General features: G+C 43.9%; 5 protein-coding genes across 6 annotated transcripts in view; all 5 read left to right on the plus strand.

The window, feature by feature from the left end:
• Nucleotides 1-52,084: 52,084 nt before the first annotated feature.
• Nucleotides 52,085-68,155, plus strand: LOC144099048 (uncharacterized). Its single transcript, XM_077632073.1, has 5 exons — nucleotides 52,085-52,254; nucleotides 54,991-55,052; nucleotides 60,272-60,417; nucleotides 64,889-65,045; nucleotides 66,515-68,155. The coding sequence occupies exons 3-5, from the start codon at nucleotides 60,353-60,355 to the stop codon at nucleotides 66,677-66,679; spliced, it is 387 nt and encodes a 128-aa protein (XP_077488199.1). The 5' UTR covers nucleotides 52,085-52,254; nucleotides 54,991-55,052; nucleotides 60,272-60,352; the 3' UTR covers nucleotides 66,680-68,155.
• A 6,633-nt stretch (nucleotides 68,156-74,788) lies between these two features.
• LOC144099050 (uncharacterized) lies at nucleotides 74,789-96,684 on the plus strand. The gene is made up of 6 exons (XM_077632075.1): nucleotides 74,789-74,906; nucleotides 80,560-80,661; nucleotides 86,247-86,305; nucleotides 89,388-89,533; nucleotides 92,377-92,527; nucleotides 94,993-96,684. The coding sequence occupies exons 2-6, from the start codon at nucleotides 80,601-80,603 to the stop codon at nucleotides 95,269-95,271; spliced, it is 696 nt and encodes a 231-aa protein (XP_077488201.1). The 5' UTR covers nucleotides 74,789-74,906; nucleotides 80,560-80,600; the 3' UTR covers nucleotides 95,272-96,684.
• LOC144099049 (uncharacterized) lies at nucleotides 96,192-113,577 on the plus strand. Its single transcript, XM_077632074.1, has 6 exons — nucleotides 96,192-96,311; nucleotides 99,406-99,507; nucleotides 101,953-102,014; nucleotides 104,028-104,173; nucleotides 106,023-106,173; nucleotides 112,757-113,577. Exons 1-6 carry the CDS (start codon nucleotides 96,299-96,301, stop codon nucleotides 112,886-112,888), a joined length of 606 nt encoding a protein of 201 aa, XP_077488200.1. The 5' UTR covers nucleotides 96,192-96,298; the 3' UTR covers nucleotides 112,889-113,577.
• A 17,601-nt stretch (nucleotides 113,578-131,178) lies between these two features.
• On the plus strand, nucleotides 131,179-136,375 carry LOC144099052 (uncharacterized). Of its 2 annotated transcripts, XM_077632077.1 has the most exons (11): nucleotides 131,179-131,507; nucleotides 131,786-132,023; nucleotides 132,178-132,628; nucleotides 132,708-132,986; nucleotides 133,053-133,237; nucleotides 133,337-133,522; nucleotides 133,626-133,763; nucleotides 133,826-133,955; nucleotides 134,138-134,334; nucleotides 134,772-135,223; nucleotides 135,674-136,374. In XM_077632077.1, exons 1-11 carry the CDS (start codon nucleotides 131,381-131,383, stop codon nucleotides 136,159-136,161), a joined length of 2,871 nt encoding a protein of 956 aa, XP_077488203.1. In that variant the 5' UTR covers nucleotides 131,179-131,380; the 3' UTR covers nucleotides 136,162-136,374. The 2 variants fall into 2 exon arrangements, with proteins under 2 accessions (XP_077488203.1, XP_077488202.1); XM_077632076.1 differs by having other exon boundaries at nucleotides 131,179-132,023; nucleotides 135,674-136,375.
• Nucleotides 136,376-143,120: 6,745 nt separating this feature from the next.
• Nucleotides 143,121-144,179, plus strand: part of LOC144097099 (uncharacterized) — a 9,021-nt gene continuing 7,962 nt past the window's right edge. The window contains exons 1-2 of the mRNA XM_077629888.1: nucleotides 143,121-143,242; nucleotides 143,750-143,904. Coding sequence (XP_077486014.1) covers nucleotides 143,144-143,242; nucleotides 143,750-143,904 — 254 coding nt within the window. The 5' untranslated portion in view covers nucleotides 143,121-143,143. The remainder of the gene's footprint in view (nucleotides 143,243-143,749; nucleotides 143,905-144,179) is intronic.

The raw sequence follows: 144,179 nt of genomic DNA on the forward strand, positions 1-144,179 counted from the left end.
CTGTGCTGTACAACCGCTGCCCCCCCCCCCCCCCCCGCTTCACACCCCCTTCCGACCCCCCTCCACCCAGGAAGAACGAAGCCGTGGCACAGGCAACGGTTGACGCGAGGACCGCACAGGACGGTCGTCGTTCGGTGCCAAATGGGGAACAAACGGAGCCGGCCTCCAACTGGCAACAACAGCGATGCGCGGGCCGCGGCGGCGAGAGATGGGTGCCGATTTCGAGCGGAGATATATACGCGCCAGACACGCACGGCGTCCGGCTGCAGCGCCACAGCGCGGGCGCAAATGGGCGACGCGCAAGAGTGACAGGCCCACCTACGAATCGAGCGCGCAATTAGGCGCCCAGAGCGTAAATAATGTCCGGCTCGCGCCGCGGGAGAAGAATGGAGAGATATGCGTGAGCTGGATTGAGAGCCAGATGGAGATGGCCGAGCTTTTACGCGAAGTGACTCGACGCGGGACGGATGTGCTTGTTCCTAAAGGGAACGCGAGTGAGAGTCTCCGGTTCGACGAAACTGCGCGGGAAAATGTCGTGTTTGCTGCTATTCTCGGCAACCGTGCGTTCTAGGCGCAACGCGCTGCCATTCTTCAGAACAATGCTAGAGGTCCAGAGGAACAATGCGCAGTTCTCTCGCGCGTGTTTTTCATCACTTTTGTGTCTTTGTATTTGTGGCGCGTAGTTGTCCTCCTTCGATGCATGCTTCCACGCTTTTTTTCTTATTCTGCGGCATTTTACTTATCCTCTAGGCTTTGCCCGAAAATGTTGTCATCCTCCCCCTCCCTGCAAAAATGCCTTCGGGCGCTGCTGGACTCTGCAAGAAATAAATAAAATGACTCGAGAGAAAGGCCAGATATGGCCGGCATGTACACTATACCATGTGGTCTTGTCAAGCACTCGTTGCCACAGCGGAGAAAGTTTTTGGGCAGTAGCATCGCTGACATTATGATGTAAAATGAGAGATAATGAAAAAAAAAAGGTGGTGCGAACATATGAAAAATTTTATGAAACAAGTAAAAAGGCCTCCTTTGCCAACATTCGATTGATCCCCGCCTCAAATACCTTGCTACCTCGCCTTCTGGAAACTCTAACATCGACTCCGTCTGAACGCTGGCTGAACAAACAGCTATCGATACAGATTTGGACAACTGTAGACAACTGACACAACTGTACATCGACTGAAACTATGCAGCACATTCGTTAGAAATGTTACCATATTAAATAGAGGAGCTTAATCGATTGCCACTCATATGCAGAAATTCTAAACAAGCGCGTTTTTTTCAACAGGAAATAGTTTACGAACGTAATTTTTTCATGTGTCGTAAGATTCCACTATAACAATCAACATATCCGCACACCTCACCTCGGCAATCTTGGATTTTATTGCTATTAACGTTTTTGCTATCCTCAGAAACGTCCCCCACTGGTTTCCTACGGCAGTCTTAAATACTTAGCGCGAGCGATGGACAAAAATTTAAAAGAGAGACTTTGGTATACACTTCGGAAGGATGGCCCATTACCTTCAATGTTTCCATATCAGTAAATTTCAGTAATCCACAGTAGCCTGACAATTAAAACTGATGCACCCAAAATTCGTGGACTTGCACAGTGGACTGTATATTTATAGTCCTTCCCCGAGTCCTTCGCGATATTGGCATGCATTGATATCTCTGTTGATCTCTCTCCAAGATTTCGCCTGTCTGAAAAACTTTCAACTCTTTATGTATGATCGCCACTTGAATTATCTATACAAATATTTCAGGATCACATAAGTTTCCTGTTTGTCATTACTTTATTCCACTGCTCTGTATAATCTTCCATACTTTCCCGCCAATTACGCAGAGTAGAGTAGGGGGTTAAAAAACAACGCTGGCTAAAGCTCTGTTTTTTTCCACGAAATGACTTCACCTCTTTCTCATTCTCTTCCGAGCGTAAATATGTCGTACCATGGACGATACCCGAGAGCGAGGGAGCGATTGCGATAGCTGTCGATAGCGTTTCTCTAGCTGTCTAGGCTGTCCACGCCCGTCGTGATAGCACCGAGGCCACGGAGTTGTTCTACTGAGCAAGAAGTTGCAAGTTCGATACCTGGTCAAGGTGCATCCAGATATCGACGGGAGAGCAATGCAGAAACCATAGTGCGCTAATATTTCACTCTTTCCGCTGAAGAATAGGAAGCGGTCTAGAGCAATCCGGTGTGCGTTTCTAAGGCGCGTCTCACATAGCCCGCTCTCCAGCTTGAGGCGGCGGATCTTGTTTGCAACGAACAGACTGCAGGGAACGTTAGCATAAGTTTGGCACTCGGAACATTTTCATAAAACTGCACATAAAGCAGTAAGGTGCGCGGCGAGACGGAACAAGTCGCGTTTCGCAGACAGTGGCATACGCGCTGTGACCGTTGCGTGTGACATGTGTAGGATACAACGATTCTATAATAATAACAGTTGGTTTTTGGGGAAAGGAAATGGCGCAGTATCTGTTTCATATATCGTTGGACACCTGAACCACGCCTTAAGGGAAGGGATAAAGAAGGGAGTTAAAGAATTCGCAGTACCCGAATTTGTTACAGGAAGGTTCCCTTTGTAGGATAATAAATCATCTGCTTAGCCCTAAACCATGCACACCACCAAGTAAGGCCACATGCGACAAATGCTAAAAAACTGTCACGGAAGACAGGGCGACAGGTCACTGACAGACAGAATTCGGCAGCTAGGCAGCGCCATACACTTCAACGTCGTCACTTTCATGCGCCACCTGAGAACACCAGGTGGCCATACTGAACCATAAAAGCGGCGGGTATCATCTACCTTGCCTTTCCTCTGACAGCAGAGAACCGGCAACTAGCTTAACGCTTTTAATTAGGTCTATTGTTGCAGCATGCAACGGCCAGAACTTTTATATTGTTTATTTACGGGTATCTTGTTACTATAGAGATCTTTGCGCAGATCTGCGTGATTCTTAGGCGGTATTGACAGAATTATTTTTACATACAGAACAGGGGAATTCCTTTCGTTGATTTTATCTTTCGGGAAGCGTCTCCATTCAGAGGTTTTGTTGCGGAGTTTCTCTCTCATGTATTTCTGCACTCTGTGACATGCTCAGAAACTTTCCTACAGTTAGATAATTACACTTTGCACAAATAGTGCAATATTTTTTTTTTGCGGCACTTACGAAACACAACGACAGCAATGTATATTCGGGCAAAATGTTTTTCTGTAGGTGCGAGTTGCCAATGGCACCTGCAACATAGCTCACTGAGCACCTTCAGCAAATTGATTAGGAAGCGGCAAATAGGAAAGATGATTACATGGTTATCATGAAGTGCGTTGGCAATAAAAGAAGCAATATTGAGTGCAGTTCTAAAAGGACTGGGCATTGAGCTTTTGCTTTAGTCATTATGCATACCTTTAGCGTCATTACTTCGGACTTGTTTTGACCCCAGTTTCTTCTGTGCAGGTTAGCTTTCATCTTCAATGGCAGAAAAAAAAGAAAGTAGGGGGGGGGGGGGGGGGGAAGAGTCTCGTGAGCAGGAAGGTATTGGCTACAGAGAGAGGTATATAGGTGAAAGGAAATGCAGGTAGGTTACGTGACGAGCATACAAGGTCACTTGACCTTGTATAAAGTATACCGATGAATGGAAATGCATTCATTTGGGTGGGCAAGAGAAGTAAATGAATAAAATAATTCCCTCGTCGGTACCACATGTGGCACAACGGGCTAGCAATGGAGACAGGAAGAATTCAAGAAAAAAATAGGACGACACGGGACATCAGCGTGGTGGTCACCAAACTCAAATACGAGAGGCGCTCATTCAGCTACGCCTCCTTAATTGCATTTTTTAAAAAACAGATAGCCTCAAAACATGCTTCTTTGAAATCAAAGTTCACAATGTTTTCTTTCCCAGCAGCACTTCCGCCGATCGCACAGCACTCTAGCGAGAACTAATGCGGTCCTAGAAAAGAGGACATTATGCATGCTTTCATTTGTATTAACTACAATAAACTGCATCGCTATATATATATATATATATATATATATATATATATATATATATATATATATATATATATATATATATATATATATATATATATATATATATATATATATATATATATATATATATATATATATATATATATATATATATATATATATATATATATATATATACAACGCTAGATATATGTAGGAGACAGCAGACCACGACGTTTCGGCTCCGAGTGCAGCACAGCACAAGCAACCGCAGTGGAATCTAGGAGAGAAGAGCCAGAACGTGAACGCCGCTTCTGTCAGCGAACCGGAGATCAAGGCACCATACCCTCTGACATTTCCTTGCTCGAATTAAACCTGCTAACTGGCTCTGCGAAGCGAATTTTCTCATGGCACTACGTAGCGCAGAATGCTGACTCCCTCAACTCAATATAGAAACGCTGCGTTGTTACCTGACGTCATCATAACTCGGACATGCATCCGCTGAACCCCGTCCTTTCCGTTTCCGGTTTGTTAGTCTGTTTTTTCCCTGTCTGCATTCAGGAACCATGCTTGCAGTCCTGCAATACCTTGTTACTTTGCGTCGCGCACGGAGCGCCGGTCTCCATGAGCTACAACTGCAATTCAGACGAATTCTGGGAACGAAAAAAGAGAGTGAGAGAGAGCAAAAAAGATGTGCGGAGAAAGAGAGAGAGCGTAGGATACACGTGTGCGCACTGGTGTGTGTAGTATAGTACGGAAGAGGCGAGAAACAGGGCGCCAAGCCACCACATCAGCGGAATGTTCTTCAAAACCATGGCTCGCCCTCTTCTCGCCTGTAAACACGAAAATAAATTAGCGCGAGGCCCAAACCGCAAGTAATGCACAACGCGTGGCAATATAAATAAAAAAGAGAGAAAAAGAAAGACTCCGAGGGTGCGAGATATGGCGGCAGAAGCGGCGGGTGGGTGGACCCCTAAAGCGTGACTCGGCGCCGTCGCCTCCGAGTCACGCTTTCGGGCCCAAAGTGAACGGAGGCGCGTGTTCGCCTGTGGTAATGACCTAACGCCACGCACCGCACGCGCGCGCCTGGGGGGCTTACGCCAGAGCTCACACGAGCACACAGCGCACTTCCTACGGAGGCAGTGTATGGCGAAGGACAATATGGGGAGTAAACGCGGAGATAAATGAACGAGCGCGGTCTTTGCTCGCGGCGGGAAGGCGCCTCTCGTCGGCGTCGTGGGAGGCAAAATCGCGGGACGACGCAGTGTCCGGTTGCAGGCGCTTGTCGCGATTGCACGGAGACGCAGCGGGGCCCAGGCGGTGGCCCCCTTTGCGGCTGAGGACACCTCCTCACCACCACCAGCCACCCTCTATGGCTCTTCTTAACGCTCACGTCGCCTGCGACTCGGTTAGAACTATCCGCTGACGCAGCACGTGACTGGGAGTTGGTTCTTAGCTTGCATGGGGCAAAGGTGCAGAATTGCCCAGAACTGCATGGACTCTGTGTGCATTTACAGCATGGGTCCATGTGTAGGCGTAGTACAGATATAAAAGGAACAACACTAGGTATCGGCGTTCCAAGTCCACTCGCGCGATGTCTAGCGGAAAGAGTGACAAATACCCAGTGTCAGCAAGGTGGGGAGTGGAGCTATTTGAGGCATTCTTCAGAATACAGCAGCAGTGAAAGAATTGTGGGGTCTGACGTTCCGAAGCGGCACATTGGCTGTGAGGTACGCTGTAGTGGAGGGCTACAAATTAATTTAGACCACCTGGGATTCTTTAACATCAGCTGACATAGCAGAGCACACGGACGCCTTTTGAGCTTCACTACCCCTGAGGGCGGGATTGAATTTGGGTCCTCCGGCTCAGTAGCCGAGCGCCCTATAGCCACCGAGCCACCACGAAGGGTGTAGCAGCAAAGGAGACAACGACAAAGTAACGACAAAAAGATGAGAACGGCTGTGTACTGACAAGTGATGTTATGTACAAAACTTCCGCACTTATATACAAAAGCTTTAAAAACGACCTGCGTCCTTCGTTTATAACCTGAAGCTTTAGTCACGCCCCGTGTGCGGAGGGCGGAAGCATACTAAGATTGTGCTCACATGTTGGCCACGTTGCGACTATTACTTTCTAAAACAGCAGTGCGGCTTCCGAGTATTGTTTATATAGGCAGTCGCTGCATCCACAATCTCATGCTTCCTCGCTGTCATATATATAAACGAAGGAGGCCAAGTCCGTTTTGAATTGCACTTCCAACAGCTGTATGCTGTGGTACAGCCAGAGACGGACAACGTGTTTTGCCATCAAAGTCGCCTTCTAATCCCCGCCCTCTTCGCTGGCAGCAAGATTTCCTTGACAAAGAAACGAATATATGGGAGCATCGCTATAAGAGTGGTATGTGAACCTCCCTATACTTGTGTGCTTCATTGTTTTTATTCTCATCCCAATCGCTGCAATAGAGTTGCGGTATATGCTTAACTGGTGACCGGTAAACCTAACCAGACTTTTCTATGTATGCTCAGCAGAGCGCGGCGTACGAACGGCAAGGTGAGAAACAGCGCGGCATCTATAGATATAATCACGCTGTGTAGAAGACAGGAAAGAAACGCGAAGAAAAACGGGTGGTAATGTATAAAATATGCCTCTTTCCAATTATCAGCCTTCCATCACTTTGCATGAAACGGGGTATTAGCTGGACCCGCCGCGGTGGCTCAGTGGTTAGGGCGCTCGACTACTGATCCGGAGTACCCGGGTTCGAACCCGACCGCGGCGGCTGCGTTTTTATGGGGGAAAAACGCTAAGGCGCCCGTGTGCTGTGCGATGTCAGTGCACGTTAAAGATCCCCAGGTGGTCGAAATTATTCCGGAGCCCTCCACTACGGCACCTCTCTCTTCCTTTCTTCTTTCACTCCCTCCTTTATCCCTTCCCTTACGGCGCGGTTCAGGTGTCCAACGATATATGAGACAGATACTGCGCCATTTCCTTTCCCCCAAAACCAATTATTATTATTATTATTATTATTATTAGCTGGAACGATGGTCGACATATCTCCGCACTCACACGTTGCGTCTACAAAAGGGGTGTATGACACCGTAGGCAGTGTACCCAAGACCGCGTCCAGCCCTTACAAAAATTTTTTTAGACAGTCTATAGATTGTCCGTAGACTTCTGCCTATAAAATCTATAGACTCTCTATAGACAAACCCTAGAGAACAGTCTATAGGCAATACATATCCTATAGACATTCTAAAAACAATCTATAGATATATGGCCATACACTTTTAGTAGACTTTTGTCTATAGACAGTCTATAGACTACGAATAGACAAAAATAAACATCTATAGGAAGGCAGCAGAGTCTATAAGAAGACTATAGACTGTCTATAGACCACTTTTGTAGGGGGGGGGGGGGGGGACAGTCGCCGCAACCTTCCATAGTATACACACAGGTAAGAGTAAGTCGTTTCACTGTCTCTGCGTCTTCTTCGTAACCCTGCCGTGTGCAGTTTTAGCGACTAGCGCTTTCAGCCATTGAAAGTGCACTTCAGAACAAATTGATGTTGACCAGTATCGATAGCTTCTCGCGTTATAACGAAAAATAGGGTGCTTTAATTGAGAGGGGGACTTTAATAACGTATATGTACGAAAGCCCAAAGAATGAAACACGAGTTATTACCGCCACTGGGTGCAAAGTAAACTGCGGTGCGTCCTCACAATTTTTTTTTTTGTGTGTGTGGCCCGGATCTCAGAGTCGATGTTTCGCCGCCATGCATTTCAGAACGGTGACTACGGAGTCGTTTTCGCGTAGGCGTCACGAGTTTTAATTAAGAGGAGCGTGAAATTTTTTATTCAATTTTCTGAACGCTAAATGCGCTTTTTCCTGACGGACAAGCCACAACATACCCAGAAAGAGCTACACCCTAAACAGAAAGGAGTGAAATAGGGGTAAGCAGCTAACTTTCCTTCTCGCTCCCATATAGGCGTATCCGCGTTTAGATTGTAGAAAGTCGAGTTTTACTAAGAACTAAGATGGCGGCTGCGTTTTTATGGAGGAAAAACGCTAAGACGCCCGTGTGCTGTGCGATGTCAGTGCACGTTAAAGATCCCCAGGTGGTCGAAATTATTCCGGAGCCCTACACTACGGCACCTCCTTCTTCCCTTCTTCTTTCACTCCCTCCCTTGTCCCTTCCCTTACGGCGCGGTTCAGGTGTCCAACGGTATATGAGACAGATACTGCGCCATTTCCTTTCCCCAAAAACCAATTTAAAAAAAAGCCATCCTCCGTGTGCCTTTAATACTATCCAGCCGCCAAAGTGTTACAGAGAAAAGGGATCTCGCTCACACCGGGCGAGCAAGAGCAAGCCTACTCTCTCTGTTACGCAGGCCGCTTACCGGGAACTCGGAGACGCAATCTGACACGCGCCGTGAGCCGTAATCTCCAAAGCAGTCAGCCGCAGATATGCACCGGGCCGACTCTTTCTCGGAACTCTGCGGTAAGCATACTATTAAACCACGGGGTGATATATTGCGGCCTCGGCTCATGTATGCACCGAACAGGGATGGGCTCCTCCACAACACGCGCCTCTTCGGTTTTATACGCGGTTGCGTGGGAAATCCGGAATCAGTCCTATGCAGAGTCGCTTCGTAATATGGAAGGGGTCGCTGCGAGCAGCGCAGTAAGGTTCTGCTCCCATTCATTCTGTGCCCGTTTTTTCTTCTTTTTTTTTTGTTTTGGCACGTCGGGTAACAAATGAACGAGAGTCGGCGCGGTGGCTTCGGTAAGATCGTTTGATCGCATGCATACGCTTGCGATTGCGTCCAGGGAATCACCGACTCATTTACACACCACAAGCCCCCCCCCCCCCCCCCCCCCTCTCCCCGCAAAAAAAAATAATAATAAATTCCCGGTATATAGCGAATCGACTCGCGTATATAGAGTGAACGGGGAACATGAGTTCAAAGGCAGAGATTCGTTTTGGAGCAAGTTCACTGAAAAGCGCAGGTTCGAATGTGTGGTTCCACGGCTGCGTACGAAGTCAGATAAATAACAGTACCAGGCTGCTAACATGGTACGTCACAGTAGTGCGTTGTACTTAATTTTTTCTCCGTTGCTTTTTTTTTCTTTTTAGGTCTATCCATCAGTCTAAGTTGAGAGCGCCAATGGATAATGACAGGCAAGTAGTAGTAGCAGTTCTTTATATCCATTATTTCGTTATAAACCGTTTCGTTATAACGAGGTTTGACTGTATTGACTTTTTTTTTAGCTGCAAAATTAAGCGCCAAGGAGGTGCGCGGCTTGTCGGTCCAGAGCCAGTTCGATCCTCCAGCGCGGGGGACTCGAGCCTGACAGCGCTGCTGCCATGTCCTTGGCGCTTAATTTTGCAGCCAAATAAAGTCAATACAGTCGAACCTCGTTATAACGAAACGGTTTATAACGAAATAATGGATATAACGAACTGCTACTACTTCTTGTCTGTCATTGAAGTAATATTACATTAAACGTTTTCATCCATTGGTGCAATCTCGACTTAGACTGATGAATAGACTTAGATACTGTACAAGTACCGGAAAAATTTTTGTCAATGCGAAAACCACGAAAGAACTTGGTTTTAATGCAGCCTCGTGCAACTTGTAAACTTTCCGGCCACGCATCCAGACAACGTAAAAATTTAGCTTTTTCGTGGTTTCCGTGTTCTCATAACTTCTTCGGCGACCTTCTTCAAGCGAAAACGACATAAGGTGCGCACTTCAACAAATCGCCGCAGCTCACACTTGAACGCCGCGAGCGCACATCGGTGACCTTTCCCACGAAGCTGTGGAGCCCTTCTCGCGAATTCAACTCAAACATCCCGTCCATTTATTCTGCCAGCCCCACCCCTTACCGCAGGGCGATAAATTTAAACACCGTGTTCCCTGTTCTTAATTACCTTGTCTCTGAGACTGAGACAAAGCTGGCGCCAGCTAGAAGAGCGACACGTATGCCACCCTGATGTCTGCGAGGGAGACTCAGCTTGACTGCTTGATGCTAAAGATATATTCCTCGACCAACAGCTTAACCTCGTTAAGCGACGTACCTGTCGGGCGCCAAGCCTTCGCCAAGGGGCCATGCTTACCATTCTCGCTGTCCTGACGACGCCCTGCATCGTTTATGGTTGACAAGCGTAACTGCGTGACGTCAAAGTTAGCCAGTTTGGAGGTTCTAGAAAAGCTCGCGGCAGTGCGAGTAGCTGGCAGCTCAAAGTGTTCGCGGGGTTAAGGATCCTGAGGCTTCGAACGTCGGCTCGCTCAAGTACACGCGCCCCTTAGTATACGCGGAACTTAAGAACGTCACCGCAGGCGCGGATTCATTGAATATCATATCTACCTGTTTGTCTCGTTTGCTCTCTCGACTTATCTCTTTACCATATATGCATAGCGTATAGGCAGCAAGTAGCACTCCAGCTGGTCATCAAATTCTCAGGCTCTCATACGTGGATTATATAGCTTAGGAATTAATCCTGCAGGTCCTTACGTTTGGAGGAATGTGCGCGTGTGTGTGTGTGTGTGGAGGGGGGGGGGGGGTTACTCCGTCAGTCGTAACCTCGACACGGTCATTGACCTTCAACTTCATCAATGTCATGCCTAACCAGACGAACTTTCTTCGAACACTAACTTTACCATACCATACCGTATCACACCGTACCACACCACACCGCACCACACCATAAAAGACTACACTACACCACACTGAACTATACCATACTATACTATACTATACTATACTATACTATACTATACTATACTATACTATACTATACTATACTATACTATACTATACTATACTATACTATACTATACTATACTATACTATACTATGTAGGAAGAGCGGGCCAGCCAGAATGCGCACGTACAAGCGCATGATTCAACAAACCAACGAAAGGTGAAGCTTGTGAGGTCAACGCTGGGAACAGATGAACACTACACCTCGCTGCTCAAAGCGTTCTCAAGCAGAAATGCATTCCGCGCTTTGGGCGTATGTCCCTGTCCAGCGCCTCAGCTCGAGAAAGCTGTAGCCGACGGTGCTGCTGGTCTTGTCACCTGGCTGCTGCTGCTGCCGCGGCTGATGGAATGGAAGGGAAAAATAGGAGGAAAGTGCACAGATCTGTCGACTGGCTCCAACTGGGCCACTGCCATTGTCACGGGCTGGGCAACATTATTTTCCTTTCTTTTTTTTCTCTGCCAACGCTAATATATGTCATGTGCAGACAGAATGGAGTCAATAGATAGAGACAGCAAAGAAAAAAAAATTAAAGACGAGGAGCGGCGCAGCTACCACGTCCGCCCAAGTGACTGCTTCAGCAACAGATGCCCATACCCATCTGTCATCTGGCATGCAAGCCATAGAAGCTTATGCAAACAGAAAACTTACTCATGTAATAGTTAGCTTGAAATTAGTGCGACACTAACAATAGGTTCCCTAGAACTGGCGCTAATTTCGTACGCAGAGAAGCACAAGGAAAACGAAGATTTATATAAAATACCCAACATGAGAGATAAATTTTATCTTCTTATCAATTCACAATATCCTTACGAGATGACCTTACGAGATGTGCGAAAGTGCCTTATATATGCAAAATCACATCAAAAGAACAAGGAGGTTGAGAGAGGGGGGTATATCCAAGCAACTCCTGATCAACAACAGGTGCGCAGAAAATACTTTTCCTTATTGTAAAGTTTGACAGTTTGACAGTGTGACAGTTTATGCGTGCAGGTGGCTCGGCGCGTGCAGAAATGTCTACAAATATGGTTGCGCCTACGCTGCGTCCTGGTTCCTTGCATCCGCCTGACCGGCCTCACCTGGAACACACGACGCCATTGCAAAGTAAATTAAATGTAAAAAAAATCACCCAACTCAATCGCCCTTCATCGCAGTTTTCAGCTGATAATGCTCCGCACGTAGTGCCAGCCGAAAATTCCGCCCTTAACATGCCAAACATTGCACAATCTCCCAAGGCGTTAGGCGCAGTGGTAGCTCAAATTCGCCTAACGTACATGCGAAGCATTTAGCAACACGTTTGAACAATCGCGCAACGTGTCACCACAGTGACCGCACTGAATTTCCGCATCAGTAACCTTCAGTTGCGCAAAGGCCTGTTTCGTGCACGACAGTAGGAATAAAGAAGGCCCGACTGGGGAATATGTGCAGTAAAGAAGATGAGTACAAAATACGATTGACTGTAAACTTCGCAGCGTATTTGCGCCGCGCTCTCACTCGCCGACCTCAGCTGGTGAGCCGCAAAGCGGTGTATACAGTGTACTTGGTCCCAGCCATAACCTTTAGGAAAAAGCACGCTCATATAGCGCTCGTGAAACCTGCACACCCGCTTCCTCAGCGTTAACGGCCGCTCTTTACCGGCCTTCTGTCCGGGCCGTGCTCACCGCGGGCACGTGCGTTACAACGAGAATCCTACAGAACAACCGATTTTAGTTACCCACGTCCGAGCTCCTGCGTACATACACGTCACCATTCCTATCCCGTTTTCGCCCGAAAGTTCCAGGTGGGCAGCGCACCACCAGCGCCGCCGTTTTCCCCCAAACTCCTCCGACGGAGAGAGGGGCCGGCAGAGGGCGAGCTGCACCACGACTGACCAGCGTCCGTTCGCGTCCTCCCCCGCTCGGCAAAATAAATAAGCCTCGGGCGTTATACTCACTCTGCTAAACAGGCCGCGCTGCATTAGGGAGAAGAAAAAAAAAAGGGAACGAATGCGGGGGAGGGGGGCGGAGGGAGCAGGTAATAGCAAAGGAGGAGAGCAATGCGAGAGAGAGAGAGAGCTCTCCACTCCAACTTACTCCAACTGCCCAGCGGCTGAGTGCCGGCGTTTGCTATAGCAGCAGCATGCAGCAACAGCAGCTGCTGCCGCAGCCGCCCGAGCTTGGGCGAGCTCTTGAAGCGTGCGCCCAACGTGGGCAGCCCGCACTAATTCGATGTTGTGTCGCAGGCCCTCGCACGGGACAGAGGAGCGGCTGCTTGAGAGGATTATTGTCTGCCTGTCTTCGATGGACGCAGACGACGCGTGCAGACGCTGTGTCGATGGACGCAGACGACGCGTGCGGACGCTGTTCGTCTGCCTTGCGCTAATGGAGACGCGACGTCCGCGGCAGGCTTTCATTCTGCCTTCTTCTCTGTGCGTCGTCGCATTGATTGCGTCTGGGCAGTGCGCTAGGGGGACTACGGGACGGGAGGACCGTTTTACGAGGAAGAACTGCGTTTCCACCTGCTCTGCAATGTGCAAATGGACACGCCACGCACTACTGTGTTGGTGCAAAACATAACCATTGCTGTTAGTCGACTTTTCTTTTTAACTACTAGTGGCAAACCTTGGCAATTCTAAAGCAGCATCATGGACGCTAGTATCCTCGAAAGACAACTATAAAAGGGCTTGCTTGTAAAGCAGCGTGCACTGAGTGAGAGTTGCCATTCCACTTTCAGCCTACATACTCAACACCCCAGTGTCATCACATTAGCTATACGTAAGCGCTGGACTTTTCGGTTTAAACTGAAAGAAACCGATAAAAGTGCGCCGAATTCAGTTTTTGCAATTCGGTTTCAACCGAAAAAGGTCGGTATTCTTGGCATGAAAGTTATAGTTAGCTGGCTGTTAAGTACGTGTTGCACTCAGTAAAAGATGAAAATTAGCTAAGTAGGCAGCCAGGGACGTGATGCGACGGTGGCATGAGCAGCGAATTTGTGCGATTTGAGGTGTAGCCCCGTCAGCTTACACGCTTCTGCAGACCGGCAAGAACCACCTCCTTGCCGCTTTCTAGATGGGCACAGTTTGCTCACAATCATCGCCTGCTTAGAGCAGTTGTTTAAGTAGGCTTCTCAACTGCATGACGTCACGAAAAAGTATATTCTGGTTACCATGACGATTGAGCCGCAGTTCCATGGCTGCCGTCAACACGCCGACCACGTAATGCCCCGTGTTTCGCGCGACCCAACGAGACAGCCCAATGATAATATGTCAACCTAGTTCTTGGAAGTAAACTGTCACTTAAGTGTTTGTCTGCCGGCTGTCTCATTGACTAGCATTGCTTTTTTTTTTAATGACGATAGCAGTTCATTCTACAAGCACACCTACAAGTACCACCACTTGTACGTTGCAAAGTAACTCTGAATGCTGACAAAACCACCGAGATAGACTCTAAGCTACTTTTGACCACACCGTATTTCCACATTAAAACATCGAAAAAAAAAATCAGGAATTCATTCGTAGAAAACAATATTCGCCGAGAAAAAAAAGCCGAAACTAAAACAGAAAAGTCCAACCACTAGCTATACGTATGCTCAATTGCTCCTTGACCTATTCGAATTTGCTCCGTGCTTTTGTACGCGTATAGCTAAATAGACCTTCACTATTTTTCGCATGGTTTCCGCAGTAACTTCGTTAATGCGAACGTATCTGTCCCAAGAAGCAGCATCGCAAACCCTTCACTTTTTATCACTGACGGGACATATAGAAACTCAGCGCGTTCTTAACATCAAGTTTCGGTTACAATAACACCATTTTTTCTCCGCCTTGCCTTTATTCGATGCCTTTCACTACGAGTAACGTATGTCAAAGGACGCCTCTTATTTCAATGGTGGAGTTTGCAGGTAGCGCACACGACCACATCTGTGCGGGTTCATCGATCTTCGAAGCGTAAAAATTCTCTCACCCTGGCACGGCGTCTCGGGCAGCGATGCGATCATTAACAGCGTTCTGGTCCCATGGGTGTCACCTGTCGAAGTGCCGCGCCTCTTTGCAGATGCCGATCCTTCCTTCTAGCTTCTCAACGCACCGAGTTGCTATCTGGAGTTAAAATCAGAGACCCCGGGCACTCCTAGTTCCCAAAATGGTAGCCAGGGCTCGCTTTTGTCTCGGCGCTTTTGACATCCGCCCCAGCTTTGTGATCGCATCTCAAAGTTTGGGGAGTCACTCTTGAGGGTCTCTGCACAGAGAACGACCTCTTCCATTCTATTTGTTTGCTGTTTTCTCCTACAGAGGGGGCCACGAGCATGTGTGCTTCAAGAGACAGTGAGTGAGGGTAAGCTCTTCGTGACACATAGATAAATAATGTCTCTGGGACGCGCGACCCACAACAATAGCGTCAGGGCTATTTCGAAAGCTCTCAGTGACAGTCACACATCGTAATGGCTGTTCTCATTAAAGCGAACCTTCGATGCTGTAGGAGCTACGCTGTGTGGTCCAACGATGCTCTGTTAAATGTTGCGAAGATATATGCGAAGATGAGTGCGGCTGATAGGAAATAAAAAAAAAGTTCATTTATAAGGCGAGCTGTGCTAGCGGCACAGGATGGAATTCTTATGAGACTGTAGAAAGTGTCAATACATCGTAGTGAATCGATAGGCTGTTCCTCGCACGCGCTCGGCCAAAACCAGTCGGTCCTTGATCCTCTCACATCGTGCGCATTAGAAGACTGGTACATGCACAGCATAAAATATAAATGCACAATAAACAGTTGCTTGCCGTACGCCGGACAAGGCGTTTTTTTTTGTGATGACCTATAACACTCTTTCTTTCTCTGAACATCTCAGATTCTCTAGTAAGTCACCAAATTTCACCGTTCTCGCTGCTACTTATGCAAATCTACAAAGTGCGCTTCGTGGCAAATGCCGCGTCTGCAGTTCCCTCATGCGGCAAGGAGTGCCTGGCTCCATTTCAATACGGCAGCTCCACCACACAATCATGCCCAAATGCACCCTCCCACAGGTCATGCTACACCTCAAAATGTTCACCGCCAACTCATTTCGTGGCGCATCAAATTTTTTTTTGGTTTGCACCCTTAGCATGTTGCATTAACTGGCCCACCCACCATAGATTGAGTCTCGCTACAAATACCAAGTAGCGCGATGCAAGCAGTGTCGTATTAGTTGACTTTCCATGCGTCTCATGCATCTCGTTTTCTTGCCCGCATAAGAAGTATTCCGCAAGAGACATTCAGTACCTTGCCGCTCAGCAGTATTGAGTATTAAAAGAACATCAACTCGAGTGTACGGAACGCAAGATAGATATGTGCAGTTTAATTAGGCGTGAAGGGTAATTTCTTATGGGCTGCAACTCAAGCTCGAAATCTCAATACACAAACGCTTATGACACAGGCTGAGGTAGCGTCTAGTCTGTCTAAGTATCACGCCTTGTTCCTTCGCACTTTGCACTAAAGTTTCAATGGAAAAGAACGAAGCACCATATGATCCAAAGGCAAGTAAATCAGAGCATGAACACATGCGCACACTTCTCTAAAGCATTTGAATAGTAGGCCTCGGACTACAGTGATTGCCCGTACTCGTAGTTCTGAACTGGGAACAGCTCTCCACGGAGCACGCGCAATCACATCAATCATATTTCGTTTCTCGCGACTAAGACACCGATCTAGAGCATCCCATAATATCTTTTCAGTGGAGGTCAGGCTAAGAATACGAAACTACGGCATCCACAATTAAGTTATCACGTGCTCGCGAGCTAACCGCTTTGGTTTAGAAGCAACCACCTCGCACTCCTATAGGTTGCGCTCTACCGCCAACAAGTTGAGGGTAGACAAAAAATACAAATGTATTATTAGCAAGGGTAAGACACAGTAATTACCAAGCTCTCTGAACCGTGCTGGTAGTAAAGAGGAAAGGACGCCGTAGAGGAAGGATCAGGATTAACTTCATTTTTTTTTTCATTTTTCATTTATTGAACCCTCAGGGCCAAAGGCATTAAAGAGGGGAGTGGTTATAAAACAAAAATACATAAATAGATACAATGCATATTACAGAACAAGTATTATCATCCTCCTGTTATACGATGTTAGGTAGTGCAGAACGAAAATGCTGGTTATCACTAATGTCGACGATATCTGCGAAAAGGCGGATCACATTCACGTGATGTACGAGGCAAGAATGACTGAAATGCCGTTATGGTGTTACATGTTTCATTGCCAGCTTTGTAACGACGATCAATGCGGTTTGACACGTATCCGGGGGACGAAATGAGGGAATCGCGTAGCGTGGGGTGATGGTATAGTTTATGAAAAAGGCTCAAACGAATTGTCTGCCGGCGGGGTGGTAAAAGAGGTAAAGAAAGGTTAGCTTTCATGCTTGTTACACTTGTGGTACGGTTAAAGTTGGACAGGATAAAACGAGAAGCGTTATTTTGAACCAGCTCAAGCAAAGTTATCAGTTTTTCATGATGGGGATCCCATATCGCGGCGGCGTATTTCAGATTAGAACGTATTAGTGCTTTATAAAGCAATAATTTCAAAGAAGACGGAGTTTTGTAAAAGCTACGGTGCACGTAGCCCAACATGCGGTTAGCTTTGTTAGTAATGTACTCAATATGGCGCGCCCAGTTAAGTTCAGCAGAAATATGAACGTACCCAGGTATTTATATGAAGTAACCGCTTCTAAGGCAACGTTATTTAGGTAGTACACAGGCGGACAGTTGGCACTTTTTGATATTCGCATAATTTTGCGCTTATTAGTATTAAGTTCCATACGCCATTCATTACTCCAAAGAGAAATGTTAGAGAGATCACGCTGAAGAATGTTAGCATCGTCGGGGGGTTTTATTTCGCAGAAAACAACGCAGTCGTCAGCAAACAAAAGAATGTTAGATGATACAATGGAAGGGAGATCATTAATGTAAATAAGATATAAAAGGGGTCCAAGCCCTGACCCTTGTGGCACGCCCGAGTACACATCACTGAAAGGTGAGTTAAAATTATTAGCGGAAACGAACTGCGATCGGTTGAGAAGAAAGTATTTAATCCATTTCAGAACATTTAAAGAACTTCTAGCTTGCACTCCAGGAGGGCAAAATTAATAAGGAGCTCTCGACAACGGCGCCATATAAATTTAGACCTCTTATGAGTAGGCGCCGCCAAATGTATCGACAGTGCACCGCAGTACGCAGTTCTTCGTGCGCTGTAGACGAAGTCCGAAGTCATCCCTTTTATGAAAGTGTGCCGCCTCTGAATGAAATACCAACAGGGGCCCGTTGACAATTGACTGCATTAACAATAAACACTTTTGTGAGATGTTCACATGACCTGGTGCTCGGCTTCGTTAGAGTGAAATGCTCGGGAAATCGGTATTTGACCGCACTTTCCAGTAGACGAAAACACCTTGTGCCATAGCACCCTATATGGCCACAGTTGTCCTTTCACCATAAAACTACATCATATTCGTCGCTTTTGTAAGAGGGAAACTTTTCTTACCCTTATTCCAGGCGTAGAATTAGGATAAGGCACGTCAGGACGACCACTGGAGTAGTGTGTGTTTCTCCACAGACGTGGAACTGTCCTATGTGAGCTTGAAATCACAATCCTCGATGAGCTTGCTGCGAAACACCGTTTGACAGGGAAGCGGTAGTCCAGGGACACACCGGAGTCGTTACTACTCGTCATACTTAAGCGAACTCGGCAAGCATGTCTGTCAGTTTAGCGCGCATGCTCTTGCACGTTTAGTGTCCTCAGCCATAAACGCCAAGAGGAAAATAACACCACGAACAGCACGAGGGCTGTGTTAGGCACTGAAGGCAGAAACCTCTTGCTCACATTCTCAATCATTCTTCCCGCTCGAACGTCCCTGTTTTGATATGAACATTCAGATACATCAGTTTTTACCTCTCTTTTTCCTTTCTTTTTTCTTGTTTGCTCTTTCAGGTGCTGCAAGGAAAAATCTCCCGATCGAGGTCGCCGCAGGGGGCCGCTGCAGGCGCGTGCCGGCGATATCGCAAGATTCCAGCCGCCCGGTGAACAGCCATCCAGCGAGGCTTTAGCAATGGCCGCGGCGGCGACAGTCGTAAAGCATTGAGAGAGCGAGAGGCTTTGACGCCCCCGCTTTGGAGCCGCTATTGCCTCACGCCTCATTTTGAAGTGTTTTCCTAAGCTTACACGGGCCGGCCAACAACGGCCCGCATAATGGGCCACCCGGCGATTCTTGGGGCTCTCTCCCCGATTTCCTGTTCATTCAACACCTATACGCCACCTCCCTCCATGCCTGCAAAAGCAGGTCTCTTCTTTTTTCTTCTTCTTCTTTCTTTATCTTCTCTCCTTCTTGTCATAGACGTTGTGACCTACCTGGCGTTCCTTTCTTCTCTCTCTGTATCTCCTCCCTGCTTGCCCTGACGGGGCTTCTTCCTAAGTATATACGCTGTCCCCACGCAAGCTGCTTTGTGCTCCCGTGTCCCCGCTTCATCTCCCTGGCCTAGTTGTGTCCGTCGATGTAACGGTGCATGATTGATCCCTCACTCACGTGTGGCGCCGCCGCCTTGACACACGCGGTGATTCGCCCGTGGGCGGATATTTTCCACCCTGCAGCACTGCGAGTTGAGGCGTTCTCGGAGAGTGCCAAGGGAAGCAAGCGATCCTCCCGACGAGCGGTCCGGTCGAGTGATGTAGACAGGCTGAGGAAGGTCGGCGCTCCTCTCGTATATATAGGCTGGTTCGCTAAACGCCCGAGTTATATGCAAGCGAAAAAAACTCGCGATGCCTGTGGCCGCGGCGCAAAAACCTGTTTCGATCCGTCGTGGCGCCAGAAATCGCGAGCGTTTTCGCTTTCATGTAAAACAGGCTTAAGGCACGATGACGAAGGCTCAGTTGGCGATTCTCCCGAGTGACTTTGCAGATGATCTCGATGACCGCACCCTACGAGCTTTAAACAATTTCAGACTGCGAGCAAAGGTTGAGGGCTTATATTTGCGTAATTTCATCGCTTAACAAGCAGGAGAAAGAGGAAGGTCATGGAAGGAGTCGACAAGTACTAATTCGCGCTAAGCGGTTGCATGCGTTAGTACCACCAAAGCGCTCGCATTTTAAGCGCCATCTTTCATTCGCTATTGAGATGACGATGCACAGCGATGGGGGATACGGGCCGGTAATATTCGGTTGGTCTAGAAAACTACCTAGCGCTGTTCGTGGGACTTTCGGCTATATTGCCAAGGCAACAAACCTTCTTCGGCTAGCATAAAGAAGCAAAAAACAGAAAGAAGCGTCTTTAATGATTATTCTGTGAAGACAACCCCTATAAGAGAAGCGTGCTCAATGAGCCTTCGAGCCCTATATGCAAAGAGAGAATAAGAGAGGGAATCATTGCTTACAAAGGGCATAACCTATGCCGGATTGCGTAAGCAAGCTAAGTGGTCTAATAAGCGAGCCTTCAATAAAGCTGTGCATGATTTTCATGATTAAGTGAACAGATTTCAAGCCCGAAATTCGTACTTCCCCTTATCCAACGGTCAAAGTACTGTGTTGTGCGTTGCTTATTTCCCAAGACGGTAAAAATATGTCGAAGTAAGCACGCATAGTCTTATAGCAACAGCATAATCAGACCATCTGACTTTCAAAAGCAATTGTTTACTCATCACAGTATATGACGGCAGCTAAGCTTGTAGGGTAGCCACTGGGTTGTTTGTAGCTTTAACAAGTCGACTTGGTTGGCGTGCAGAACAGGCCGCATGAAGCCTAAATTCAGGACGCATTATCTACAGCAGTAAAACGGACAGTTGAGCTGTACCACCTGCAGTGGAATTATCTACTGCGCTCTGGTTTTCAAGAAACTTAGCCGTTTGCGCTGTCTTTCCGGACGACGTGTTCAAGTATTGGCTACACTGTCACAGCGCGTTCATTCATCACCAAATAGACCTCACCTTAACCCTATAGATAGTGTGGTATTGGCGGCCTATAATTTCATTGCTTCCTTAAACTCTGAGCTTTAAACCTTAAACTTTTTTTTAAAACTGAGCTGTCTTCTTTTTTCTTATATGAACAAAACTGATACGAATAAACTTATACTGAAATTTACATGAATAAATTTTTACAGAAAAACTGCACGTTGCGCTATGTTTATTTCCAATCGACTGTGATCAGCGTCGCTCACAGTTAAACACAACTGACTTCGCCGCTCGTACAACCAGAGGAGACAAATTACTACAATAAATTGAAAGAAAGCTCCGAAAGGATTTGCTCTTAAAAGGAAGCTCCCAAAAAGAAAGCTTTCCAAGGGAAGCTTATTATGAACGTTGAAATTCGCAACCGTTGATTTGGCGTCATATTAGCACACAGACTGACAAATGCTGCGGCAGCACGAAAAGTATGCCGATTTTTAGGCGTTAATATGGCTGTTTCACCTCGTAAGCATCTTGTCGACACACAATTTGAACGTAAGTGATGCCACGTGACGTCGCACATTGTGGCTCCGGCAAAAGTCAAATTCTAGTAACTCAGTCCCATCAAACACATCGTAAACGGGTACATCGTACAAGAACAACGCCTCGCAAACACTAACGCGTCATCATTACCAAGAAAAAAAAAATTGGCGGTGGTTTAGCTTTGGTTAAACCTGGAGTGACGCGGTAGCTACAGCTGGCCGAGCGGAACATGGCTACGCGACCAACCACGTGACGAACCACGTGATCAGCCACGGCTCCGCGCGGCCGGCAGCTGCTCCGCACCACGTGACCAACCACGTGACAGCGTGACGGTGCAGCCGCAGCGTGGCGGCGCAGCCACAGGATGGCAGCTCCGCCACGCTGAAGGCTCGAAATGCTACCGTAATGTAGCTATCGTTACATAACTGTGCTTTTCTCACCCCCATAAGCCTCCCGGCACAAGTTCTATGGCTAATATCCACAAAGAACCCTTTCTCCTTGATCGTGGACGAAAGCACTTCCTCGGCGGATTAGCCAGCGGCGCGTCCATTCGCTCGGAAGATGAACTTCAACTACTCATACAAATGCTACTTCCAGCAGGTCAGCAATCTTCATCGCTACGCAGTCCAGCCTCCACGAGCAGCACGCCAGCACTCGAACGCGATGCATCTGTCAAGATCAGGGCTCATATTACTCATCTCGGGACACCGTCATCCATCACAGCTCGCGTTGCTGGAAAGCCATATACGATCGGCCCAGAATGCAACACACGCCGGGCGTTCGTGTCATGGCCGGCCGTACAGCCTTGATACTGCAGCCGGCCCTCACGGTCAAGCAGCGTTCAACAACGGCTACGGAGGCGCCTGTCAAACCACGTCAAAAAACCAACTTCCTATACACCCTGTTTATCTCTGCCGCTTTCTTTTTGCTCCTCGACACCCCCCTCTCTTACAGACAGACTGTCGGCTCTCATTTTCTACCCTCGCGTCTCTTGCATATCGCCCGCTCCTCGGTCGAAATGAGGTCAGGGGTCAGGCGGGGCTCTAGCTTTTGTTTACTTCTCCGGTCTCAACACAGACGGCGCTCTCAACAAAAAGCTGGCCTGTCGGCAGCCGCCGTGTCCATTTGCTGTTATGTTCACTGCTCCTGCGGGACCCCGCTGTCCACGCATCGTTCCTTTTTCCCGTTTTTTTTTTTGCTGTTCTTAACAATTCTCCGCGCTCATCTCGTATACTCCCGCCCTCCCCCCATCACGGTTCCCCTGCGCTGCAGCCGGACATGGAAAAGAGGGCCCCGCGTCCACCAAAGGTGCTGGACAAATAGGCAACAGTTCGCGAAAGAAAACAACAACAATGAGGCCGATCTGCGCGAGCCTGCGTGAGCCGCGGCTCGGGAACGGTCGAAAGGGGAGAGGAGGGAAGAAGAGAGGTTGGGACAGGCGAAAAACCAGCAGCTGCACTTTCACTTAGCCACGCTCGGAGAGGAAAAACAAAAACAAAAATGGCAGCGACGCGGGCTCGCGGCGTCGTGCCTGCTTTTGATTTGCGTCCAGCCACACCGTCTTCGCTGTGTATAGAGAAACACACACACACACACACACACACACACACACACACACACACACACACACACACACACACACACACACACACACACACACACACACACACACACACACACACACACACACACACACACACACACACACACACACACACACACACACACACACACACACACACACACACACACACACACACACACACACACACACACACACACACACACACACACAAATAGGGAACTAATGAAAAACAAACAAGTGGGGCAATCTCACTTCTTGACACTCGCTTCTTTTGGAAAAAAAGAAGGAGAAGGAAAAGGAATACATTCCCCAAGGCTTCGCTGCGGTGCGATTTTCTAGACGATTGGGTGTGAATTCTTTCTTACTTTCTTGCTCTCTGTTACTCTTATCTTCTTCCTGTACCTTTTTGTCCCTGCTTTTATTTTGTATTTATTTTATTTGTTGGCCGTTTGCGCACGCTGACGATGACACTATAGCGTCACCACCACTTCAATGTGGTCAAGGTTACGCCTAGTATACAAACAACTTATAAGGCGAAAGAAGTGGTCAGGCGGTCTGAAAAGGTTACAGGAAAGATCAGGGGTGGTCGGGGCACGCACATGTCGGTCAAGAGATGGCATCTGCGCGTTTCCCTTCGCCTTGCAAGAAGTAGGCTAAGAGGTAGGAAGCGCAGTCTCATAACACGCGTGCCAAGCCGACGCACTCTCCCCGCTAAAAGGTTCCTCCGCCTTTGTCCATCCCCAGCAGCTTTGCCGGACGTCCACGCCGTGGCTCGCGTCTCTCTGATTATGCGCCGGACCACGAGCCAACCTGGCCGGGGAATAAAAAAAAAGGCCGAAAAAGGAGGGTAGGGAGCGAGTTTTTTTTTTTTTTTCCATGGTGGCCTCAATCCGCGGGCTCCATTACGCGAGCGCTTAGAGAACTCGGACTAGGGGAGGTGATGAAAAGAATAAAAAAGGGAAGAAGGGGAAAGCGTGGAGAATCACCGGTCTGGAAACGTGAGTGCCGACGTGCGGCGTGTGCTGTTCGAGGACCGACAGGTGTGTTTGCCGCACGCGCGACTCGGCGTGCGCAAAGCCAGCGCGTGCCCGTGTTCTTCACTGGCTTCTTCAAGACCCCGGATCCACGCGCCGGCCCCCGCTGTTTGCCCGGCGCTCTGCACAAACTGGAACAGCTTGTCCAATCGGTGGGGGCAATTCACATCTAAACGGAAGACGTGCTTCTTTTATTGCAATTGTTTATTCTCTCTTCTTCTTTTTTTTAAAACGAAATTTATTGCCCCAGGGCATAAGTGATGGGTGAAGGTGTGATGAAAGATGTAGTAGCGATTAAATGAATGGAAAAAGGCTAGCTGATTTGATGAAGTCCAGTAGAGAACGATGGTATGGTCACTGCGTCCAGACAATGTATGAGGCAGGGTTGCTTGGTGATAGACCCGCTACCTTCAGGTGCCGGATCCTTGTAGGCTTTAGAGCTGTGCAGTCACACAGTAAGTGATGAATGTCGGCTTCAATGTCCTCGTGTTTACATATCGGACAGCCTGGCCGAAGAAACAAGCCTTTTCTTTTTTCATGGCATGTTAGTTTATAAAAGTATAGATACCTAACTTTCGGATGCTTGTTTCCTTCTTTGTAATGATGCGTAAGGCATTATTGTACATGGATTACCTTGTGGTATTCTCCTACGACCGCTAAATAATTTATAATCCAATTTCTTCCTCGTGTTCAGTTTCGGTTTTAACGGCCGAAAGATGACATGTGACTCCAAAGTGGGGTTACAGGTCACGTGAGGAATGAAAAAAAAAATGCAATATAATCGTTGTTTCTACATTCATTGTCTTTCTCGCTCTTGAGGAAGGCTGGCTTCAGCACTGTAGTGAATTAAAACAGTGAAGCAGCGATTACATCGCAGTTTTTCCATGCCTCAGGTGGCACGTAACCACACTTTGACGTCACAGCCACCGTTCGGCTGTTGAAACCGGAAGCGAAACAACATGACAAAAAATATGATTATAAATTATTTAGCGGTCGTAGGCAAAGACGACACGGTGATTCACGCATAGTAGCGTCTTCAGCATCATTGTAGAGAAGAAACCATGCCACCAAAATTAGGTGTCTATACTCCCGTAATAAAGCAATTTGCTGCTTACTTTTCACGAGACGATGTAAGTCAAAAATAGTCTGGAAAAAGCACCTCCTTATGCGGATGGCAATAAGAGAGTGAAGGAATTCCGGCCCACTTATTAGTCATGGGTGCAGTTTTGCTGCTGTTGCCAGAAATTGGACGACGGGAATACAGACACTGGCAGCCCTCTACTACGGCACCCCTTTCTTCCTTTCTTCTTTCACTGCCTCCCTTATCTCTTCCCTTACGGCTTGGTTCAGGTGTCCAACGATATATGAGACAGATACTGCGCCATTTCCTTTCCCCCAAAACCAATTATTATTAATATTATAGACACTGACGGTTAGCAACCTATTTGATAGCATGACGGTTTCTTTCGAGCGTTGTCTTCTGTACGCAATGCGTGGCTGTGTGCGTGGTCTGCTGAGCGGTGTGTGGCTTTTGGTCTTTGGAAGAGGTTCGCGAACGTAGCTGACATCTTGAAAAACTTGAGTGTTGAGAACAGAGTGTGGACGCCCTCATTCCGGCTTCTAAAAAACTATCAAAACGTTTCGCTCAATAATTACGGGAGAACTGGCAGCTGTTTTGATGCGAAATGAGAAACATAGCGAGAGAGAAAATCGAAAAAAAAATATGCGCTGGTCACAATTTTCGCGCTTTCAGCTTCCCGCAGTGAAACATGTTCAGTATACTTTTTGCAAACATCAGACGTGCAGAAGTTTTTGATGTCTACTGCTCTTACTCAGACTGAACTACGTCCAAATCTTACTAATGCTACAATTTCGTCTCTTTATAATCGAAACGACGCTGAATCATTTGTAGGTCATTTTTCAGTCCTGTATGCCTGCGTTAACACTCTTACCCTAGCAAGAAACTAAGTTGAGAAGATAGTATATTACTCAACAAAGAAGAGACACCAATTTCTTTTTGCAAGACATAAAATGCAGGAATTACCATGCAGCGTTGCACAAGATTATTGGCTGGAATTACTTGTTCTCTCCGTTGTCGCGAATGCTCGTTTTATATTGGGATCACTCTCTAGCATACCCCCCCCCCCCCCCCCGTTTTTTCCTGTTCGCCTATGGAGGTGTATATATTAATATGCACCAGAGCTCAACAAACGGCCGCAAGATTGTAGGTGGATAGGATAGGATAGGATAGGATAGGATATGATAGGATACGATACGATACGATACGATACGATACGATACGATACGATACGATACGATACGATACGATACACTTTATTGCTCTAACAAGGTCTTTCGGTCAGACAGAGGTCTTCATCTTCAAGCAGATGTCTCCCTCCGTCTTGCAGAGGTCGGCGTCCCTATTCCACGGCACCGCAGAGTTTGGCCGCTCGCTAGGTATGGATGACCAATCCTCTTTGGAGGATTGGGTTGCCGCTGGAGAGCACACTCTCCCACTGCTCCGCACTCGGATTTTCTGAGCCATGGAATGCTCAGGTGGAGCATTCTTGGTTTCATGTTCTAGTTCCTGGATTGTTAAGTGAGTCTTGACAGTTATAGGTTATTTTGTTAATATTAGTGCAGTTCAACTCCTTGCAAAGCGCCGAAAATAAGGAAAAATAATTCAGTAATTCAGCATGATTTTTCTTAATGTTCCCGACGGCATCCAAACTGAAAAGAAATGTATTCCAGTAACCCCTCCAAACAGCTAAGTGTACGGGAATTGGGCCTAGTTGGTTGTTCAACATGGTGAAACGCGCTAAACTTTTTTTACAGACAGAAGTGGAACGAAGACACAACACGACCCATTTTGGTCTGCAAAGGAAAGATTTTTTTTTCCTAGATTAACTGTTTTCTTTCAAACCACCACGTTTACGATCATGAAGCTTTGCCGTTGTACGAAAAAGCCCTGCTGAGATGCACAACTTTAAAATAAAGCGCCGCTGCGGTTTTCCTTAGTGTAAATCCAACAAAATAATTCCATTAGCTCCGAGACTATTAGACATTTTTCTTGCAACACAGATCGGCGGCCTACTTAAACGAGCCAAGTCGCCTGCGCCATATTTTTCAAGTTTAAATTGGAGGTGAAGATCTGTTCATTATTTCCTATAAAGTCGAGCTAATAGTAGAATATTCCGAATGTTGAGTCGAATGAGAGCTGGCGACATGTGCTGGGAGGTCAACCTGTGTTATAGGTTTAAAAAAACATGGCTGAAGAAGTTGCTGAACTTGTTGCTATTAGCAGCTGTACATTAACCCTCAGACTATATCGAACACGTGACTACGAAACTAAAAAAGCTCGTGCAGTTCCAACTCTAGCATGAAAAAACACGAAAAGTGCGGGGCTTCTGTGGCTAGAGAAAAGAGGAGTCTTACGCACATTTTTGGCCCCATATCTCTCACAGCAGGACCCTGCTTTGCTTTCTTGAGATAAAAATGTTACTGACCATGCTCTTCCAATGTGTTCAACTTAGGTTGCAATAGTATAAATTCATAAGAAACGACCACCACAGGCAAACTGTTGCCGAAGTCTTAAAATGTGCTAATTTCTTGGACACTTCCTTCTGCCACTGAACCAGTACTAAAGATAGTTCCAACCAGCTGAGTTTCATAGCACGGAACGGCTTAAACTGCATGCATGCTTACCGGGAGAGGAACAACCGTGATCGTCAATATATTTACAGCACTTCGAAACGGAGCTTCTCAAAGTCCTGGGCTTCTGGACATCAGTTTCAATTGTGACGCAAATGTTAAATATTATAAGGTTATGTTCTGGAAATTGTGAAAGCAATGGCCCATTCTACCAATGCATAGCAAAATTCTTCTTTTAAAGTTTGTCGATCGCTCGCATTGAGTAGTTAAAACCGCCATAGAAAACAAATGAACGTTTTTGACGATAGCAAAAACGTTAATATCAAATAAATGCAAGCCTGCCGAGGGAGGGTCTGCGGAAATATTTATTGTTATAGTGAAATCTTAGGATTCTATGAAAAAAATTGCGTTCACAAACTATTTCCTGTAGTAAAGGGCGCTTGTCCTAAATTTCTGGGTATACGCACACAAGAGAAATTAGTAGGCAATGCAATGAACCATATTCAAGGCTCAGGCAATTTAGAATGATCCCGGAGAGTTCAAAATCTCAATTTTGCTGAGATATTTAAATAGCGAGCCGTCCTTAGCTGCGAAGACGTGTAAATCGCGCTAATTTATTTCTCTGCAACCCAACGCTTATGTACGTAATGCCCCAAAATACTGATTTTAGGGTATTAAAGTATTTTGACGTGATAGTTTTGAACATGTGATATAAGGCATAATTTGCTCTGGCTGTGTGCTACAGAAAGTCGTCACGCAACGTATTTTGACGTGATTGTTTTGAACATGTGATATAAGACATAATTTGCACTGGCTGTGTGCTACAGAAAGTCGTCACGCAACGTCCGCGGTACACTCAGGAGAGGATATGAGTGCAAACTGAAACGAAAGCTGCGTAATGCATGCAAGAAGTACAGTGATTCGAGCCCACAGTATGCTGTCACGCTGGACTTAACGCAGTTTGAGTGATCGAGTCCCACTCTGCTGAAATTAAGGTTCTATTTTTAGCTAGTAACCTTCAATTCCGCTTTTCCTGCCTTTCCTAGTCTCACACCATTTTTTCTCTCCTTTTCAAATCGCAAAGATGCGAGAAGGGAGCACTGTGTGACACCGGAAACGGAAGCAGGAGACAGCACCCACGTCATGAAATTTCGTACAGGAATATGCACTTTACCAACCGTCAAGCGGAATTGCACGATTACCAAATTAATGCGGTAGAGTTTTATCAGAGAAAAGAATAGATTTTCTTCGAGTTAGTTTTTATTTTCTTTTCGGTTGTAATTAACAAAAGCGATCATGCTTAGCAGACTGATACCTGGAGCGGCTAAAAATACCCAGTTTAATTTTCTGGTTTAGCGTTCTCGCTTCACATGACAAAATATATTTTTGGAAAGCAATATGTTGTTGAATGTTGCTGAAGTTGTTAAAGCGAAACCTTACAATGTTACTAAAGCCTAACGAGTTCAGTGAAGTAGGAAGTCCTTGATTAGGTCCGTACGCTATTAGTATCTTGAAGCATTGACCGACCACAAACTTTCCATGGAAGTCGGCGAAGCGCCTACGAACTTACTCGTGAAAGGTAAGTAGTTTGCTAAAACATTAAGTTACAGCTGCAAGCAGAAAATATGTTCTGGCCATTTGGTTTAGTCTAGAAAAGCACTTATATATTCCAAAACTTTCGCACTTTGTTGCCGGTTCATATTCGGTTTGGAATTATGTTCACTTCACACGCGACAGAAGAATAATAAAGGACCCCTGTTCCATGTGTGCGGCTTTTTTATATTAAAAGAGGACTGGTAATTAAACAACGCGAAGAATGCATTACAGATAACAGTTTATTCTAGTGGTGCGATATTCCAAACACATATAAAGTCTCCGCGACCAACGATTGCAAAACATTCTCCTGGGAACGTGATTGTCATGAGAATGTCTTTCATGATTGAATACATGACGACCCCGTCATCGAAATCTCTCTGATCAATAGCGAACAACCACGACTGGATGCTTAAAAAGGCACGGTGTTTCCCATGCCGCACGATATAAGGCAGAATTGTGGTATATTACCGCGAATTCAGAGAAGATGCTGTCAGTAAGGACATTATCCGAACCCGGAACAATGCCGACTACGACAGACCAGAAAGAATGGCGCATGCGCCGCCTGATTGTGAGCAGAATTCCCAAGTGACGTGCTTCCTTGCAACGTCCGAGGTTTTTGTCATGCCAAGCAAATCGGTAGGAAAGCGGAGGCTAGCATTTGCGCTAAGTTCCTTGCACGGCTCAGAGGCAGGTAGTGTATGTTGAGCTAGACAAGTCGGTTGCGTATACTCCTGCCGAAAGCTCGGATAAGTAATAGTGTTCTTCATACCCAACAATTGTAGATAAAAGCATTTTTGAACGGGAAAGAGTTTATAAACGCAATTTTTCTATACATTGTAAGGTTTCGCTATAACAATCAATATATCTGCACATCTCCAGTCAGCAGGCTTGCATTTTTTTGCTATTAACGTTTTTGCTATCGTCAAAAGCACTCCCCATTGGTTTTCTGCGGCAGTCCTAACTGCTCGATGCGAGCGATGGAAGAAACTTTAAAAGACAAATTTTGCTATACATCGGAAGAATTTACCATGAACTTCAATATCTCTATGAGAGTACCTTACAATTTCCAAATATTCAGAATTTTTGTGCAGGAATGTTGGACATGTTTAACCGAATGTCGTGGGATATAGCCCCGCGTTCCTCTAAAGGTATGTGAACTCGCCAAACCATTTCTGTGTGCTTTATGGCAGTACCACTCGTTCTGCCGATGACGTCATGCTAAAAATCTGAGTCTGTCTTGCCACAGGCTGTACAACTGCTCATCTTGATCCACCGTTCCTCAGAAAAAGAAGTGTCAATGCTCGCTCGTGCTTGCAGGTTGCGTGGCGCTTGGTTGTAGCTTTTGTTTATTGTTAGTTTTAAACGCGGTACTTGCCGGCATTCCGCCAAATAAACAGAAGTACGACGTCGTCTATTGTCATTCCCGACCACAACGAGAAACTCCTATGGACTCTTCCCCGTTCTACAAGGCAACGAGGCAAAGAAACAGCGACAGATTCAACTGAGTGAGAGAAATTTGTTAGAGAAATCCTCACTGGGCCTCTTTTTTTTTTTCGCAGAAAGGTCGTAGAAGCCTTATAAGCCGACCTCGTAGCCACCCCCCCTCCCCCTCAGAAAAAAAAAGAAAGGAAGTTGCCCATAATATTTCCTCTGCTGCGATATTTGCGCCCATTATCTTATTGTGCAACTACCCTCAGCGTTTATGCATTGCACTATCTGTCCCCTTTTGCATCTATGTTCTGAAATAATTCTACCGGGCATTTTCTCACTGAGAGTGGAAGCCCATTGGAAGAACATTGTATCAATGTTGAAAACAAACTTGATTTGATTTGATTTGGCTTGAGAGAGGGAAAAGAGGTGACGAAATGGGGAGAGGGAGAAAGAAAAGGATCTGCATACCCTGCGCGATCTGTACTCCGTAATTCGATCTCACAACGTACAGTGGACCGGAAGCTATGAGAATAGGCGATAGCTTCCAAAATTGTGCTATCATAACACGCTCGATAACATGCAGCCACACAGTTTCGGAACCCGTCGTCTCGCTCTCGCAGCTTGCACTTATCTGCACGAGTGCACGCGCGCGTTTGTTGAACCGGCCTGTGGAATCGTCAAGATCTGACTTTTGCAAAAGCCCTGAAAAACGGTAAAATAAACATCTTTTCAGCTCACGGGGAACTCAGACAATCAAAATGCGTGCTTGCTCAATTTTCCAAAGCGACTGCGCCGATGTTGCTGCTGACGTCACGTATCACTAAGCTCAGTGGTGAGTGGCTGATTCATTGCAGGGGGGGGGGCAACCTTAAGTCTTGCGTTCGTCAGTATCCGAAATTATATGCAACTTGTGGAAGGAGACGTATGGTGCCGTCCTCACGAAGCATTTGTCCGAAGCCATCTTGATGCCTGCTGGGGCTTCTAGCATTGACTCGGAACACACACGCGCGCGCACACGCACGCACGCACGAACGCACACATTTTATCTCTTATCGCATTGACGATCTTCTTACCAATGCTTAAGATGTGCAGCGCATAGACCTTTGGACCACATCCACTACGCATTGCCGTATACGTAACAAAGACACACCGTACCATAAAACGTTCTCAGGAGCTAACATTGCTGGAGGAGCAGATGGTGCAAGTTGAAAGACGACGCATATTTGACTACTTTTCAGTAGGACGAACATGCTATAAACATACAGCGGTTAGGTACGAATATGCCTGGTTGCACAGTGATCTTCGGTCATGTCATGTGTTGATTTGGGCTTGCTACCGAATAAACTGTTATGTGGCTGGGTTAAATGGCAAACTTTTCTTACCTGTTGCAGTCGAAAAGCGCAGATCGCGCACAAGAAGCTGCCTGTGCAATGCATGAGCGTCAGTGAGTCAGTAGCCGAACGGGGTCAATACTGTATGTCAACATATACACACAACCCAAGACACTGAGCCAGCTAGTGTGCACAGTGTACAGTTTATTCTACACGACACATTCTTACCGATTACGAAGTTAGTCAGAGAAAGAAGTATCCGCTAGTTCTCTCGCAAATTCCTTACCAAGATCTAAAAAATGAAGACAGAAGAGAACTAACTATATCAGCAGAATTGCACCGACTCTCTGAGCATGGATGACTCATAGTCGCAATACCCTCCCTGCCGAATCTGACAGGTTCGTTCTAGCCCCGATCCAATTGGACAGGGCCCCCCAATTTCCCCCAATCTGTAGTGCAGGAGTTTGCAAAAACGAATCAACCCGCGTGGGAAAGAAGGGGAAATGGAAGTGGAAAGCGGATTCCACTGGGCTTCCCGCCTTCGGCCTCGCGTATTGGTAACGCTATCAAAGCTCCGCCGCGTAGGATTAAATAAAAGTATACCTTGAGAGGGAGAAAACAGAGAGGGGAGGCTGCAAGGGGAAATCCCCCCTCTAAACCTCTTCTCCTTCCTACACCACCTCGATTCCGCCCTCTCTCCACACCCAGCCCTCTCCGACCGGTGCTCGAGCCACGCTCCAGCGTCGCCTCTTCCTGGTCTGCTATTCCTTTCTCTCTCGCCCCTCAGCAAAGCCCGGTTGGAGCTGCGCGCACCGTTATAGACGCTCGAGACCGCCCCACAGGCTACCGGGCACCGCCCAAAATTCAAACGGCACAGCCTCCAACAACCTCCCCGCGATGCGTCATGGGTTCCGACAGCTCCCGACGTACGGCTCTGTCGCATAGCTCTTGGAGTACAACGAGGAATGTAAACAGATAAAAGCAGCGTCGATGTGCGGAGAACGGTATGACGCCGGGAACGTTCGCAGCTTCCAACGCAGCTTCTAGACGGGCTTCATGCGCCAGGTAGTTGAGAACGAATAGTTTTAAAGTGTTCCTTTAGCTTTCTCTGCACACACTTCGGTCTACCTGCGAGCAGTTGTAATGTCATAAAGCCATCGCGGAACAAAATAAATCATGGATCATGAATACCTTCTTCCGCAAGCGGGAGAACCGGAAATGGACGCGGAAGAGCCCGAACGGTGAGACTGAAAATGAAATACTGCGCGGGCACCTTGGCATCGTGCAGGATGTGGAGGTGCTCGGAAAGGTGAGATGTGGGGACCGTAGGACGGTGAGGTCTGGAGTTAGCCTAGATTTGAACACGGAACGAAGGAAACTGGTAAGAAAGAAGCACATCAGTGAGTTGGCAGTAAAAGAGAAGGTAGACAAATTCAGGATCTTTCCGGTGAACAGCTACTCCTCTTTAACGGACGACGACGACCTTAGTGTTCAGGAGATGAATGATAATCGCACAAATATCATTATGAAATGTGTGATAGAAGAAGGGAACTACATGGTAGCTAGACAGGATACTGGCAAACTCTTTCAGGAGGTAGAGAAACCAGCTGAGCAGGACGCGTACACAAGAAAAGGAATTCACAAGGACGACGCTGTTCGGGTTACCCCGAACAGGTCCTAGTCTCAGTTGCTGAGTCACTGTCACGTAAGCTTAGGTTACAGCACGCACCTCACAACGAAGAAGCGTCGCGTCAGGATTTGAGGCCTGCTGTTATTCCCTACATGCACAGTCTCGCATGGTATCAAAAAGGTGGCAACGAAATATGATGTGAACGTTGTGTTTTCAGCAACCACAAAACTTTCGTCATTATGTTCCCGTATCTCTGCGAAGACCACAAAAAAAGACTGTAAAGTCAAGCACCAAACAATGTTCACCAAATGTACTGCCGACGTTGTTTACTCGTTCCCTGTGTCATGTGGTAGGGCCTATATCGGCCAGACTGGCCAATGCATTAATGACCTGTTAAGACAGCATCGCACTACACTGCAACCGGATAATACGGCCAATCTCCCAAAACGTTGCAAAAAATTTCAAAACTGCCCTCCCCTGTTCAGCACTGTAAAAATCACCGGCCCAGGTAACACGCAGATAGAACGTAAAATCTCGGAAGCTTTTAAAATAAAAAAAAAGCCAGGCAGTGATTACATCAGCGATACGTCAGTCAAATTTTATTCTAAAGAATACCGATTCATGAATGCGACATAGTCTCCACGTGCAAGATAGCAGTATGTTTAATGACTTACCTTTATTTTTTTATTTTGTTTAGTTTCTTTTTGTCGGCGTTGTCTGCTCACGCCCATGTGCGCTCTGCTTTGCTGGATTCTTCGATAAAAAAAAAAACTCCAACGTTGTTCATGTGAAATCCTTCTCTTGTGTACGCGTCCTGTTCCGCTGGTTTTTCTACTTGGTGCCAAGCACCAACTGGCCCAACAAGCTACGCTTCTACAATTCTCTCAGGAGGCGAAGGACCTGATTAAGAAACCCCAAAATATGAAAGTGTCTATCCCCATATATAGGTAGGATAGAAGTGGCATAAATGTGAAGGTAATCTGTAAACGTTAGGCAAATGCCATAAGAAAGTATAATATGGAGAGGATCGAGCAGGCTCTAAAGGAGGGAGGTTGCATATAAGTGGCCAAGAGGAAATTATTCATTGACAAAAATTAGATGTACGCCCCAAGAGATAATACGTACAGGTATTTAAAGTAGCCGCAGAATTCTACACAGATATCTACGGCAGCTGAAACAATCAAGATACTAAGGATGATCCCAATGGTGTGGCCCCGCCGCGGTGGCTCAGTGGTTAGGGCGCTCGACTACTGATCCGGAGTTCCCGGGTTCGAACCCGACCGCGGCGGCTGCGTCTTTATGGAGGAAAAACGCTAAGGCGCCCGTGTGCTGTGCGATGTCAGTGCACGTTAAAGATCCCCAGGTGGTCGAAATTATTCCGGAGCCCTCCACTACGGCACCTCTTCCTTCCTTTCTGCTTTCACTCCCTCCTTTATTCCTTCCCTTACGGCGCGGTTCAGGTGTCCAACGATATATGAGACAGATACTGCTCCATTTCCTTTCCCCCAAAACCAATCATTATTATTATTATTATCCCAATGGTGCGGACGATGGAACATCCCACAGGTAACAAAAAGGAAGTAAAGCTTTATAACCAATGCAAACAGTGAGATGCGGCAGGTGAAGATCAGGTAGCGCAGACTTGTTGAAAGATAGGGGGGGGGGGGGGGGGCATTGTGCTAAAAACCTTGCCGCACTGTGTACACAGTGCCTCACGACCTCACGATTGTCGGAATCTTGGAAGAACGCTAACAACGCTTTAACCCATAACAAATAGGACGTGAATGACTTGAAAAATTACAGAGCGATCAGCTTACTGTCAGTTATTTACAATGTATTTACTAAGGTAATCACTAAGAGAAAAACAACAATCTCAGTCAACCAATCAGTCAACCAAAGGAGCGGGCTGGCTTTCGTAATGGATACTAGACAACAGACCCAATTCACACCATCAGTCAAGGGGATAGAAGAATGCGCAGAATATAACCAACATCTATATGTAGCCCTCATAAATTGCGAGAAAGCATTTAAATCGGTAGCAACCTCAGCACACAAAATGGAGTTACCATGGTCCACAGAGAAATGTCTAAAACATGCCGGAAAATATCCCCAGAAGTTGCACAGCGACTATAGTCTTCAAGTGATAAAATGATAAAACGCCAGTCAGGTAAGGGTGTCACGCAAGGAGACACGATCTCCCCAGTACTATTCACCGCGTGTTTGCAGGAGGTATTCATAGAACTGGATTGGGAAGAGTTGGGTATTAAAGCTAATGGAGAATACCTTATCAATCTTCGATTTGCTGATCAGGCTGAGTTGCTAAGTAACTCAGGCGACGAATTGCAAAGCATGATCAAGGACATAGTCAGGTAGAGCAGGACGATAGGCCTAAAAATTAATGCGGAGAAATCTAAACCACTGTTCAACAGTCTCAGGCGGGACCAACAGTTTGCGATAGGCAGCGAAGCATTGAAAGTGGTAAGGGCGTGCATCTACTTAGGCGAGTAGTGACCGCAGATCCGGACCACGAGAATGACATAACTAAGAGAATAAGTAGGAGGCGGAGTTCGTTTGGCAAACTCTCTCAGGTGATGAAAAGCAGTTTGCTAACATCCCCAAATAAGAAAGTATATATAACAAACTGTGTCGGTGCTAATCTATGGGGACAGAAGCGTGAATGCTAACGCGGACAGCACAGCGAGCTATTGGAAAGGAAAATGATATGTGTAACACCTACTGACAAGAAGAAAGAAGAACAAACGCGAGTCACTGATAGCCTTGTCGAAAAGAAGAATTGGGTATGGACAGGGCCCTTAATGAGAATACAAGATAATCTATTGTTCATTAATAATGGAGTGCATTCCAAGAGAGAGCAAGCGGTGCAGGCTGGCATCGGGGAGTCAGGTGGGAGGACAAGATTAGAAAGTTTGCGATGATGAAACCGCAGCTGACACAGGAGAGGGTTCATATGAGGGATATGGAGGGGCCTTTGTACTGCGCATGGGCGTAGTTAGGATGGTGATGATAATGATGACGACGACATTGCGCCACTTATCTGGGTTGAAAATGTCACAGTGACGCCTCAATTTCCGGCCACTTTCTTGAGGCGATGTGACAGCTGATGCCAATAAGGCACTGCTACCGGTAGGTCGCTGCCACGAACGCGCGTTTCATGTCAGCTTGTTACGCCTACTGGATTTTTACATCATCAATCTAGCTTCCACCATTGACGCCACAATCTGCCTTGGAAAACTGGCTTTCTGCAATCGCTTTATAAGTAAATAGACGCTGTAAATTGATTTTTTAGGAAAGGAAATGGCGCAGTATCTGTCTCATATATCGTTGGACACCTGAACCGCGCCGTAAGGGAAGGGATAAAGGATGGAGTGAAAGAAGAAAGGAAGAGAGAGGTGCCGTAGTGGAGGGCTCCGAATAATTTCGACCACCTGCGGATCTTTAACGTGCACTGACAATCGCACAGCACACGGGCGCCTTAGCGTTTTCGCCTCCATCGGAACGCGGCCGCCGCGGTTGGGTTCGAACCGGGTATACCGGCTCAGTAGCCGAGAGCCTTAACCACTGAGCCACCGCGGCGGGTTAAATAGACGCTGTCACGAACTTGATTCTGAAAAGACTGTTTTTTATTGTTGGGTTGTTGAACTTTGAGTGATTGCCGCCTTCATGGGTTATTTTTCCTGCTCATGGTGTGACGCTGGTCTGTAGAAATGTATCGTTCGCGCAATAAAATTTAGTCCAGCGTTCATCCCTCGTATCTTAGCAGTCGTACCATGTTTCATTGCACCATCGCGTGAATACGGTGACGTCCAAAAAAGAAAATGAACCCCTAATGACAGAAAAAAACGCCGAGAATCACTCGCCCTTCCTGCCCCATTTGAAGAGTGACGGCAGAGATATATCTAGCACCCGCGCTTGAACGTCGGTTTACTCGAGTAGCGACTTGTCAGGCTCGAGAAAACAAACGAAATGCGCAACAAATTGTGCTTATTCGCCTGTGCATCTGTGCTCTGCGAACACGCACGGAATAACTACAAACCTGATCAATATAACAGCTGGTCATTAATGGTAACGGAATAGATTCCAAGAGAAGGCAAACGTAGCAGGTGGGCGGCAGAAAGTTAGGTGAGCGGATGAGATTAAGAACTTTGCGGGCATTACAGTGGGCGCTGCTGCAATGGCAAAAAAAAAAAACAGGGTTAATTGGAGAGACATGCGAGAGGCCTTTGCCCTGCAGTGAGCGCAGTCAGGATGATGATGAATATGACGATGATGATCAAGCCATGACAGCTCCAGGTCATTTATTTGATAGGTTCACAGCAGCATTTGGAAAGATCGCACTATTTTCAAATGTTAACGTATCCGATGTTAACGGTGTCAGCTAAAGGTTCTCACACGAGAGCCCTGTGGGAGCCGAAACGTCATCTATGTCGTGGTTGGTCGGCGCCATTTTATTTCGTCATTATGTGCCGTCTAGACCAGCTATTTATGACACAAAAGAAGTTGATTAGAGCCCCAGAAGGGACTCAAATTTGGCGAAAGCACAGAGCCCGTGTTAGAGCATTACGGAATACTAAGAGGTTCAGGAGCAGTTGCCGCTGCCCACCTTCGATCAAATTCGGCATAACACTCGCAGGATAACAGAACGTCCCACGTCCGCCGCTATGGTTGAGTGTGGCGCTGGGTGAACATTCTGAAGGTTAGCCAGCGCAAAAAAATACCTTCGAAAGTAGAAAGTAGCTCAGTTGGTAAAGCACCGTACGCAAGGATCACACCGGCGAATTTAATCGTCTGCTCTCCCACATTCTTCTATATTATCACTTGCTTAAAATAACTTGCCAGTTAATTTCCTTGCTTCAGTAAAAGCCGTCACGATTTAATATAATAAGTTGCATTTTCCTACGCCTTCTGGAGCCTCAGAGACTGAAGGGTTCTTTCTAAAACATATATCTTAGCCAGCTCGTCGATTCTCCTATTTGTGCCTATCCTTGGAAACAGACCTTCCCTTTTGACGCCTTTTATATTAAGATCGACAGTTTCTTCAATGCTGCACTTTTGGCTCCCAAGAAGTATCCCATGTGGACAAGCAAACGAATTCTGGCTGCTTAGAAAGAGAAAAAAAAAGGCTCTTCCCCGAACCGCACAAAACTCCGCGTGCCACGAGCTGAAGGCGTCATGAACTAATTCCTGCGTCCCTCGGAAAAGCGTACTGCGGTCAGCCGGCTTGTTAAGAGAACACGATTTTTAAAGCGAAAGCTTTACTTGCCGCGAACTTGCGATTTCACTGTGGCGGTGCTCCGAGGAGGCACATGACGTCACAACGGGCGCCTCGCCGCGGATATTTCTCTCTCTCTCTCTCTCGCTCCCTAGTCACTACTGCGCATGCACCACTAGTAGCACCGAGCACAGGTGTTCCTCCGCTGCGCAGCGCCGCGCCTTTCCTCAAAATCCAACTTTCAATTTTCAGTTTTCTCTTTTTTCCCTCCCTTCTTTATCCCTTCATTTTAGGGCACGGTTCGGGTGTCCACCGAGATATGTGAGACGGTTACTGTGAAATTTCCTTTCCTCAAAAACCAAACAGAACATGTGAGCCCACTGCGTTCATAGAGTTCGTTGGCGTTGACAACTTTGCAAAGGCCGTTCTTTTTCACGAAAGGAAAGGCGGATCCGCGGGTAAGTGGAGACCTCAAGCTCGCTTTAATGTACGTGGCGTTGGTGTCCAACTGCCAAAAGCCCACTTTGACTGCTTTCCGCGCTCTGAATAGGCAGCGCGCTCTCCCTGCCACCCTGGGAGGTGGCATGCAGTTAATGGTTGATCGCGAGAGATTGATCACCAAATGAACGCTGCGCCTAGCTATTGCTGCTGTGCCGCATGTCAGCCACAACACTGTCAGCGCTGATGCATTCAGGCCACATCTTTCTCTCACCACCGCCACATGCATCAAAGCACGAATGAGGCGTCCGCATATCCAGGGGGCCAGTTAAGCGCCCTTCCTTTGCTCAAAGCCATCGCCGTCTAGAACATTGTCAACGCCAACGCATATGAACACAGTGAACGCCGGCATCTTTCGCTTTGTATATCCTGGATTAGCTAACCCACATTAATTTTTTAAGAGAAGCCGGACTAAGTTGGGACATGTCGGGATCCACTTCGGAGTCTGGGAGTTCTCTCGAAAACTGAATAGTGACGTGACAGAAGCTGCCTATAGAAGCAGCGTACCGGTTGCAGTTAACAGTTCCATTTACATTTGATAAAGAGAAGAACGTTTGCTGAGGAGAGGGTAACATCATGAAATGGTATTTTTCATTCTCGGAGGACCGCGGCGGCTTCGTTTTTATGGAGGCAAAACGTTAAGGCGCGTTGTGCTGTGCGATGTCAGAGCACGTTGAAGATCTTCAGGCAGCCGAAATTATTCCGGAGCCCTCCACTACGGCACCTCTTTCTTCCTTTCCTCTTTCAACCCCTCCTTTATCCCTTCCCTTACGGCGTGGTTTAGGTGTCCAACGATATATGAGACAGATACTGCGCCATTTCCTTTCCCCAAAACCAATTGATAATAATAATAATTTTCGGAGGCAAAACGCTGAAGCGCCCGTGTGCTGTGCGATGTCAGTGCACGTTGAAGATCCCCAGGTGGTCGAAATTATTCCGGAGACCTCCACTACGGCACCTCTTTCTTCCTTTCTTCTTACACTCCCTCCTTTATCCCTTCCCTTACGGCGCGGTTCAGGTGTCCGCCGATATATGGCACAGATACTGCGCCATTTCCTTTCCCCCAAAACCAATTATTATTATTATTATTATTATTATTATTATTATTATTATTATTATTATTATTATTATTATTTTCCTTTTTCATATTTGGGACACAGAGTGAGTATGCAAGCGTTTTGTGTTATTGTTCCTCCCATGCAATGTGCTTGCGTCTCTCCTGCGCTGTGTTCCTTTTGATGTACGAGCTATCAATTAAGCACTCCAGGCTCTTCATCTAGGACGGAATATCCTATAGTACACAGCGACTCGTACGTCGGTGACACGGAAAAATATCCCCGACACAAGCATTGCTAACAAAAAAAAAAGAAAGAAAAGAGGGGGTGCAGAACACAGAGCGCTTTGTAGTACTTGCGCCTTATTATTTTGTCAACATGACCTCCCCTTTCTCCAATATGCTAATGAGCTAATATTGGTATCTCAAATGAACAAATAAAAAACATTTCCAATCACCGAATCGTCGCTTCGGTCGAAATTATTTCGACTAAATAATTTTATCTGTATTGAGAAGCTGCCACTGGTCTGTCGTGCAGTTATTAAAACAAACAATGCCCTATACATTGGGACGAAGGAGCGAAAACAACACTCATAGTATAAACAGGAACCGGCAGAGTCACGGAGCTACTAACTGCAGGCTTTTTATTGCTTGCACGTGTACATTGACGTGCTATAAACGTGTATAAATAGGGCTATAGACGTGTATACTAGCGTGCCCCGTAAACAAAAGAACACTTTATTGGCGCAACTGCTATAGGACGGGAAGCAATGCTTTCACATAAGTAGAGCAACACAGACATACAGACTGCGAACACTTTATACCTATATTCGGATTCAAATCAAGAACGAAGCGGCTTTTCCCCACAAAAGAGCCCTTTCCAGCCAATGGCGGCGGCCGATTCTCATGAACTTGCTAGCATGACAATGAAGGGAACAGTGCGACAGTGCAGAAAGGGGGTATCCCAGATCATGGAGGGATGGGACTATTTCCTTTCATCCGCCACTCCCTTTATTTTCACGCTAGCAGGCTTATGAGAATCGGCGACCGCCATTGGCCGGCAGGGGGTCGTTTGCCGGGAAAAATCAGCTTGGTTCTTGAGTTGTATCCGACTACAGTAATCAGTGGCTGCTGTCCAGTGTCGCTTTCTAAGTAGTCTGCGCATAGATTAGCGTTGTGTCTCTACCTGTTTCTGGCCGTCAGATGTGCTGTTTTAATGCGATATAACTGTCTGGAGTCGGCGGCTTTGAAAGGTGACGTTTAGGGGGATTTCTTTCTACCACCGGCCACAATTGGCAGGTGGAGAGAGGGAAATTTTCCTTTCCACAGAAGATCCTTGCTTGAAACACGCCACTGCCTTGTGTCTATCAGATACTTGCCTGAAGCCTATAGATCCACTTGAATTGACCGGGTTCAGGTTGGGCTCTGAAGCTAAATGCCCTAGAAATAGAGCAGTTGGTGTCGCCATTTGCATGCGCCAGGATCTCGAATCAATCGCGGCGGAATTAATGGAACGAGTTCATGATCTCGGTCAAGTTTGTGCCATGCGTCCACCCTCAGATGCCACTGTATAGTCGCAGCCTATATTTCGCCTGAAGACAACTCTGAGCAAGCCGCATCGATCATTTACCGTGGACTTTCATTCCGCATAATGACTCAAATGTACTTGTCAGTGGCTTCAATCAAAATCTCAGAAAACATCGCCCATTCCTAGACATGCTTGAGAACAAGGCTGGTCTTCATGTCGCCTTTCCTCAAGGGTCCGTTTCATCTCAGTGAAATACCTGCATAGACCTCGCGTTTCGCACTGAATGAGCCGCCATAATCATCATCATCATCCGACTACGTCCACTGTAGGGCAAAAGCTTCTCCTATGTCCTCCAATTAACCGTGTCCTTTGCCAGCTGCGCCCACCGTATCCCCGCAAACTTCTTAATCTTGTCCGCCCACCTAACTTTTGAGGGCCGAGGGTTAATTTATTTGTTCATAGAAGGTTGTGGTTTATGGTTTCTGGGGGTTTAACGTCTCAAAGCGACTCCGGCTATGAGGGACGCCGTAATGGAGGGCTGCCCAAGTACATACTACACCAGAGCCATACAAGATGTGAGATATAGTTACTTCTCCAACCACAAAGCCATGATTGTCAAGTTGAAAGCAAAACCACCTGCCCGAAAAGAAAGGCGATGATTACGGAGTTCCGACTTATGGTTCAAATCGCCTAAAGACATCAAGAATGCACCATGCACAACATAATAAAGTGGTTTCAAAGCATCTTTAATGCGCCTCCCATTAGTACATAAGCGGAGTCGAAAAGAGAGAATGGTTTCCTTCGCATCAATCCAATTGATTGCCTGCTAATTTTTTGCGCTAATGCTGTATGCCAACTTGCCGGTAAGTCCATCCTTTTTCACAATAACTTCAGGGGACACTTAAGATCCGCCTTAAGGGCATGACGTGGCAGCGTTGATGGGTCCCTTCAGCCAACAGCCACCGAAACCAAGGAGCATAGGGAAATGTTTGTTTAATTTGTGGGGTTAATCATCGGGGGATAAATAGTGTAATTATTTTATCACCTAAAGATAATTATTAGAAAGCAGAAGAAAAACAACCACATGCCGCTGGTGGAATCCGAACCCACTACCTCCGAATTTCGCCTCCGGTGCTCCACCAACGGAGCTACGGCGACGGCTGTCCAATCTTCTGCTTTCGGGGGTATATATGATGCGTGTAACCAAACCTTGAGTGTGTTCACCAGCGCCACCCTCGTCCATAGTGGCGGACGTTTCACGTCACACTCGCGGTAATGCAAGACATACTAAGTACGTATTATCAGACCGTAAAAACTCATTATGACAATCGACGTTTCATTTTAAGTGCACCAAATGTGAATATATGAGCATATGTATATAACTTCGATGAAGTTAAACACTATATTGGGCGTCACACGTTGCGTCCCAGAGAAAAAAAAAAAATAGGTGTGCTCTACGGCGTATTTGCAAAGCCACACGCAAATGAGCGCAAGAATACAGGTGGTCGGCGCTAAGGAGTGAGCTGAGGCACGGGGTACTGTAGACGTCAGTACAGTTTTAGACGATAGGCATCTAATATTTATTGAATCATTGAATAGCTTATCCTAAATGATCCCACTCGGCATCAAATGGAATCATTCGAGCGACCATATCCCACTTAACGAATGTTGTACAAACTGGCTTGGATGATTCTCTATCAGCACCACTAAATGTGGTCTCGAATAGGCTATTGTAGGCTAAACACTAATACGACTATGTGGGAATAAAAAAATTGGTGGTGGTTTAGCTCTGGTTAAACCTGGAGTGACGCGATAGCTACAGTTGGCCGATTGAAACTTGCTCAGCAGAATTGCAAAGTCAGTCTTTCGCCGCTCCGTTTCGCTGGGGGTTCATTCTTCATCTTCGTCCCACTCCACACGGCGCATGCGCAGAGCTGTGGCAGCTCGGTTTCGCCGGCGCGCCGCGCCGCCAGCAGCAGCTGTCGGCACCACGTGGCTGGTCACGTGACCACGTGGCGGTGGCGGCGCCGCCACGGTCACGTGCCACCGCTACGCTGAAGGCTCGAAATGCTCATGCAGAGGCCATCATCATCATCCTCATCATCACTACCGTAATGTAGCTATCGTTACAAAAGTGAGCGCGCTAGACGACAGCTTGCACCCTTCTTGCTCCTTTCTGTTTAGAGTGTTTGTGGAGCCGCTTGCATGCAGCACCTCCACCACCACCACCCGACAGGTGAGGAGGTAACTGCTCTTACCAAAAGACACGTGTTCGAACCCGACCGCGGCGGCTGCGTTTTTATAGAGGAAAAACGCTAAGGCGCCCGTGTGCTGTGCGATGTCAGTGCACGTTAAAGATCCCCAGGTGGTCGAAATTATTCCGGAGCCCTCCACTACGGCACCTAATTCTTCCTTTCTTCTTTCACTCCCTCTCTTATCCCTTCCCTTACGGCGCGGTTCAGGTGTCCAACGATATATGAGACAGATACTGCGCCATTTCCTTTCCCCCCCAAAAAAACAATTATTATTATTATTAAAAGACACGTCACAGTTTCTTGGTTTGGATCGGTGGCTCTCCTCTTTTCGAGGTCTTGGGAGCAACCGCCGAAGTGAGCGCATATTACAGCACTCGGCAAAAACTATGCTGTGCCCGTTCGCTTTTCCTCAGAGCTCATAAGTCTAGTGGGTGAGATCACTGATGATATCTGAAACAACACGGAAAGAAAACTTGCGCTGTGTTCGTAGCTCGATAATAATAATAATTGGTTTTTGGGGAAAGAAAATGGCGCAGTATCTGTCTCATATATCGTTGGTCACCTGAACCGCGCCGTGAGGGAAGGGATAAAGGAGGGAGTGAAAGAAGGAAGGGAGAAAGAGGTACCGTAGTGGAGGAATCCGGAATAATTTCGACCACCTGGGGATCTTTAACGTGCACTGACATCGCACAGCACACGGGCGCCTTACCGTTTTTCCTCCATAAAAACGCAGCCGCCGCGGTCGGGTTCGAACCCGGGAACTCCGGATCAGTAGTCGAGCGCCCTAACCACTGAGCCACCGCGACGGGTCTCGTAGCTCGGTACAAAATATGTGAGGTGCGTTCTGAAGCGAATGATATAAGAAAACTGTCGCGTTAAATTTGCGAAAATACGGTAATATTGTTTTCGACAAGCGCCAGCACCACAGGACTCTTCCCACAGTAGCGTGTGAGCGCTGCTTTCGTTGCCAGATTATAAGTTTCAACAGAATTCAGACGATTACGGAAACATTTAGGCGATCCCCGGTGTGTCGTTTGTATGCGTTTACATTTTCCGCTGCTGCTGCTTCTGTTGTAGCTCGGCCTTAACGGTATGACGCTTTAGTTAATGCCCATATGTGCGGAATGGGTTGTTCTCTATATTCATAGATCGCGGGGAGCCCTCATAGCACTCCTGGCGCATTGGTGCAGCGGTTTAGCGATGCTCTACTGCCTCGGTAGGTAGATATAGCTGTGTAAAACACAGCCACCGGTGGGGCTTGTGAAACCCAGCTTGCTCTTCCCGAACAAACTCTCGGGGCAAAACGTTATTCAACTCCCACCTGCAACGGTGAGCAGTTTGCTCACAAATCACAAAGTTTCCACCGCACCACACGTCACCCGTGACGGAGGTCGCCATTTCCGCTTGCACAGAACCTTCTAAACCTAAAACATTAATAATAACAATGTCATCATCCTGTCATTCCATACACAATGCAATATCAAAAAATAAAGGTCACAGCAAGGTCAGGTGACCTAGGCGGTTCACCTACCTCCTAGGTTGCCATCTGGGCACCACCTGCCGGAGTCGTGTTCGTTATTTTTCGCTCAGAGCGCCGACACCGGATTTTTTGGACAACGAGGCCTTTAACACTATCGCGTTAGAAATCTGATAAGACGATCATGATACATGATTTGAGAAAGCTGCGAGAGTAGTTGGATTTACTCTCGATGATTACTTTGATGCTCACACACGAGGCATAAATTTCCTCAAAGGTTAAAGTGGGGTGCGCGGTGAGTGGTCAGGCCCCTAGCTAGGGTGTGCAAGTGGATGGTGCTTGGTATTTCTGAAGTGTGTAGTATTCATTAATCATCATCATCATCATGACTACGCCCACTGCAGGGCAAAAGCCTCTTCCATACCTCTCCAATTAACTCTGTCCTGCCTTAGCTGTGGCCACCCGCCATTCATTTCATTAATCTCGGTTATCTTGCCTTCGCATTACATGCCCTGCCCAAGCCCATTTCTCCCTCTTGATTTCGACTAGGATGTCATTAACACGCGCTTGTTCACTCAGCCACTCAGCCCTCTTCCTGTACCTTAACGTTACACACCTATCATTTTCCTTCCCAGAGCTCGCTGCGTTGTCCTCTATTTAAGTTGAACTCCTTTTGTTATTCTCCATGTTTCTGCCCCATATATGCGAGTCGTAAAATAACATACACCCTTCATAACTTCGTGCTCTAATAGTGTATTGACGCAGCTAGATCACTGTAAGTACCAGAGCAAGAATACACAATGAGTTTCAATGTCTCGGAAGACGCCAGCGCTATCGAAAAACATCCCTCCAATGTATTCGATAGGGTATGGAATATCCCTAATGAAAATTCCTTACACTGATTGATACTAAAGAAAAACGGTTCTGGATATGTCAGGATTTGAGCAGATATGGAATATCTGGCCATAGCTGATCATATCTGTGCAATTCCTGATTCGAACTCCTAGGTACGGCGTATCTGGACAGGTCTGCCCAATTTTTGATATATCAGATCTGGCATATCTGTGAGGCCAGATTTGCGAGGCCTGTTCATATTCGTGACTTCGTGCCAGGTTGGAACCATTTTTTCCAAAGTATGCGCATCTAGTATCACGACGGAAAGAAACGCGAACAACGCGGCGCGTACACTCTCCGCTGTTCGAATTTTTTTTCGGGTATTTTGGGAAATTTCGGGTGGTCCGAAAAAGACGCTAGAGTTGTCCTGGACTGTATCGTAGACGACTCGAGCGTCTTCTTGCTGTCACCAAAGATAAATCGCACTGAAAAGAAATTCGAACTGCTAGTAGACCGTGTAGACGCATTGTTCGCGTTTCTTTCTATCGCGATAGTACATGCAGATGAAATATGCAAAATGCAAACCGATATGACTCCCCCTGTCCTCTATTCCTGTCCCTTCACCTCTTTCATTTCATTTCTCCATTCTGCCTGCTGTCCTTTATTTCCGCTGCCCCAGCTCAGGTGCTTCAGTATCGATGGCAGATGCCGGGGCTAGCAAAAATCTTTTCCTTCCTTTTTACTATTATTTTTAATAAAACCACTACCACCACCAACCGATATGAAAGTATTTATTCAACTGTAGTCGGATACAACTTAAGTCTGGTGTGAAGCTCCACCCACATTCCGGACCGCCCCACAGAATTCGTCCAAGACAAAAAAGTAGTCCGTTGCTAAAACTTTTCTTGTTACCATAGCAAAGGAGCTAACCACAAGAAAAAAAATTATAAGCTTTATAATTTTGATGCCTGGTTTGTTTGATGCCGTCAAACATTAAAAAACTGATTTCCTTTACTGTTGAGATTGGCCATCCCCGTAAAAAAAAAAAAAAAAAACATTGGAACCAATTGGATTTCCAACTGGTTCAACTGGTTTCAGTTGGACCTGTTCAGCTTCCAACTGGTTCCAATGGGAATGGTGTTCCAATTGGATAGCCCAAGCGGATTAACCAGTTGGACCAACTAGGATTCCAAGTGGTGAGCCCAACTGGTCTTACCAATTGCATCCATTGGTCTGCCCAGCTGCACCAACTGTATCCATATGAATGTTTGCAAATGTGATAAACACGGCAGAATTAATCTGGCCCTTATAATAAGAGCTATAACAACCAGCTTAACGTACTAAAGCGTATTCATCATCTCCATCACCACTGCGGTAAAAATGAAATAACTGCGCTCAGTGGGCACCGCATGAGAGCCTCATAAATGGGGTATATAAGTTGGAGCAGAAGTTTGATCTCTGAATGCACATATTGAGCTAATATATGCTACTAGAGGCTGAATTTGTAGTGTTTCTCGTGTGTGATGTATGCGTGTCTGTTGGCCTTAATTTCCGTTAAAGGATACTAATTTCAATTCCGCAGTAAAAATGTTGGTTGGCACCAGGCATAGTGCCCCCTTCAGTCCTCACAAATCAGTTTTCCTTTTGCACATTAATAATATGTTGTAGAAATATTTCTCACATTGCGTATTGTGAAACTTAATTGTGAGTTATATTTTGTTAATATTACCGGGGTGCAGTAACTGCCTTGTGTAATGGGTCCGATTGGTTGGTCCACTTGGGTCCAATTGGTCGGGTGGCTAAAAACACAACTGGAACCAATCGGTTACAACTGGGACCAATTGGAAGACCCGAATGGAACCAGTTGGAATGTGCAATTGGTTGCAATGGTTTTCTCTGACTGGGGTGAGAGTAATAGAGAACGCCTCTATCAACGTTTTTAGATTAGTAATGTTACGCCGCGCACCATGGCCCAGTGTTACCGACTGCTGTTTTTTTTTTCCTTCCGTGTATTTTCCCGTCCCTAGCTACTCGCTACGCATTTCGCTTGAGCGTTGCACCCAGCAACTGCAGGAACAACTTCTGTTCTTGTCCTTGTCTTTGAGCACTGTCCTTGTCATGTGAACAAAGAACAGAATATCAATAAAAAATGCGGCAGCAATTCGGCAGAAGAAATGGGATATATGTAACTAGCTCAAACTTGGTTTCGGTGCTGTCCTGGAGTAGACATCAAATTTCGGTTGCGTGTTTTCTTGTTCATATTGCTTCGTAAGACAATGGTACACATGGGCTACAATTTGGCATTCGGCTACAGCCGTTAAATAAACTATAACTTCTGCTCTCAGCCTCTCACACTATTTCCGGATGGCGGTGGCGTTAAAGTTCAGTGCAGTTCAGTCGTTCAGTGTAAGTCAGGCGATGCGTAAAAACTGCGATTTGTTGTCATTACGGTCCTTAAGACAGGCTGGCTTAAAAGCTGATAAACTAAAATGACGAAGCAGCGATTATATCGCAATTAGTCATGTCTCACGAGTCCAACACTATGCTTTGAAGTCATGTTTCAACCGTCCAACATATTCGGTTATTAAAACGGAATCCAAAAGTGGATGAGAGAGGCATTATGAATTACATCGCTGTCGTTGGTATATACCGCGGAGTGATCCATGTATACAGAATAAATCACGAATACTCGGGAAACACCATCCGGGCAAAGTTTTTCCCGAAGTTTGCCTTCTTTTATCTTGTCTGTGCGTGCAACGAGCTTTGCGTTGCGAGTTGCGAGATATGAACGTATTGAAACGTGCTTCAATCTGGAGATTTGAGCGAGTGAATGAATGAATAAAGCCTTTAATGCAAGGAAGGAACGGCTCTCGGCCGCTGAATCAAAATGTTCGCGTTCATCGAACGACCGTGTGATGATAGAGACCTGGCGTTTTCTTTCGGCTAAAAAAATAGTGTAATAATAAAACACTAAATTGACAATACTAGTTTTAAAGAAACGATTACTGTTACTTTTCGAAAGTTGCGGCAAATTTTATATTAGGAAAAGTAATTGTGTTTTCGGTGAGTTTTTGTTCAATTGCGCTAGGTGACAGCAGTGGCGTTTCACAACGTAGCCATTTGCAGTCATGCCGTAGCCTTGCCGTAGCAGGCAGCAGGCGTCGGTGCGCTTGCTAGTGGGTTCGAAGCATGTCATTAAAATACGTATACAAACGAATAGTGCTGCAATCAAATTGTTACGGTTCGATACTGTGCCTTATAGACGATGAAAAATGTGCCCATGTTGATGCAACCTGTTTGCGCATACAGCGTTTATGTGTTAAGATGTTGAGGGTTATCAGCCGTGCTCTTCCATGTTGACATGCAACGTTGCGTTATAGTTCACTCTAGTTGTGACAAGCGAGCTGGTCCAGCGCTTGCATGGGTGTCTTTGTGCCGCTGTGAATAACCGGCCACGGCGACAGATGTAGTCTACTGTTGCCACATTCCTGTCCGAGAGAACTTTTGTTCTAGGCGTTCGTGGATGTTTTTGTCTGAATTTCCGCCGCACGTACTCTGCAGTTATACATCTTAGAATAAAAAAAAACCGCAAACAGACGAGACGACGAAGTAGTTGATATACACTTTCTGACACATTGGTAACTAATGTCACTTGCAAACTAGTAACTTTAGTTTGTAATGACCTGTTATTTTTAATGAGGCCATGACTACAGTGACTAAAAATGAAGAAAACTCATTGCTTTAAAGGCAGAAGATTTAAATAATATAAGTTCAGACTCTTGTTTCAGAAAACAGCCCTTTGTGTCGGAAAGTCTCCCAATGGTATTCTGCAAAACTTGAGCTTCAACTATTCTAGTAGCATTTTTCTAGTGTTCTCAGTCATTCTTATGCAAACACCTCGAAGCATGTGTGAGTGACTGAAGTGGCTGAGTAACCTGTAAAGAGAAGTATTGTGAGAAATGAGCCCTCTGGGAAGTAAAATGTGGTAAAGCTCAAAAAGAATTGTTCAGACATTGGGTAACAATGTCTTGGCTGTATTAACAGATTTCATTAAATAGCATCAGATGTGTTTCCTTTGTGTCATATATTGTCTTGATTTCAAAAAACAAACTACTTGGTCTTGTTTCCGGCCTTGAATATTTCAGGGTGCCATGTATGCCACAACTTTATGCTCCATGCTACTTTGATTTTCATCGAAATATGATCTGAAGATTGCAAGACTTGCTGGTGAAAGAGAATAAGAAGACTGCAAGCAAGTCATGAAGATTTGCTTCAGTCTTGTGCCCTATCTCTTGTCTAATGTTTTGTTGTCCTAGGTACTTTGTTAACACTCTACACCACTTTTATGGTGTGTTGAAATTTGTGTTTAGCTTTAACACTTTCATGTTGATAAAGCTTCATGCAAAGCAATGTGTGACTACAGGAAAGTGTATTCGCTAATGCCAACCTCTGTTGAAGTTTTTGTTTGCAGCATGTCATCCGATACGAGGGCCCATTATTTGTCCTCTACCATCCAGAAACCATTGTGTCTAATGGGAGATAGTGATATGTCCAGCAGCTCATTTGTTGCATTTGGTGATCCACTACTTGAGGAGATGGCAGAGTGTTGAAACTATGCACTGGAAACCAGGAAACTTATTGTTTCTCATCTGATTCAGTTTGTAGAAGACTTGTGGTATGTGTTTCCATAGCTGACATGTGTTTCTGATCTATGATCAAAACAGCGTGTTACTTTTGTGGGAAAAGTTAGAACTCTCTTTTTTCTATTATGCATGCTTCAAGTGCTGACAGCTGTGTTCATTTTGGAGTATTTAAAAAGATGAAGATGTGGCTTCTGATTACAATTATATGGTGCAGGAAAAGTTGTGCTTGTTACTGTTTGACCATTCATAGTTGCTACAGAGCATTTTTGTTTAACTTGAAAATACTAATGAAAACTTCTGTGCTTTCATGAACCATTCATGTGACATAGTAATTGGTTGCATGTTGTTTTCATCATGTTGCCTTGTTCATATTGAAATAACCAACGAGCTGTGTCTTTACCTAAGCTAATATGACCCAACTCAATCCACATAGCCAGATTCTGTTTCCATAAATAACATTTAAAACTTGCTTATCAAGGCTTTTACTGTGCTTTTACATTAAGAGCATGAGAAATGCAAACATTTTCATTGAAGCTACTGATGACAAAAAATGGCTGAGTGAGCATGAAGCAATGTAAGTGCGTTTTACACATTCTAAATGCCATTTTCTGAAAGAAAATGAACAACAGATTGTTTTTTGTGCCTTCTCAGGAGTATGTCGTAGGAGGAGTTCCATTCTAGATTTACTGATCCTGCACCATGCTAATCACTCGTCAGCTTATTGGATTTATTGATCAGCTTGGAACTAACATGTGCATACTGTTGGGGCAAATTTAAAAGTCACTCTTGGGGGGGGGGGGGGGGGGGGGGGGGGGGGGGGGGGCAGTCTCATTTGAACCTTGTATTTCTTGGACTCTTTCTGCTGAAAAAATGGGTTCAGCATGGTTTTTAATGTATAATTTCTTGCTTGGAAGTGGCGACCCTCAGTTGTCATAAATCCTTTCCTGCATACAGTGCTATCTCATAACAGGCCATGGATAAAAATATAGCTAGTGAATTAGGTATTGATTTATCCAAATGGCTACATGAAAAGTTTATTATTTTCTTGTTGTTGTTTGCATTCTCATTTTGGTGCTTATATTGAGAAACAGCTGCTTGTGCAGCTCTTTATTAGCTCATAAGAATCACTGTGATAATAACTTCCACCTCATAATTGCTCCTGGTTCTTAAGTCTAAGTTTCTCTATGCTTTTCTTGAAGTGCCACATGGCTCTTTTATATCTGCAGATCCCATTCTGGAGCTTGCAAACGCCATAAAACAGGAGCCCCTCTCCCACACCGACTCCAGTGAAGGTTGTGCCTCCGATGGCGGTGACTCGTTGAATAATGGTAAGCTCTTAGTGAAGTCGTTGAAAAGTCTGCTGCCCCATATGCTTTTTCCTTATGAGTATACTTTCGATGATAAAAATTTCGGGATGCTGTGTACTTGCAATGTTTCCTTGCTGAACGGCACTTTGTTCAACTTGCATAGTTTGAGATGTTTGAACGCTCTCCTGTGCCACCATGGATAATAAAAACATGACAGCCATGGCCGCACCCATGAGCATGAAGTATTGCTTGTATCTCGCCAATGCCACTATTGCCATTCACACAGTACACCCCATGAGCAGTGAACAGCAACAGGCGAACCTGCCATGAATGCATTTGTAGTGATTCAGCATACAGATTTTGTGCGTTTTTGGATGATATGAAGATTTTTCGCTACTCCATGAGATTCATGCAATAGAGGTTCTAACGTGAACGGAAATTCACTAAAAGGACTCATGATGTCCTTTACATTCTCATTAAATCTATCTGTTTGCAATGCTTTGAGTGCATACAGTTGACACGATCTCTGGTTGGCATTAATAGTGCATGAAAGTAAACTTAGTTTTAGCTGCTGATGACATTGTTTTCATAAATTATGCCTGTGGCTAACTGGCAATGCCTCTTGCTCGAACATGCTAGTTATTTTCTGCATAACCTGCTTCAACTCGGAAAGCTTTGCACATGAAAGGAACCAAAAACAGCTTTTTGACTAGAAATAATTTATTGCATAATCGACACAATCTGGAAAACCTGCCATGACTCCCTAGATGAAGTGGTAACTGCATTGTTGTTGTGCAAAAGTTGCAAACAAGGCATCCTTTACCAAATAATACAACTTGGTAACATGCACAAAGCACTAATACAGATGTAAGGTTTCTATTCCTTTTAGTGGCATTTGATATACATAACTTGTATTTCTTTGTCTTGTCTAAACAATGGTAATGTTCATTTTGTATAAGTGAACGAGGTATTGATTTTACATTACGTACACTGTGATTGTGGGCTTGCGTTTGGAACTATGAGCTTGGTTTATGGTTTGTGGGGGTTTAACGCCCCAAATCGACTCAGGCAATGAGAGACGCCGTAGTGAAGGTCTCCGGAAATTTCGACCACCTGAGGCTCTTTAACATGCACTGACATCGCACAATACATGGGCCTCTAGAATTTCGCCTTCATCGAAATTCGACTGCCACAGCCGGGATCAAACCCACGTCTTTCGGGTCAGCAGGCACGCCATAACTACTGAGCCACCGCAGCGGCTTTGGAACTGTGAGCAGTTCAAATGGAAGGGTGCTGATAATTACTGTTATTCTGGGCTCGCTGCTTGCTGAATGGCACGAAATTTTATGTGTTTGCTTCTAATGTTCAAGGCACTCATTCTGCTGCAGTCAGCTTGCCTTAATATGTTCATGACCAGTTGATTCCTTGGCTTCAGTGACTGAACTTTTGATGGCGTGATAAAATGGTATAGATGTTTTTAGGTTACCGTTGTTTCCATTAATCTTCAGTCATCACGTTTCACTTTGATTGTGATCAAGGATCCTCAGAGTCACCTGCAGATTTCTATGCAAGAAAACGCCTTGGTTAATTTGATCCATAAATGTAAAGTACATTAGAACCATTTAAGTCAAAATGCAACAGTAATACATGATAGAATGGCCACATGTATAAAGGAATCTTCGAGGCGCCACAGCAACTTATATGGGCACATTGCACGGGCTGGCAGTGCCGCGTTGCATCATTACTATTGCCTTTATCTCGCCAAATTTCTGCATAAGCCTTCTGCTCTTGGCATCTCTTTCCAGCTTGTGTTATTTTCTGTTGCTGTTTCTTGGGTGTGGTGCCATTTCTAAACTTACTTTCCCAGCTTTCTATATGCAGTTTGTTTAGTTAAATCAGTCAATCTGCAAGTCCAGGCTATGGTAGAATCTTGATGATAGGAACATGGTAAATACAAATTTCGAAAATTCTCTGGCCGGAGTGCATTATGCACAATGGCCAGAATTTTGGATGTTCCGAACATTCTCGCACCACTACAGAGGATACAAACATGCGAGCCGCAACTGCACCCTCAAGCATTAATGCATTTCCAGTGCTTTTGCATTGGATTTTGTTATGATATGATATGCGATATGACATATGATATGATATATATGATATATGATATGGTATGGTATATGATGTGATTTGATAACATGAATTTTATTGTGACCTCATCAGACCCATATCATCGAGATTCTGTTGCATGAGCAGGAGCTGTTCAGTGTGAATTTTAATAATGCGGACTTAAAAGGCAGGCTTTAATGTGACCTTTGATATAGCATTCGCTACCATTTCTTTACGTCCCAATGAGGTGATGACAGTGAAAGTAAGAAGCATGCAGCTGTTGTACCTTTGTGATCTTGAGCTAGAATAGCAGGTTATTCCAAGTGGTCAAGTGGCACTTGGGAGGAACAAAGCCGGCTTTGGTCCATAATTGTGCCATTAGAGCAGAGCATTCCTCCAAGTGCAATGTAATATTGCATTGCTTAAAATTACTTGCAGATTGTCAACAGGCTTGTAGATAAAATAAATGTATGAGTGAAAATTCAAATATAACATGAACAGTAGTATTGTTAATCTCGCAAGTGTGCTGGTTTAGGTTAAGACAGTCAAGATTGCTTTTAAGTTGTTAAGTTACTGTATCACAGCACCTTGCCATAGCAAAGTGCGAGGTGTAGTTTGGTGGCCGTCATGTTTTCTCTGAACTGTTTTCAGGTTCTGATACAGAGTTCATACCCGATACGGCAGACCAAGAGTACAGAGACCAGCTTGATGCGGTAAGAATGCTTCTTTACTTTTGTCGTCAGAGTAGCCCTCAATGTGGAGGAGGCACTTGGCTTCTCATATTATTTATCTCTCCCCTTGCATTTGCATACATTAGGCAATGTACACTTATTAAGCTAATGTAGTAACAAGTTTGGCATCTATATCATCTCATTTTAATGTCTGTGTAATGAACAGTGTATGCTTAATGGCAGTGAAGGGTGCATTTTAAGTTATACGCTTTTCCTTTCTTTTTTGCGGCAGATGATGAGCAGTGAAAAGCCCTAGTGGCCATAAAATAATTGACATTGCAATAAGATCTGATATGCAAGTGAAATACCATCGCATAAAAAATAGCTACGGGGGGAAGTGGCACTGACAGGAGACAGTGGTGTGATATACTGACCATGCTTTGTTCTGGAAATGAAGTGGTAATAAAATGAACTGTAGAGCATGATTTGAACTACGTGCATATGCTTAAGGTGTTAAAATGCCTCGTTTTGAAAATTAGTGCCACAAGAGGCCTCACAAGTGGTGCAGAGGGACTTTTTACTTTCCACCAACCAGACTGTGCAGGCATGATCGAACCCCAACATGCTCACAGCATTTGCAGGCCTTGCGCACTATGGTGGAAAGCAGAGTCTCGTTTCCCATTTGTTATCTCCTTGTGCTTATGCCATTGTTGTGCATCATATGTGTGTTCTTCTCTTTGTGAGATCACACACTTAGCCGTATTTGTATTTGCTTTAGGTGCAAATCAGTCTTCTGTTAACCTGGCTGTGGTTGGCTAGACTTTCAGCTTAAGTTGTCACAAAGGATGTCAACACATGTATTTTAAAACACCTGGCTACTTTTTTTTTTTTCTTGAAATATATTAGTCTATTCCAGTGCCATAATGGAAAGTAGTGGACATTGAGATTAGAGAAAAAATACTATCTTACGAGTTATACAGCTTCTACAACTGTAGGTGTAGAACTGCTTGACAAAGCAAAACTGAAGTATGACTTGGCTGAGAACGTGGCATAAGGCTAATCCACTTTCTTTCCCTTCAAAAATAGGGCCTCTTTTCTTTAAAGGTGTAAGGATGGTGCACTTACATAGTTGCCTTCCTTTGATTGAATCATAGTTAAAGTGTAGATCATTTCTTTTTCTCATTTGTGTCTTGCTTTCTTACTTATTATTGTGTTTTCAAATCTGTAAACACTTGTCAGTCTGCATTTCATGCTGTGTATTTCATGTTTTTTTAATGTCTTCCATGTTGTATATTTCGCAAACATGCAGTGAAATCAAATGTGAAGTGCCATCAGTGTCATTTTACACTTAGCAGAAGGCAAGAAGGCAGAACCTTTACCCCTTAGTTAAAGAGGCTCGAAACACCTTCCGAGGAGAGTATATCAACTCGCTCAATCACTGCATCGTGTTCTCGTGAACACCTGAGCCATGTGGTACACTTCTACACACAGCAGAAAACCCACAATCAGGTGAAAAAGTTGGCAAGCCCTTTCAGGCGAGTTTGTCTTGCACCGTCCTCCGTTGCACCGTCCTCCGTTGCACCGCTCCTGCGCATGCCACTTCAGAGGTGGCTATTGGTTGGATCATTTCAGACATCAGGCAGCTACCATGGCCGTGGCCAATAACCAGTGTGGCTCCGGGGTTCAGAAAGCGATGGAGCAGGCGGAGGAGCACCACCCTTCTACATGCAAAAAGTGACGGGAGGAGAGGGAAAGGTGCTAAGACGCTGAAATTCAAATTTTGGCTACAAATAACTCAGCTTCTACAAAGTGCACCAAAAAAATTCTTGCTGGAGGATATTCGTGAAGAGGCGTCCTTTAACATTACAGGCATACCGCAACTTTGGTAGAGCCCATTTCAGAGCCTGGGCGACCTCAGCTCGTCACGAGCAACCCTCTTTTTTAGCTTTTGACAATCTCACCTTGTCATGGGCATTTCTCTACTTTCTGAATGGCTTTTGACGAACAGCGGTCGTCAAAGGGTGTTTTTTCATTTACAACATAGATGGCAATGGCCATCCTGTTATCAGCATTATCGGTGATTTTATTGAGTAAGATTTTTCTCACTAGATGGTAGCAGGCGCTCCTTGTGTGCGGAGGTCACTCTGTTTGCATGAGATTTTCCCATGCTTTCAAACAAACAAACAGGAAGAAGAAGGCAGAGCATCGCATTTGGAACGCAGCCTGCAACTTGCCGATGACATCACCGTCAATTATTCGGGGAATGCCAGTGCCAAGAAGAAAAGGCAGCCAAGATGTCTTCTGAATGTGAAGCGGCTGACTGAGCGGCACTTCCCGTCACACATCCCGCCCACTGAGAAGAAGCAGGAACCAACACGTCGTTGCGTAGTCTGCTACATGAAAAGAGACAGCAACGGGAAGGGCATTCGCAAGGAAACAAGAATCTGGTGTAGGTGGTGCGGGAAGGCCTTGTGCGGAGTGTCATGTTTTGAGCGCTACCACACTGTTGGTAGTCTCGAGTAGATTGTAGGGCATCAATGGAAGAACTGTGCATTTCAAAACAATTTAATGCACTACTGATATTGAAACTAATCTTCTTTGTCAGAATTCCAGGAGTAAAGTGGGCAACACGTACTAGCACATAAACAATTATTCTTTTCCGTAAAATGTTTACATGGATATTTTTGAGTTCTGAACATGTTGTTGAAGCATTTTGCATCATTATGAAAAATGAGTTGTTATGGTGCATTATTTTTTTTTTTTAATGAGTCCTGAAGAGGTTAATCACACAGGTGAACCTGCAAGCTTTTTTTTTGCAAAGTTCTTTTTTGTTTCTCTTGACATGACTCTATCTACAATAAAAAGCACCCTTATCTGAGTTATCCTTCAGCAGGCAGCCCCTTCTTCTGGGCATTTTTTTTTTCTCTTTAAAGAATGCAATGTTTATGAATACTTTTTGACTCATACTTGGATTGTTTCCCGTCTTTGTCAAAGCTTGATTCTAAGCTAATGTTTTCATAAGCAGAACTGAATGCAATGTCTGTGTATTTATTTACCCTCAAGTCCCCAAAGCATTACAGAGGGCAGGGGGGTGCATCATAGATATAATACAAACAGCAAACAAGCAAAAATCTATAGTAACAGGCATAACAGTTAGAGAAGGGCATTAGTATCTTTGCAAATTGCAAAATTGTCTTGGATTTCAGCGATGTCATGGGGAAAGTGATTCCAACTGACTTAAGTTCTGAGTATGAGTGAATCATAAATGTATTTCATCTAGTAAGACGGGATCCCAACTTCGTGACAGTGATCAACATGTGCTGAAATATACAGTGTCAGTAACTTTTCCTTGAGACAATGGTTGTGATCAGATTTGTGGAAAAGACATATTGAAACTAATGGCCTGCAATGAGAAAGAAGTGGTGTGGATAGACTTGTATTTGTGGCAATTGTACAACTGGTACAGTGATGATTAGCAAGTATGAAACAGCTGGAAGAACAGTCCCACTTTAAAGCCAACTTAATTTCTTCCCTTTTCGCCAACTTTTCCTTCTGAATCTACTGCTCATCGTGTACTGATTAATAAATCACAGTATTCCTGCTAAAACATTCTCATTTGGTGACCTCAGTAATACAAATTGCACAATTTTCTGAACGCTGCAATTTTGATTTTCATAAGGTTAGAATTGACTATGAAAAATTTACCACTCAATTTGTGGGCATATCATTTTGTAACACTTTTTCTTTTGAAATTAAATCATAATATGCTTTACATTAATTTCAGAGTCGCATTAAACGGCATTTCATGAGGAAACTGACTGATGCCTAATGAACTAATTAGAGAGCTTTTACTTCACTTCATTTGGCTATTTCTTTCCTGATGCTATTTTGAAAATTTAATGTTATCACTGTTTGCTGCATTTTGTATCACCTTGTAAGGTTCTTATTGTTAGAAGGCCTTCCCGCAGTTTTCACTCTGGGGCCTCCGTGTGTGATGCGTATTATTTAACCAATACACTTGTATGTTCTATGCTGAATAAACTTCATTGATTGATTCAGGAAGCAGTTGTGGACAGCTTCCAAATCGGAAACAAGTGATTTGATGCCAGGGCTCCAGCCCTATGTAGCATATTCTAATTCTGAATGGACCGGATTTTTATTAAGCAATAATTGCATGTATGGTGGTTTTACACTGAATACTAGTGAGCAATATAGAATTGAAGTCACCAAAGCAATGTTTATTGCTAAACACGTCTTTCGGAATAACCCTTCTAACTTTCCAATTATAGTGAATCCAACCTGCCTCGAGAGACTAATCTAACAGTTTAGTAGGGATCATGGAACTGTGCATCTTTTTGCTAATCAAGAATTTATAATTAGTGCTAATGTTATAGGAGAAGGAAACTTTAAGGATTTAATTATTCTAAAAGGGCCAGTTTTGTCAAAGTGAATTAGATCCATGGTAAGAGCATCAAAAATAGGACAGCCAGAATAGTTAAGGAAATCATTGCTGGGAAAAGTGATTACAGGAACTTTGGTGATAACAACACATTTATTATATAGAAACACAACATCATCTGAAGATGTTAGTAGGTAGTATTGTCAAAATTTATTTCTTGTTCTCTATGTTCCAAAATTAGAATTGTTTGTCAACATGGCAGGCAAGGTGTTAAAAGAATCAGTCCTTAGCATTTCTTAGTACTATTTTGTGCTCAGCATCCGCAGAAAAGTAGATCTCGCATCGTTCTAAATTCAACTTTGTTAAGCAAAACAAATGCTTTTTCTTAATAGATAGTCTCTTTCAAAGATTAACCATAGTGATTTCCTCTCAAAACAGCAAAAATTTAGGTGTGCAAATGCATTAGCAAAACGTTCAACGGTATCTTCAAACAGTTTTCATTTGGTGTTAATAGGTTGCCGTGAAAACCTGGGTAGGTATATTAATTAAAAAAAAGAGCTAGTTCACAATTAATGGTGTAGCCCGTTTATAGTCTCTAATGTGTTTAATCTGATTGAGCCGATCACAAGAAGAAACAACGTTTGCATTGCAACGTAGCAGGGAATGATCAATAAAAGCAGGTATATAGGAAATGGAAGAAAAAAGGAACAGATTTTAATAAAGAAAATATTTTTCTGTGCCATATTCAGTAACTTAATATCTGAGCACCATTTCAAGATGCTCTTGTTGTACCACTTAAAGATTGTGAAAAACCAGCATTCAGATGCGCTAATATTTCTGTGGCTGTCTTGCCTCTGCACAGGTGAACCTCCGAACTTGGTCTCCAAATGGCCTGTTTCCAAAGCTTCCATCGTGCGTTCAACCTCTCCTGCATGGTGCCCCTATGTCAGCAAAAGAGCACGAGGTCCTTTCCTGCAGGCTGCGCGAGGAAATCATCCAGTTCCTGAAGTGAGTGTGACGCCCCACTAGGTTTTGTTACTGTTCTTGGCCAGCCTTAAATAGTTTCTCAAAATTACCCATAGGAGAAAGTGGCACCACTATTATGCGAGTTTCCTAAATAGTGCTTCATCCACCAAGGGCGCGCCGGAAAGTTGAGGTATCGCATTCAGCTTGGCTAGTGTTGGACCAAAAACATGGATTCTGCTGAGGAGTTGGTAGTGGCACTATGGTGTCCTTTTCTTTGTGCAGATTGAATTATTTTAATACTGCGTTTTAGACCACAGCTTTTAAGCACCCATTCGTGGGTTGAGACACATCACCGCTGTCAGTAAAACTGAGCCAAACCATAAATAAATAAATAAAAATAAACATTGCCACGACTGGGATTCGAACCCACAGTGCCACGAACAGATCAGTGTCACTGGCCACTGCATGAAAGCACCACACTATTGCCACAGCCAGTCACGCCTTGTGTTAAACTACAACACACTCTTGCGCTGCGCGTTACACATTGTCGTCTTCTTCTAATACTGCTATCAAACTGATACACACATTCTCACGCGCTGTGCATTGTACATTGTCTAATACTAATACTATTATCGAATTAATATCGTTGTCAGATGTGCCGACAATCCAGCGGAGCAAAGCAGTGATCTTACAGAGCCTGAGACGCCAACAGAGCTACGCTGAAGTTTCTCAATAGGGAGAATTGTAATCATCCTTAGAATTGTTTCACTCTTCAATAAATTTAACTTAAGTGAAAGTTGGATGTTGATTTGGTACGGGAGCTGTCGCAGCATTTCTTCGAGGTTTACCTTGAGAAGAGTTGTATTGTTATAGCTGCACCCACATTTTATGCCGAACAGTAGGGACCCCAACCTAAAGTTTGCTGCGCGACAACAGCGCCGTGCTGCTCTCCTCCCGTAGCGGCGGAATTCTGAGGTGATGATAGCGGGCGCGATGGCGCTGCCGCGCTGCGCGCGCTTTCTCTCTCCGCGCGCTGCTTGCACCCGTCTCCTTGCAGGCGTGGCGGGTGCCTGATGACTGCATAGTGCGCCGATTATGGCCATTGTTGGGCAGTTTTTATGCGGTGATCGAAGCAGCACGCGGCACAGGGGTTGCCTAAAGGCGGGAAAGCGTCTTGCTTGTCTTGTGGGCTTGCCTGAAATGACGCATTTACTGTGTATGCTGTCAGCAGATATTATGCAGGTGGCAAGAATCATTCAGTGCAGGTCATGTACCGGTGCAGTATTGGGCGCTGCAGTATTGATTAAAAAATATTAATAATGATCCATCCCCTACAGCAACAGGGACAGGGGAGAGTGCTGGCGGGCCCTTTATATATGCACTTATTATGCCGACATTATGTAAACTGGCAGTGTATACAGCTGCGAAGGCCAAGATGGCAGACACCATTCCACATGTGAACTAACGTTGCATCATATACTTGTGGTAGCAGTGTGGCTCAGCAGATCACAAACCACGGACTGTAGACCTCGGACGGCCGCACAAAAGCGCTACGTGCCCCATCGATGTGCATCAAAGCTGAGGCGTGCCAGTGGTTTGTGAGTTTAACGACCCAAGGCTGTACGTAGATTGTGCGCAGACCCATTTTTGAAGGGCTCCAGATTAACATATTTTTTTAGATACCTGTATGGTAAATACGCTGTCTGCGGTAACTACGACGGTATGTCAGAAGCTGCTAGGCAAGCGCGACAGCGGTGGGAATGGCAATGCGTTACCATATTGGACGTATCAGGCATATGCCAATGCTAAAACTCTCAAACTTCAACAGAATGGGATTCATAAACGTGCACCAAAATTGTGAAATGCGGTATCGTATTTCGCCCAAATCTGAACACGGCGGGATTTGACATGCGACACTGAGGCGAGCAGCCTAGCGCCAAAGTCATTGAAACACACACTCTGGCGTTGTGTGTGTTGCCTCTCTTGTCCTTGTCTTTGTTTGCGCTATAAACCTCTCTGCATCAAGAGTAGCTAGACAGTTTGTCTCCTGACATAAAATCTCACTCAGATTTCTTTGGCGATATTTTCAACTCAACTCTATTAGTACTCAGGGAAGGGGCCGGACAAAGTATGGCGGAGCATCTGCCCACTATGGAGTTTGAATTTTCTGTGTTGCGATATCCAGGGAGGGAACCTTTAGTCTTTTTGAAGAACACCACCATATATGTGTAGGTTTTTGCTTCATTTTGTGAGTAGTCGCCTATGTTAATTTGTGAAGGCATTCGTGGAATGTTTCTACCGACACATGCATGTTTTAACCCAACCTAAATGTTGGCATCCTGTCTCTGCTGTTCGAGGAATTCACTGGTTTCGAATGAAAATTTCTCGTGGCCGTCTGATACCCATGAAAGCACCTTCATTATTGCCCTCCTTCAGCACAGACTGCCATGCTTCGTAACTAGAGGCCAGCTTAGTTTGATCTCATGTTGTCAAGTTATGCTGTCTTTTGGAGTGCTGCCATCTATCTGGCCAGACTTACACTGTGGCTCGCTCATTCACCCAATCATTCGTTATGTAGTCATCACTCACTCGTCACGCACTCACAAGAAGGTGCAAACTGTACCTGTATGTGAAATGCTGCAGGAATGGGTATATACATGGCACATGCATCAACAGCTTTCATTGGAATCTAAAAATTGTGCACGGGGCTTGAATACTGTAGAATTGTAACGCAGGGTTCCCTCAGGATAAAGCTGCTTTGCTTACCAGGCTGCTTTTCTAATTGAAGTGAAAAAAACGAGGGTCATGTCATGCATCTGTACGTATTGTGGTCTCCTTCGGTAGTTGGCCTAATGAGGTGCAAACACTAATCTTGTTTGGGCCTCAGTAGCGGTCTAAGCCATTTACTTTGCATGTGGAAGGTATTTACTGATACGAATAATTCACCACCTTGTCAGTTTGGAGCCATATTTAAAGGAACCGACAGCTGAATTTTAGAGACCCATTTTTTTGATGCAGTGGAAAATACGTCCAAGGTGCTCTATTCCACAACAGCTTTTTTCTAAATGCAAAAGTTTCTTACTGAGAATTTTTCGATCAGCGACCTCTTCCTTTTTTATGTGTCCCATTGCCACAAACCATATCAGCAAGCACAGTGGTGATTGCATGCAGACTAAAATGAACTGAAAACTAATGTAGTCCAGCCACTAAGCTGTAATTAGACAGTTTTAATGTATGTTGCATCCACTTGAGTTTCCGCATCCAAAACTGTTATGGCAGCATGACATACTCTTCGTCAACAACAATTTTAGTGAACCATGGCTACCGCTTTAACCGCGAGGTGCAAAACAATGTAGCAGCATCTAGTTATAATACTAGCTTGAAGTATATCATCTGCAATGCTGAGAGAGCATTGCACTTTGTCGAAGGGTGCACAAGAGTGTACACTGTCATAAATTACGATGAAACATTTTTTAAAGAGAAAACAATGTGCACGTAAGAGTAAGTCATAATTTACCCGAATGTCGTTACACTCTGGGGTACAGCTTTAATAGCAATATCTCACGACACGGTACCACTTCAGTGTGTTTTATGCGAATTCCAATGCCAAATTAAAATTACAAATCCTCGTTTCTTCAGTACTGCAGTGCCTGATCCTCTCAATATGTGGCAAGCTTTTTTCACCGCCGCCGTAGTCTCGTAGCACGTTATTGTCACTTGTAGGTCTTTTTAATATACAATTCATGATATTTGTCAAGCAAGGGTAAGTTGAAAGTGTCTTGTAATGGTATTATCTTCACGTCAGTGGCCTCGTTTTGCATGTGCACCCGCTGCGGTGGCTCAGTGGCTTTGACATTCCGTAATAGAGCAGCAAGTTGGGCTAGTTGGTACTGGCTCATGACTGAATAAACCGTTACTGTGCTATTAACAAAGTCAAGGGAAAGCGCGGACTCGCAACTACTTTTATTGCAAAAAACACAGGGAATATATACACACAGAATCAAAGAACCACCCAAACGAAGGAACCTGCACGAACAGCAAGAAATGTGAAGTGGCATATCTGGACAACAACGCATGAAATTATTAATGTCAGTGTCATTTGACTTTCTTGGTGTTCATGCAGGTGCCTTTATTCGTGTGGTTTTTTGATTCTGTGTGTATATATTCCCTGTGTTTTTTGCATTAAATGTAGTTGCGAGTCTGCACTTTTCCAGTTCCTTACGTGTTTGTTCTGGTCATTGTTATTAAATAAGCTCAGGAACAGTTTATTCAGTCGTGAGCCTTGGCATTTGGCTTCTGGTCCCTAGGTCACGAATTCAATCCCTGCCGCGCCAGCCAAATTTCGATAGAGGAAAAATATCAATACGCCTGCGGGGCTGTGCAATGTCAGTACATGCTAAAGAAACCCAGGTGGTCTAAAATAATAAAGAGCCCTCCACTACAATGTCCCTCATAGCCCATGTGTCGCTTCGGCATGCCAAACTCCATAATTGAGTTCATTTTGCATGTGCAGTGACCATGAACTGATCCGGAGCAAGAACAGAACAACCAATCGTTGGGCATACTGCGCACTGGGCCAGTCCTTGGCTGTACGATACCCCTGCATGGCCTGGGTATGCGCCAAGCCAGGTACCAAGATGCAGAAAGGGAAGAACAAAAAGAACTGCTGGGTGAGTGGGAGAACGCAGTTTTTGTGTAAAAGTGACAAGAACCACAGCTGTCTGCACAACAGACAGGAGCTTGCCGTCATCGTCAGCCGGAGTGACGCCATCACAAGAACTTGGCTCATATTCTGCGGCACATATAGAGGGCGTTTCACCTAAAGCTGCGCCCAATTTTTAAAAATGATTTTTTGACTTAGAAGGCCTTTCTTTTTTGGCATAGCATTGTCAGCAGTGTTGTGCATCAAAATACAGCTAAGAAATGCTAATTAGCTCGCTGGTCAACTAATATTGAATAGTAACTTTTTAGCTATTACCGTTAGGCTCTTTATTTATTGGGAGGCATGTAGCCCACCGTAAGTAATATCCATATCAGTTTTTAGAATTTTTCAAAATTTCATTCTCATGGCCTCTGCAGTGCAAGGAATTTCGGCTGCATAGGAGTGAAAGCGAAACCGTGTGGCCATAAAGAGTGCTAGCTATGTCTACGAGCACTCGTAACACAGTAGCGTGCCTGTCACATGCTTCTTTCGCAGTGCCCGAATGGGAACGGCAAGCAAGCAGAGGGCATTTGATAGGCTCGCCAATACGTGAGACACACCCGTAGGTGTGACTAGTTCTGTTTCTGGTCACGTGGTTCTGGCCATGTGTGGCCACAAAATTGTGAAAATTTTATGATAGTAAAATCAGTTCGCTTGTCAAAACATTCACATAAGAGTCCAAACATCTAGCAAAGCTTTGCGGAAAACTGCTGTTTCTTTCCATAAATCTGCCTTTGATTCTTACAAATGTAGCGAGAGTAGGAAATGCTCATCATTTATCAGCCGTTTGTGGCAAAGTGGAAGGCCCACTGGGACTGTGATGAGTTGTGGGGGCTTAATTTATATTTAGAGTTGAGTTGTGCATAGGTATATATGAAACTTGTTTTGTTTCCTTGTGAGAATAGCAATTTTATCGTAATTGTTTGCAGCGCTTTTAGGGTATGAACCACCCGTAGTTTCTGGTTCAGGAGGTAACTGGAAGCCAGGTCTGCTCTCCTTTGATGTATGCTATGTCAGTGCATTTTCAGTCATGATGATAATGAAGCTAACAATAACTGCTAGATGACTTATTGAGATTTTGTCTTCCAAAGGTTTTATTTCTGGCCATGTTTCCTGGAGTCATTTGCATTTATGCGCAGGCAATAACAGAGAGTAAAGATTATCAATTTGAAAACGAAGTCATCTCTTTCTCACTATCTTTCAGCTAGCTATTGAATTCCAGAGTTTAGAGCTGTTCTGATACTCAAAAGTTGTTTGCTAGTATTTAGCAGTTCTCTTTATGATTTACCTTAGTTGTATTACATTACTTGAATGCTTTAACTGTCTCAGGCATGCAGCTTCGTTGCCTTGATTTGGCATGAATCATTTAGTTGATGTACAAAAGTATAGTATAAAGCGGTCAACTTCGTTCCCCCTCTTTTTCTTTTTGAATCACAGAGCGTCTTCATTCGTCGCCTCAGTGTTTGCAGAAAGGTCCAGAAGTGGAGGATGAGGCAGAAGCTTCAGGATGCAAACACTGCACTGACTACACCAGCTGCATCGACCACACCAACCATACCGCCCACCCCTTCTTCAGAGACAGCTAGCATTAAGCAAGAATGAAAATTGTAATGCCTTGGGTATCATGGCAGTAGTGTGGCAGTGTGCAGGTTTGTCTTGAATTGAATAATGGATATTTAAGGGGTGCACAGGTATCTGGCTAATACTGAATATTTTCTACACCAGTCCTGGTTAGCTGCACTGGTGTGCTGATTTTACTCTCATGCGGGGTTAGTGGAGAAAGATGCACTGCCATGCTGTGTAGAAACTATTTTCTGTTGTGTATTCACTTGGACCATTCCTTCTTACAATTTCTGCAATATGTTGTGCTGACAAAAATGAAAGCACTATTATGCCTGGTACACGCAAGTGTTAGGTGCTGCTGCTACCTAACTTATGGTGTAGTGCTTACCAGTTAACAGCTTTTATGCTGGTGAGTCAGCATCTTGTAAAAACTTCCCAGTTTTTACTTATCAGTTTTTACTGCAGACAAACATGACCGTAGCCAACAGTCAACCGGGACAAATGAGCAAAGGGGATGTTTTTATTTTAATTTGTGGTATTCATCAAGTGGAGATTAATAGGATAATTATTTTAAAGGTGAATTATTAGAAAGCAGAATTGGAGGTTAATAGGATAATTATTTTAAAGATGCATCAGCACTTCCGCGAGCCATCAGATTATGGAATAACCTCCCAGACAACATCGCCTCACTGTCTAATCCTGATACCTTCCATCACCAACTCATTGCACATTTCACTGAAGCCATCTTAAAATGTTGATGCAATCTCATTTACGTTTTCTGTTACGCATTTCGTTTACTTTTTTTCTCTCTTTTTTGTTTGTATTTCCGTTTTCCAAATTTTGTTGACACTAATAAACGTGCCATGGGCTTTTTAATTTTATTTTTTGTGCGATGTACCCCGTGTTCCTTTTTTTTGGATTTATTTCGATGTTCCTGTTTCAACTTTACCTTTACTTATCATGCATTCCTATTTCTGTGTTCCTATGTCAACTGTTCTGTATTATATTGAGATGTTTCAAATTTTTACTGATCATGTATAGTGCCTTGTTTCCCTGTTTTTGCTTGTCCCCTTTTAAATTTGTTGTTGATGTTTTGCTGCCCCCCTTACACAATGCCCTACAGGCCTGTAAGGTATTTCAAATAAATAAATAAATAAATAAATAACTGATTAGGAAGCAGAAGAAAAAACAACCACATGCCGCCAGTGACATCTGAACCCACAACTACCAAATTTTGTGTCCGGTGTTTTGCCAACTGCAGAGAGGTTTGAAGTAATGATGATATTGCTGAACCTGGGGCATATAGAGTTTCGCATTGTTGTTTCTTTACATGTTGTTTCTAAGTCCAATTATTGATGTTACCCAGAAACAGTCTGGTTGGCAGTTACCTTTATACTGTCCAGTTCAACCTCTCATAAGCATCACTGTGTTGTTTCTGCTAACTAATGATGTACAGGCATCTTTTTTGCATAAATAAAGGAGCATTGTTTTTTCTTGTGTGTTCTACCTGCCTGTAAGAAAAAAAAAAGATTGTGAGTTTGTTTACATGCCAAAGCTACACTTCGGCTTTGACACGCACTGTAGGAACTGGAGTGATTTCAACCACCTCAGATTTCTTGATTGTGCACCATATATGAGTGGCATTATGCTTCCACCAAAATATGGCTGCCATCTTACGTCAAAGCTGCAGTTCTATGCTCATAGTTAGGGGCCCTAGATTTTGTGATTCTTCCAGAATTGGCTGATTAAGTATTCGTCACCAAATTGTGTGTCAACGGTCACATTATTTTTTTATTCCAATCTTAGAGACATCAGTAGGAACAACAGATGATGGGAATGTGATTACTGTTAATGTCAGAATTTTCTTAAAGCTCAAATTTGGTAACAAATAAAGTTCTGTTGATGCACTGACATGCTCGTTCTAGAGTTGATACAAGCACCTTTCAAAAGCAATATAAATAGAACGAGTGGCTAGAAACATTTTTATATTAAACTGGTGCCCAGCATTCAGTACGAGGCGTCCTCTTGTTACGGCATCCAGCTGTCCAGCAACAAAAGTGAGTGCCAGGTGGGTGCCAAATGTTTGTAAGACTGCATCCAGCTTGCAGGCATGGTCACCACAGTAGGTATGCGACTGCACCAGGATATCATCAGAGAAACCATTCAAGTCGCTGTGGGGGCATTGTGTTGGGTAAGTGCCACTCTTCAAATGAAAGAAATACCAAGAACTACCTGACAGTTGCAACAACTGTCTTCCATTTTAGTAATATATATTAGGAGTAATCAAGGCTTGTTTCAGAAATAAACATGCGTTTAGTTTGTGCTATATTTCTTGCAGAATATTGTAAGCTAATCGTCTGAATTTGCAGAATTTTAAGTATTTTATTGCAGAAAATTAAGGGGCCCTACAACAAGTCACTGGGCAGCAGTGGTCACACACACTTGTACCTTTGCTGACTTTAATGACGCTTCTGACATACACCACTAGACATTGCTTTCACAAACGCTGGGTTGTTTCATTGCCTTCGCAAATCGTGTTGTTACTAAAGTAGCGTTACTCTCTGATATGTACAGCTAGGGCCAGTTCCACAGTGAAAACTGCGCTAGTTCTGAAGTACACCAGATGACTGGCAGCTGGTACGGCGGTATCTTCAGGCTAAAGCATTGTTTTTAGACAAGCTGTGGGCCGCTAACTGGAGAACTTTAATCCATGCACATGATGCTCCTGCTTTAACTGAAGTTTCACATTCTCTATTACTTTTTCATAATGAGTGCCGAGCGTTGGCACATATGCGGAGAAAAGTGTGGGCAGAGTGTGAAATAGTGTCTGCCTAGTGCAAGCATTCAGATGTCTGGTCACAACACTACATCAGATAACAAGAAGGAAACATAGCTCAGAATTTTACCGTGACATGCGCACGAGAAATTCTTTCCGCAGAGCAGGCATTAAGGTCATCATTATTGCAGTAGTATTATCTCTTTTAATAGAAAAATGCACTGACATCGAAGCAGGTGCGGCATCTCATCGATTTTGCTTGTGGCACAGGTTGGTTGTGTTTGCGAGGACACAAGTATAGCACTGGTATTTGAGTTTTAGGCATGACGCGCACAGCTTCTTATTTCTTGATGAGTGCTGCTAGTCTGTGAATGCAGTTTATGTACATGCATGTTAGAAACAAACGTAGGTAGCACCAAACATTACAATATAAATTGTTGTGTAAGTTGCAGTAGCACTGCATGTACATAACTATTAAACCGCGGCTGATACAGGGCAGAGAAAAGTGACAACACAGGGCTGCAGTTTAATAGTTATGTCCCGCCAACTGGCCTAAAACTTCACACTCCTTAAGTGCATCTACCATTGGAACATTATGCAAATGCTAAGAATTGTAGGCTCTAAAAACTGCTAAGTATATAACAATTGTTTTATGTTATAACTTGTATCTTAAATATTAGTTCACAACATTGAAACTAAACATAATGATAATGCCGTGTTCTAAATTATAATGTCCATATCATAACTAAAATGAAACGACATTGCAGGTAGTATATTTCAGGCATTGTGTCTCCAGGCTATTTTCCACTGTTTGTACAGTAATGACATTCTTCAACTAGCATAACTTTGTGCTAACATTTTTTGGAGTGTGTCTGCCGTAGATTGCATCAAGCAATATCGGTTATGGGACACCTTTCATGGCTGAGAATGCAAGCATGAGCCTTTTACGTCTGTTCTAAGGTAAGTGCATGTGTTGCATGTATTTGTTCCTTAATCTAGGGCTGTAGTGTCACTGCTGTCGCCCTTTGCTCCTTAAAATGTATTTAATGAAGCTGCATGCTCTCACAACTAGTGAGTGTGGTCCTGCGGGGTTACTCTACTGTTTTAGAGAAAGTTGCATATATATGCAGTTTAAATGTAATTTACTATGAGTAAAACTTTATCCCTGTGTTTATTTTAACATTTCATAAATGCAAGAAAAAAAGAATACTAAGAAATGTGCACAAACGGTAGACAAAAGCAAAAAGAAATAGCTTCCTTGTAAGGCTTTGGTACTACCTGGTAACCACCTATTGCTTTCTGTGTGCTCACCTTCTTTGTTGTCGGTGTAAAGGTGCCGGAACAGGACTGAACATGAAGCAGGATGACAGGACGGTGCCTTGTTTTGGCACCTTTAAACCAAGAATGTATTAATTAGCCAAATAAAGTTCTCAGAAGTTGTAGCACGTACAGGCAGTTGAATCTCAACAATTTGACCTTGAAGGAGACTGAACATTTGTTCGAATTACATGGATTTTGAATTTAACGTACCCCCAATTACAATTCCGTCGAGCAGCTGATGCACTGCACTACTCCAGTAATAGCATTAGAGATGCATCAGTGTTTGTTCTAGTACAGATCAAAAACTGGTGATGGAACTTCATTCTTCAGAATTCATGATTCTTTAGAATTTTGCTGTGTGCTTTCTTGTATGTTGACCAATAATACTTCCTTATCCAGAAATGATATGTTAGTGAATATTATATTGTTTTTTGGATAAGTTTGCATATGATGCTGCGTAAACTATAGTTATTGTTATAGTTTACTTCCTTTACTGATGTGAAGGCCACCAGACTTCACAAAAAAGCTTCCTATGCACGAAGTTTGCAATGTTTTAAGAAAAAGAATACAATTTTGAATTGACAAGTATAGCTGGGTGAACAATATAACTAGAAATGTCCTGTAAAAATTTTCGCATAGCATAAAATACTACCAAGCATTTGCCCATGTTCAAATAAGCGCACAGCCCCCTTTTTCCTGAGATTTTGAATTTTTATAAAGAACCAAGCAAGCACCCATGCGATCGTGTCCCATGACCAGGGAGAAGTTCAAGAACGCAGCAAAGACACATCAAGAGCCCATTGTTTGGGGGTTGGAGGTTAACGTGACAATGAGGGCATTCAGACAATATTCCGAAGTTCAAGGTCAAGCAGTTTCCAAAGGAAACCAACGAAGAAAACCCCCGGAAGCCGTCGTGGCAAGATGTCTTGAACTTCGTGTCCAGAGTGTGGCTGGCAGTATTGGAAGATGTGATACGGGAATCGTTCAACAGCTGCGGCATTACCATTTGCCTGCGCGGCAGCATGGACGAAGCACTCCATCAATGCCCAGCAGGTGTGAGTCACCATCCATGCCCGAGGATTGCAGCGTCCTCATGATTGCTTGGACCTCACGTTTCATTCAGACTCGGAAGAGTCGTTCTACGGATACAGTGACGAAGATCAGCTGTGCTTTAATCGCCCGGTTTTTCATGTCTTCTAATAAACTGTTCGAATTCTTCTTGTGGCACTTGCTGCGTTTACGCAGTAACAAGTCCCCCTCCCCCTTTATTTTTCCCCACTGGCCGCCACCTTGAATTTAATAATGTCATCGTACCAAACAGGGGCCTCCTCCATCATGTGTCCGTTCTATAATTTCACCTAACAAGCGCCCATCCCCCAATATTTCGTGATTATCTTCGAATTTTAGGTGGGTGCTTGTTCAGTATTTTACGGTATGCCCTTGTATATTGTTAAAAGTTATTCGTAATCAAGGAGGTTATATTATATAACCTCCTTGTTCGTAATAAAGGCATAAACAGCAGCAGCATGCGTAAAAATGGTCTCATTAGAAGTGTTGTATCTACTACACCGAAACATTGTGCAATATGTTTTAATGGTTATGAAATTAATATGATGGCAATAATTGGGCAGAATAGCTGCCATGATGGCTCAGTGGTTATGGAGGTCAGCTGCTGACCCAAAAGATGCGGGTTCAATCCTGGTCACGGCGGTCGCATTTCGTTGGAGGCGAAATGCTAGAGACCTGTGAACTGTCTTCTGTCAGTGCACACTAAAGAACCCCTAGGTGATTGAAATTTTCAGAGCCCTCCACTACAGCGTCCCCATAGCATGAGTAGCTTTGGAACGTTAAACCGCATAAACCAACTAACTAAACCATATCTGAACAGAATATAGAAACAAAAATTTTTTTTTCATCGCCATTTAGAGTTCTTGTAGTTCTGTGCTTTCTTCAAATATGCATGATAATATTTCTTTATCTGTGTAAGATAATTGTCAGAAAATTTCATATATTAGCAGATAAGTTCTAAAAGTGTATGGTGATAAGCTTTTTTATTATTTTAGACTTAAACTTCTAAAGTTAGCAAAAACCTTTCTGTGAACCAAGTTTGCAGTTTTTCAGAAGAAAAGAATAAAGCTTAGAAATGGACAAAAATTATTGAGCACATTTTACAGCAGTTATAGACTGCAGTATAAATTTTCAGACACATATTCTAGCGATATATTTCCAGTTATTGGCAACTAAAGTTGGCAAAAACAGCAGTGTGCATATGCGTAAGAGGTGCACCTCTTGGTGATCACACATCTGTCGTGCTTCGAAATAACTTTTGTGGACAAAAATAATTGCAGATCCCTGGATTCTTTGCAGTCATCAGGAATGACATGTCGTCGAGGCACGCATTGCATGATCTTATCTGAAATCGCTCAAAATCGCCCAATTAACGGGCTTTTTTCCAGTAGCGCACCCCTCTAGCAGCCGGTAATCGCAAATACAAATTTATCCGGAAAAGAAATCCGTTATAAATCCCTTCACAATTAATATAGCCTCCTTGGTTCACTCTGGGAATAGAGCAACGCGCTGGTTCCCGAGCCTAGCCAGAGCAGGTGTGCATGGTGGATCTGCAGACACGGCTTTAAGACGTACGGTACGTTGTCAGCTCTACTCGAGAACGCTTGAGAACCAGCCCGCGTGTTCTCGATTGCTTCAGCTAGGCCTGTGCGCGTGAGGACCACGTGCGTACCAGCTGCGTGGCATATATGGTGCTAGCACTGCACCGAATTATTGTCCCACAGTCTATCGTGTCGTTGGTCGAGAGAACGCCGTTCGTGGAAGAACACGTGCGCAGCAAACTTGTGTACGTCACTAGATCTGCAGGTCCCTGCGGATGGCGTACAAGTTCTTCGCTACGCACGTTGTCTTCCGCGAATGGCGGACGTGGAGGTTATGCGCATGCGCAGAATGCTACTGGTGAAAGGCCCATTAAAGTGAACGGGAAGTTCGAATTTGACAAGAATTCCCCTGCGTTACGAGCTCTCCCAAGGCACTGTCTGTTCGTTGAGCCACTGTCGTTATTTCGACACTCACGACGGTAAGGAGACCTAACTCTGACTTGTCAGTTTATTGCAGTCGGTCTGAACAGCCCACTTTCGTCATTTTCTAGTAGTAAAAGCTATACAATTCTCCTCGTCTGGATGGAGAGAGTCCTCCTCACCCTGCAGTGGTTTCTAGCGCCGAGTCAACACCAACGACTCAGCCTAAGACCCGGAAGAAAACGGGGGGCTTCCAAGTTGCCGGCACAGAGACATGTAACACAGGCTGTTTCAGCGAAGGTGAACCAGAATTTAAAAAAAAGACAGACTTTTGTTTACATTAGAAATGCGATTAGCCTGGGCGTTGTGGCTCAGCATAGTTTGGTTAATCCTCGCGAAGTTCGAAAATCGCGCGCCTGCGGTACCTGCACAGCATCGCTTCGTGGCGCGCGTTCTTCGTGACTTCTCCAACTGCTTCCATTGCTTCCTGCTCCAAAAGTATAAATTTAGTGTGAATTTTATGGTAGTACATTTTGCGAGAATTAATAATTTTTTCGGAGAGTTTCTGCTCAGCAGTTTCGTTTCACGCCGCGCCGTAGCCCCGTAGCCGCCGTACTGGCAGCAGGCGCGGCAAGCGTGCGCGAGTGTGTGACAAGCGGCTGCAAAGCAGGCTATATTTAAAAGGAATTGTTTAACGCTTTCTGCTGCAGTTAAGTTATTATGGCTCGTGATTGTGCCTTACAGAGGGTGAAATATGTGCCCGTGTTAGGGCAAGCTGTTCGTATGGACAGCGTTTATGTGTTTCCTAACTCTAACCCGAAGAGCAAGCAGGGGAGTTGTCATCGGTGTTTTTCCGTGTTGTGACCTGCAACGTTGTGTCCAGTGCTGCATTGTGGTGTGTATGTGCCGCTGTAACTAACCGTACAAGGTGACAGGTAGTACGAGCTGTCGATGCTTGCAGTGCTTACACCTGCTACGTTTCTTGTCTGACACATTCGCTCTGGTCAGTAAAATTTCGTGAACAGTTTTGTTTTACGAAGTTCACCCGCACGCATTTTGTGTTTGTACGACTGGTTAACGATTTTTTTTTTTAACCTACAGGATGCCGTGTTATCGAAAGCAGCTCAGGACAGCAATGCCGGTGACTTATATTTATTATCTCCTGAACGGCGCTCATGTCAGCCAGCGTGTTTCACTAAATTTGTAAGTAGGTGACAACAAAGTTTAAAAGGAAGATCTACTCTACCCGTTTGCTCCACAGGTGTTTTTCCAAAGGTATAATTCAACGGTATGAGCTAGCACCTTGGGACTCGGTTGTAGAAGATGTATTTGTATTTGAAGGGTAACCGCAGGTCAAGTGTCGCTGTTAACATGCATCTCTTTACGGCTGCAATACCCTTCGGTTGTTTTGTTTCGTTAGAAGTGGTCCTTACACTAGGTTGCATTCGTAATGTACGCTGCTCCACAGAGATCTAGTATGCGTTATGAAACAATCGACAGGAAGTATTCTTCAAATAGTAGCTGTTGATAATAGATTTATGAAAATAAGGCTAAGAGGAGAGTCTGCTAATATAGCCATTACTAGTATACTGACAAACTTACTGCAGCACCAATGCACATATGAAAAACAGTGCAGGGATGACACAAAGCAAACTAGGACAAACGAGCCACTGGTGTGGGCTGGTTAGTTCATTTTTTTAGCTCTGGGTTGTCTTGGTATTGTTCTTCCTGTGATCTAAAGCAAGAACCAACCAGCCCATGTCACTACTCATTGCCGTATGCACATTTTATTTTAATAAATGCTATGTTTTCATTGCTGCTGGCTCTCCTTAGTTCTTATTTCATAGATTATTGCAAAGATTGCTGCTGCTCTAAAAACTTGCTGAATACATGAAGAATGGCTCCACCAAAATTCAAAACAAGCACATCAATATGCAATTGTTGGTGAATATGGGACATGATGCTTTGTAAAAATGAATGATTGATATGCAGTGAATGATGCTTTGCAATGAATTCGTAAGGACAGTACAAAAAGGGGACAGATGGGTAGACCGGGCAAGCACAAGCACTTTTCCTAGTCGAATCTTACAGACTTTAATTCTTTTTGCTCAACTGCATTAGTGTTGTAACAGCATGCCCTGTTTGCCACCCCTGTACACTTTGCAATGAAGCTAATCTTGTGAAAGCTGTGACATTGAGTCAATGCGGCAATGAAATGACAATGAAAAAATTAAATGAAGAAATTCGTGACTGAAATGGGCAGCTTTTACATCTATTTACAAGATATTTTTGAAGCTATAATGCCCAAATGTGAGGGTAAATGTCCTTCCCATAAAATGATCCCCCACCTTATTTGCAAGTGAAGCTGTTATGAGGTAACACTAAACAGCCGTAATTGAAAGAGATGACACCAAGTTTAGAAAGCCAGCTGAACGGTACGTGTTGCAAAATGTAAGAGCAGCTTCAGAAACATCTTTACTATTTGCATAAACTGTCTGGTTGATGCTACATTCAGTAAAAGTAGCGAGATGAGCAGACACATTTTTATACAGTGGAATCAGTGATTTGAACTCATTTCATTCATATTTCTAGTTCATTCACTTCACTTCACTTCTTTTCACTTTATTACCTTAAAGACCCCACTTTGGGGGTGTTACATAAGGGGTGGGAGTACAAATATGGGTTGAATATGATTGCTTACATGATATTTATGAAATGCATATTTAAATTGTTCACAAAACTTGATTGGCAGGTGATGGCATCAACGTCGTGGGGAAGGCCATTCCAGTCTTTAGCAGTGCGAAGAAAAAAGGATGCGGAAAAAGTGACGGTGCGGGAGCGTTGGCATGACACTTGCAGTGGATGGCCGGTGCGATGAGATATGCGAGAAAGTGACTATTTGGTCCCAATTCAACACTGTTGTATTTAAAGGGACCTTGTTAATTTGAAGTGCATAAGTAGGACAAAGTTGTTTCTGTTAAGTTTGAAACGACAACTTACAGACTTGCAGAAAAACTTACTCACAGGAAGATATTTTTCCAGCCAAAAACGCTCATTCACAGACCGCGTTTTCACTTCCTGTTCTGCCGACAAAAGGGGTTAACGTGAGGGGAGACGGGTTAGTTGCTACTAATTGTATTCTTTTTCGAAAAGGAGAGAGGGGATGCCCCTTAATCAGCGTGAACCTGAAGCCCCGACAGTTAGCATCAGCTTTCGAGGTCTAGTGTAAAGGGCAATTGTCGAAAGGGTACATTGGCGCATTCTCTTGACGAGTACCTGTCTCGACTTGCTCCCCACGTCCGCACCCCTGCCGTGAGCATAAAAGTGGAGAGCGCAAATATTGTGGATAAGATATTGACCAGTGCTGGTGAGGGGATGGCACCATGGCACCTGAAAGTCAGTGAATATTTTGGATTCACTAGAAAGCTTTCTTGGCAACTCTATTGTGTCCTTTTAACATCTTCCGTCTCATGCAGATGAAGGGGCACCTCCCTCCTTCCTTTTCGAAAAAGAGTGCGAGAATGCCATCTGTGAACAAGAATTTTTTGTTGGATAATATGTGCTATACTGTAAACGACATGCACTATCCTTAAGCTGTCAGTGAAAGGCAACTGGTATTATGACCTTTCACTGTAATAGTACAGTCTTGTGCAAAATAGGCATCTTGCTGCTGGGTATAGTTATTCGTTCAGAACGGCAAACGCTTTCAAGACTACCCTTATGAAATTTGCAAGAAGTGCTGATTTTTGTGTCGAAGCAGTTGCAGTGTATGTAGTGCTGAAGCTTGTGTGACTTTGAATACGTTGGTAACTCTTACGACTTTTAAATTAGTCAGATACAACTCATGTTTGCAGTGAAGCTCCGCCCACATTCAGGACTGCTGAACACAATTCTCCCATGACAAAAATACAATGCTGTTAATGCATTTCTTGTTACCTAAACAAGAAAGCAATCAGACAAATTTATAAGTTAAAAGAATTTGTATGCCTCTGGCTTGATTGGTACAGTAATATATTAAAAATATGATTTTGTTCACTGCTATGATTGGCCGATGGAATAATACAGGATGCCAAGAACCATGGCCCATTGTTTCCAACTGCTTTCTATTTTAAGTTATATTCGACTGCAGTAACTTCTGCCTCAGTTGTAGATTTTGCTGGTAATGACCTGTTACTGTGCTTCTCTTTTTATGAGGTTTTGTATGCTGCACTGTCTAAGAATGAAAACTTGTTGCTTCAGTGGTAACAGATTAAAAGTAGCTTTTGGTGACAGTTAAGGTAAGTATAGGCTCATTTCATAAAAGCTTTTATGGAGGTGTTCGAGCTTCGGCTGCGAAAACTGAATCTCCATAAATTTGAGAGTTACTGGAATGAACCAGCAATCTATCAAGTGTAATGCTGTGAGAAATGAGGTTTCTGGAAAGTAGAGCCTAACACATTGTTCAAAAATTTTTTAACAGACTCTTGACCGCATAAAATTATATCATTAGTGGCATCAGATGTATGACGTTCTTAACTATGTCATAAATCGGCATGATTTTAAAGGAAGGCTTTTTCTCGTATTCTGCCTTGAACCCAACTCTTTTATGTTTCAGGATGCCAGGTACGCCACAACATTTATGTTCATGTTACCATCCTTTTCATCAAATTGTAATATGAAGATCTCCAGACGTGCTGTTGAAAAAGAATTGCAAGCAAGTTGTCAAGCATTTGCTTCAATCTAATGTTCTAGCTGCATAATGTCTTGTTCTGATTACTCTGAGAACTGTCTGTACCACTTCCGTGCTTTGTTTTGAAATTTTTGGTTGGCTTTCACTTTCTCATGTTGACGGAAATTTACGCAAAATATCATGAAGGTTAAAGAAAGTGTTTTCCTTGATGTCAGCCTGCATTGAAGTTTCTTTCACCGAGTGTCCTTTGTGGCTCAAAGTATTGGTACAGGGCCTGCCTGTGCAGTGATCAGAATGTTGTATGCATTTGTCTTTTCCCATCCTGAAACAGCTCGGGTAGTGCGAATGTGCGAGGAAATGATTTGTTTAGTTAGGCGATACGCTACTTGAGTCGATGCCGGCGTGTTGAAACTGCATGCTGAGAAGAACGGAATTTTTTTTTTTCTACCAGTTCAGTTTTTGGAAGGTACATGTTGTGCAGCCATAGAGTTGACGCTTGTCTTTGTGATTTATGATCAAGGGGGCCTGTGACTTTTGTGAAAAAATTTTGAATTTGCTACCTTTTATTATGCATGCTACGAGTGCTGACAGCTGTGCTATTTTGGGGCCATTAAATAATTACTAATGCGGTGTCTGATTATGGCTTATATGATGAAGGAAAAGCTGTACATAAAAATTTCAATGTTGCTGTGAAGTTTTTCTTTTCGTTTAATTTAAATATAATGAAAACATGCTTGCATATACAATCATTTACTACACCACATAAATTGTTTGTGATTTTCATTACATTGCACTATGAATGATAGCATGTCATTTTCGTCACGTTGCATTGTGTATTTTGGAGCAACCAGCATACAGTGTTGTTAGCCTAGCGAATATGATCATGTTGAGCCAAACAACTGGCCTCTATCTTCGTGACTGTTGCTGAGAAATTGCCCATCAACGCTTTTACAATGACATTATGAGCGGTATTATTAGTTACATTGAGAGCATGGGAAATACAAATAGTTTCATTGAAGTTACTTTTCTTGTTACAAAAGAATCTCTCTAAATGTCTAAATGTGCACGAAACAAATTGGATGCATTTTTACAGACTCTCCATGCCACTTTTTGAAACCAAGTGAATTGCACATTTTTAATGCCCCTGCAGCAGTACATCTAGGGGAAGCATTTAAATCTACTTATCCTACACAACGCCAATCATGTGCAAGTAGTTGTATATTTGCAAGGGAATTCATAAAAAAAAATTCAATTTTTTTAACAAAAGAGATAGTGTCGAAGTTTCACTTCTAGCAAATTTGTGGTTGCATTATTCGCAGTGCAGGCTAATTACCAATGTTTTGATTATCTGGTGAATTGTAACATTAAGAGAGTGGCATAAAAACATGCACACCTCATGGGTTTTAAATGTTTCAGGTGTTCTTCCTGCATGTTCTTCCTGCACTGTTGATTGTCCATGCCTTTCTGCCTTGGCAAACCTCTTTAGTATTTCATGTCTGATGTAATTGGTGTGAACCACTAAAGTGTATTCTGCATGATGTTTTCTACCCGTACATAAGGGAACATCAGAAGCAAGACTTGCTAACCTGGCTCACGGTGTTCATGGCAGTTTCGCAGTTCTACTTGGTTTTTGAGGCCATCTGTTATTGTGTTGTCAGAAAATTGTCTTATTTATGAACTAGTATTTGCTCACAGGGATATTTTTTGTTTGTTTGTGAGTTTTCGCTTGTGATATTATGTTCTGCCCAACCACCAAGAACCTAAAAAATTTAGCAGAATCTGCAGAATAAGAGGTGTGACTGAATGAAATGCAAAAACTGCCCTAATTCTGGTCAACTTAGAATTAATTTTTGCATTAATTGTTTGCTGCTCTACACAGGCTCCTGATGAGAAGATAGATTGGGAATAAGTGCCAGTTTATGCAAACGACTGAGAGAAAAGTTTATTCTCGTTGTTTCGATTGTTTTCGAGTTTATTTTTCTATGTTGAGAAACCTGCTTGTACATCTTTTTATCCTTTGTGCTAACTTGTGCCATGTTAACCTGTTAACTGCTGCTTTTTATTACATTGAAGTAAATACGCTAGCATTTCTTGAACATGTGCCACTGCTGTATTTTATGTGCAGAAGATGATCTGCAGCTTGTAGGCATCGTAAAAGACGAGACTATGTTCTACTCTGACTCCAGTAAGGATGGCGTCTTCGATTGGAATGTCTCGATGAATAATGGTGAGCTCTGAAGTCAGTCCGTACAAGGTCTTCTCCATTTGCCCTTTCTTAACGACAGGAAATTTCAATTAATTTATTTGCAACCCATGGTTGAAGGCCCCCAGGCAAAAAGCTGTTTTATGACAGCTTTAAAAATTACTGGGGGCCCATACAAGACAGCAGTGGTCACAGTATAAATTGCAGTGGAAGCTCACATCTTCAAACAAAATTCTAAATAAATCCAAAATACAATAATTTAACAAAACAATCATTCATGCACATTCCAAGTAATTAGAGTTCTACCTCAGTTCACAATGAAGACTGGAAAACATTGTGGATTTAATGCATGTCAATCTGACTCTGTTCACATTGTGAACATGGTTGTTGTAGATGAGTATTTAAATGGCTTACAAAATACTGTCGCACTTCCTTATTATTGAAGGTTTCGAAATGTATTTCCTTCTTTTCATAATCACTAGCACTTGTCACTGCAGCAAGTACGAGCGTTGCTTTTTTTCTTGCTTAAATTTGCGGAACTTAAAGGGGCATATGGTGACCTTTACATTCTCCTTAAATCTTCTTGTTTACACTGTTTTGTGTGTTAAGTTGACAGTCTCTGGGCATTGTTACTAAAATTACATTATGGTATGTTTAGTGTATGCTCAGTGTATGTGCAGTGTTACCTGCTGATGACATTTTCCACCTAGATTATGCTTATGCTGATGTCACTTGCTCCATCATGTCAAACGTTTAGCATAGCTTGCTTGAACTGACTCTGAACGCTTTCTAAGAAAACACAATCTGATTTGATTTGATTCATAGGGGTTTAACGTCCCAAAGCAACTCAGGCTATAAGGGACGCCGTAGTGAAGGGCTCCGGAAATTTCGACCACCTGGGGTTCTTTTACGTGCACTGACATCGCACAGGGGCCTCTAGAATTTCTCCTCCATCGAAATTCGACCGCCGCGGCCGGGATCGAACCCGCGTCTTTCGGGCCGGCAGCCGAGCGCCATAACCACTCAGCCACCGCGGCAGCTCTAACACAACCTGATTTGCTTTTCACATGAAGGCAGCTACTGGAAGTCAGCTGTCTGACTACATATAATTTCTTGCATAATTGGCATTGTCTGAAAAATATGCTATACCTGCTTATGCGACGTGGTTACTGCATTCTTGCTTTCATGAGAAGTGCTCCGAAGGCAACCGTACTCAAATAATTCAACTTGGCATGATGCACAAAGCACAAATAGGCAGGCAAGATTTCTATCAAGTTATGCAGCTCTTTAATGCCTTTTGACACATAACTTGTATTTCTTTATGTGATCTGAACATAAAATCATGGTCATATGTTGCAGGTAGATGAAGTTCGTTCTTGATTAGTGTTTATGATCTTTGTGGACTTGGTTCTAGAATTCTGGGCTGTTAAAGCAGAAGGCTGCCAGAAGTTTTAAGCGCCTTAGTGTGATGATGCTGTTATTCTCATCACGCCGATTACTGACCGGTGCAAAACTTCATGCGTTTACTTTTCCGTGATCCTTAAAGCGTTTGTGAGCTCAAATTCATCTCGGCAAGGCCTTCATTAATGGTAAAAAATAAAAAACAGTCTCCACTGAAATGCGGCGGTACATTGCTGCAAACAGTTTGCCTTGCTATGCTTACTGATGATGTTGATTTGTTAGCTTCCATAACTGCACTTTCGACAGCTTGATAAAATGGCAGATGTTTTTTAGTTACTTTGATTTACATTAGCTTGCCTCTGATTAGTTTGACTTTCAACTTGTTCAGTTTTGTTTAAAGAGCCCTGTGGTCACCCACAGGCTTCTATGTGGGAAGTAAACTTGGTTGATTTGATCTCCAATTGCAAAGTGCCACGAAATCAATTTAGTCAGAATTCAGTAAAGATTCATGATAAGATGGCGGCACGTACAAGGAATCTTTGAGCTGCCCACAGCTGATATGCCACCAGTGCCACCACAACTGATATGGGATTGTTGTATAGGCTTGTGACCTCATGTTACATCCTTCATCTCTCGCTTGCCTCCATCTCTCCAAACTTTCTGCTGAAGCCTTCAGCTTCTTGTCTTCTTGAAGATGATGGTGCTTTGTGTTGCTGCTTTCCGAGCTTGACGCCATTTCGGAGTATACTTTCCTCAGCTTTCTGTCTGTCTGGACTGGCGCCATCATATTGTGATGCTCACTGTACATGCGTGAAGTTTATGCAGCGACCATGATCTTGCAGTTCTCAATCACTCATTGCTGCACTTAGGCAGCTTAGGTTTGTGGAAACCTAGACGGAAGCAGCGTTATATAGTGACATTCCATTTGAGGTTGCGGGTCTTTTTGGGCAATATCTTTAAGAGCACAGACTGTTTCACATTTTGAACGATTTATGTTTTAAAATTTAAATGCTGTTAATGTTAATGATAATATCTGATTGTGAAACAGCAAGAAGACCTGTGGAGGTCTCATTTTAGTTCTCATTTTTATATTCATTAAAAAAGTACTCATTATTGTATATAAACAATTTGTAGCCATTAAACTAAAGATTGCTCATAAAATGCTATTTAAGTTTCTGAAGTCAGTGCGTAGAAATAAAGAAAATGAAATCCAGACTCCTGCCCATAAGATCATGAGTTCCACAGGGTAGTACCTTGGGACCGCTACTGTTTAATCTATCTATCAATTACGTTGTAAACGTTAGCCCAGATGTCAAATTCATAATATACGCAGACAACACTAGCCTTTTGGTTACCGGAGCTAACAGCAAAGAATTGTTCCATACAGGTAACACTGTATTAAAATACCTACATGAATGGAGCTTAAGTAACTCACTGGTTATAAATACTGAAAGAACGAAAGCAACTGCATTCCGAATGAGAAATACCGCACTTCAATCAATGGCACAGTTATTTCTCGGCAATGCTAAAATACCCTGCGTGAGTGATGTGAAAACACTGGGTGTAGTATTTAACAAGCACCTTGCATGGAACGTTCATATCGATTCACTTCTGGTTAAACTATCCAAAAGCTGCCGTATAATGAACAAACTCAGACACCTTTTACCTCGTAATATTAAATTGCTTATATAGAATTCAATCTTTGCCAGTCACCTGACATACGGGCACTTAGTATGGGGCAGTGCAGCACAAACAAACCGAAATAAGATCGCAGTCTTACAGGAGAAAGCTATCCATATCATATGTAACATGCCCTGTGACTCACCAAGTGTACATCTGTTTCATGAACTCAGTTATAACCGCAAACCGTTTGTATGAATATTCAATGCACATGGTAACTAGTGCTAAAGACAAGGACAGAAGAAAGAAAGACGGACACCACGAACGCTATTCCAGACAAGACACATTCAATATATAGGCAAACATGTACAACGGATCACACCCTAAAGCGCATGTGCAACGGCACCTTCTTGTTCAGGAAATGTAATTCTTTGGATGACAAAGATAATGTTGGGCTGCTTACGCACGACTGTCGTTCCAAGTGAATGAGGAATGCTTCCAGTATTTCGCGTTCCTTCTGGTATGAACTTACAAAAATCACCCTAGTCTGATTATAAATCGGAGCACATTTATTCTTGTAACGTGTGCAATGTGCCGCCAAGTGTCCCGGACCTGATAATGCCTCAACAGCCAGCTTGTGCTCCATTAGCCGAACATTGATAGGCATTATCAGGTCCTGGACACTTGGCTGCACATTGCAAACGCTGCAAGGATAAATGTGCTCCAATTTATAATCGAACTAGGTTCATTTTTTAAGTTCAGACCAGAAGGAACGTGAAACACTGGAAGCATTCCTCATTCACTTGGAACGACAGTCGTGCGTAAGTAACCCAACATTATCTTTGTCATCCAAAGAATTACATTTCCTGAACGAGAAGGTGCCGTTGCACATGCGCTTTAGGGTGTGATCCGTTGTACATGTTTGCCTATATCTTGAATGTGTCTGTCTGGAATAAAACCAGTTGATGTCTAGCGTTCTAGGTGTCTGTCTTTCTTTCTTCTGTCCTTTTCTTTAGCGGTAGTTACCATGTGCATTGAATCTAAAGATCACCAACTAGCCCAGTTGTCCGCTTTAAATAAATTAATTGTATGAATATGCCATCATACTTCATTATATCAAACAAAAAAGGCTCACAGCAGATTACTTGAACACATTTCAAGACTAACACCAAGTACAAGAAGAAGACTACTGCGGTACATACTTCCATGGCATCTTGCTTTCAGTCAAACTGCTTACGGGCGCAAAAGGCAGCAAAGACTTGAACATCAGTCAGTTTGCCTTAATGAGATGGCACCACAGGCTCAGTGCACAGAGAATTGGGATTTACTGATTCTAGACAAATACTTGTGTACTGAAGTAGGATGGGCGCTGGGCATTTAATATTTAGATTGCGCATTTTAAATCTTAATGCAGTACCACCAAAGCATTAACATCGCTGTGATAAAATGTCAAAGGAAGGCAAGCATGCAGGTTAAAAGGGTTTCGCTTCATTTACAAGGTAGTATATTGATGAAATGTGTTACTGCTGCTGAACATCAGCTATAAAATTCACTGAAGAGTAGAAAAAAATCTGCTGACCTTTGCATAATATGGTGCTTGTCAAAAGACTCAGAACGCAGAAATTGAAGGCATCTAATATTGAAATATGCTCTTACATTTCGCTGAAGAATTGCACTAAAACTTCAGGTGAAGTTTTCATCACGCATATCAGTCTTGTGAGATCTTTTATATTCCTTCAAATTTTCTTTGCAAGTGCACACTGCTGGCAATTTTAATGCAAGTTTTAATGATGCAGACTTGAAAGGTGCTGTTTTACATGGCCTTTGGTATATTTTGACCATTTCCTTATGTCCCACTGAGGTGACGGTGTTGAAAGTGAACTGCATGCAGGTTTTGCACGTATTCTATCTTGATCTAGGATAGCACATTCCAAGGCGTCAGGTCTCACTGAGGGGACTCAGAATGCACTTTATTTTTCTGCTTCAAATATGCAGTGTCTCATGTAAAAGGAAAGGAATGCCAGTCTTTGCACTATATTGCCAGATAATTTTGCTAGAAACGGCTTCGGTCCATCACTGGGCTATTACACCCCACAGACAGAGCATCCCCTTAGCCCCTACCGACATTGTTTTGACAGGCTGGACTTGTCATAAGCCAAAATTGACTGTGGGATTGTGACAAGCCTGGCTCATCTCTGTCCTTTAAAGGGACAGAGCAACACTGTGGATTGTATGAATGCTTATACATTTATTGAAAAAAAAAAACAGCGCACCTTAAGGCATGGACAGAGGAAGATATAACAAACACAGTGCTGTGTCGTTATATCTTCCTCTGTCATTGTGTTAAGGTGCACTGTTTTTTTTCCAAATATGAACTACCAACTAGCCCTTTTGACTACCTCTTGTTTATACATGAAATAAACATACGAGCACAGTTGCCATGAAGTTGACGTGGGAGAGGCCCTTGCCCCGCAGTGGGTGTAGTCAGGCTGCTGCTGATAATGATGATGACTGGGCCACTCAGCCTGCCATACCAAAGCACGAGGTGCAGTTGGACTGCTGTTGTACTCTTTCTGCACTGTTTTCAGGTTCCGATGTGGAGCTCACTCTCGATCCGATACAACAGTACAGAGAAATGCTTGATGCGGTAAGAGTGTTTCCTTTCACTTTTCCTGTCTTCAAAATAATGCTTTATGGGCAGGAGGCACTTGGTTTGTCATTTTCATTCCCCTACCCCCTGCTGAAAAAAAAAAGTTATCTAGTCTGGGGCCGATTTACAGAACGATCAAATCACAAACGGATCACTTAGCCCCACTCCTATTGTTGATGTTTGCCAGTCCGTGCTAACCAATAGGAGTGGAATTTTTTTACTGTTTTTTTTTACTGTTTTGAGATTGTGATCTTTCTGTAATTTGGCCTCTGCATGCTACATTTGCATCCATTAGGCAAATTACAATTAGCAAATTAATGCAGTAACTAGCTCATGAGGCTGTTTTTTTACATCTTTGTTGTCTCGTTTTGACATTTGTATAATGAAAGAGGTTGCATGTAGCATTTCCAAAGTGTGCAATTTCAATTCATTTGGTGGAGGTATGGGAGTGGAAATAAGCAAGTTAGAATAGGCATAAAAGATGTAAGCAACACTGCATTAAAAGGAGATGCAGGATTTGCATCTGAGCAGAGCGGTGTAGGTTGCATTGCACAAAAATCTTTTGGGCAATACTAGCACCAGCTGCGCACTGCGCACATTGCTTGCATTTTTCGCATTTTCCCAGCAAGTAAAATAATGCGAGAGTGCCCATTTTTATTATGGTACATGTGTGAGTAGACAGTTCAGTGACATCGTATAAAAATAGCCACAGGTCTCTGTGCATGTACTGATGGGACATGATTGTGTGCTTACCATGCTTCATTTTGCAATGGTAGTGATAGCAAAATGACCCCAGAGCGCACTTTCAAGTAGCATATAAACTCGTGTAAGGGCCACATTTTTTTTTTTTTAATTGGAGTGTGAATTTTAAAGGTATGGCCCATACAGGAATGAATATAGGTATATATATAATGGTATTTCTTCTAAATTATCTAGTCCAAAACAGGTGGTGCAGCCCTTACACGAGATTATACATTATGTGCATGTGCTTAATGTGTTAAAACGCATCAGCTGAAAGAAATCAGTGCTGTGAGAGACATCTGGAGAGCTTTTACTTTGTAGCCACTCCATTGCACTAACATATTTAAACTCATACAAGGTTGAAGCATTTGTGAGCTTTGCTCATCGTGATGGAGAGTGGAGCCTCCCCCCTTTCCAATACTTATCTTTGAGCTTATCCCATGGTTGCGTATTTGTATATGTTCTTTTCATCGATAGTATGCATGCACAGTTGTGGAAAACTCAAAATTGCCTGATGGTTTGATGCACTTGTTTTAAGAGCAAATGAGTCTGGTTAACCTGAAAGTGGCTGGTCAGCGCTTTAACTTGCCATAAATAATGTTGGCATATTTATTCTGAAATTTCTGCTAGGTGTTTTTTTTTTCACATAGAATATCATTTTGTGTATGTGAGTGTGTGAGAGTGAACATGCAGGTGAGCATACATGTGTACTTGTGTGAGAGAGAGAGAGAGAGGGAACGAGTATTATATATTAGTCTTTTGTAGCATACAGTTCTCATTTTCAGACTCAGCGGGACTCAAAAAAATGATCTGAATAATCAAAGTTTGAAAAATCTGTGCCCATGAAAAAAAATTTTCTGTGCTAGAAAAAAAAACAACAGCTTGAAAAATTGTGAATTTCACCATTTCCCATGCTGCATTTGCAAGCGATAACATTAGCTTGTATTTCAACCACGGTCATGCCTTCATTGTGTTTGCACCACACATTGTCAGCTATTCCAAAATGTGCAATGCGGCCGCAAGTCATGTTGGAAACCATGCCCCAAACCAATTCACTGCTAGCATGGCGCAATGCACATCCCTCGTCACCCGATGCATACCACTCAAGGCGAGGGCAGAGTCCCTTTTCCTGGGCAATGACGCAACGGACGAGGGAGGAAACTTCGGGGAAAACCCACTTTCTTTTACTGCCACGAGTCACGGCAGACGCAGATGCTGCCACTGTCCCATTATTGACATGGTGTGCTCTTGTTTTTTGCCAACCTCGATGGGTATGAAAGGAACAAAGAGCATCCTATGAATCGCGAAGCTTACATAAGACTGTTCGTCCCCATGAATCCGTCTGAATCCAAAATGATTCCTTCCACAGTGATGAAGAGTTGGCTGGTTGTGGCGGAGATGCTCATTTATGGCTTGCTTGTGTCCATGCTAGGTTGAAAAATCAAACTTTTGGACTCGACAGGGTCCAAAATATTGGTGTTTACATGTCTTTTGAGGAATGTGATAGTTTCTCAATAAAGTAGTAAATATCTTACAAGTCTGAATGATCGGTGTCCAAAAAATCAGTCAGCTACTGTGTACTAGTACTATAACATACAGTATATTACTGTAGAAGTACATTGCCTAGTCACCATAGGGCTTATTTGGCCTTTTTTTTGGGTTAATCTGTCAGCCATTCAGTGTGTCTAAAATGAAAAAAAAAAAAGCAGACTTCAAAAAAATGCTACATACTTTGTTACTTATTGTCTGCTCTGCAGAACCATTTCTGAGCTGTGAGCATGCCTGAATTTTGTCGACAGAGTTACTGTGTGACACAGTGTGAACAAACGCTGCTTCTGACTGCTTGGGAAGACTCTGTATTATGCTAGCAATGCTGTTTCTAGGTGCTGTGTCTCGAGCCATGTTGGCATGCAGAAAGCGAAAGAATTGGTGATGGACAGTTGTGGAGTAGATTTGTATTTTTGATCACTGCAATGTTTTTCATTGTATAATTTGTTACTGCTATTTGTCTTTAATGCTGTGGAGGACAAAGTCAATGTTTCAATGGCCTCGTCAAAACCTCTATCAGTCCGGTATGAAAGCAGGTAGTGGGCAAACTTGCAGTAGCTGAAGTTCAGTGGTCAGATTAAAAGTTGTAGGTAATCGTTCCTTCTATGCTGCATGTTTAATTGTAGTGCATATGTAAGTGTAAATGTGGCTTGTGACTACACTGAAGGTATCCATATTGGAAAGAGTGGATATCCCGGAACAATATTGCTCTACCGTCTTACAAACTGCCTGAAAAAACCACTTTGCGACTCACAGTGAATGTTTTTGTGGCTGTCTTGCCTCTGCACAGGCGAACCTCCGAACTTGGTCTCCTAATGGCCTGTTCCCAAAGCTTCCATCGTGCGTTCAACCTCTCCTGCATGGTGCACCTATGTCAGCAGAAAGGCATAAGGCCCTGTCGGCAAGGCTGCGTGATGAAATCATTCGGTTCCTGAAGTGAGTGTTATGCCGCTATATGTTTTACTGTTATCATGTCTTGGCCAGCCTTCTGGACATTGCATACAGGGTGTCCAAAAGGTTATACTGCTATTTCGAATCGCTTGAAAATTACTAATAATTTTGGCTGAGTGAGAGTTATTCTGGACCGCACAGCTCAGATACTTGCCTCCAGACTTGAAATTTAACTTGTCTCAGTCAGCTTTCTGTGCAGGTTTCCGCAAATATTTTCAGTGTACTCGGGTGAGGTGGAGGTGGACGTCAGATAGAACATTTGTCTGTGATGAAAGGCTGAATTCTCTGTTTTTTAAGTCTCTTTGAAAAGCGCTGCAGATGATGTTTATGCTGTTTTCATGAGCAACCTGCCATTTTGATATGCCAAGCCTTTTGAGGAGTGTTCCAACCGCCACGTGTATGTTTTAAATAGGTTGGTGCGAATATTGGTGTTTTCAAATATGAATTGAATATGAAGAAAAAATGCCTTTGGATATCGTATCAAATATCTGTTCACTACAAAAAAAAAATTTCAGAATATAGTATATTGCCTTTGCTACTAAAATAAACAAAAATAAACTGACACAGCATCATAAGAAAAAAAAAACGTGATGCATACAGAATATTGCTTGATTAGATTGCATAGCAGTATGCAAACTGTAATTTGGTCATGCAAAATGAGTAACAAAATGAAATCCATGAATTAACACACTACTGACAGTTAAAAATGACATAATGGCTAGTAGAACCTCATTAATTCTCAAAGAAATTCCCGAATTTTAACCGGTAGATGAGTTATAAAATGCAGCCCCCTTCCCCGCTGCATAAATTCTATCGAAGGTGCAAAAATGAGGTGAGGCCTTCATAAACAGCAGCGCAGTTTTGCCGTGCTGAAAGAACAACGTGGATGTAAGTTAGGGGAATGCACATCGGCATTGGAACGGCGAGACTGCTTTTAAAAAGAAATGACCGAGGACGTGCCAGTCTGTGTCCGAAAGGGGCATGCAGTGGGGTTCGGACTGCTGGCGAATGCACAGCCGATAGCCGCTGTCGCCACGAGCTTGCAACAAAGCTTCGAAACTGAAACGTAGAGGCCAGGCTATTTTATGGCCAAGTGTCAGAGACCCTCTGACTGCCCTCACGCCTTCCATTGCGCACACGTCACAGGTGCGTAGATTACAATTCACCATGCAGTGGGTGAGGTTTTTGGTTTGGTTTGGCTTATGGCGTTTCACGTCCCAAAGCGACTCAGGTTATGAGGGATGCCGTAGCAAAGGGCTCTGGAAATTTCGACCACCTGGGGCTCCTTAACGTGCACTGACATCGCACATTACACAGACCTCTAGAATTTTGCCTCCATCGAAATTCGGTTGCGAGATTTTTACACGATCACTTGCCCTGCCGGAGACACCTCATCTCGGCCTCCCACTGAAAGCCCCATGCAAAACTCCGCAAGTGTGTGATCCTGCGCACCACTAGTTGAATAAAAATGAAATGGCAGAGCTCACCCTAGAAGAGTTGTGTAAGTGACAGGACAAGACTCATTATGGAAGGACCCAACAAAAAAAACTGCACGCGAGCTCGTTGTGATTGTTCAAAGTAGGTGGTTGGCCAGCTTGTTCTCATCACGTGTGATATGTTGGAAAGCCCACTTGCGGAGTTTCCTATGAGGTCCAAGCCCAGCACTGTCCAAATATGATCGATCCACGCAATAAACAGCAAAGAAATTAAAGAGGATGCCTTTGCGCTATTTGCCTGGCATTTTAAATGCTGATCAGCGGATATTTTGCCCACATATTGTGGTTTTGCCATGGTCAGATTTATGGAAGTTTGTGCAGCATTCATGGATCGCTGGCAAATATTTGTTAATTTTAATGTATTTCCCAATGGTCGATTATCAGTTTCTTGAATCAGATATGAACCGAATGAAAAGTTTTTTTCGTATTCGTATTTGTAATTCGGAATATTCGCACACTCCTAGTTTTAATACAGCCTGGTTGTTGGTGTCTGGCATGTTTAAAACGACAATTTCTAGTGGTCTTCCGATGCCCACCAAATCAGGACATTCATGCTGAACGCCACCTTTGTCGCATGCTTTCCGCACACACTGTGATGCTTCATAGCTGAAAGCTGGCCAAGCTTGCTTGCACGTTGTTAAAGTTACATTCGGGGCAACTCCATCCAGTTATTGTTCTCAGCAAAAATTGACTCTTCGGCTGGACATGTTGACATTTGTATGGCAGCAAAAGACGCAGTTATAGCTGAGAAAATCGAGTTTAAAAACTTTCCCGCCACTCGACTTAAACTCAGGATGTCTGCGCCGAATGGACTGGTTGCTGCCGTTTTGAAGTGAACAGTGGTGCTGTGTAATTTCTGGGATCCGCGCCCAAAAATCAGTGTCAATGCACGCATTTTACTTGTGAAATCAGCTAGTGATGACAACATCTTTGATCTCTGTGATTCGAATGCAGTACCCCTGTCAGTAGTGGCCAAATTCAGTTTCTCCTCAGTGCCCCTTCAAGCACTGCTACCATTTGGGAGCCTGTGATCTGGCGAGACTTCCACTGCGATCCATTACTATTATATATAGAGAGAATTACTAGAAGCTGCACATTGAGCTTTTGTGAAAAAAATCATGGCTCTCATGTCAGTACATTGCAATCCTTTTTGGCTTTCAATAGGAGGCTAACCATGTTACATTGCATATAGATGTTTGCTAAGCCTTGTGAGCATGTCAGCTTGGAGTCGTGTTTAATACACAGCGCATGCTTAGTGTCAAGCAAGGCTGAGTGTAAAGTGTTTTGTAGTGACACTCTCTTCATATTATTGGCCTCATTTTACATGTACAGCGACCATGAACTGATTCAGGACAAGAACACGTCAGTCAAGCGTTGGGCATACTGCGCGCTGGGTAGGTCCTTGGCTGCAAGGTATCCCTCCATGGCCTGGGATTATGTCAGGCCGGGCACTGAGAGTTACAGCCAGCAGAAGAACTGCTGGGTGAGTGGGAGAAACCAAAGCTCTCTGCCGAGAGCTCAGGAGCTTGCCACTGTTATTTTTGTCAGCAATAGTGGCACTCTGTCGTTAAAACCTCAAGTAAAGAGTTGCTGGATGGCTTGCCACATGTACATCAAAAGCTAGTCTCATATTCGTGTCACCTGAGTACTTTTGATATTTATTGGGTCAATTAGGATCACTCTCAGTACACATTCAGCTCTGCTACACGGCCATGTTTTATTGCGATCGAGTGGACATGTTTGATACTAAGCTGGTTCCTGAAGCACCACACATGTATATCTGATGGCACTTTGTGTTGCGTTTTGATCTGAATATGTGCACGCCCTTCTTTTATGAAATGTGCAGATTTTTTATTTTTAAACTGTCTGAAAGATACTTCGTGCCACATAGGTAATAAGAATGCCGGTTTTCAGATGAACTAGACAATTAAAAACTGCAGTTCATCTCACGGCCGAAACAAAATAAGTCATAAGATGGTGTAAAGCACGTACTCGTGTGACAAGACTGTTGAGCTGTATCTGTCGAAGCACGTGACTCTCCCGCACAGAAATATCAAGATGAGGGTCAGGGTACAGTTTATGACCAATGAGGAGAGCATTGTAATACGCCTTGATGGTGGCACAAAGAGGCAGTCTCGTCCCGCCCTCTGAGGATCAAAGGTGTCCGGATAAGAGTTTGATGGGCTGGCTGGTTAGCCAGCTCATTGTCTTCAATCCCTGAGTGCACAGGCATCGAACAGAGGAAGACAGGGCAAGGCTGCATCGATGCAAGTGCAGCCTCGAGTTCTATGGACATATGAGGTGGGAGTGTTTTAGATTGAATGGCACAGATGGACATGCGGGAGTCGGTGTAGATGGTATAATGAGGCACAGGTCAGAGGGAATGAAAATGTTGAAGGACGTGAAGAATGGAGAGGACCCCTAGCAAGAGAATGTCCAGGGGGTGCAGAAATGGGCTGCTGGTGTGAGGGACAGGTGTAGAAAGAAAAAAATGAAAGAGGTCCTGGTTACTAGACCCTTGAGGAGCCATATAAGAGGCATCCGTGTACGCACTCACTATTGATGTCAAAGGGGTGACTATGATGAGAGGCGGCAGCTTGTAGGTGACCAGCATGCAGGACCGCCGGCATATTGGAAAAAAGCGGAAGTATATGAAGGTAAGAAGCCTCCAGTGGGGAGAGTGTAGGAAGAGGGGCCATCTGGTTGGGGGAATAGTCGTTTGAAAAGTCATGAATGCTTTGTAATAGTAGACAGCAAACCGAGTTTGTCAAGACAGCATAATCATTGCACTTGAGGTCATTCACCTAGCAAAGCTTTACGGCAAACTGCTGTTTCGTGCCATAAATCTGCCTTATGTTTTTACAAATAGGGAGCAGAAAATTGTGGTCATTTGTTAGGCATTTGTGGCATGCTGGCAGGCCAGCTTGAGCTGTTGAGTTAGGGAAGTCAGCCTTTGTTCAGAGACGACTTAGACCTGGCGATATACGGTACTTGCTTTGTTTACTTGTGGGCCCACGATACACTATTTTGGTGCGAGTGAGGCTGCTTTCTATCAGTCTCAGTATGCATCCTGTTCACTTGTGGGAAGTGCAGTTTCATTGTCATTGTTTGCATCATTTTGAGGGGGTGAACCTTCTGTAGCTTTTGGTCCTCGAGGTAACTGGAATCCAGGTTTACGTTCCTTTCTTGCAGGTTTTGACAGTGCACTTATAATGGCGGTAATGAAGGTAACGGTAACTATTGGTTAAAGAAGCGTGCAAATTTTATCTCCAATTGCTCCTGTTACCATCTGCATCTATGTGCAAGTAATAACAGGGAGCATAGATTTCCCAACTGGAATCCAGGTTTACGCTCCTTTCTTGCATGTTTTGACAGTGCGCTTATAATGGTGGTAATGAAGCTAGGTAACTATTGGTTAAAGAAGCGTGCAAATTTTATCTCCAATTGCCCCTGTTACCATCTGCATCTATGTGCAAGTAATAACAGGGAGCATAGATTTCAGATTTTTAAGAAGACTGAGCTAGTTTTCAGCTAGTAATTGAACTGCCTGGTTGAAAGCTGTTCTGATATTCCGAGGTAGTAAGCTAGAACTGATTAGTTCTATTTCAAATTTGCTTTAATTGTATGACGTTCCCTGCTTCACAAGAAATGAAACGCTTAGCTTCATGCTTGGGCCGTCCAGCAGGCCCGGGGTGCGCTCGAAAAGCACAAGCCTCACGACCCACCACAAACGGGCCGAACGGGGGTAGTGCAGAGGAGGGCATAACCCCGGGTCGATGCTTGGCCAACGTCACGACGCCGGCATTTTCAATAAAGTTTTTCCTACCTAGCTTCATGCAGCTTCATTGCCTCATATTGGCGTGATTGACTCTGTTGACGTAAAAAAAAGTGGTAAAGGGGTTAACTTGGATTGCCTTCTCCTTTTTTTCCTTTCTCTTTGAATCACAGAGCGTCTTCATTCAGCGTCTCAGTGCTTGCAGAAAGACCCAGAAGTGGAGAATGATACGGAAGCTTCAGGATGCTGCAACAATTACATCAAGCACCCCAGCAATACCAACCACACCAGAAACAGCAACTAACCCAGAAATGCCAACCACCTCAGAAATGCCAACCACTCCAGAAATATCAGCCACCCTAACAACACCAACTGCCCCTACCACGCCAACTACACCAACCACAATGCCAACACCCTCTACTGCACAAGCAGTTATCTTTAAGCAGGAATGAAAATTGGTAGGGTTTGGACATTATGCGAGTAGTGTGGTCTTATGAAACTCTGTCTTGAATAATTGATGTTAAAAGAGTGCAAGTATTTCGAGCTATTGTTGGTTATTTTTACACCAGACCCGGTCAACTGCACTGGTGTGTTGATTTTCCTTTCTTGTGGGGTTATTGGCAAAAGACGCACTGCCATTGTGTGTTTAAATGATTTACTCTCATCACACTCGAGGCCATTCACCTAACAAAGCTTTGCCAAAATGGAAGCACTGCTATGTATGGTGAACCTAAAGATGCTGCTGCTACCTAACATAAGGCACAGTGCTAAATAGTTGAACTTGAAACTGTGTGTCATTTTGTTTTAAAGAATTGTTGATTTTAACTGCAAACAAGTTGCAGTTTGAAGACAGCATTTTAATGAGCCTGTTACACATGGTGTGTCGAGACTTTACCTGTCTTGACACATTTTCAAGTGCAGTTAGTATTTAGTTTACTAAGGAATAATTTGGTTAAGCATTAACCTCCATACTCTCCAGTTCATCCTCTCACAAAACATCCATCTATTGTTTCTGTGAAGCATGAGCTGTAAAGGCATCATTCTTGTGTAAATAAAAATGCACTGAATTTTTTTTTTCTTTTACCTGCTTGTAAAAGAATAACGAGCAAAGCTACACTTTGGCTTTGAGGCACATCATAGGCTCTGAATTGATTTCGCCTACATTGGATTCTTGTGCACCATATCTAGTTGTGTTTCACCTCCATTGAAATGTGACTATGCTATGCTCAGCAGCACAGTGTTATAGCTCCTGAGCTGTCGGAGCAGGCAACTCAGTGACAGTGGATGTGTGCACATACACCTGTACCCTTGTTGGTTTTACTGCCAGACATTGCTCTTCCTGTCTCCCAGATGCTGGCTATCATGATGGATGAAAAAAAAGAGTCTAATGGCTGCCCCTAAAGCACTTGAAGCCCTATATATCAATTGTGTCAGGGTGACATCAAACTCCTTTATCATGTGGCAAGGTTTACAGAGTTCATGACAAAGCAAGGTAAGATTCAAGGAAAACAATCGTAATATCTGCAGAATGTTCACACTGCTGTTCTTTTATATTTGAGCCAGGATATGAGCCAAGGTTCAGACAAATAAAAATTTCCAAGAGCAAGGTCACTCTGCCACCTCAATTGCCGGGAATATTTTTTTATAAAAAGACTGAGCTCTGCTTGCATTAGCTATACTTCATTATCGTTTTTCATGGGCAAAAGGCAACCTACTAGGGGAGGTAAGATGGGGACATTTCCAGTGCAAAGGTATATGGTGCTAGCCAGTTCTGAAATGTGATACTGCTGTATCACACCTTTGGCACATATGCAGTATGTTGTTTTCTTGGCTTGTAGACCAAAATAAAGTTAGTTTTGAATACAGTGCCTGTCCTCTAAGTACTCTCTTTGTGTCTTTTCTTCCATTTGCACTGTTAATTTACCTGTGAATGACATATAAACCAACTTGCCTGGCAACTTGTTTATAACAGATTAAAGGTAATTTTTGTTGACAAAAAAGGTAAGTTAAGACTCCTGTTTCAGAAGAGAACCTGGAGTGTGTGCCAGTATTTTGCCGAACCCAAAGCTTAAGCTTCGGCCATGGTAGCTGCATCTCTTTAGTGTCCGTGATCCATATGTAGATCTTGATGCATGTGAGAGTAATTTAAGCATTTCAGCAATCTATCATGTAGTATTGGGAGAAGTAGGGTTTCTGAGAAGTGAAGCTCACAGCATTGTTCATAAGTTTCATAAAAAAACCATCTTAATTGATTGTGTTGACATCTTTAAGTAGCATAGGGTGTATATACTTTTGTAAATTAGTGTGATTATGTGAAAAGCTACGTATTTTTGTTTTCTGCTTGAATCTAATTTTTTACAGGATGCCAGATGTGTCGCAACATTTCTTGCTTGATGCCATTCTTTTCATCTCAACGTGATGGAAAGATCACAACACATGTTGCTGAAAGAGATTAAGTGGACTCCAAACAATTGTGGACTTCAATCTTATGCCCAAGTTGACGTCTGGTTTTGTTCGCATGTTTAATCTGAGGATTGTGGACTTCAATCTTATGCCCAAGTTGGCGTCTGGTTTTGTTCGCATGTTTAATCTGAGGACTGTTTGTTAGACTTTTATGGTGTTCTTGAAAATCTGCGTTTTTTAGATTGTCGTGTTCACAGCTTCGTGCAAATTATTGTTGCACCAATTAGTGTTATCCCCGATGCCAGTCTGTATTGAAGTTTGATTACGCTGAGCGTCATTTGTGGCACAAAGCACTGGTATAGGGGTCATTGCACTGATTAGAATGCTATATGCATTTGTCCTTATGTTGAATAGGGAATTGGAACACATTGGGAAACTGATTTCTGGCATTTGGTGATGTACCACTTGAGTTGATGTTAGAGTGTTGACACAACATGCTGAAAATAGTGAAACCTTCCTTTCATTGCTCAGTTTGTGGAAGGCTTATGGTATGTAGTTGTATAGTTGACAGTTGTCTGTGATTTATTGTTCAGGGGGCCTGCTACTTTTGTGGGAAAGGTTGGCATTTGCTACGTCATATTATATATGCTACAAGTGCTAAAAAGTGTGTTCATTTTGAAACCTCTAAACAGACGCTAATATTGTTTTTGATTACATATATATGATGCACAAAAAGCTATACATGAAACTTCATTGTTGCTGCAGAGATTTTTTTTATTTTGAAGTAACGACAATGTTTGCTGCATGAACCACTAATGTGGTGTAGTGTGTGGTTGCATGTTTTCATCATGTTGCCATATTCCTGTTGGAATAACCAGTGAGCCATGTTATTAGCTAAGCCAGTATAACCAAGCCAAACCTAACAGACCAGTTCCATCTCTGTAAATACTATTCAACACTTTCCCATCAAAGCTTTTGCAATGACGTCATGAATGACATCACTAGTAATTAAAAACATAAATTCAAACAATTTCATTGAAGCTATTTTTCTTGAGACAAAAAAAAGAACTGCCTAAGAGTGCGTGAAACAAAGTGGATGCATTCTCCAGACTGTTATGCGACTTTCTGATAGCAAGTCAATGACAGATCATATTGGGTATCCTGCCCCTTCAGCAGCACATTTTGTGGAAACAGTTTTGATCTAGGTCAACGAAACCCATGCAATGCCTTGTCATGCACATGTAGCTTACTAACCATGTAATTGCCATGCATTCTTTGGGATATGAATTTTTCAACAAAAGGGATAATGGCAAAATTGAGCTTCTAGCAAATTTGCAATTGCATTATTCAAAATGTAGGCTTATTTTACCAAGGTTCGATTAGCTATGTAATTCCAAGATCAACTAGCTTGAAATTTTGAAAACCTCGTGTATTTTACATGTTTATCCTCTTCCTGTATGGTTGCTCATGATGCCGATTGTCCATGCCTTTCCCTCATGTCAGACCACCTCATTATTTCATGTTGTCTCATGTGTTTAGTGTGAAACACTAATGCTTGTTCTGTTTGTTTGTTTGTTTGTTTGTATGTTTGCTCACATGCACATAGTGCGTCTGAACCAAAACTGGGTTGCCTGGCTCATGGCATTTGTGACATCTTTTGCTTTATTTGTGTGACTATATGCTGTTGTGTTGTTAGAAAATTGTTTTATTACAGGACTTGCTGATCTGTTTAATGTGGTCATTTCTTTATGCATCTGTAACATTTGCTAGTGATAATATGCTGCGACCAACAACTAAGAGTCATTCAATTTTAAGCAAATCTGTAGAATAAAAAGCGTTACTGCCGGAAATGCAGAAAATGTCCTAATATTAGTCAGCTTGGAATTAACCTGTGCATTCACAGTTTGCTCTTTTGTAAAAGTCCCCTGATGGGAAAAATCGCTTGTAAATTAGGTGCCAGTTCATACAAATGGCTAAGAAAAAAGTTCATTCTCATCGCCGTGTTTGTTTTCAGTCTTATCTTGCAGTTTATTTTTGGCAACTGTTGCGCGGACAGCTTTTGATTGGCTCATAAAATCACTGTGATTACTACTTCTACGTGTTAACTGCTGCTTTTTATAATATTTAAGTCGCGTTACTAGCTCCTCCTAAGCATGTGGCACTGCTCTTTTTTTTATTTGCAGTATATATTCTGCAGCTTGAAACCAACATAAAAGAGGAGCCCGTCTGTAGTCCTGACTACAGCGCGGATTGCACCTCTGATGCCAATGACTCGGTACTCGATGGTAAGCTCTTGGTGAAGTCGGTCCTTGTGACGTCTGCTGCTCCGTCTGCTGCTCCGTATGCCTTTTCTTAATAAGAGGAAATGCACCAAAAAGAGCTTATGATGACTTTTATGTTCTCATTAAGCTGCCTGTTTGCAATGCTTGGAATGGATTAAGCTGACAATCTCTGGGAGCTCGCACTATAAGTGCCTCACGTTTGCTCAGTGTATGTTCATTGTTAGCTGCTGATGACATATTTCTTCATTGATTATGCCTGTGGCTAGCTCTGGGCATGTCAATTGCTTGAACTTGCGAGCGATTTGCAGCATAACTTGTCTAGCTCGAAATACTTTTCATGTCACAGAGACAAAGCCAGCTTTCTGACCAGAAATAATTTGCGCCATAATCAAGAGAGCCTGGAAAATGTGCCCTGTCTGCTCAGGCAAAGTGGTCCGTGCACCACTGTTGTTTTTTTATTTTTTCTAAAAAATGCAAGCAAGGCAACCTTTACCTAAAATAATTATACTTTATTATGCACAAAGCCCACATAGGGAGGTAAGGTACCTATTACACTGTGCAGCCCTTTAGTGTAATTTGACACATAAGGTGTATTTTTTTTTATCTGGATTGAACATAATATAATGTTAAGTGTAAGTGAACAAGGAATTTACTGATTTTGCATGATATACATTATCTTTGTGGGCTTGTATCTGGAATTCTGAGCTGTTGAAGCAGAGGTATGAGAAGTTTAAGTATCCTGCTGTAGTGATGCTGTTATTCTCATTGTGGTGCTTACGGATTGGCATGAACTTTCATGTGTTTATTCTACCATTCAAGGTGCTGATTCTACAGCGGTCAGCATGCCTCACTATGCTCCTGACTCCACATTTGACAGCTTGTTGCATTTTGTGTTGTTTCATGAATGCAGTAGCATTTCTGAGCATACTTCTAGCTTTGTGATTGTCTGGGCTGGCGCAATCACATTACCACATTTGCTGTGCATGCATGCAGTTTTAGGCAGTGACCACAATCTTGCAGTCCTCAGTTAGTACTCACTGTTGTGATTATGCTTGTGGAAACCTAAAGAGGAGCGATATATCTGGTGACATTCCTTTTTGTGTGACAGTTCTTTCATAAATATTCTTAAAGCATGTGTTTTGATTGATTTATGCTCCAGATGTAAATGCCGTTGATGTTAGATATGGCTTAGCTTCCTGAACAGCAAATTTCGAGAAAGATCTGCACAATTCCTGTGGTTCATATTTTAATTTTCATCAAGAACACGCTGATAGTTGCAAATAAAAAATTTTCAGTTGTGCAAAAGACCACAGCTTTGGTATATTTGCTTGTAGTCATAGTGACATTCAATTTTCACAAAGAGTTGGTGCAGCTTTTAATATTCCCTGCGATAGCAATGATGTGGTGAAACTTATGACGAGATTGTTCAACTTTCACTAGTGAGATGGCTCCATGAATTCATCGTACAAAGAGTGCAAGGTTTATCAGCGCAATACAAATGTCAGTGCACTGGTGTAGTATGCGCATTTCGTATTCAGAATGTGCACCACTGAAGTTTAGATGCCTGTGTGAAAATGAAAGTGCCAAAAGAAAACAGACGTGCAGGGTAAATGATTTTTGGCTGAAATTACTGCACAGTCCATTGGTGAAATGTGGTACTGTCTCTGAGCATGAGCTCTAAAAGGCAGTGAGAAGACTGCAACGTCAAGTTCTGCCGATTGTAATGCATGTCAAAAGATGAAGAAACCAATCATGGAAAGCATCTGATCCTTAAATGTGCTCCTGCATTTCGTTGTTAAATTGTGCTGTATATTTATTCCAAATTTTTATCTTTTAAAATAATGCACAGAGGGGCATGCTACTATTGCAGGATTTTTTATATAATGCCCAGTTCTCTCCATAAGTGCAGACTACAAGCAAGAGTTTTAATGGTACAACACCTGGAAGGTACCTTTTAACATAACTGTTGATATAGTATTTCCTAAAATTTTTAACATCCCACTAAGGTGAAGACAGGGAAAGTCAACAGCATACAGATTTTGCAACTGTGTTATCCTTAACTGGCATAACAGGTTATTCCAGGTGTTCAGGTTGTGCTCAGGAGACTTGGAATGCACTTTTATTTTTGCTATCACTTTCAGATATACCGTATCTCGTGCAAAAGCAATGAAGTATCAAAAGCTATTCTTATCGCTTTATTCCTGGAGAACATGTCACCAGGAATGGTTTTGGTCCATCAATGTGCCATTACATCCCATGAGCAGAGCAGGCTAAAATATAATGTGAGCCGCAGTATTTGTAATCTCACTAATGCGATGGTTAAGGTGAAAATGGCTGCTGTTAGGTTGCTGTTAAGTTGCTGTGAAGTTACTGTGCCATATCCTCCTGCCATAGCGAAGTGCAAGGTGAAATTGGGCTGCTGTCATGTTATCTCTGGGCTGTTTTCAGGTTCTGATGCCGAACTCACACCTGATACGGCAACACAACAGTACAGAGAAAAGCTTGATGCAGTAAGAATGCGTTTTTATTTTTCTTGTCTTCAGATATGCTGCAGGGGGCACTTGGCTTGTTATCTTTATCACCTGCCCCCCCCCCCCCCCCCCAAAAAAAAAAGTTGTGCAGTCTGTGGCACTTGTATTCGTTAGGCAGTGCACACTTAATAAGTTATTGCAGTAAGGCTTTCTTGTTGCTGTTTTATTTTACACCTTTCTTATCTTCTTTTGAAGTCTATAGTGGTGTGTAAACAATTCCAATTGGGCACCAAAGATAGCAATAGTACACTGCATTGAGACGACATATGTCTGTCATGTGGAAAATGACCACTGGTGCAGGTGCATGCTGCAGCACAGGATGGTGTTGTACATAACATGTTTTGTTTTGAACTGAAAAGGTAGCGAGAGTAAAATGAACCGTAGAGCAGCATTTGAAATATCTGCGTGTGGGCAAGATGTTAATATGCCTCAGTTTGAAAATTAGTGCCGTAATAGACATCAAAAGTAGTACAAGGGAATTTTTACTCTTGCAGCTACCAGACCAGACAGGGCTAACATGAATGATCAACTCCAACATGCTTAAAGCGGGGAAGAGGGTCTTAGAAAAAAATTTTTATTAATGAAGTCACAATTATGAAATATTCAGGGAACAGGCATTTTTGCGTGCTGATTCCAAATATGGAATTTAATTTCATGTGCAGCAATTTCTTGAGCACTTATGCAATATGTTATGTAACTTTTTGTGGGGAGCTTTCAAGAAATCCTGCTGCAGGGAACTTTCTAAAATGCATGCCATTGGTTTTTCTTGACATTAAGCTATGCAATAAAGCTAAAATTACCATCCTGCCTGTCATAGAAGTTGAGTTATAGAATTTTGAAGTTGACACTTCAGAAACAGGAACACAAATTTTTCTTCCCGTTTTTGAAGTACGAAATTCAAAACCCTGTAACTCAACTTCTATGAATAGGCAGGATAATAATTTTACCCTTATTGCATAGCTTGTTGTCAAGACAAGCGGATGGCATACATTCTAGCAAGGTCCCTGCAGCAAAATTTCGTTAAAGCTCTCCACAAAAAGTTACATAACATATTATATCAATTCCACAAGGATTTGTTGTACATTAAATTAAATTCCATATTTGGAATCAGCACGTAAAAATACATGTTCCCTGAAGATTTCATAATTGTGACTTCATTAATAAATTTTTTTTTTTCTAAGACCAGCTTCCCTCCTTGAAGCATTTGAGAGCCTTGAACACTATGATAGAAAGCACAGCCTCGTTTTTCATTGGTTATCTCTTCAGGCTTATACCATTGTTGTGCATTGTGTGCTCTCTTCTCTTTGAGAGACCATGCACTATACTCTGGCATAATTAACTTCCCAGAGAGCTGATAAACTTATTTTCTGTGCAAATCGGTCTTCTATTAATTAGGGTGCGGTTGGGTCGAATTTTAGCTTAACTTTCTGCAAAGTATGTAGTTACACTTATTTCAAAATTGCTGCTGGCTGTTCTTTTTTTCTTCAGATATATTTTTCAGTCTGTCTCATGATGAATAGTAGAAGTTGACATTGTAGAAATGCCGTATTAGGAGGTATATAGTTTTTTCAGGTGCATATATGCAGAACCGCGTAACAAAGCAAGGCGAAACCAAAACATGACTTTGGTGCCATATTTACGCTATCCTTTCTGCCTGTCCCCTCACCTCTTTCATTTCTCCAGTCTGTCTGCTATCCCTCTATTTCCGTTGCCCCAGCTCAGGTGCTTCCCACAGCGATGGCAGATGCGTGGGCTAGGAAAAATCTTTTTCTTCCTTTTCATAATTATTTTTAAATTAACCACTACTACTACTATTTATGCAGTCTAAAAAAAATCTTCCAACTAAGCCGTGACATCAGCCTTGGAGCCATGGACGTTTGTTACACAGCCTAATGGTGAATTTCAAGATGCATGTGGTCTGCTACAAAAGCTGTGAAAAGCCAGCATTCAAACTCGCTCTAATATTTTTCTGGCTGTTGCACCCTTTTGCAGGCGAACCTCCGAACTTGGTCTCCATATGGCCTGTTCCCAAATCTTTCGTCATTTGTTCAGCCTCTCCTGCATGGTGCCCCTATGTCAGCAAAAAAGCACAAGGCCCTGTCATGCAAGCTGCGTGATGAAATCATCCAGTTCCTGAAGTGAGTGTGGCACCACAATAATCTACTGTCATCCGTTCTTGGTCATCCTTCAGGACATTGTGTACGGGGGTCCAAAAGGTCATTTCTAATCCTTTTTAACTTTGATTGACCGATTGTTATTTCAGACTGCATGCTATACATTGTAATCTTGTTTAGCTTTCAGTAGCAGGCTTGTTCGTTTACTTTGCATGTGGAAGATATTTACTAAACAAACTCACCCCCACCACCTTGTCTGCTTGGAGTCTGGTTTGAAGAGCCTGCTGAGTTTTTAAAGCCGCCTGTCTTTGGACATGTGTATCTTGTAATCCGTGAACGTAAGTTTTTTGATGATTTTATTACTAGGAATGACATAGTATAGTTGGTTAAAAGTGCTTTGCCCCCAATACACACAGAGCATGTCTGAAGTTGTGAGCAGAGATGTGAAACCGGCTAAGTGATGTAATCATTGGAGTTTCTTGTTTCCGTGGCGCCACCAGCCGTTCTTGGTTTGTCAGTCTGGTGTGAAACTCAGCCTGGGTTAAGCTGCAACTGTCTCCATTTGTTTTGTTTCCACACCAACCTTGCTGATGTCTGTAGGTGGAGTATGAGTGCAAGCGGTGCAAGCATGAGTTAAGATGCACACTCGTCACGCCAGCATTCAGCGCAGCCTTAATCTGTACAGACACTTGCTGCTATGACATCGTCTCTCAGTACCTTCCCCAAGAAGAGCTAGCGGTGCAGTGAATTGCTGCTGTGAAGCCGTACTCTTTTCACCCATTAAAAACAGTTCACTTGGATGATTTCCACGATGACTACCATTATAGAGCTGCTACGTATTGCATAGTGAGCTATACAGTAGTTGTATGTAATGGCCATCGCCTGGTGCACGCTTCTGGCTGGACTAGCTGACCTCAGGCTGCTGTTGGAAGAAATGTGTGTATTTATTTTATTGAATGGATAGTTATTAAAAACTGAAGGTAGCATGTAACATTACTGTTGTTCACTGTAATTGATCACATCCAGGTCACATAAGCCCAAAGAGAATTAAGAAGCTAAAAGAGGACCTAGGTGTGACCAACATCATTTCCTTCCTGTGTCTACCTGATACCTGAAATGTTTTCAGGTCTGCAGGCACTCTGGTTCCCTTTTTGAGACTAGTGTGTGGCTGCTTTCTTAAGTACCCTTATTTTTAACCCTTAATCTTACACAAAGATTATGAAAAGCATGCATACATGCCAATCATTTTGAAATGCCACGATGTTACAAATGTTTTTCTCCAAGCTTGGAATTATTAAGTTTTTTTGTACATTAACATTTGCAACCCACCTGCTTTAATGCTTTGAGGTGCAATGAAGGTGAGTAATAAAGAAATTAAATAATAAATAATTTTTAGCTGTCATCTTGCCTCTGCTACTGCGTTTATGGCAGCATCTGAGGGGCCTAGAGGCTCAAGGGTGTATAGGGGAATTCCAACATCAAGAACAGTCCACAAGCATGGAATTTGTTGTCAGAATGACCGTGAATGCAAAGCAGTAGTAAGCGTGTCACCTGCTAGTGCCCCAGTTTCTTGCACAGGTACCAATTTTGACATAATAGTAGTTTTGGTCAGTCGTAGACAGCAGCCATAGTGTAAGCGTAGGGTTTGGCCGCGATCACACATTTTCTGATAATTACAAATGTTTGCATGTGTTTTCTCCAATGAAATTCTTGTTCAAGAGGAAAGAACACATCCGATTTAAATTTCAACTCATTTTCTGGAGGAGCTTCTCAGCTTCCATTTAATAAGCAGCACATATTTTGTGTCAAGCAAGGGTGAGTCGAGAGTGTTGGATGCTGTCTTCACGTGATTTATTTCATTTCACATGTGCAGTGACCACAAGTTGATCCAGCACAACAACTCATCAGCCATGCGCTGGGCATACTGTGCATTGGGCCGGTCCTTGGCTACAAGGTATCCCTGCATGGCCTGGGAACATGCCACACCAGGCACCAAGAGTTACAGCCGGAAGAAAAACCGCTGGGTAAGTTGAAGATTGCATTGCAAATATTCTGTGTGAAATAAAAAACAACCTAACTTTTCCACATACATACAGGAGCTTGCCATCATCTTATTTGACAGCAGGTGTGAAAGCCATCTGTCGTAAGAACTTGGCTCAGATTCTAGTGTAAATATATGCTTGGCCAGCTTCAACAATTTTATTGTCTGTTTTATGGCTTCCCACAAACTGAAACCGCTGTCACGTGGGAACTTTTGATCCAAATTGAGTCAGTTAAGATCAAGCTCAGCGCGGGTTTGGGATTGCTGAAGCTTCAACTGCAGTCAGGCCGATCCTGCTCGACGCCAGCTGATTCCTGAAGCATATTTGAAGTTTTCATTCCAGATCAAGGAGTTGCCATCTCACTCTGGAAATAGTAAAGTTCTGATAAATGGCCAAACTACTTGCCTATGCATAATTTGAAAATTATACCGCAATATCGATCAAAAGTGCCTTCTGTTTAGTTTTCGTTCATTACAAACTAATTCATTTGCTACGTATATATTGTCACGGTTTGCTTGACGTAGAGGCCAGCGGCGAGCACAGGCGGTGATAGCAGGAGCACAAGAACACAGGAACAGGCAGGTCCTCCAGCAGCAGCGTCGTCGTCGGCACGCGGCAATCGCGCTTCAACTTTCTCTTTCTTCGCTACACTACCTCCCCCTATAAAGAAGAATCATCCCGATGCTAACACAAGAGGAAAAAAACACTTGGTGGAAAACCACACAGGGGCCCAGAAATCTTGCTGGCCGATATAGAATGCAGTGGGAAATGCAGGTGATTATTGCGCGTAGTACGGCTTAAGTCGGACAATGTGCACAATTTCAGGGCGGGGTGAACGACGAGATGACGGTCGCATTTCTTCGGGCAGCACCTCGTAGTTCAGGTCACCGATGCGGCGAAGAACCATATACGGGCCAAAGTAGCGCTTCATGAGTTTCTCGGAGGCACCTCGATGGCGTACCGGCGTCCACACCCAGACCTTGTCCCCAGGGTAAAAATGGATGTCACGTCGACGGAGATTGTACCGACGAAAGTCTGTATGCTGTTGGTGCTGGAGGCGGAGTTGAGCGAGTTGCCGAGCTTTCTCCGCGTGCTCGCAGACTAGATGGTCATCATCGACTGCATAGACAGACGGCTCGTGTGGCAACATAGCGTCAAGCATCGCGATGACCTGTCTGCCATGCACCAGTTGAAAAGGGGACATACCGTTCGTCTCCTGGACAGCGGTATTATACGTGAATGTAACGTAGGGCAGTACCTCGTCCCAACTGCGATGTGCGACGTCCACATACATGCCGATTATGTCAGCCATCGTCTCGTTCAGCCTTTCCGTCAGCCCATTGGTTTGCGGGTGGTACGCCGTAGTTCGGTGGTGGCTGGTGCAGCTGAGACGGCGGATCTCCTCTGTGAGCTGGTCCAGAAACGTGGCACCCTGGTCAGTGATCAAAATGGCAGGGGCACCGTGACGGAGCACAATACACTAAAAAAAAACTGAGCTGCCTCAGCAGCCGTCGCTGACAGAAGTGCTCGCGACTCAGCGTATCTGGTTGGGTAGTCGGTGGCTATGATAATGTACCTGTTACCCGACTTCGACGTTGGAAATGGGCCGAGAAAGTCCATTCTGATTGTGTGGAACGGAACATGCGTGCGGTGGGTCAAGCGGCTGGAGGAGTCCAGCTGGTCGTGTAGAAGGCCTTTTCCGCCTTTGGCACTATCGACAAGTTTTTACGTAAGTGGCTGACGTACTTAGGAAGTTGCGGCCAATAATACTTTTCTCGAATACGTGCAAGTGTTCGGCTGTAGCCAGGGTGACCAACTGTAGGATCATCGTGACAAGCTTCGGCCACCTCGGCGCGCAAGTCTTCTGGCGCAACAAGGAGCCATGACTTCAGGCTGCTGTCGAAGTTCTGCTTGTACAATATGCCGTGCAGAATCCGGAACGTCGGCAGAATACGCAGGGAAACGCGGGGCACCACGTCTTCGTGACCTTCTAGGTGCGCCATCAGCGAAGAGCAGTGTAGTGAAGAGAAAGTTGAAGCGCAATTGCCGCGTGCCGATGATGACGCTGCTGCTGGCGGACCTGCCTGTTCCTGTGTTCTGTGCTCCTGCTATCACCACCTATGATCGATGTTGGTAGCTTCAGCGACGAATTCGGCCACTGTGGTAGGAGGATTGCGGATGAGGCCTCCAAAGATGTCATTCTGGACACCCCTCATCAAGGCCCGCACCTTTTCTTCAGTAGCCCGAGGGTCAGCGCGGGCACTCAGAAGCACTACGTTTTCGCCGAAACTTCTCACGCTCTCGATGGGAGCCTGGATATGAGCGTGGAGCAGATCTTCAGCATGCTGTCGCCGGTGCTGGTTTTCGAATGTGCGTACGTACCACCTCGCTCTTGCACGTCTCCCATGATGTTAGCGAAGCCTCGTGGTTCTCGAACCAGTATTTCGCTGTGGCATCTAAGGAGAAGTGCAGGTTCTGCAGACATTGGTCGGGTGTCCGTCCATTATGTCGAGCTACCCGTTCATAGTGCTGGAACCAGTCTTCAACATCATCAAGTCCATCGCCACGGAACGGGGTGACAGATCTTGGAGTGACAGGCACATAGACGATCCTCGGCCCAATCGCGGGGTCGGTTTGTTGTAACTGGGAAGGCATGGTGGCGTTGATCCTAGATGTCCTCGATCCCTGGGGCAAGAGTCCGAATTCCGGCGCTTGGCCTTGCTGACGTCGGCTAGCGCGAGTCTCTGTTTCTCCCGAGGGCTCCAGGAAAACCCGAGGGCCAGGACTTAGTACCGGGCTCGAATTGCGAGGCGGGGTGCATTGCATGAGATGCGTTACCCAGCACCTACACCAAATGTCACGGCTTGCTTGACGTAGAGGCCAGTGGTGAGCACAGGTGGTGATAGCAGGAGCACAAGAACACAGGAACAGGCAGGTCCGCCAGCAGCAGCGTCGTCATCGGCACGTGGCAATCGCGATTCAACTTTCTCTTCGCTACAATATTTACAGATGCATGCAGTGCAGCAACATGGCGTGTAGCAGACCAGTTCCTTAAGCACGGTTCAGCAGGAATGTGCAGCAATACTGCCTGTCAAGCACACTCGAAATTTCGGTTGGGATCAGACTCATTCAAGGCCAGAAGTGCCCATATGACAGCGTTATGCACAGCCGTAACAGTTGTATGCCTCACAATGCTTCCCAAATGCCAACTCATCACAGCTATACTGAGCCACATCACATGGCTTGACAGCCCGGAATCACTGTTTTAAGGTGTGCATAAGAGGTCATGTGCCTGCATTTTTGCTTGGAACATGTACTTTTAAGCTGTCTGAGAAGTTTCTTAATTTATGCTACTGAGGTGAGAACTGGTTTTCAGATGTGCGAGAACATTCAAGGGACTTTGAGGACAAGTCCGTTCAATTTTGTTCTCAGGAAATTTTCAGTTGCTTGGCATTTTGCGACTCTTTTCACGTTCATTCGGCAGAAAAAGACAAAGTTTGGAGTAGGAAATTAAAATTTTTGCACCGATGGATTATGGCTCAGTCACTAGCGCACCTGCTGGTCTTGCAGCTGAGAGATCAGTGATTTTATTCTTTGCTTAATTAACCAGCCACTTCATTGCTAATTTGACTGATGACCAGCAACAGACCGTCTTTGATTGAGACTGAAAAATTATTAGACTCCCTTGGAACTGGATGATGATTCAAATTTACAAGAGAACCATAAAACTCTGCAGGAGGTTGGCTTAAACCTTTCTCTTTCTACCTGTAAGCACCTGCTGTAAGAATATGAGAGAAATTGACATGAGACTTCTTTAGCAGCTTGCAGTGGTCATCAAACACTTGATGATTCGAGTCCATGAACAATATTTTTTAATGTAGTGAGAACGGCACAGATTTTGCGACGGAGACAGCTGTTAAGGGCACGTTTTCCAGATCTATGGAGTTGGCTTTGGTGATGTTGCTATAACACTGCAGTGCACCGTACTGCATAGAACCACACTGAGTGGCATGAACACAATGGCATTACAGGCATTCTGCCATAAAAAAAGGCAAACAATAATGTTTGGTATTGGTATGTTGTGTTTAATGTCCTGAAACAACAGATGGTCTGTGAGGTGACCCACCGCGGTGGCTCAGTGGTTAGGGCGCTCGACTGCTGATCCGGAGTTTTTGGATTTGAACCCGATCGCGACGGCAGCGTTTTGATGGAGGTGAAACGCATAGGCGCCCATGTGCTGTGCGATGTCAGTGCACATTAGAGATCCCCACGTGGCCGAAAAATTATTCCCTACCACACCTCTTTCTTCCTTTCTTTCACTCCCTCCTTTATCCCTTCCCTTATGTGGTTCAGGTGGAGGTTCAGGTGGCTGTTCAGGTGTCCCCCGATATGTGAGAGATACTGTGTTGTTTCTTTTCCCCAAAAACCAATTTCTAATTTCCTATGAGGTGCAGTGTAGTGGAGGGCTCCAGATGAATTTATGTTACCTGTGGTGACAGTGGAGGGCTCCGGATGAATTTAGACCACCTGGGGTTCTGTAACGTGAACTGACATTACTCGCACATTGATGTAGTATTTGCATTTTACCTCCAATGAAATGTAACAAACAGTATTCGTATATTCACTACTGCAAACAGCTGTCACTAAATTTCGCATTACACAGTCGTAACTGTCCCGAGTTATTTTCTTCGCAGAGCCAATGATTTGTTCACATTTCTTCCGGACAATACAAGAAAATTTTTCCTAGATGCTATAGCTTGTTTCTTTTAATTTGAGTTTAAAATTGAGTTTACTAGTGATGGTATAATGGTGTCTGAGTAACAACCTAGACTTTGCCCTATTTCTTTCCAATTGTAGGTGATGTCTAAATGATTGCAGCAATGACAAGTGATTATAATTCTTTGGACAGGGAAAAAGTCTCAAATATGCTAGTGTCAGAAAAGCCATAAGATATAATGCTGTTAAAGTGTGATTTGTTTTCAGCATCATCTAGACTGGGTTTAGGGTCAGAGGTTAGGTGATACAAGTGGGTGACATAGCTTTTTTTTTTCTCAATTCTGTTTGGGATGATGCGAGGTTCTGGCAGCTGCTTTATACTGCACTTAAGCACTTCTTAATTTGGATATTATTTAGTTTATGGTTCTTTACTTGATGTTAAAGTCTTCTACTTCAGAAATTAGTTGGGACTGACCAGAGGTTAGCTTCTGCATTTAGAAGTGTAGCAGCTAAGTTAGGACGTGACTTAGTTTCTGTGTCACGTTGCAACACAAGCAAGAAATTTATATCAATTCATTGCATGACTATAAAAATGCAACTTTGCAGGCTCTGCTTCTCTACTAAACAGCTGTCAGTTGATTTCCTAGCAAAGCTGTCTTCAGAAAAATTAAGGCGGCTTTCTAATGGTGCTTAACAGCAGTTATGCAGTTCCAGCATGAAGAAACACGTTTATGATGAGTCTTGTGCACTGTGAAGTGAAACAGTGTGTAAACCAAATTGTTTGTTTTCAAGCCAAAGCAATGTGACAAGGAGTTATAAAATTAGCAAAAGGAAAAAAAGATTGTGCACATGGATATAAAATGTAGTGCTGTGAAAAATAATGAACGTTTTGTAACAGACAGCAAGCAGAGTTTCATTTCACTCGAAAGCTGAACACTTGGCAAAGCTTTATGACAGTGCGCTGTTTCTTTCCATATAGAATTAGCATTTAATGGTTACAACTAAAGTGAGAACAGGAAATTCTGGTCATCTCAGCCAAATGTGGCAAGCTGAAAGGTCAGCTGGTGCTGTGGGCTTGACTTATATTCAGAGTTGACTTATACATAGAAATCTACAATAGCTGTTTTGTTTGCTTGTAAGAACTGCAATTCATCATCATTGTTTGCAGCACTTTGAGTGGATGAACCATCCATAGTTTCTTGTCGAGGAGGTAACTGGAACCAGGTTACTCTGTAGCAGCGCTGGCATCGCCAGTGGCGCTGATGAAGATGAAGCTAGGAGCACGGCCTCGCTCGCTCAGAACAGAACACATTCAGCAGCCGGCCTGGCCAGCAACGTCGGCAGCCCGCTTCGCCAGCTCACCAGCCGCGGCTGTTGGCATTTCCAATAAATATGGATCACCATCTACGAGTCTTCTTCCTTGCATGTTTTGTCAACACATTTGCAGTTGTGATGATAACGAAGCTAATGAGAATGGCAGAAGAAGCATTAAGACATTATCTTTCAAATATTTTGTTTCTGACCATGGTTCCTGGGATAGTCTGCAGGTAGTAACGTGTAAATATTTTCAGTTTCTAAGAAAACCGAGTAATTTGTTTCTCACTGCTTTTCTGCTAATAATTGATTTCATAGGTTGAAAGCTGTTCTAAAACCCAGAGTTTGCTAGCTAGAGTTCAGCATTTCTCTTTAAAATTTACTGTAATTTTATGACTTGACTTTAATACTTTCATTGTGTGAGGCATTCAGCTTCACTGCCCCGACTTGCCTTGAATGATTCTGTTGACGTAAAAAGAAATATTAAAGCAAATGACTGTTTGCCTCATTTCTTTTTTTGTATTCTGAATCGCAGAGCGTCTTCATTCAGCGTCTCGCTGCTACCAGAAAGGCCCAGAAGTGGAAGGTGATGCGAATGCTTCAGGATGCAAACAGTACAATGACTAAACCAACCACCCAGACCACCCGGATGACATCAACCACATGAGCTACCTGTGCTTCTCCAGAAGCTAGCACTATGCAGGAATGAAAATTGGAAAGCTTGTGGTTGTCATGCTAGCATTGAGGCGCAGTATGTATGTTTGTCTTAGATTCAATAAGGAATGTTAAAGGAATACAAATATTTCCGAATAATATTGGGTATTTTCTGCACCATACTTAGTCAGCTACATTTGTGTGCTGATTGTTCTTTCATGTGGTGTTGTTGGAAAACTATGCACTGCCATAATGTGCTGAAATTTTTTTCTAATCTGTAGCAAGTTGGAGCATTTCTTGTAATTTCTGCAATGTGTTGGGCTGACCAAAATGGAAGCACTGTTATGTATGGCACACCCAAGAGTCAGAAGATGCTACTGCTACCAACATGTGGTACAGTGCTTACCAGTTGACAGCTTTTCTGCTGTTGAGTCAGTGTCTTGTAAGAAGTTAAATTTTTACTTCAGACAAGTTGGAAATAACGATAGTATCTAGGTGAACCAGGCACATATGGTGTTCCACATCTCCACTTTGTGTGTTGTTTTTAAGTCCAGTTATTTAGGTTACTCAGAAAAACTCTGGTTAAACATTAACCTCTCTGCTCTGCAACTGTATCTTCAAAACTCCAGTCTGTTATGTCTATGAACCAAAAATTGTATAGGCATTGTTTCTTGATAAATAAAGATGAGCTGATTTTTCTTTCTTTTGCCTGTTTCTAAAAGAATGTTTTTTTTTTTTACATATGCCAACACTACACTTTGGCTCTGGGCCATGCCATAGGCTGTGAATTGATTTCAATCACATTTGGCCCTTCACTGTGTACCGTACTGCCGCGAACTTTGCGGTATCCGTTTTCCCGAATCTGCCCAGCAAGACTGTGCACATAATCTTCAGTTTGCGCGACCACTACGTTCTTACTTCCAAGCCTTGTCAGCGCCACACGCCTGTTAGCCGATGACTCGCGAAAGAGCGATAAGGCAGGCACAAAATGTGCTCGGTCTACGGCTCTGCTCTGCCTTTTCCTTGCGAAGGACATTGGTAAACATCATTCGAAGCTCAGCTTTGAACATTACCCTAGTGGTAAGGGAAGACTCACGGTTTGCGAACCACGTTCTTGCCGAGTCCTGCAGCGAGAAGTAGACGTGGCGTAGTTTGTCTTCTTGGTCCTATTTGTTCATGGCTGCGGCCTTTTCGAATTCCCCTAACCAATCTTCTGGATCCTCGTGCGAAGCACCGTACGTGGCCCTCGGAGGTGTTGCGCAAAACGAGCGACGTCAGATCCCCAGCAGTCTGCATGATTCCCGTTGTCCGAGTGGGAGTTCCAACTTGGACGTCTGTCTCCGCTGGTCAGCGGAAATGGTCCAAACTCGGGTGGGCGGCCTCGCTGGCAACGGCTTACTCCGCGTCTGGTTTCAGGCTAAACGTCCGTAGATAGCGGGAGGCTTGCGCTTCTGTTCTGCGGGGTCCGCTGCATGGGCGTCGCGCACCTCCACCAGATGTCACGTGTGGAAGTGAGGCACAGACATCTCGCTGAGAAAACTCTTTATTGAGCAAACTTTGGCTCAAACTAAAGCAACTCGGCGGCGGCAGAGCAGGCGAGCGCCGCTGTGCGCATGCCAATTACTGCTCTTCCGGCCGCGAGTCATCCGCGAGCAGGCGTGTGGCGCTGACAAAGCTTAATCGGTATTAAGAGCGCAGTCGTCGCGCGAAATCAAGATAAGCGCGCAGTCTGTTGCTGGCCAGATTAGTTCGAGGCTGTATATAATCTCATTTATGTTTTGCCTCCATCTAAATTTGGTGGCCAGAACTGCGGTTGAATGACTACTGTGCTCAGCAGCACACGTCGTCATTGCTGAGCTACGATAGCAGACGACTCAGTGTCAGGCACATACACCCGTACCTTTGTTGGTTTTAACGAAGTTTCTGATATACACCACCAGTAAAGGCTTCATCACAGGCTGGCGACCAGACCGAAAGGTCATGGCCGGAAAGGAGCTTGGTCAGGGGGTCGATGATGGTGGCCAAATTGCGGACAAAGCGGCGGAAGTAGGAGCAGAGGCCGACGAAGCTCCGGAGGTCTTTTACAGAAGTGGGCTTCTGAAATTCTGCCACAGCTCGCAACTTTTCCGGGTCCGGGAGAACGCCATTCTTTGAGACGACATGTCCGAGATCGGTCACCTGTTCGTCAATGATACGGCGCTCAGCGGCTGACACGCGGTACGGATGTTGGCGCAAAGGGGCATGGGTGCCAGTGTTAATACAGTGGGCAAAGGTGGTTTCGCGACCCAATGAAGGTTGCTGGTAGTCAAACGAAGCTTTAAAACGGTGCAAAACGGCGATAAGTTTGGCTCGTTGGGTAGGAGTCAACGGAACGGTGAAAAATATCAAGAGACGACGGATTGGCGATGGGAACAGGCGTAATGGCGCTGACTTGAAGGCCGGCCGTGCTATCAACGAGGGGGTATGCTGAGGCGGGATCGAGCAAGGCAACACTACCAAGCGATTGGCCGCGGAGCAAATTGCTAGGGCAGGAGAACGGGTTGGACACATAAATAGCGCTTGAGCCACGAACAATTGTCAGCACGGCGTGAGGCAGCAAAAAAGACTTCTGGTCAGCGCATCGTAAAGAGGGGGTATAAGTGACAGTTGCATCTGAGAGAGCAGCGCAAGAAACAGGCGCCAGAACTGAAGAGAAAGGCGGAACGTCTGTGTCCTCTGAGATCACCACAGTACCGGCAGGAGCACCGGGTACGTCCAAGGGAGCGTCACTGTAGGGCAACAAGTCAAGCTGAGCACGGGCGCAATCAAAAATGGCTTGATGTGTGAAGAGGAAGTCCCAACCAAGGATGGCGTCGTGAGATGAGCGGGCGAGGACGATGGACTCTATTGTGTATGGAACGTTCTCGATGAGCAGGCGGGCGGTGCAGGCAGCTAATGGTCGAATGTCCTGAGCGCTGGCGGTGCGGAGAGAAACGGCAGGAAGAGGCGCCATCACTTTTTTGAGTCTGCGACAGAGAGTGTGACTAAGGACGGAAAATGATGCGCCAGTGTCTAGAAGTGCTTCGACGGCGACTCCCTCAACGAACACGGTGATAATGTTGGCGGGCACGGAAATAGGTCTCGAGCGATTCGCTAGCGGCGCAGCTCTTGCCTCCGGAACGGCAGCCGCTAGTTTTCTGCTTGCATGGCGGGACATCTGTGAACGGGAACGGTGGCCAGGAGACGGCGAGCGGTGGGACCGGAAATGGTAACTAGGAGAAGAGGCATCTGGAGGCGGCTCATGTGACGCAGGCGAAGAAGACGGCGGAAGATAGTACGTCGGCTCACGCCTATAATTGTACGGACGATGGTCGCGACTGCGGCACAAACGAGCCACGTGGCCAGCGACTCCACAGGCGTAGCAAATAGGTCGGTTGTCTTGCGCGCGCCAGGGGTTGAGAGGCTGCGGCTGAGATCGTGGGCGGGCAACCGGGCGATAAGTGGGATCGCAGGTCGCTGGGGTTCTAACAGGTGGGGAGGAGGCCTGTAGACTGGAGCAGCAGGTGAGGGCCGCGGTCGCGCACCACAGCATCAGCGTACGTTAAAGGAGCCGTGATCAGTGACTGCTGGGGAGGACGTGGAGGAGGAGGGGCAGAACCTCAGCGGCCTGCTCCTGTATGACACGCTGGAGGTTGGGAGCGAGCGGCGGCGCAGGCGTAGGTGGGCAGGTAGTCAAGCACAGCTGACGGGCGACTTCTTCACGGACAAGCTGCTTAATGTGCTGGAGGAGCGACTGGTGGTCCAGAGCACCATCCCCGGGAAGAGCCAAGCTGAAAATTGTTGCCTCTTGAAAGCCAGCACGGCGGGTGAAAAGGCGCTGTTTGCGCAGCTCATCGAAGCTTTGGCAGTATATAGCTTATGGCATCGGACACAGACTTTGGATTCTTGGTGTGAATGCATCGTCGTGAATGCCTTTCAGAATATTTCTGATCTTGTCGGCCTCGCTCATGGAAGCGTTGATGCGCTTGCAAAGGTAGACATCTTCTATATAACTTGTAAAGTTTTCGCCGCTTTGTTGTGCCCGACTGCGCAAGCGCTGCTCGGCACGAAGCTTCAGCACAGCGGGACGGCCGAATACCTCTGTGAGGCTGGTTTTAAGATCCGCACAGCTGGATATGTCAGACTCGTGGTTTCGAAACCAGAGATTGGCTACGTCGCTCAAATAAAATATAAAATTGGGGAGCTTGACGCTGTAGTCCCACTTGTTATACGCACTTACGCGTTCATAGGAGGCCAACCAATCCTCCGCATCCGTGTCATCCGTGCCGCTGAAGATGTCTGGGTCACGCTGGCGCGCTGCGCCGGAACAGATGACAGCCTAGGTGGTGCAGGCTGGGTGGCGGTCTCAGGCATCGAGGAAATGGTGGGCAATGCACGGCTGCGAAGCTCCAGGGTGATGGCATCGCTGGCACCTCCACCACGTGTAATGCAGGACGCCTTCCAAGGCGCTTCGTCGCAAAGGACTATCGGTACAGTCCAGGTACAGACAAGAGGCAGCGGTCAGTCCAGAGACCTGACTTGAAAGAGAAAAATACATAAGCGCAAGAAAGTGGGGACCGCTACGTGTGGAAACCGTAAGAGGATAGGCTCTGGAACTTTAGATGCGGGTAGAGTGTATGATGATGAAATAACTTTATTTGCACCCGTCAAGGAATCAGAGGGCGAAAAAGACGAGTCTTGACCGCCGTCATCTTCCTCCCCTTTCAGCAGGCTGGGATCCCTTGGGATTCAGCGGTGTCCAGGGCCAGACGGATGACTTCTTTTTGTTCTTCTTCTTTCTGGCTGGCCATTAAAGCCTCCCAGGACTCTATATTCCTGTCTGGTTCGTTGTGGCTAGGGCATGTCCACACCATGTGGATCATGTCTGCTATTTCATTACACTGTTTACACCTGGGGTCTTGGATCGCCGGATGCCATCTGCTTAGTGCGAGTGGGTTCGGAAAAACTCCCGCCTGTAACTTTCTCCATACGACCTCTTCCTTTTTGCTGAGGCCCTTGCATGCTCCAGGTAATGTCTGTCTTCCTAATCTGTAATGGTTAAGAATATCTTGGTACGTGTTCAGCTCCTCGCTCGTCTGAAGGGACTCTCTACTCGACGAGACCGCATTTAGTAGCGTATAGTGACAGGCGCGGAAGCCGCCAGCTGTGGTTGCACGTTGGAGAGTGGTGATTGGTCGTTACCCATGCACTCAAACACAAATAACCCTGTGAGAGAGTAAAAATGGAGTAACGTACCTTGCGCACTCCCTAATAGAGAAGGCATGCTGGCTAAACCATGTGGTAGATATCCATCACTAAAAATTCGTGATACTTACGATTGGCAGCGTAAGCAGATTCACTCTTCAAAACATGTCAAGTTCTTGCAGTTACCATTATTTTAACCGAGGTTTCAACCTCCTCTAAATGCTTAACTCAAGACCTCTGGTGCCGCGGTTAAAAGTATTTACTGCTAACTGCATCAAGTTACTTTAATTTGAGGTGAAAATATACCTCCGTTGCCAACAGTATAGTATAGCATTCCGCATAACGAGTGATGGAAATCTGATGATGATGATGATGATGGATTTTTATGGCGCAAGGGCATCTGTTGCCAAAGAGCGCCATGGCACAAGGTATTTTTTTCTATTCAAGGTGGGGTCAAATACCAATTTCTCAAGCATTTCACCCTGCATAAGCCGAGCACCAGACCGCGGGAAAGCTTGTATCCATTGTATCACCGGTGGGTACCCGGCGGCACTGGGGATCGAACCCCGGTCCTCCTGCAAACGAGGCGAAGGCTCAGACCACTAGGCCACCCCTGCGGTAAGCAATCGAACTCTACCCTTGCCTGTAGGGACGGGCGCTAGAGGACAGTTTGCTTCCTTTTTACTCCCTTGTAGGGTAATTCAGTGCACCTCCTATGATGCGAAGGAGGGGATCAGTACCGGCCGGAACGAAATGTCTGCGAGGTCAGTTCGGTTTGGCTGCACTTGTTGCACCAGTTCAAGGAGTGCAGCACTTCTGCATCACTTGGCCAGTACAGCACGTGCTCTAGCTCTGCACGTTTGCGTTCATTTGCTTGCACTCTCCGAAGTGTAAGTGTAGCTGGAGTGCAGAACGATGGCGGCGCCCATGCGTAAGAAAACGGTGGCACTTCCTTCTTGAAAGCAGAATGTTGCTGGTCGTGTTGTCGGTCGTTAAAGTTGAGCAGTGAAGTCGAGCCTCTCGGGCAGCACTTCAGTGCATATCACGCCTTGTAAACATGCGTTTAAACATGCCTGTGTAAACATGCAACGACCATTTCCCGGGTACAATTCGCAGCAAAACTTCATCGCGATTGGCACTTGAAAATTGTGGGGTTGACTCGGGGAGATAATAGTTTCTCCCCGCTTAATCGCGGCTGACACGGTTCAAAGCCGCCCGGACCCCACCCCGTGATCGCGTACGCTACCGAGCGCTCGCCGACCACGGCGGGCCTTGCTCTGAGGGAACAAAGGAACGACACACTGGCTGACACAAACAGACATTTATTGCTACGGCAACAATAACGCCATTTAGCAACAAGGTACGCTAATGAATCAAGGTCTTCCGACTCACCAGCAAGGTTCCGAGCGAATGTTCGCCCGCGCTAGGGCAAAGGATATGTACTCCGAAGGCCGGACGGGACGATATACCGGAGCGGGTCTCCCCGTTGCTTCCTCGCCCCGCCGGCGAAGAGCGGAGCCGCGAGCGACACGTCTGCTCGCGCCGACGATCCCAGCCGAAACCCATGCCCCTCTCCCGCGCGCGGGCTTTGGCAATCTCCCGCGCACCGATGCTGGCGCCCTCTCTTGCCAGTTAATGTAACTGACAAGAGAATGCGTTCATCCTCGAGGTGAGACTGCTGCTGCACGGTGCCTCGCGGGAAAGCAAACACAGGGGGCTGCAAGGCAGGTCCCCACAAAATTCATCACGAGGTTCGGTCTACTGGCGGTCGTTGATGTGGGTGGCATGCAACTGGCTGCAATTTGATGGCGACCTCGAGGCGAAAAGACGACCAGGCCTGCACTCGATCATTCGTTTTGGAAGCAGCCAGTGCCAAGCTGCACTTGAACCACTGGCGCTACAAATTTGCAGCACCCCCGAGGAACTTTACGGAAGTGGTGCAGCGAGAGCAGGCAACTCGAACGCACCTGCGGCGTTCCGTCTGTCAGATGCGATGGGAAAACCAGGCATAACAGACGTTGCTGCTGCACCAGCGCTACGATGCCATTCTCGATGCCGGGAAAGAAAGCGAAGAGTCCGTCAAGACCTCACAGTATGTGCCTCCAATTTCGAAAGCCTGCCGGGGCAAGCGAGAACCGAAGGAGCCACGAAGGTGTTTCACAAACACCGTTTGGTTACAATTGTTCTGTGTGTGAGTCTGCTACCGCTGATTGCCATAATCATGACGGCAACATTTTTTTTCGTGAAGCAAGCGTGATTTTGACGGGTTCGAAGTTCGAATTAACGAGGTTAACGTGCTGCAGATAGCCGAGTCATTGAAACCAGGCAACCGTCTGCCATTGTTGCTCCGGCCCAATTTCCAGGTAGCGTCGTAGGCCTTCGCTTAACAAACATTGCCCTGATATTTAAATTACTGTCCGAAATATTTTGCCAGACGACGTGCCATTACAATAGGCGCATGCAGCTATTAAGGGACGATGGTAGCTTTTCGGGCTTTAATAAAGGCGCAAGGTTTTTTCATGCCTAGAGTATTTTTCCTGTAAGCTATAACTTATTGAGGAACTTGAGAAGTGTTAGTACAGCGGCCACAGAGAGATTTGCAGGTATACCATAAAGTATTTGGATAGGACACGGTGTAGTTTGTCTGCCACAAGACAATACCCGTTTTTTTATTCTGATAAGGTGCATTATAAGCTCTCGTGTTCCACTATGAAGCCTCAGCCAGTAGGTATTTATAGCCTTTATTTCTCAGCTGCTTTCTTGCGCTTCAAGAAGTTTTCTGTGAGACTCGGAGAGCTTGAGACAGCGAAGAAATGATGATGATGATGATGACAAGAGGCTTAATGGCACATACCCACGGAGAAATTGTTGTTGTTGCCTCAAAACCAATGTCACATACCCATGGTGGGGGATTGGTCAGGGTTTGGTGCGGATCCAAACAGGAGAAAATTAATCGGGATTATCTCAAGCGGCTGATAAATATAGAGGAATCTGTGAATATAATTAACGAATTTTGTGAGATCTTGAGGAAATCGGAATGAAAATCGAGGACACACAGCGGAAATAAGAAGTTTTGCTCTGTCTCAAGCGGCTGATAAATATAAATAGAGGAATCTGTGAATATAAATAACAATTTTGAGAGATCTTGAGGATATCGGAATGAAAATCGAGGACACACAGCGGAAATAAGAAGTTTTGCTCTGTCTCAAGCGGCTGATAAATATAAATAAAGGAATCTGTGAATATAAATAACGAATTTTGAGAGATCTTGAGGAAATCGGAATGAAAATCGAGGACACACAGCGGAAATAAGAGGTTTTGCTCTGTCTCAAGCGGCTGATAAATATAAATAGAGGAATCTGTGAATATAAATAACGAATTTTGTGAGATCTTGAGGAAATCGGAATGAAAATCGAGGACACACAGCGGAAATAAGAAGTTTTGCTCTGTCTCAAGCGGCTGATAAATATAAATAGAGGAATCTGTGAATATAAATAACGAATTTTGAGAGATCTTGAGGAAATCGGAATGAAAATCGAGGACACACAGCGGAAATAAGAAGTTTTGCTCTGTCTCAAGCGGCTGATAAATATAAATAAAGGAATCTGTGAATATAAATAACGAATTTTGAGAGATCTTGAGGAAATCGGAATGAAAATCGAGGACACACAGCGGAAATAAAAGGTTTTGCTCTGTCTCAAGCGGCTGATAAATATAAATAGAGGAATCTGTGAATATAAATAACGAATTTTGTGAGATCTTGAGGAAATCGGAATGAAAATCGAGGACACACAGCGGAAATAAGAAGTTTTGCTCTGTCTCAAGCGGCTGATAAATATAAATAGAGGAATCTGTGAATATAAATAACGAATTTTGAGAGATCTTGAGGAAATCGGAATGAAAATCGAGGACACACAGCGGAAATAAGAAGTTTTGCTCTGTCTCAAGCGGCTGATAAATATAAATAGAGGAATCTGTGAATATAAATAACGAATTTTGTGAGATCTTGAGGAAATCGGAATGAAAATCGAGGACACACAGCGGAAATAAGAAGTTTTGCTCTGTCTCAAGCGGCTGATAAATATAAATAGAGGAATCTGTGAATATAAATAACGAATTTTGAGAGATCTTGAGGAAATCGGAATGAAAATCGAGGACACACAGCGGAAATAAGAAGTTTTGCTCTGTCTCAAGCGGCTGATAAATATAAATAGAGGAATCTGTGAATATAAATAACGAATTTTGAGAGATCTTAAGGAAATCGGAATGAAAATCGAGGACACACAGCGGAAATAAGAAGTTTTGCTCTGTCTCAAGCGGCTGATAAATATAAATAGAGGAATCTGTGAATATAAATAACGAATTTTGTGAGATCTTGAGGAAATCGGTATGAAAATCGAGGACACACAGCGGAAATAAGAAGTTTTGCTCTGTCTCAAGCGGCTGATAAATATAAATAGAGGAATCTGTGAATATAAATAACGAATTTTGTGAGATCTTGAGGAAATCGGAATGAAAATCGAGGACACACAGCGGAAATAAGAAGTTTTGCTCTGTCTCAAGCGGCTGATAAATATAAATAGAGGAATCTGTGAATATAAATAACGAATTTTGTGAGATCTTGAGGAAATCGGAATGAAAATCGAGGACACACAGCGGAAATAAGAAGTTTTGCTCTGTCTCAAGCGGCTGATAAATATAAATAGAGGAATCTGTGAATATAAATAACGAATTTTGAGAGATCTAGAGGAAATCGGAATGAAAATCGAGGACACACAGCGGAAATAAGAAGTTTTGCTCTGTCTCAAGCGGCTGATAAATATAAATAGAGGAATCTGTGAATATAAATAACGAATTTTGTGAGATCTTGAGGAAATCGGTATGAAAATCGAGGACACACAGCGGAAATAAGAAGTTTTGCTCTGTCTCAAGCGGCTGATAAATATAAATAGAGGAATCTGTGAATATAAATAACGAATTTTGTGAGATCTTGAGGAAATCGGAATGAAAATCGAGGACACACAGCGGAAATAAGAAGTTTTGCTCTGTCTCAAGCGGCTGATAAATATAAATAGAGGAATCTGTGAATATAAATAACGAATTTTGAGAGATCTAGAGGAAATCGGAATGAAAATCGAGGACACACAGCGGAAATAAGAAGTTTTGCTCTGTCTCAAGCGGCTGATAAATATAAATAGAGGAATCTGTGAATATAAATAACGAATTTTGAGAGATCTAGAGGAAATCGGAATGAAAATCGAGGACACACAGCGGAAATAAGAAGTTTTGCTCTGTCTCAAGCGGCTGATAAATATAAATAGAGGAATCTGTGAATATAAATAACGAATTTTGTGAGATCTTGAGGAAATCGGAATGAAAATCGAGGACACACAGCGGAAATAAGAAGTTTTGCTCTGTCTCAAGCGGCTGATAAATATAAATAGAGGAATCTGTGAATATAAATAACGAATTTTGAGAGATCTAGAGGAAATCGGAATGAAAATCGAGGACACACAGCGGAAATAAGAAGTTTTGCTCTGTCTCAAGCGGCTGATAAATATAAATAGAGGAGTCTGTGAATATAAATAACGAATTTTGTGAGATCTTGAGGAAATCGGAATGAAAATCGAGGACACACAGCGGAAATAAGAAGTTTTGCTCTGTCTCAAGCGGCTGATAAATATAAATAGAGGAATCTGTGAATATAAATAACGAATTTTGAGAGATCTAGAGGAAATCGGAATGAAAATCGAGGACACACAGCGGAAATAAGAAGTTTTGCTCTGTCTCAAGCGGCTGATAAATATAAATAGAGGAATCTGTGAATATAAATAACGAATTTTGTGAGATCTTGAGGAAATCGGAATGAAAATCGAGGACACACAGCGGAAATAAGAAGTTTTGCTCTGTCTCAAGCGGCTGATAAATATAAATAGAGGAATCTGTGAATATAAATAACGAATTTTGTGAGATCTTGAGGAAATCGGAATGAAAATCGAGGACACACAGCGGAAATAAGAAGTTTTGCTCTGTCTCAAGCGGCTGATAAATATAAATAGAGGAATCTGTGAATATAAATAACGAATTTTGTGAGATCTTGAGGAAATCGGAATGAAAATCGAGGACACACAGCGGAAATAATAAGTTTTGCTCTGTCTCAAGCGGCTGATAAATATAAATAGAGGAATCTGTGAATATAAATAACGAATTTTGAGAGATCTAGAGGAAATCGGAATGAAAATCGAGGACACACAGCGGAAATAAGAAGTTTTGCTCTGTCTCAAGCGGCTGATAAATATAAATAGAGGAATCTGTGAATATAAATAACGAATTTTGTGAGATCTTGAGGAAATCGGAATGAAAATCGAGGACACACAGCGGAAATAAGAAGTTTTGCTCTGTCTCAAGCGGCTGATAAATATAAATAGAGGAATCTGTGAATATAAATAACGAATTTTGAGAGATCTAGAGGAAATCGGTATGAAAATCGAGGACACACAGCGGAAATAAGAAGTTTTGCTCTGTCTCAAGCGGCTGATAAATATAAATAGAGGAATCTGTGAATATAAATAACGAATTTTGTGAGATCTTGAGGAAATCGGAATGAAAATCGAGGACACACAGCGGAAATAAGAAGTTTTGCTCTGTCTCAAGCGGCTGATAAATATAAATAGAGGAATCTGTGAATATAAATAACGAATTTTGAGAGATCTAGAGGAAATCGGAATGAAAATCGAGGACACACAGCGGAAATAAGAAGTTTTGCTCTGTCTCAAGCGGCTGATAAATATAAATAGAGGAATCTGTGAATATAAATAACGAATTTTGTGAGATCTAGAGGAAATCGGAATGAAAATCGAGGACACACAGCGGAAATAAGAAGTTTTGCTCTGTCTCAAGCGGCTGATAAATATAAATAGAGGAATCTGTGAATATAAATAACGAATTTTGTGAGATCTTGAGGAAATCGGAATGAAAATCGAGGACACACAGCGGAAATAAGAAGTTTTGCTCTGTCTCAAGCGGCTGATAAATATAAATAGAGGAATCTGTGAATATAAATAACGAATTTTGAGAGATCTAGAGGAAATCGGAATGAAAATCGAGGACACACAGCGGAAATAAGAAGTTTTGCTCTGTCTCAAGCGGCTGATAAATATAAATAGAGGAATCTGTGAATATAAATAACGAATTTTGAGAGAACTAGAGGAAATCGGAATGAAAATCGAGGACACACAGCGGAAATAAGAAGTTTTGCTCTGTCTCAAGCGGCTGATAAATATAAATAGAGGAATCTGTGAATATAAATAACGAATTTTGAGAGATCTAGAGGAAATCGGAATGAAAATCGAGGACACACAGCGGAAATAAGAAGTTTTGCTCTGTCTCAAGCGGCTGATAAATATAAATAGAGGAATCTGTGAATATAAATAACGAATTTTGTGAGATCTTGAGGAAATCGGAATGAAAATCGAGGACACACAGCGGAAATAAGAAGTTTTGCTCTGTCTCAAGCGGCTGATAAATATAAATAGAGGAATCTGTGAATATAAATAACGAATTTTGAGAGATCTAGAGGAAATCGGAATGAAAATCGAGGACACACATAGCGGAAATAAGAAGTTTTGCTCTGTCTCAAGCGGCTGATAAATATAAATAGAGGAATCTGTGAATATAAATAACGAATTTTGAGAGATCTAGAGGAAATCGGAATGAAAATCGAGGACACACAGCGGAAATAAGAAGTTTTGCTCTGTCTCAAGCGGCTGATAAATATAAATAGAGGAATCTGTGAATATAAATAACGAATTTTGTGAGATCTTGAGGAAATCGGAATGAAAATCGAGGACACACAGCGGAAATAAGAAGTTTTGCTCTGTCTCAAGCGGCTGATAAATATAAATAGAGGAATCTGTGAATATAAATAACGAATTTTGAGAGATCTAGAGGAAATCGGAATGAAAATCGAGGACACACAGCGGAAATAAGAAGTTTTGCTCTGTCTCAAGCGGCTGATAAATATAAATAGAGGAATCTGTGAATATAAATAACGAATTTTGAGAGATCTAGAGGAAATCGGAATGAAAATCGAGGACACACAGCGGAAATAAGAAGTTTTGCTCTGTCTCAAGCGGCTGATAAATATAAATAGAGGAATCTGTGAATATAAATAACGAATTTTGTGAGATCTTGAGGAAATCGGAATGAAAATCGAGGACACACAGCGGAAATAAGAAGTTTTGCTCTGTCTCAAGCGGCTGATAAATATAAATAGAGGAATCTGTGAATATAAATAACGAATTTTGAGAGATCTAGAGGAAATCGGAATGAAAATCGAGGACACACAGCGGAAATAAGAAGTTTTGCTCTGTCTCAAGCGGCTGATAAATATAAATAGAGGAATCTGTGAATATAAATAACGAATTTTGAGAGATCTAGAGGAAATCGGAATGAAAATCGAGGACACACAGCGGAAATAAGAAGTTTTGCTCTGTCTCAAGCGGCTGATAAATATAAATAGAGGAATCTGTGAATATAAATAACGAATTTTGTGAGATCTTGAGGAAATCGGAATGAAAATCGAGGACACACAGCGGAAATAAGAAGTTTTGCTCTGTCTCAAGCGGCTGATAAATATAAATAGAGGAATCTGTGAATATAAATAACGAATTTTGAGAGATCTAGAGGAAATCGGAATGAAAATCGAGGACACACAGCGGAAATAAGAAGTTTTGCTCTGTCTCAAGCGGCTGATAAATATAAATAGAGGAATCTGTGAATATAAATAACGAATTTTGTGAGATCTTGAGGAAATCGGAATGAAAATCGAGGACACACAGCGGAAATAAGAAGTTTTGCTCTGTCTCAAGCGGCTGATAAATATAAATAGAGGAATCTGTGAATATAAATAACGAATTTTGAGAGATCTAGAGGAAATCGGAATGAAAATCGAGGACACACAGCGGAAATAAGAAGTTTTGCTCTGTCTCAAGCGGCTGATAAATATAAATAGAGGAATCTGTGAATATAAATAACGAATTTTGTGAGATCTTGAGGAAATCGGAATGAAAATCGAGGACACACAGCGGAAATAAGAAGTTTTGCTCTGTCTCAAGCGGCTGATAAATATAAATAGAGGAATCTGTGAATATAAATAACGAATTTTGTGAGATCTTGAGGAAATCGGAATGAAAATCGAGGACACACAGCGGAAATAAGAAGTTTTGCTCTGTCTCAAGCGGCTGATAAATATAAATAGAGGAATCTGTGAATATAAATAACGAATTTTGTGAGATCTTGAGGAAATCGGAATGAAAATCGAGGACACACAGCGGAAATAAGAAGTTTTGCTCTGTCTCAAGCGGCTGATAAATATAAATAGAGGAATCTGTGAATATAAATAACGAATTTTGAGAGATCTAGAGGAAATCGGAATGAAAATCGAGGACACACAGCGGAAATAAGAAGTTTTGCTCTGTCTCAAGCGGCTGATAAATATAAATAGAGGAGTCTGTGAATATAAATAACGAATTTTGTGAGATCTTGAGGAAATCGGAATGAAAATCGAGGACACACAGCGGAAATAAGAAGTTTTGCTCTGTCTCAAGCGGCTGATAAATATAAATAGAGGAATCTGTGAATATAAATAACGAATTTTGAGAGATCTAGAGGAAATCGGAATGAAAATCGAGGACACACAGCGGAAATAAGAAGTTTTGCTCTGTCTCAAGCGGCTGATAAATATAAATAGAGGAATCTGTGAATATAAATAACGAATTTTGAGAGATCTAGAGGAAATCGGAATGAAAATCGAGGACACACAGCGGAAATAAGAAGTTTTGCTCTGTCTCAAGCGGCTGATAAATATAAATAGAGGAATCTGTGAATATAAATAACGAATTTTGTGAGATCTTGAGGAAATCGGAATGAAAATCGAGGACACACAGCGGAAATAAGAAGTTTTGCTCTGTCTCAAGCGGCTGATAAATATAAATAGAGGAATCTGTGAATATAAATAACGAATTTTGAGAGATCTAGAGGAAATCGGAATGAAAATCGAGGACACACAGCGGAAATAAGAAGTTTTGCTCTGTCTCAAGCGGCTGATAAATATAAATAGAGGAATCTGTGAATATAAATAACGAATTTTGTGAGATCTTGAGGAAATCGGAATGAAAATCGAGGACACACAGCGGAAATAAGAAGTTTTGCTCTGTCTCAAGCGGCTGATAAATATAAATAGAGGAATCTGTGAATATAAATAACGAATTTTGTGAGATCTTGAGGAAATCGGAATGAAAATCGAGGACACACAGCGGAAATAAGAAGTTTTGCTCTGTCTCAAGCGGCTGATAAATATAAATAGAGGAATCTGTGAATATAAATAACGAATTTTGAGAGATCTAGAGGAAATCGGAATGAAAATCGAGGACACACAGCGGAAATAAGAAGTTTTGCTCTGTCTCAAGCGGCTGATAAATATAAATAGAGGAGTCTGTGAATATAAATAACGAATTTTGTGAGATCTTGAGGAAATCGGAATGAAAATCGAGGACACACAGCGGAAATAAGAAGTTTTGCTCTGTCTCAAGCGGCTGATAAATATAAATAGAGGAATCTGTGAATATAAATAACGAATTTTGAGAGATCTAGAGGAAATCGGAATGAAAATCGAGGACACACAGCGGAAATAAGAAGTTTTGCTCTGTCTCAAGCGGCTGATAAATATAAATAGAGGAATCTGTGAATATAAATAACGAATTTTGTGAGATCTTGAGGAAATCGGAATGAAAATCGAGGGCACACAGCGGAAATAAGAAGTTTTGCTCTGTCTCAAGCGGCTGATAAATATAAATAGAGGAATCTGTGAATATAAATAACGAATTTTGTGAGATCTTGAGGAAATCGGAATGAAAATCGAGGACACACAGCGGAAATAAGAAGTTTTGCTCTGTCTCAAGCGGCTGATAAATATAAATAGAGGAATCTGTGAATATAAATAACGAATTTTGAGAGATCTAGAGGAAATCGGAATGAAAATCGAGGACACACAGCGGAAATAAGAAGTTTTGCTCTGTCTCAAGCGGCTGATAAATATAAATAGAGGAATCTGTGAATATAAATAACGAATTTTGTGAGATCTTGAGGAAATCGGAATGAAAATCGAGGACACACAGCGGAAATAAGAAGTTTTGCTCTGTCTCAAGCGGCTGATAAATATAAATAGAGGAATCTGTGAATATAAATAACGAATTTTGAGAGATCTAGAGGAAATCGGAATGAAAATCGAGGACACACAGCGGAAATAAGAAGTTTTGCTCTGTCTCAAGCGGCTGATAAATATAAATAGAGGAATCTGTGAATATAAATAACGAATTTTGTGAGATCTTGAGGAAATCGGAATGAAAATCGAGGACACACAGCGGAAATAAGAAGTTTTGCTCTGTCTCAAGCGGCTGATAAATATAAATAGAGGAATCTGTGAATATAAATAACGAATTTTGAGAGATCTAGAGGAAATCGGAATGAAAATCGAGGACACACAGCGGAAATAAGAAGTTTTGCTCTGTCTCAAGCGGCTGATAAATATAAATAGAGGAATCTGTGAATATAAATAACGAATTTTGTGAGATCTTGAGGAAATCGGTATGAAAATCGAGGACACACAGCGGAAATAAGAAGTTTTGCTCTGTCTCAAGCGGCTGATAAATATAAATAGAGGAATCTGTGAATATAAATAACGAATTTTGAGAGATCTAGAGGAAATCGGAATGAAAATCGAGGACACACAGCGGAAATAAGAAGTTTTGCTCTGTCTCAAGCGGCTGATAAATATAAATAGAGGAATCTGTGAATATAAATAACGAATTTTGTGAGATCTTGAGGAAATCGGTATGAAAATCGAGGACACACAGCGGAAATAAGAAGTTTTGCTCTGTCTCAAGCGGCTGATAAATATAAATAGAGGAATCTGTGAATATAAATAACGAATTTTGTGAGATCTTGAGGAAATCGGTATGAAAATCGAGGACACACAGCGGAAATAAGAAGTTTTGCTCTGTCTCAAGCGGCTGATAAATATAAATAGAGGAATCTGTGAATATAAATAACGAATTTTGTGAGATCTTGAGGAAATCGGAATGAAAATCGAGGACACACAGCGGAAACAAGAAGTTTTGCTCTGTCTCAAGCGGCTGATAAATATAAATAGAGGAATCTGTGAATATAAATAACGAATTTTGAGAGATCTAGAGGAAATCGGAATGAAAATCGAGGACACACAGCGGAAATAAGAAGTTTTGCTCTGTCTCAAGCGGCTGATAAATATAAATAGAGGAATCTGTGAATATAAATAACGAATTTTGAGAGATCTAGAGGAAATCGGAATGAAAATCGAGGACACACAGCGGAAATAAGAAGTTTTGCTCTGTCTCAAGCGGCTGATAAATATAAATAGAGGAATCTGTGAATATAAATAACGAATTTTGTGAGATCTTGAGGAAATCGGAATGAAAATCGAGGACACACAGCGGAAATAAGAAGTTTTGCTCTGTCTCAAGCGGCTGATAAATATATATAGAGGAATCTGTGAATATAAATAACGAATTTTGAGAGATCTAGAGGAAATCGGAATGAAAATCGAGGACACACAGCGGAAATAAGAAGTTTTGCTCTGTCTCAAGCGGCTGATAAATATAAATAGAGGAATCTGTGAATATAAATAACGAATTTTGTGAGATCTTGAGGAAATCGGTATGAAAATCGAGGACACACAGCGGAAATAAGAAGTTTTGCTCTGTCTCAAGCGGCTGATAAATATAAATAGAGGAATCTGTGAATATAAATAACGAATTTTGAGAGATCTAGAGGAAATCGGTATGAAAATCGAGGACACACAGCGGAAATAAGAAGTTTTGCTCTGTCTCAAGCGGCTGATAAATATAAATAGAGGAATCTGTGAATATCACGACCGGCTTTATTACTTAGCGACCTGCTCACCAGCGCCGCCTCCATAGCCCCCTATTTTTTACTGCTTGTTTAGTTCATTCTTAGTTCGCGCGACCGCCGCTGCTCTCCGTGGCGCCACAACTTACCCCCACGCCGAATGCGGGCTGGCGTATCGGTAGCAGTCAAGTAGCAGTCGCGGCTTCTTCGCTGTCTTTTTGGGCGCGTGTGCGCATCGTATTTCCAGCTATTCTGCTTGCTGCCAGCATACGTGTTAAGAATTTAATTACATCTGACAGCCTTTAGCTTTCGTAGGCGCTGAAAATCATCGCCCGCGATGGTGTATTGCTGCGTTCCGCTCTGCAAATCAAGCGGGCGCACAGCAAAGGGAATTACATTCCACGAGTTTCCTGTGACTGAACTGCGGACCCAGTGGCTCAAAAGAATTTCTCGCCAAGCAGAAGGTAAGCAGTGGGAACCATTTATATCTTTACGTGGCTGTGACGACAGAAAAATACACCCGCAACGTTGACGCTTCACATGGAATGCGTCATAGTCAGCGGGCCTCTTTTGTGCTATAAATGTTCACCCCACTACTACCTTTGTTTGCTCTCCTGTCATTTTTGCTTTGGTATTCTCAACTGCAAAACTCCATACTGCATACAGTGCGCACTCCGCGTCGTCAGGGTTTCAGTCGATGCTCTCTTTTTGTGCTTTCTTTACAATCGACGGAAATTTGCAGGACCTGGCAAAGCGCTATGGACTCCGAGCGACCGCAGTAAAGTTTGCAGCCTGCACTTTAAAGAAGGCGACTTCAGAGAAGGCCTGAAGATAAGGAAGCTGAAGCCAGACGCTGTGCCGTCGGTTTTTCCCCAATACCCGACGTACCTGCAGCAGTGGGCTAAAAAGGAGAGGCGTCTTTTAAAGCGTAAACCTGCAAAACCGGCTTCGCCCACAGGGAGAGATGCCAAGGCAGCGAGGCAAGTGCGATTTTTAACTATAAATTATCTTCAAGAAATTTAGCTCAATTCAGTGGCTTTTAAAAATCCTGTAGACAAAAATAATTTTCCTTTGCGTTCTTCCAATAATTACATTCTACGTAAATAAAACCTCAGTATAATGTCCATGTTTCAGGTTGGATGCAAATATGACTGATGGCTCTGTAGCTGAGATCTCGGTCACTATGGCAGAGGTTCCAGCACCCTCTGTAATACCAACAGCCACTACCACTATGGTGCAAGCAGCTGACAGCCATGAACTGGAAGTAATTCCTCAAGGACTCTCTCTGGATGCATTAGTGGCATCTACAAAAGGCACCTCACTTGAGTCTGTGCAACAGTCCTCACCTGATGTTTCCCCTGAGCCCACTTTCAGCACAAAAGTGACCACAATGGTGCACGGAGTGCAAACAAGATTGACGTTTCCACGCATGAATAAACTTTTAAAGCAAGTCAACACGTTGAAGCGCAAATGCCGGAGACTCATTAAAAAGCGGGATGAGCTGCAGGCTGAAATTTCTGTGCTTAGACAGCAGACTAAAAGGACAGAAACAGCTATGAAGAAGTCCAACTTCACAATTCTTCAGGTACGTAAGGTGTTGAGAACTAACTTGAGTACTCAGGTTAATCTGCATGTATTATTTAACGAATATCATTCTTTTCTAGGAAAAGGTGCAGGAAGATGACGCAAAGGCTCTTTTCCTGCAAGAACAGCTTTCATTTTTGAGCAACCCGAAGGGTCGGTGGCGGGAGGAAACCATCCGCAATTGTGTCGTATGGCACGCCAAGTCCCCATCTGCATACAATCTGCTTCGAGAAACTGGGGTTCTGTCATTGCCAAGCCGCTCGACACTGAAGAGACATATTGGTGCATGCACTGGAGAAGTGGTGTCGTCACTAATAAAGCAACGTCTACACATGGAGGCAAAACTACACTCTGAGCAGGTGAAATATTTCTTCTTTATATCAAAAGGATCCTGTCACATTTGGATATTGACATGACATTTGTAGGCACGCCTTGGCTCCCTGGTGATGGACGAAATGTCCCTCAAGCAAACTACCTCCTACCAAAAGCAGTCCGATGTTGTGCATGGCTTTGTTGACCTGGGAGGCGCAGAAGTAGACTTCGGGCTTCATGACCAACTGGCAACTCATCTCTTGTGCTTTGTGTTCGTAGGACTCTCTACCCACTACAGGTAATTAATATTCCACCTGGGTTAGCAGTTCTTTAGCTAATCCAAGACAGAAATGTGGCTTGAATCTCATTTCCAAATGCAACTATTGTTTTCCTCTAGGCTCCCAGTAGGGTACTACTTCACAAAGGCCTTGTCAGGAGAGCAACTTCAGCTTCTTGCCTTAAAGGTAATGCAGTGTGTGGAAGAATCGGGGTTCAAAGTTGTACGCCTTGTTGGAGATAACCACAAGTCCAACACCAAGTTCTTCTCGAACCTGTCGGGTGGCCCCATACAACCTGTTGTTGAGTAAGTAATGCTAGTTCAAAAAGGTGCATGCCTTCATTGTAAGAATGTCATTTAGAACTTCTACCACAGCTAGGCTAATTTCTGTGAATGTAATTTTTTTCAGGCACCCTCTGGATTCAGATCGTGAACTTTTCCTGTCTTTTGACTATTGCCACATAATGAAAAACATCAGATCCCAGTTCCTTGAAGTGAAGAGACTACTCAGAAGAAATGGAAAATTCATCCTTCCAGACTTCTTAAGGTATAAAGATGGCATTTCTGCTTTAGCTATTCAAGCTTGACTAATGTTTCTCCTTGTTACAGACTGTTGTACGAGATTCAGGAAAAGCAGGGTGCCTTCAAATTGGTGAGGTGCCTGACCAAGAAGCACCTGTGGCCGACAAATTTCGAAAAAATGAATGTGAACAGGGCTGTTCAGGTTTTTTCGCCACAGGTAAAGTATGCAAGCATATAGTTTGTTGGCTGTGCAAAAGATGCATGCTTCAAATGTAAAGGATCAGTTTCTGGGTTACCGCACGCACTGAATAACATTTTTCCTTCTGGACTTCGGAGCATTAAGCAGGGTGATTAGCTATATTAGAATAATGATCATCATTGACTCTTATCCTCGTTTAGGTCACCACAGTCCTGCGGTTTTTACAGCAGCATGGACAGAGCCTTGGAGCTCCTGGCTTCGAGGACTGCCTGCCAACAGTAGAATTCATGGAATTTGTGAACAAATGGTTTGTGCTGCATAATATTAAGAGCACCACTCTCCACTGGACAAGCAGAGATGCCTTGAGGATGCCGTTTTACTCTGCAGAAGACGAGAGGTGTGTCTTAGTTTTGGCAGTGTTTATGCTGGCCGTATTTTGCTAATTTATGGTTTTCGAGGTTTAACATCCTAAGGCGACACAAGCTATGAGGGACGCCGTAGTGGAGGGCTGCAGATAATTTGAAACGTCAGAGGTTTAGCACATGTTGACGTGGCACAATACACAGGCCTCTAGCATTTTGCCTACATCAAGAAGCAAACGCCATGACCGGGATCATACCAACCTCTTTTGGGTCAGCAGCCGAGAACCATGACCACTCAGCCATCGACGTATTTTACAGTTGAAAGCATGGATTTGTAGAGTATTCAAGTTTCAGCTTCTAGTGTGGAGCTAATGGAAAGCAGGTTTTCTTTATTAACAGCTACTGAAGAGGTCTTTGCTGCTTTTCTTGTGACTTGCGCTAATTTACTACTCTGCAAACCTTTCTTTTTCAGACTTTCATGGCTAGAAAATGACTTTCTGAAGTACTTCATGGAATGGAAAGAAGGCATATCATATAAGATGGAATTCCTGTCTGATGAGACATATGAGGCACTGAGAGTGACCAGCATGTCGACAGTGCTATGCACAAGGTTCCTTTTGAAGTCCGGTTTTCATTTTGTGCTCACAGCTAAGTTTTCGAGTGACGATGTAGAGTCACTGTTTTCGACTATCAGACAACTGAATGGTTGCAATGACCAAACTGACGCCTACGCAGCCTTATCATCTCTGCAGAAAATCTTGGTGACTGGAATCATCCACACTTCATCCAGTGCCAATGCTGGGAGTGTGGTGGGCTCCCTGGGGAAGTCGTCTAAACTGTTTCCCATTCCTGTGAAGGCCACTTCCGACAGTGCTGTCAAGAAGCTTCTGCTCCCACATCTCGGTGCACTGGAGCGCTATCCAAGTATGCCGGGACAACCCTTTAATAATTTGGGCTTTGTAGGCTAAATGTACATGCGGCTTCTAAATTCAAAGTGAGAAGCTAGAAGGCCTGGTGCCATTTCTATCATCCTCAGAAAAGTACAGATATTAATTTAAAACGGAGTTCAGATGCTGTCACAACATGACATTTAGGGCCTGAACGAGGGGATCAACGGCTGAGGCTTCGACCAAGAGGAAGGGACAGCGTTCATTCGGCACTTGGTTGCGTCTGAACTGTGACCTCCGAAAAATGTTGCTGCCTAAACAGCTCAGTCATATAGCCATTGACAAATTATCTGTTTGCATAAAATTGGGACCTATTACCAATATTTGGGCACTGTGCTTGCAAAACATTTATTTAGGACTGAAATGCTGCCAATAGCATTTTTCAGAGTAAGTGTCATTAAGTTCCAATTTGCCTTCATTCTTTCAGGTGCCCCTCAACGAAGCCTTCGAGCCAGCACACTGGCAATGATTGCTGGCTTCTTGGTCAGAGCCGTGCAGGACTGCATTGCATGTGAGGGCTGCCTGGTTAATTTGCGGGCACCAGCATCTCAGTCTACTACTACTGCCATCATAGCAGGCATGGACCGGGGAGGGCTGTCGTACCCTACCTTGGCTTTCGTAGGGTTCGTCAGCCGCCTGGAAGGTGCTGCATCAAGTGTGGCTCCTGTGCTTGTTAGGGGGCCAAGGCCGCTTAAGAAGTTTGCAGACCTTGTGCTCCCATCACTTGCGAAAAATACGCTGTTTGTGTGCTCGAAGGACACCACAGGGCCTCACAGAATGGCCTTGCTAAAGCTGATTGTCCACAAGTTTATGAGGCCATTTTTGTCCAATTTTGCCTCTGATCTGACTGAAGAGCACGCCAAACGAAAACTGATCAGTGCCAAACCGAAATCACGGAAGGTCCTAAAAGTGTAAGAATAAAGTTCTGGCCACGACCGGCTATTGTGTCTGCCAAACAAGTTTGGTTTTATTCATTTTTCATGTAGAGTGCGTCTTGAAATGATTAACAATCGGGTGAACGCTCCTGAAAACAAGAAGTGTACATATCGCGCTTTTGATCGTTAATTGGCGGAAAGTAGCGCGGCTTCGCCCTGGGATGCTGCTAAGTACAGAGCAGAAGGAATTGTGTTGAAACTGCGCAGCTGTGCGCGCAAAAAAAAAAAAAATGCCGCTCTAGTAGCACCACCCTGAGCTTATTTTAGCTGCAGAACTGCTGCTCTGAGAAAAAAAAATATTACCAGTATCAGCCTCTAGTCGGGTACAGCTTTTTGTGGCTATGAAGGGGAAGCTACGAGCGCGAGACGCCGGCTTCTGCGCCTTGCTCGCGCGCTCATGAGCCAAAGACGCCGGCGTGTTAGCTGACAGCTTGCGCTCGTAACTACCACTGTATACAGAAAGCTGGCCACGATTATTGCATCTGATGAGTATTGACACGCCTTTGCGGTGCGTGCTTAAAAAACGATGCGGTTTTACTCGGCCTACCGGCCGCACGACAGCAGAAGCGTACGGCGGGCGCTGCCCAAATGAGGGTAACTTGTGGCGCCACCTGTTGTGGCGCGCCGTCCCTCCTGAAGAGTCACGTGATATTTACGTGGACACGCGCCGCCGTAGGAGCCGGCGTATTGAGCAGGTCGCTAAGTAATAAAGCCGGTCGTGGTGAATATAAATAACGAATTTTGAGAGATCTAGAGGAAATCGGAATGAAAATCGAGGACACGCAGCGGAAATAAGAAGTTTTGCTCTGTCTCAAGCGGCTGATAAATATAAATAGAGGAATCTGTGAATATAAATAACGAATTTTGAGAGATCTAGAGGAAATCGGAATGAAAATCGAGGACACACAGCGGAAATAAGAAGTTTTGCTCTGTCTCAAGCGGCTGATAAATATAAATAGAGGAATCTGTGAATATAAATAACGAATTTTGAGAGATCTAGAGGAAATCGGAATGAAAATCGAGGACACACAGCGGAAATAAGAAGTTTTGCTCTGTCTCAAGCGGCTGATAAATATAAATAGAGGAATCTGTGAATATAAATAACGAATTTTGAGAGATCTAGAGGAAATCGGTATGAAAATCGAGGACACACAGCGGAAATAAGAAGTTTTGCTCTGTCTCAAGCGGCTGATAAATATAAATAGAGGAATCTGTGAATATAAATAACGAATTTTGTGAGATCTTGAGGAAATCGGTATGAAAATCGAGGACACACAGCGGAAATAAGAAGTTTTGCTCTGTCTCAAGCGGCTGATAAATATAAATAGAGAAATCTGTGAATATAAATACCGAATTTTGAGAGATCTAGAGGAAATCGGTATGAAAATCGAGGACACACAGCGGAAATAAGAAGTTTTGCTCTGTCTCAAGCGGCTGATAAATATAAATAGAGGAATCTGTGAATATAAATAACGAATTTTGAGAGATCTAGAGGAAATCGGAATGAAAATCGAGGACACACAGCGGAAATAAGAAGTTTTGCTCTGTCTCAAGCGGCTGATAAATATAAATAGAGGAATCTGTGAATATAAATAACGAATTTTGTGAGATCTTGAGGAAATCGGTATGAAAATCGAGGACACACAGCGGAAATAAGAAGTTTTGCTCTGTCTCAAGCGGCTGATAAATATAAATAGAGGAATCTGTGAATATAAATAACGAATTTTGTGAGATCTTGAGGAAATCGGTATGAAAATCGAGGACACACAGCGGAAATAAGAAGTTTTGCTCTGTCTCAAGCGGCTGATAAATATAAATAGAGGAATCTGTGAATATAAATAACGAATTTTGAGAGATCTTGAGGAAATCGGAATTAAAATCAAGGAAAAACAGCGGAAATAAATAACTTTTGCTCTGTCTTCACCCACCGACTTCATCTTCCACGTCTTCGGTTCACCACTCGCTTATTTTGAGCCGGCTACTGCATCTTCCCTTTGATTTGAGCCTCAGCACAAAGAAGTGCAGCGCCATAGCGGTGTGAGCACGACTTTCACAGGAATGTGTCAGGTCCAGTCCATCCACACAAATAAAGTCTCCGAGCACACAACATTTGCGCACAACACAGGGAACAGAATTCACGACAAATTTCAGAAGCATAGGAAAAAAATTATTAATATGCAAGTCAAGACACATACCAGACATAGTCACATATTCAGTCTTGAGTCCTGGAGAGCAACTTCTCCCTCTACGAGTGCTCACAGTTTACGCACCTTAACAACGAATTCCTCTGCCAGCCACGAGCGTCAGGTGATAAATTGAGGGAAAGGGGAAAAAATTAGCAGTGGCTTAGCTCGGCTATGCCAGGATATACGTAGCGTGAGCAGCAATTTCGCTCTCCTTCTCCATGGCTATATCACACTGGCAAACGCCCCGCTATCGGTATAGCCCCACTGATACCTCTGCGCATGCGCACAAAATGAGAGGCGCTATCAGGCGGCTCCGGCGCAGACTGCGCAACGGAGGTGCACAGCTGGGCACGCGCCGGCGCCGGTGCGTCTGCCGCGGCTATCCCGTCACTCCTCTGAAATGTGCAGACCGGCGAGGCGCGCCAGCTGTGCCCCGTGTGACGTCACTGCTCCTCGCGCATGCGCAGCACGGCTCTCCAGGAGCCACGCGAAACTGTTCAACCTCGGCCAGTGTAGCTCACGCTACAAAAAGGCGCTCGGCAGGTGCCTGCATGGTTTATTATCGACACAGCGAAACAGGTTTGTCATTACAGCGGGTAATCAATAAAAGGCATCGTGTAATTCAGATGGTTCAAGATATTCGTCTCACAAAAGGCGTATATCTTGTGTAATCGGATTGGTATGTATAAACCGATTAGTTACTTAACGTGTAAATAAATTGAAAATCATTGATTTTATTGCTTTGAATATAACGGAACTCCCCGTATGTAAATGCATTGAAGAAGGATGAGAGAAGGAAGGAGGGGGCTGTAACTTCCAACATGAACGCCTCGTATATGCTGCCTTCTCTGTTTCTATCTAAGCCTGCTTTGCACTCCGAGTATTAGCCGTGCCCGTGATGAGCGCTCATACTTGTAGAGGCAGGCAGGTCAAGTACGGAAGCGGAAATCCTATATGTGATGGAAGTAATGTAGGCGTCCGGTAAGTTTAAGTTGGCTTAGAGCTTTAACGTCTCCAAGCTGCACGAGGGGTACAGAAGATGTTGCAGGAGGTCTGCGGATTGATTCTGACCATCTGCTTTCTTTTTTAATGTGCGCGATAACATCGAAAAGCACTCGGGTGCTCCTGCCGCGGCCAGGATTCGATCCTGCAACCTTGGGCAGCAGCCAAACGTCATAACCGCTACGCCATCGTGGCGGGCACCTGTAATAAGTAAGGAGAAGAAAATTAATCCGTTAAGCACCTTACGATGTACCGAGTGTTCACGAAAATAGCAAGTACACGGTAAACTATTGGATATATCAGAACAAAACGAGCGTCTGATCCCCGATACCCAATTCTTCTGAATTCTTCCCCTAATGGACACGAAATGTGCAACGCACTCTAGAAACCCGCAATATAGGCCAGGTTTTCAACGCAAGGAATAGCACTCGATCTTCACCCGCCAAATTTCGAAAAAAAAAAAACGCAAGACGATGGGCAGTAAGAGTACAACAAGCGGTCTGCAAACGCCACTAATGCGCTCCAAATTATCCCGCATGCGCATTGCATTACAGGCCATTGGTATCACCGTCTGTAGAATTTAATATATAAAAAAGTAATTCGCAAAGTAAAATTTAAGCATATGGATGTGGCCAGGATGGTCGCGCTCAAGACGCCACACGGCATATATGCTATGTTACCGTTGTAGTCGCAACGCAATAGTAGGCCTCACAGGTTAAAAAAAAAAAGCGTGAGCGTAAGCTAAATATGAGCCACTGATCCGGTTTAGCAGCGCTCTTAGCGCAGGCAATACTTTGATGCAAACAGCAGCCAAATACTATATGTATACCATTCGTAAGGTAATCCCTCATAAACTGTTCATGCTGACAAAAATGCCGAGGTAGACTCTAAGTGACTTTTGACCACGCAGGATTGCCGCATTAAATCACGGAAAAAAATCCGTAATTCATTCGTCAGAAATAATACTCGCCTGACCGAGAAAAGACCGCCGAATTTTCAGAAAATAAAAACCGAAAAGTCCAACTACCTACAAGAGTCCTTGCAATTTAGGATGGCAGTTCATTCGTTGAGTTCGGTCTCAAAATTTGTTGGCCCTGGGGTGGAAGCCGTTGGCGGGATCAAATCACGGGTTGAATTTTCAAAGCTTTACACTCATTAAAATGGCACACGTGGGCCGTGGCAATTGTATTATGGCGATTGCTATATCAAAATCCAATCCAAATCCACTTTATTTCCAACCTACAAGTTGGGGGTCCCCCAGGGAAAAAGCTGTCACAGACAGCTTGACTGGGCCCTGGGGGCCTACAGGCAGCATCACGCAGTGGACTTCACAGCACAGTCAAAAAGATATATGAACATGAAGCTCGTACGTAGAGCAAATGCAGTGTTTACACTTCTTAATACTTACACATACAGCAGATGTCCAAATTGAATATGAACATGAAGCTTATACAAATAGCAAATGCAGTGTTTACACTTCGTGAAGAGTTATAAAGTAATATTTAAATATAATGTATTTCATTTCAATACATTAATATATGATGGGCGCCGGCCATTCACTGCCTGTTGTTAACGTGCAAGATTACTGTCCGGGCCTTTGTTTTGCCTGGTACAAGCTTTAGCTTCCGCTCGGATATGTCAACAAATTTTGAGACAGGGTGTGCATTTATGTGAAGACTCATACTACTGATATTGCCCACAAAACATAATGTAGTCATAGCACTTAACAGTAATACACAGAAATATATTCAGAACACGATACACACGAAAACTAGGTCACACATAGTTCACAGGCTCGAGAACATTACAGTACAGAGATGTACAGAAATACCCTGATATATATGCCAGGTAACTGTACACCATGCGGTTATAATCGCCAAGCACTGCTAACGAATTAATTTCGTATAAACTCGCGAAAATTTTCTTCCGCGAGTAATGTCGATAAAATATCAATTCATTATTCGAATGAAATATGTTTATTTATGTCAATTTTGCCCATTTTCAGGGCTCTAATAAGAGCAGTTTGCATAATACTCATACCTTTTTCAGGGGTGCGACAGCCACGATATATAGTTTCTTGAACAGCTCTTGGAGCAGAAAAACCTGCGTCCTGGAGCATCTCGAGCAGGATTACAACCATTTTGGAGTAACTTGGAGAGAAAAAAAAAAAACAAACTGCGTTGCTCGAACCCGCATCATGTGCAAAAGTAGATGAGCATGTTGTTCATGTCTGCAATTTATTTTTTACAAGCGAATGAACGCGCAACAAGTCATAGTTCAATGTCACTTATTTAAACACTTTCACGTATATACACAATACCTTCAAATTCGTATCAGTTCGGCGCAGCATCTTTGCGCCGTTAGACTTTGCGATATAATCTAATGAGCCATTTGCCAAGTGAACTGGCTTTATCATGCATGCTCAAGCATCAATGTCCACATTTACGTGTCATACACTGCCTTTATACTACCTAAAATATCTTACTTCAGGAACAACAGCCGTTGTTGTGTTTTCTCATTATGCAGTGCTTACTGGTGATGATCATGATGGTGATGATGATGACAGCCTTCCTGGTACGGCTGGTGTCCCGAGAGTGGGAACGGTGTAGCGCTGAGCCACACTGCCATTGCAGCAAGCATGGAAGGGGGGTGGGGGTTGAGGGGCCCATCGCTGCTTATTTTGCGAAATTAACTGTCCACGAAATGCTGCTATAACCTGCGTCTTCAGACAAATTCGCGAAATGACAACGCTGCTGCTTTTGCGTCGCATTTCGACAATTTCTAATGCTGGCGCTTGGCCCACGATGGCGAATCGAGAGTTTAAAATTTTCCGCAGATCGCGGTCATTCGTCGCTACTCACGACTGCTCCAGGAGGCAATGCACCAATAAAAGGCCGCCGCCGCCGCGTTCTCACGAGATATCGCCCGGGTTGTTGGCCGCCGCGGCAGGGGCAACGCAACGTTGCGCCACCGCGCGACGAAACGTCGTCGATGTCGTCTATCGCCGGAACAGAGCGAGCGTTACCCAGCACGAGAAGGGCAGGTTTTCCGCTCTTTCTTTTTTTCCCTCTCTCTCTCTCTCGCACTTTTCATTTGGCAGAGCGGCTAGACCATTCCTCCGCGATGGCTGAAAGGGAACAGCTCCTCCTCGCTCCTCAAGGGCGATGGCCACGCGAGTGTGGACAGCGCCAGACCTCTGCACGCCTCCTCACTGATGCCTCTTCCTATGGCGGCGTGCCGTTCAGCCTGCCGTCGTCTGCTGAACCGCGGCCACACGCGCCGACTCACACCACACCGGATGGGGATTGCGACATTGGCAGTTTCGCGCTCAGCACGCCGACAGACCTCCTCCGTAAGGGAGCAAAAGCAAAGAGCTAAGGTCCGCCAGGGCAGACCACTCCGTACCCTGCCTGCAGGCCGCGCAAGCGAGAGGCCCTCAGCACCTTTTTCTTGAGCGGTAGCAGTGAAAAGGGGGGGGGGGGGGGGCCCGTTGGCGGTTACGCAACATTGGAGACGTAGCCTATACGGCTCGCCGATTAAACGTCGCTCCTTCTAAGGTACAAGCGAGGATGATACTCTCCAAGTAAAAAAAAGGATGCCGAAGTTTGGGACAGACGGTTTATCAAGGTGCAGGGGGGCAGGGCCAAGAAAAAGCGCTTTCGCTGGCTTTATAAAGACTGGGTTTTCTGCGGCACAGTTCAGGAGCGTCCTTTGGTCTCTGTCGAAGCACACACCGCAGACGATCGTTCCGGGCAGGGCAGAGCATACAGCAACATGTGGTCTCCATTGGCATTCGCATTTCTCGTCGTCACTGTGAGCGCGGTCGACTACGAGCTGAGGCCGGAGCTTGGAAAGTACCAGAACGAGGCTGAGGTGCGTATGTGAACCTTAAGCTCGCGCAATGTCTGGTGCGTGCAATACACTGCACAGTGTATAGTACGGTGTGCTATTGTGTACCATGAGTGCTTTTAGCGATAAGCATTACTGCACTGACCTATACAGAAATCATGGCAGCATATTAGTTGCAGGTAAGGCAGCCTAAGTGATTGAATTTAGTCCTTCTGAGTGTAACTTAATCGTGAGTGGGGCACGCGAACGTATCACAGCGCCAGCTGAGTCGCAGAAATGGAATATGATTAAAAAAAGAACAGTACTTCTCTCTGCATTGTGCTCTTGTTGGGACTTCCCTTCCCTAAATTTCTGTATTGACCAGAACAGGCATACCATTAGTAAGGCCACTTTACTCCAAATATATCACCTCTGACAAGGGAAACAGCCAGAAACTGTGTCGACGCAAGTGCTCATTGCTTTTTTATTAGTGTGGTTCTGCCAGTAACACGCATCACTCAGTGCATGTGCGTCCGTTTGCTTTGCGCGCAGTGCTACCCGCTCGAGTCATACTGGTACGTAATCTACCGCACGTACGATCATGACCCCTACTTCGGAGACGGCAAGTGCACCTACTTCAGGCAGACCAAGCCCCTGGTGAACGGCACCGCTGAGGGTCACGTTAATAACTCCAGCGGCCTGGTTGTGTAAGTATGTGCAGGCATGCTGTGCTCGCTACGCATAGCTCCCTGGTTGGCTACGCAGTCGTTTGTCTTCTACTGAATCGATCCACTAAAGGCTCAGTACTTGTATCACGCGCTTCTGCCAGGGAGAGGGACACAGTTAGGAACAGTCTCTTTTGCAAGATTAATATCAAGGCTAAGGCGGCTATTTCTTGAAGTGACACATCAGTATCCATTCGAAGAAGAAGCCAGCTAACCTAATAATAATAATAATAATAATGGTTTTTGGGGAAAGGAAA

This window comes from Amblyomma americanum, chromosome 7, assembly GCF_052857255.1.
Source record: "Amblyomma americanum isolate KBUSLIRL-KWMA chromosome 7, ASM5285725v1, whole genome shotgun sequence".
Classification (NCBI taxonomy): domain Eukaryota; kingdom Metazoa; phylum Arthropoda; class Arachnida; order Ixodida; family Ixodidae; genus Amblyomma; species Amblyomma americanum.

Coding starts and splice junctions, on each gene's coding strand:
- LOC144099049 (XM_077632074.1), top strand. Junction 99,508..101,952: donor CAATGACTCGGTACTCGATG/GTAAGCTCTTGG, acceptor GGCTGTTTTCAG/GTTCTGATGCCGAACTCACA. Junction 104,174..106,022: donor GAAATCATCCAGTTCCTGAA/GTGAGTGTGGCA, acceptor TCACATGTGCAG/TGACCACAAGTTGATCCAGC.
- LOC144099052 (XM_077632076.1), top strand. CDS start 131,584: ATGGAATGCGTCATAGTCAGCGGGCCTCTTTTGTGCTATAAATGTTCA. Junction 132,987..133,052: donor CAAAACTACACTCTGAGCAG/GTGAAATATTTC, acceptor TGACATTTGTAG/GCACGCCTTGGCTCCCTGGT. Junction 135,224..135,673: donor TGCACTGGAGCGCTATCCAA/GTATGCCGGGAC, acceptor TCATTCTTTCAG/GTGCCCCTCAACGAAGCCTT.
- LOC144099050 (XM_077632075.1), top strand. CDS start 80,601: ATGTTCTACTCTGACTCCAGTAAGGATGGCGTCTTCGATTGGAATGTC. Junction 80,662..86,246: donor GAATGTCTCGATGAATAATG/GTGAGCTCTGAA, acceptor CACTGTTTTCAG/GTTCCGATGTGGAGCTCACT. Junction 92,528..94,992: donor GCCAGCAGAAGAACTGCTGG/GTGAGTGGGAGA, acceptor TTTGAATCACAG/AGCGTCTTCATTCAGCGTCT.
- LOC144099048 (XM_077632073.1), top strand. CDS start 60,353: ATGTCAGCAAAAGAGCACGAGGTCCTTTCCTGCAGGCTGCGCGAGGAA. Junction 60,418..64,888: donor GAAATCATCCAGTTCCTGAA/GTGAGTGTGACG, acceptor TTGCATGTGCAG/TGACCATGAACTGATCCGGA. Junction 65,046..66,514: donor AGAACAAAAAGAACTGCTGG/GTGAGTGGGAGA, acceptor TTTGAATCACAG/AGCGTCTTCATTCGTCGCCT.